This window comes from Talpa europaea, assembly GCF_964194135.1.
Source record: "Talpa europaea genome assembly, chromosome: 12".
In the NCBI taxonomy this organism is placed as follows: Eukaryota; Metazoa; Chordata; class Mammalia; order Eulipotyphla; family Talpidae; genus Talpa; species Talpa europaea.
In genome coordinates this window covers 49,612,948-49,757,126 of record NC_140079.1, presented here as the reverse complement: position 1 = coordinate 49,757,126, position 144,179 = coordinate 49,612,948, and the positions used below count along the sequence as shown (strand labels likewise).

Genomic DNA, 144,179 nt, shown 5'->3' with positions numbered 1-144,179 from the left:
AGTGCTTTTTCATCAGAGCCTTCTTGTCATCACTTTCATGACAGTGTTACGGAAAATTCCCGAGTCCTTGTTTTATAGTTACTACAATGGGTATGCTCAAAATCTGTCATTCTATCATCTGCATTTAGAGAGTAAGAATATGTCACGGTTAATATAGCATAGGGACTGAATCAGAACAGATGCCAACTGGACACAACTGGCATCAACTGACGTATTTTGGCCAAATGTCAGCTGGGTTCTGTTGAGCATGACAATACTGTCTCGATGGAAACGAAACCAGGATTAACTGTGGGAAAAGGATGCAGCTATTAAGGGGCACTTTGGGCATGAAAGTTCTTTAACTCCCATTCATTAATCTCAGTGTTTTTACTTGAGCCATTTTTGCTTAGTTTTTGCCACTTTCTAAAGGCAAACTCTTGGTCATTAGGTAACAGCACCATGTAGGTAACATACTTGATGGCACGTGTCATGTCTCAGGAAATCCATGGATGCACAGGAGAAATTACCCTGTGGTATCAAAAGGGTATCAAAATAATACCCTGTGGTATTATTTTTTTTAATATTTTCTGTGTTCTCCAGGATCATGGTCATAATTCGAAGACTGATGTCTTGACCTTGGTCACAGTGGCTTTCAGCCTAACTGAAGTAGAATGGAAGCATTTTTAAGTTAATGTCATACAATTTAGTATTTGACTGTAAGAATAGTTGGTGTCAGGGTGAACTGGAGTCAGCTGAGATAATCTGAACTGGCCAAGGAGAACGTTACGATAGGTTTAATCTTCTCTAACTCAAAGTAAAATTGTAGAAATGAAATGTATTTAGAGAAGTGGACTTTGATAAAGTATCTCTATGGGAGATTAGAGAAAGTAATGAGATTATAAGAAATTATATTTTTTACCTGAAATAGACACTAATCACATTCTCATTCCTTTTATAATAAAAGAAAGGGAAATTCATTTTATATGAAGGAAAGCATCAAGTTAGACCTTCACTTATAATAAAAGGGAATAAATAGTTTCATTTAAGAACTGTCACTTAGTAAAATATCTGTTAGAGTATTATTTAAAAGTATTCTGTTATTGAAACCATATTAGTAGTCCTGCCCACGGGGGCCTAGAGTTGTACAAGTTTATGAGATAGAACACAAAAAAGAGAAAAACAGAGACATAAGTATCACCAGCATGTGGTAGTAACGTGGCTTTTATTTTCAAAGCAAGAATCTGAGTTGAGTGAGAATAGACAGGTTAAAATACAAACCACCCTTTATTGAGTACTAACTATATATCTGTCTCTTTTTATCTTCAAAACTGAAGTGTCGAGAATATATATAAGATCACATTTTTATAGGCACCAGACGAGAATAACTCACATCACCTTGACCAAAGTTATACCACACTTCTGTCTTAAGTCCAGTGTTAGGGGAATAGACATGTCTCCAGGACACACAAGGATTAGATTTCTCAAATGCCAAACCTTGGTGCTTGGGGGCTACTGTCAAAGTAAAGTCCGCTCAGGAGCCCTTCAGGCAGGTGAAATTTAACAGGCACAGAGGTGGGGAGAATGATATGGACGTGGAGAGGTGCTACAGCAAGAGGCGTGCTCCATGGCACACACAGCACAGCCTCAGATGATGTATTTTAACTAATAAAACTTTTAATTAGTTTTGCCATAATTTCACTTTGCAAGAACCAGAGCTGCAATCTCTCATTAGTCAAATTCAACTAATTGTTGGTTATAATTCATAATTATTGACTTAATTGAATTCCTAAGCATCATTTTGGCCATCTTGAATATAATTTTAATGGGGCTCCATTTTGGAGCTGCCCCAAATTGGAAGTCTAGTTCCGGCCACACTTCTCTACTGCACTCATGTTCTTGTACAAAGCCAGTGGACTATCAGAGTATTCGCAGGGGAAATCCTGGGAAATGGGAGATCCCTAAAATAACTGGGCTTGAAAAATTGGGATCAAAATCAGATCCTTATGGATAAGGAACCAAGCCACCACTTATCATGCTCCAGCCCCAAAACAAGTATTTGTTCTTTGTGGACAAGCCTATTATTGCATCCCAGCCAGCCACGTGCTTGGGTTTATGTGGGTTTGAGTAAGTTCTAACCTGCTATTGTCTGCCTGTACTTTTCCCACTTCTTGTTTTCTTTTGCTTTGTGTCCTTTCCTTTCCCTAATTCAATTCTCCTTTTTCTTTCTCTGTCCAGCCCCTGCATCTGCTGCCTGCCTTCTGTTCCCTGGCTCTACTTCCTCTGCTACATTTTTCCAATTAGTTTACCTGACACTTGTGCCTAAGGAATCAGTCATTTCTACTAATTAAATGTGTGGTACTCAGGCAGATTAGTTTAAGTAATGCCCCCCCACAGTTCTCCAATTGACTCAAATGCTTAAATAACTAATTTTTAAACTGTGTAAATGCTGATTTTATTTCCACAGATCACTTTGGCTGGCGATTTAAAACATAACCTTAGATCTAAGATAGGCCAGTTTTTAAATTCACTTTAGATTTACAAATAACTTCATCTTACAAAGAAATACAAAAAAACAAACACCAAGGTGGATGGGAATGGGAAGATAGCCCAATGAAAAGACACGTTGTGTGCTCTGAACATTTCAGAAAGGGGTGCTCCTAAACAAGGTTTATCCTGTGCTCTTCCCAATTCCCCTCACCCCACCCCACTCCACCTCAGCCCAATGTCATTGGTAAAATATGCGAAAACCCCAGTGTATTAAAACTGGGGTGCCTCGCGGCACCAGTCACCAGTCAAGATGCAGAGACCTGGGGCACTCACAGAGATACGCCCTCTGCCTCAAGGTGGCGCTGCTTCCCCATGCTGAGCCAACTACAGAAACATGGGACTCAGAGTCCTCTCATAAATTTGTTTTTCTTTACCTTTTATGTTACTTGCATGTTTAAAGATGATAAACATAAATTATCTCTGTTTCTATCTCATTTCCCTATAAACAGTTCCCTGAAGGCCATATACATGAAACAAATTGAACAGTATGACTTAGCTGTGTTTCTGAGTCCAGTGTCTAAGCCTAGCATTTAGCTAATGCGGCCCAGAACACTGCTTAGCCTTTGTGCCAAACTATAAGACTAGCCTATGTGACTAGACTTCCTGATGTCACAGTAACGTGTCTTGTTCTCCACAATCCCTTAACATAGTCAAAGCTCAAAAGCTACCTCTTGATTGCATAATATTGATTGAGCCAAGTTACTTAAGACAGCCCCAAGTTCTATGTCCAGGTCCTAGGGTGCCTGAATAGGACAACATATCAGAAGTGCAAATCAAACTCTACAAAGAGTAAAAGAATCCTCCTTGGGTTCGTTCAGACAGTCTAGAGCCAATCAAATTTAGTCACAAGTTCAGTTCACATCAGTGTGGACATTTAGGCAGAAAATTAATTATCTATAGGTGGAAATCAGAGGCCCTGCTGATAGCTCCTGCAGCTCTTCCTAGTGAGTGGCTCTGCGGATCAGCAGAGAAAGTGGCTGTGGGGTAGAATTCAAGCTCACATCCAGATGACAGGGCACTAATGAGAGTTATATGAAACAGCTTTCCTTGTTTTGAGGCATAATACACATCCTTTAATGGTAAATATCAATTAAACAAATTATTAAATATTATCCATGAACTTATAATACCTTTTTTTTTTCCAAGATTTATTTATTTATGGATACAAGAACTGGGGTGCAGGCCAGAGGTATGAGGGGTGAGAAAATTCAGCAGAGACAGTGGGGAACAGAACAGGCAGACTGACTGAAATACATGGCTGAGGAGAGCAGCAGGGGGAAAGAGAGGAGAGGTGTGCTGTGCCATGTGGGTAGCTGCCTGGCCAGCGCTGTGGATAGCTTCATAGCACTGTGCTTAATCCCTTGCACCACCAAGGAGGCCCCTCTTTCTTGACTCTATTTATACTTAGAATAGTCTAGTCATGTCAATTCTTAGGCAATGAATGCCATTATTGGGTAATGTGACTGAACAACAGTGTTCCCCTTTTGTTTGTCTAAAAATTAAATCAAGATTCCAGAAGCACCTCTGAATTAAGGTTTTCATCACTTTGATGACTGAGTTATAGGTCAGTGCTTTCACTGACCCATGGTTTTATAATTAACCGCTGTAATTTTTATTTCCAGCATTCATTTGATAAGTTTCTTTGATTCAATATTCAAAAAGAAAAAAAAAACAACCAACAACAATAACATACTGGGGTAATTCTCCCACTCTTACACCTCCTTTGACAAACAACTAATATTACTAAATTCACACTTAAAAGTGAATATACATACACACTTACAAAGGAATACCTCTATAACATCGCCCCCCGTGTTTACATTATACTGTAGACTGTATAAAGTGTTACATACTAACAGAATGTTCTGGCAATAATTTCATTATCAGTGCACGGGGAACTTCCTTATCCTTTTTTATGACTGCATAACATTTTCGTGTATAAAGAAATACACTATATCTGTTTCCTTATTGATTTAGGTGATTTCTGATCTGCAGTTTCAAACAGTGTATAATGAACAGCATTGTATAATATTGCACAAGCTGTTTTATTCATAAATTCCTAAAAGTGGAATTTTAGCTTAGTGTTCATTTATAATTTTGATAGACATTGTTAGATACCCTCCTTAGACGTCACATCAATTACACTTCTTCCAGCATGTAGGGAAATGTTTGTTTTCCACCCCCTTACCATCCTAAACACTTTCATCTTTGTAAATCTGGTAAGCAAAAAAAAAGTTACTTTTGCATTCCTTGTAATATAAGTGAGGTGGAGCATCTTTTCATATGTTTAAGGGCAACTCTCTTTATTTTTCTTATTTTTCCTTTGCTCTTTGATGGTTTTTTCCTTATTGATTTATATCTTTTTGTCATAGGGATATAAGCCTTTAGTTTGTAATAGGAATATCAAATATTTTCTCATAGTTTGTCTTTTGACTTTATGATAGTCAAAGAAGAAAAAATTAATATATTTTTAGATAATTGAGTTCATTAATTTTGTTTTAGCTTTTAGGGTTAAAATCATGCTCAGAAAGGTTTTCCCAGCTCCAAAATTAAAAGATTAAAATTTCCTCGTTACCATTGTTAATTTTAGGTTTAGAAATGTTGATTTTTTCCTTTCTTTCAGCAAGTGCTGTTCCAAATTTAAAAATCCTAATTATTAGTCTTTGCTCATAAGCTATCCCGTATCGCTCTCGGTTGACTAGTTTGGAAGCCTCTCTAGGAGAGATATATTCTGTATATTAAGGTATCTGCCTAAAATGACCCAAAGTATTTCATATGTTAAGGTACAATTTCACTGCTCTTTAATCAAATATCTACATATAGGGGTTACTGAAAGCATGTAAGTATCTTTCAGCAGTTATATCTAGGAAACACACACAAACAACTGTAATTCAGTAAGAAACAAGCTAGAATAGACACAGGGATAAAATCATGCAGAAGAACAGATGGAGCAAAGACCTCTCTGAGCATGAAAATTAGGGGAAAACTGCAAGGTGACAACCATTTTATTTATCTTTTTAAAGATTTAGTTATTTATGCATACAAGAGCTGGGGTGTAGGCCAGAGGTGCAGGGGGTGAGAGGATTCACCAGAGACAGACTGGGGAGCAGAACAGGTGAATTGACTGAAATACACTGCTGAGGGGAGCAGCAAGTGAGACAGGAGAGGTCTGCTGCACCATGTGGGTAGCAGGCAGGACACTTTGCTAGTATGGAGACTTTCATTGTAACTATAGATGGAGCATGAGGAAGGAAAGGCTCAGAAATAAGGGGTTCAGGACCTCCACGGTGGCGCAGCGGTTGAGCGCTGGGTTGCGAAGCTGCCCGCAGCCTATGCAGCGCCGGTTCGATCCCCGGCTGCTCCCCAGCTGCTCCCCAGCCACTGGAGGAGGGTCCCGTATGGCACTCAGACCTCTCCTGTCGCCCGCTGCTCCCCTCAGCAGTGTACTTCGGTCCTTCTGCCTGCTCTGCTCCCCGCTCTGGCTCTGGTGAATTCTCTCACCCTCCCCCGCTTCTGACTGTGCCCAGTGCTTGTATAAATAAATAAATAAATAAATAAATAAATAAATAAATAAATAAATAAATAAAGTCTAAAAAAAAGAAAGAAAGAAAGAAGGGATTCATATTAAACAAAATCATAAAAGTGTAGTTTATATATCATTTCTAGGGTGGAGTCCATGGATTATTTATCTTTGATCACTTTATAAAACTTGCACATAACTGGGACCTCTCATATAGTAGGTTAAAGAACCAGACCCCTTTTGTTGAATGATGAATGAATGAATCTAAATATGTATCATTGTCCCCTATTTTAATGAGGTCAGTTTAGAGAATTATATTGCCTAGAGAAAAATGTACATTATAATAATCAATTAGAAGTTGGCGAACTGGTTATAAACAAGATTTTTTTTCCTCCACATGAAGAATTTCAAATGGAAAAATGCATCTACCATAGGATACAGCAATTCTATTCTTGGAAATATACTCAAAGGACTTATACTGGTGGTACATATACACAATGGAATACTACTCAGTAATCAAAAAAGATAAACTCATGCCATTTGTGGCAACATGGATGGAGCTGGAAAGGATTATACTAAGAGAAATAAATCAGAAGGGAAAAGACAAATATCAGATGGCCTCACTTATAGAGGGAATACAGGGAAACTGAACAAAGGATCAAGAAAAACAACACTAGCAGGCAAACTACAAGATCTGAGGCCTACAGCAGGGGTGGGGAAGGAAGGAGCACTAGGAAGTATGGTGATGGTTCACAGGTGCCGCGGTGATGGGAGAATTATGGGGACTACCCCGGAGGGGAGAAATCAAATATTGTACAAAAATGAAAAATGATGGAAGAAAATAAAAAATAATTTAAGAAAAAAAAGAACTTCAGATGGAATCTTATAAGAAATATAGGCAACATGATGTAATGAAACAAGCTTTTCCTTTGGAAAAAATAGAGCCAGTGAGCTTCATGGCCTCTGTCAAGTCACTTATCGTTTCTGAGCTTAGGTATTCTTCTGTAAGTTCTCCCAGAAGTGGCTAGCTTCAGAGGAGGAAAGTGACAGACCTCTGAGGAAAGACTGGAGATTTCAGAGTAGGAGAATACCTGAAGTGTGTGTATATACTGAATATGGCTGGAAGTGGAACAGATGATATATTCTACCGCTGGAAGAAACAGAACTAAAACTAGAAAGTTTGGAAAAATAAAGACACCGTTTGCTTATCTGTATTAATGGAAAAGTGCATGTTTGCCACAAAAGTATAATTCTCTGGTATTTCCCCAAGTAGGCTGGGTGAATAAAGATGGATTTTTTTTTTGCATTCTATATTACCCTTATCAGGAAGGTGCATTTCACAGGCTGAGAAATCACGTATGTGTCCTTGACTGGAACAGTTAAGAAAAGGCAGGACAGTGGGGGTTCCAGAGAGGGGGGAATGATAATAATTATGGCTTCATTCCTGTCCTCGAGATTCTCATACAGTGTCAGCTCAGACTGATTGGGAAAAGAGAGGGCAGTAGATTTCCCGCTATCCTTGCCAAGAAAGAGATGTTTCCCAGGCCCCTGTGCCCAGGCCTGCCAGACCAAATTAGGAAAAGAGAACCACATGACAACGAGACTCATTCCACAGCTCTTTTAACTTCCTCATCCCTAAATGTGACTCAGGAGACACCCAGGAACTGCACAAGGGAGAAAGCATTTAGTTCAATGAAAAAATATTGCCCGATGGCCTGCCATGGCTCAAGTTCAAGGACAATGAATAAGGCTTCCCCAAGACTGGCTCTACCACCTGAACTCCTGGACCCCCCTCTTCTTCCCAGTCTCTCCCCAAAGCGTGACTGTCCCTTTCTTCACCCTGAACCTTGGTGATTCAGTTCAACACGCTGAACTGAGGAATCAATTGACCAAAGGTAACTACTGAGGGGTTTTCAAGTTCATAGGGAAGCAAATGAACCTGAGAGTCTATGATTTTATCTCCCCAAGTGGGTGCTGTGTGAACGGAAGCATGGAGCAATCAGTTGAAGTGCAGAAACCTCAATGTGGGTGCTTGAAAGGTTGGGAAAGAGTTTCTAAAGCAAGAGCAATAATGATAACCAACCAAAGGTTGCTTCCAGACTTAGCACATCAGATCCTGAGGACTCATGTGAGGTCTAGACAGGTGCTGTAGCTTCACACATTATAAAAGGCACAGAAAATCTCATTGGAAGCCAGGTGGCCAAAGACAGCCAGAAAACAGAAAGGAATTCCTTTGGTTCACCAATGACGGCACATTGGAACAGCCAATCTGCTGGAACACTTTAATTCTGGAAGAAGGCAGAATTAATCTGAATATATTTGCTTAAAGTCCTGCAACTTTCAGCACAAGCTTTTTTTTTTTTCTGGAGAAGGTATCTGAGAATATTTTCATGTGACCTTGCATTTTCCCCTGATTATTTTATCTGAGCTCTTATTATCTCCAGTCACATGTAAGATTTTTTAGAGCAAAAATATGACCTAGCCTTTGCTTAAGAGACTCTAGAGTATGCAAACTAGAGCTTTGTCATTATTTGAGAACTTCAAGCTGGACATCGATTCTGGATTTCCATCCTCCTTTTCCTTTTCTCAGTGAAAACAACAAAGGTTGATAACAAAATTATTATAATGTAGTGTAGAAGAGAGTTAATTCAGAGGGGCTACACTGACTTCTGGCCTTGAACAAAATGAAGGTGAACTGATAAATTTTAAATATGAACATTTGACATAAAAATATAACACAGGGCCTCCCCGGTGGCGCAGCAGTTGAGCACTGGGCTGTGAAGCTGCCCGCAGCCTCTGCAGCGCCGGTTTGATCCCCGGCAGCCGGCGAGGGTCCCCCATGGCGCGCAGACCTCTCCTGCCATGCCTGCTGTTTGTCTCGGCAATGTGCTTCATCAGTCTGCCTGTTCTGCTTCCCGCTCTGGCTCTGGTGAATTCTCTCACCCTGTGTTTTTTATATATATATATATATATATATATATATATATATATATATATATATAACGCAGAACCAATTTGTTAGTCATTTTCCTAGAATTGAACAGAAAGTATCTGATTTTTAAAATGAGCTCATGTTTAACTGAACAACTTCCATTCCCTCAGGACTCTATCTTGGGGATGGAGACAGAGAGGAGGAGCCCTTTGAAAACTGGCACTTCCTGTTTATGATTCATCCTCAGACCTGGTGGCCCAGGGCCCTGCCTAGCACCTGGGAGGTTGTAGAGTTCCTCATCAACTCCAGGGCCAGCAGTCCCTGAGGCATCTCAGTTTGGGGTCTGAAAACAGCTCAGTGGAAACATCAGCTGATGATGCAGGTTTCTCCAGAGTTAAAATGAAAGCCCCTTGGAAGAAGGATTCACCTGCTTTTTCCCCAGGCAGAAAACATCCATTTAAGGGTATCTCCGTGTGGCTTTGCTGAATGAGCTCAGCGCTACTTGCAGTTTCACACATCATCTCAGGAAAGCAATGAGACTCCAAATTGGTAATCCTACCAGCAGCACAGCTTGCTTCCCTGCCCACCTCCTGTCAAGGTAGCCCAGTCCAAGTCAGAGAAGAAACCAGGTCACCTGGGAAATCTCCTGACCCAGGGTGTTGACTAAGGAGATGGATGGAGCTGGGGCCCGGTCTCTTCAGCTGACTCTTCCTGTGGCTATTGCCCAGGGTACAGGTCCAGAGCCAAAAATGGAAGAACCCAGACTGTGTCAGGGGTTCCAAATTCCTGATGTCTCGGTCATTTTGTTAAAGTGTGTGTTAAAGTATTTGTTAAAGTATTTTTGTATTTATTTATTTATTAATTTTTTTTTCCATTTTTAGGGTTTTTTTGTGTTTAATATATATTATTTTATATATAATTCTCACATCATTTTTGTTTTTTGCACAATGCATGCATTTTCATTTTGGTTATATTCCCCATACAATTGCACCCCTTATTTTGACCCTACTCCATCCTCTCCTCCTTCTCCCCCCTCCCCCCCCACCTGCCATAGTTATCCATCCCCTTGTGGGTAATTGCCCACCCTAATAGGATTGGCTCAAAGAAAGTCTGCTGTGGCCCCAGAGTTTGCCACAGGTCTAAGGCAGGGAATCCTAGGGAAGAGACTCTGAAGCAGTCTCAGAAAGCTAAGACAAGAGGAAATAACACATGGAGATATTGGCTGCCATTGTCAGCCTCCCTACATGTCTCTCACCCACGTGTCTCTTCCAAGTGTCTCTCCATGTCCCCTTCCCAGCAGCACCAGAAACAGAGCTCTTCTGCTTTTTCCTCCCTAGAGCGCACATGCCTTCTGTGTTACAGCCTCCCCTGGCCGCTCAGTCCCAGCCTTAGTGAAGTGGGGACAAGGAAAATGATAGCTCCCTTAAGAACCCCACCAACTTCCAGTCTCCTCCTCCCCAAAGTCCAGTCTTCCTCCCCTCTGACCACATCTCCACCTGACCCAGCTGTTTCTGACAGGGCCTATTTCTGCCATAATCCACTTCATATTAAAGGAGACTCAATTTTTAATGGACCAACAACATATCTGTAACAGGGTGGTCCCCAGGAAAGGGGGCGGTTCCAGGTTCCCTGCCCCACCAGTCTGGGCTGCCCTGCTCCCTGCCCTGTGACTTATCCAAGCCCTGTGACTTTATAGCTGTATCCTGCTGTCCACGCAAGGGCAATTTGTGTCAGATCGTTAGTCAGACTTTTAGGAAATCTCTAAAGGTGGAGTCTTTCCCTGCCTCAAGACAGGAGGGTACCATTCCAGAAAGGAAAGGTCTCTGTTTTGTTTTGTTTTTATGATTAGAAAAAAAGAAAACAAACAAACAAAAAGTGTATGGCTGAAATATCTCTGACATCCCTTTCAATCTGGGGAAGAAAAAATAAAATGCTGGTGTATTCAAAAGAGGCGAAATGCTTCCAAGCTGGCAACTTCTGTTTCCTTATTCTTTACTGAGCATAAATTGGTTTTGGAGTCAGACAAATCTGACTTTAATCCTGGTCATTTTTCAACTCTGTAACTTGAACAGGATACTTACGCTAAAACTCAGCTTCATTTACCATCAGTGGGTTTTGACTGGTGCATACCAAGTGCTTGGAGCGTTCTTGGCACACAGTATGAAAAAGAAAAAAAGTATTCAGTAGAGAGTAGCTGCAATTAGTATAGTGCGTTGCCAATGCCTCTTCTACCCCTGAAGGGTTCAGAGTCCCTGTGACTACGGCAATTAGAGACAGAATTATCCTTAGGGGGAAACTTGCAAATATGAACTGGGGCTCACCTTTGGAGAGTCACAAGGCAAACAGGCAGCAGAAGGGGCTGGGTGGGTCCTGCTGATTTTTCCCAGTCTGAGAGCTCTCTACCCAGGTGGCCATTGTTTCAGCCTTCTAGAAGATCAAGTAGGACTACAGGTGGCCCCATCCCCTCCTGTTTTCTCACTCCCACTAGGAGAGACTTATGCTGGTTTGCTGTAGCCATTGCTTCTTTTCCATGTACACACTGCCTTTGAGGCATGTCTGGCACCAGAATTTGGTGTTCAGAAGAGAGCACCTGTGGAAATATCTGGAAAGCATTTCTGGAGCCCTAGGCATTTCTTGCTTTATTAGGTGAATTTTGTGGAGCTGAGCTATGGTTTGACCTAATTCAGCTGCTTGGTTCTGTTCAGCAGGAAGGCAGCTACAGTCTATGCAGAAAGGAGAAGCAAACACAAATTTTGTCAGTGGAAAACTGTTACTACAGAATGACCAGTTTCAGGAAGTCTTGAACCTACATGGGGTTCGAGGCAAGGGCTAGGAGGAAAACGAGGCAAAGGGTAAGGGGTTGCAGGCCCAGAGAAGCCTCCTCTCCCTGTGGCACCTGTTCATAGCATCAAGCCCACTTCTCCCTCCTGAGAATCCCCACACTGTTGACCTCCCTCCCTGAAGTCTCATCTCCTGACGTCTCAGTATTGCTCTTCCCCTCACCCTGTCTTTCTGAACACCTCTGACAGTCTGTCATTGATTCCACCTGGTTAATTAGGAATTCCCTCTAGTGCAATCCTCCTTAAGGGCCGTATCAGCCAATTTCAGATTTATACTTCGGGGCGACAATATGGTCAGCAGCTTCATTTGAGAGTTATTTGTATGAATCTGTGGACGTTGATGAGGTTACCACTCCATTTCCCCCACTTCCGTTGTGGCCTTTGGTGTCCCCAGGCATCTTTGATTCTGCCTCTCCATTATCTCCATGTGCAAGCTTACATTGTCTTTGGCATTTGTTCACAGGCTTCTTCTTCTCCTGTGGCTGCCTGAACATTATTATTTCTTGTCTGAAATATTGCAGTAACATCTTAATGTTTCCTTGCCTGCTTCTCCAGCCTTCAAAACACTTTATTTCCCTATATTATCTTCTAATATTCTATGTCCCAGAGGTGGAAAGAGCAAGTATGAAAAGAGAAAGAAGAAACATAACTGTAAGAAATAGATGTCTCGGGCTCTAGCTACAGCAACACCAGTGGGAGCTCCAGGACCCCGGGTTCAGAGTGAAACACCACAGGTTGTTTAAAGAAAATGGCAGACAAATCAAAAATGGGGTACATCGCCAGCTGTCATCAGGCCAAGCTGGAGAATGTGAAGCTACAGAAGAACACTCTGCAGACCAAAAAGGCCTGTGAGCAGAAGTTGAGCAAAATTCCCTAAGAACCTGGAGGGTTCACCTGCGGGTCATCTTCCCGTCCTCAGTCGTGGTGACATGGAAGGAGGGTCACCTGGAAGATGGACACCAGTGACAAGCTGCAAGAACTCTGTGCCTGTACATGGCCTGTGGGTCCCTGAGGAGACGCCCTCGCCCCCATCAGACTGACAAATTCTCCAGTTTGCCTTGGGATAGCATAGAAAAACATTTGCATGACTAATGAAAATGAAATACACCTCATGGCATGGAAAAAGGAGGAAAGAGAAGGGGAAGGGAGAGAAGGAGGGAGGAAGGAGGGAAGGAAGTTTCTCTTGTTTCTCTTTCTGCTTGTGAGCAGACAATCCAAAGAGGGAGAGAGGGGAATAAGAAAAGCTCTGTTTGGTGGAAAATCACAATAGATTCTATTTATCTGGGCCCAGTTCCTGAAAAGGAGCTTCCATATTCACTATTCAATAACCCTGGAGAGAGTGTCATGAATTTTATGGCTTTAATTACACCTTGATCTAATAAACCCTCTGCAAAGCTCTTTTTGTTCTTTGGAGGACCTGGCTACAGTGCTGAGAACAGGCAGACTGGTAGCGGAGAGAAAAGTGCTTGAAGCTTGGACAGCGGTGGAGCTGAGTGTGTGCAGGTCAGGCTGAGGAGGTGGATCCCAGCACACAGTGAGCCTTTTGCTCAAATCTGTCAGGAGTAGGAGGGTGGGAATGTCAGAACAGAGGCACAGAACCCCACAGAGCAGACAAAGACTGTTTGTTCATTTCTCTATCATAAATCTGGAAAGCCCCCACTGCATGCTGGCAGCTGCTCAGGGCTTTGACTGCATTCTATTTTACCTCATGACAAGCCAGCAGTAGGCGCTATTCTTACAGCCATTTTTTGCAGATATAGAAACTAAGTCTTGAGAGTTGGAGGGACATGCGAATGTTCACTCAGGTAGTCCCTGACAGGGCCAGGATTTAAATCCAGGACTTCTGAACCCAAACACAAAGTTTCTTGGTCAAAACATAGGACAAGGGAAGCTCTTAGGTGGTCAAGTGGTCCCATAAAGCTCGGAGGCTGCAGAAGTCACTATGAGCTCCCCCAGTCCCAGACTCTAACCAGTGAAGGTTCCCTGGAAACCCCAGAGAAACTTGAAATAAGCTCCCTGGAGTGAAGTGGGGAATGTTCTCTGGGAAAGTCTGGAATAAACATTGGACTCGTCACACGGGACCCCTGGTCACTCAGCAGAAGTGACCTGCTTTTAGCCTTGATGGGTGGTCCCAAGAGAGTGGGTTCCACCCAGCAACTTTCTTTTTTTATTTTCAACAAAAAAACTTATTTAAAAAACAAGATGCTTGTCTTGAGGGAAAATATCAGGGCTCATTTCTTCTAAAGTAATTAATCCCTACTTAAAGACAAATTGCCCTCCATGAAACAGCTACCTACAAAAAAGTTATAAAATTGTCCTTGGTTTTACAATGTTAAATGAAAAACATTAAAATTCTCTAATCAAAAAAGTATGTAAGAGTTTTTATGTTCTTTTTTTGTTGTTTGTTTGCTTATTAAACACTGAGAGCAAAATAATTTACTGGACTCTAAAGGCGAGTTGAATTAGTGTGCCTCTAATGGAGAAAGGGGTATTTTCACAGAACCATTATTTTTCCCCATCCCATCTGCATGCAGTTTGCAGCAACATGGATGGAGCTAGAAGGGATCATGCTCAGCGAAATAAGTCAAAAAGAAAAAGAAAAATACCGGATGGTCTTACTCATAGCAGGAATTTAGAAAACCTAAATAAGAGACCAGGAAAAAGACTAATCAATACAAAGTAAAAATCAAAATCAACAAGCAACTATAAACTAGAGATACATTGGGTGGGGAGGGGGAGCAGAGGGAGAGGCAGGGAAAGGAAGGACTAGAGTCAAAATAAGGGGGGGGTGCAATTGTATGGGGAATATACCCAAAATGAAAATGCATACATTGTGCAAAGATGAAAAAAGATGTAAGAATTATATAAAATAAAATATTTAAATAAAAAAAATGAACAGTGATGTAAAAAAATAAAAAAAAAGCAATATGCTTGTGCACATACACCAGTTATTATGTACAATAAAGTAACAAGGCAGGGGAAATAAAAAAACAGAGAAAGCTAGACTGCAATCGTCTGGATGTGGTGGAACCAAATTGCAGTTTTCTAATTGAGAATGTCTTCTTGGTCTGGAGGAACAGTTTTAGAGTAAAGTAGTAGGTTCCCTTTTTAGTAGCCACCTCCTGTCTGCTGCTGGAACTCATCAATTGAATCTTTACCCTCCATTTCCAACTATACAGCTTGCCTGTTTCATTGATGGGTCAAATCGGAATCTGATCTGCCTCACTGGCAAATCCTGTTTGCAACAGGACTTCAATAGCTTACTAAGTGGCATCTGCCTCGTTGTCTTAAACTGCACCACAGAACCAGCCTGACCCCATCAAATTCATATGATGGTTGATCTCAGTCCTGACTCCTTCCTTGGGCTTTTCATCAGCCATGTTGAGCGCAGGAATCTGCTGCTTCACAAAAGAGCTACCAGGTCTGCCCTGAATGAGCACACAAACAGCACCAGGGGCTGCCGCAGAAGGAGACATAGCGGTGGAACCCCTCCGCCCCAGCAACTCCCAGGAGCAACAGGCAATAGTCTGTTAGCAGTAAGAGAGGAGGTAAGAGACTATGCGTGTCAGACCTTACATTTAGGAATGCTCTATACCGATTAGCAGGGCCCCTGTCAAGGATGACATGCAAATTCATGAACTGTTCCATATTTTTTTATATATTTAGGACTGTTTACAGAATTTGCAGGCCCCATGCAAAATGCAAATGTGGCCTCTGGTTCAGAATTATCGAAAACTTTGAAACTGTAACAGCAGAGAAACCAGGTATGAGGATCTTCTAAGTCTGGGGCCCTCGTGACCACTTGCACAACTTGTTATGTGTTGTATCTGGCCTAGCTGCTAGCTGCCATTATCAATGTTTTTATAGAGGAGAGCTAAAAGGGTGAAGGTCTAGGTGGATCAAAGTTTCTATCTTCTTTTCTTCCCCAATATTGCTCAGAATAGCTGAATTATTGTAGCCACCATGTATCAAGTAAACCAGTGTTCCAAGGATTCCTCCTCAATGAGTCTATGGGAGGCTCTAAGACACATATATAAGAACCTCAATTCCACCTCTGTCCCAGAGTCAGCTTTAGGGACATTTGAACCTAAGTCTCTGGACTCCAAAGGAGTTACTTCTTCTGCTCATTGTCTCCAACTTTGAACCTGGCAAGAAATGACAATCTTAGGAGTTTCTGAAAGGGAAACTGTTAGCTCCACACTAGGCAGTGTTTCTCAAAACTTCAGCCCTTCATATACCACATTCGTAATGTCAGTTGTACTTTCAATCCACCTACATGTCAATTACTTCATAGTTTTCTTCCATTAATTCACTCTTTAAAACTTTAGCCTCATTAATAAAATCTAATGAGTTTGATGCATCAGCTATATGGTTTTTTCTAATACATATTAAAATCAATAAACTATCCACCATATGTATTCTGCTTCTAGAAATTTAGCCTATGAATATGTTCGCAGGTGTGTGACAGGAGGTGTATTCAGGGACATACATGGCAGCAGTGTTATGATCGCAGGAAACTAAAGCAACTTGACTATCCCCTCAGTAGGGACTGGTTATTGAAGGAAAACAACACACTCATTAAGTAAAGGAAGAAGCTCTCTATGTCCCTTTAAGGAACTGCTGTGAAAAGACCAAGCTGCAAAATTGTGTATCAAACAGTATATGGGGAAAAGGGGAGGGGATGAGAGGTCTACATTTGCATCAAATGCTTTTCTGAGGCAACAATGGCAATAAATTATAGCTAGTGGTTCCTGATGAATGGGAAGAGTTTGGCAGTGATGTGAGGAAGTATTGTCATTGTTAATTTTGAACCATGTGAATGCATTTTTTTTTGGTCCAAAATATTGAATGAATTAAAGTAACACAATCATTATTACGATAGAAATGTTCACCCAGGTGCTGCCCAAAATCACGTCATGATCTGGGGATAGAGTATGTGGGAAAATACTGCTCCCGAGGGTCTGGCTGTTCATCCAAGTGCTGCCATGCATGGGCCAGTGGCCTGGCAGTACCCTGTCAATCAGGAGAAAGTTCTGGACAAGGTAGGCCAACTATAGTTCTGATAAGGAAGAAAAGTTGCCCATCATTAAGAAAGAGTCTTTAGGGCCTACCTGGTGGCGCAGCAGTTGAGAGCTGGGTTGCAAAGCTACCCGCAGCCTCTGAAGCACTGGTTCGATCCCCAACCACCAGGCGAGGGTTCCACAAGTCACGCAGACCTCTCCTGCTGCCCACTGCTCCCCTCAGCAGTGTACTTCATCAGTCTGCCTGCTCTGTTCCCCACTCTGGCTCTGGTGAATTCTCTCACCCTCCAGCGCTTCTGACTGTACCTCAGTGCTTGTATAAATAAATAAATAAATCTTAAAAAAAAAAAAAAGAAAGAAAAAGTCTTCAGGGCCTCCCTGGTGGTGCAGGCGGTTGAATACAGCACTGTGGAGCTGTCCGCAGCCTCTGCAGCACGGGTTCGATCCTGGCTGGCCAAGGAGATACCCACATGGCGTGGCGGACCTCTCCTGTCTTGTCCGCTGCTCTCCTCAACAGTGTGTTTTGGTTGGTCTGCCTGTTCTGTTCCTGCTCTGTCTCTGGTGAATCCTCCCACCCTCCCGCACACGTGGCATGTGCCCCAGTTCTTGTATGCGTGAATAAATAAATCTTTAAAAAAAAAAAAAGAAAGAAAAAAGAAAGAGTCTTCAGTCCTATTCTCTGCTGATGAAGTGCATGTTGTTGATGGCTCTGGAGCCCAGCAAAGGGTGAAGCCCCAGAGGGCAGGGATGTGTCCCTTTGTGAAGAGAGCAAGAGCTATATCTGCTTTGGCAACTGAACCATAACCAGAGGAGAAAAAGGACTGAAATTGGGGTTTCCAGACGAGGTGCTCTAATCTGAGTCAAGGCTTGTGGGGAAAGAGATGTGAACACCAGACAGGTCAGGATGAGAGGCCGGGATGACAGATGGTAGGGGCTGTGCATATGATGGAGGTGAAGAGTAGAAAATTCGGGAAGGAGGCATCTCAAAACCAGAAACTGGTGCCCTAAGACCAGAACCCGGAGGTGGGTGTAGAAATGATTAACACAGATGTTAAACAAGCTACATAGAAAAGTAAAGTATCTGGAGGCTCAGACAGGTACATTGAGGGCCATTGTAAAAAAAAAAATCACAGGTCCTTTCAAATTGACCTAATCAAACCAAATATACATATTAAAAAATTTGTAGGTGCCAAACCTAGAAATAATTAATTCAACAGCAGTTAACAATCCCACAAAGGAAGAGCTTCTCCCAAAGAGAAGACTATATCAGAGCAATTTCTGCTCTGGCACGAGACAGCAGCACTTCTGCCCTCCTGTGACTATACAGGCCTCTCTTTTAACAAACCTGTCCCCTTCAAGGGCAACTCTTTTCTGCCCGCTTGTGTCTGTACGAGTGTCCTTTACTTCCCTTTTTATAAAAAAAACTCGCCCTTTGGGATATAAGTAAACATCTCTGGCTCATGGGGAAATTTGCCGCTTGCCACTGAAAGGGGAGCTCTGATGAAACTTTTCTCAGAGGTAACCCAAGGAGCCTTCTCTCTGAACCCAACACCTACCCAAACCAACATCACATAGAAGATGATGTTTCATCTTGGGAAGCTGGCACTAGTCTCTTTGCGGGTCACCAGAGAGAGTACTCAGGTCTCTGGGTGGGTGGTTGAGTCAAGAACCAGCTGACACAAGAATTGGATGCACTTCTGTTAATGTGGCTTCTGATTGCAATAGCCGTTTGGGAAACCACATGATCCTTGTTGACTCATACTGAGCTCACAAGTCAACCCTCATGGTTAGGCTATTCCGACACAGGGCTCCGGAGGATTGTCCTTCAAGGTTTGGGCAGCTGAGTTTTAAATTTTAGAGTAGTTGCTTACATATACCCCTTTCAAATTTCAATTTGACGTTCTTGCGAATCAGTGTGAGTCAGGCAAATACCCTACTTCTGATCCTGTTCGTGTATGCACTGACAAACTCTCTATAAGTTCTGAATCACTTGTGAATCTGGTCCAAGTTGTTTATAAAAATGTTGAAAGCACAAGTTGACATTGATCTATCAAGAAGACTCTATAGCCATAATATTTCCTGGCTAGATAGTTGGAGCTGTCTTGTCCTAGAACCATCTGAGTCAAATAGCTGCTGATATTTTCACATGGCACATTCCCATCCACCTATCAGGAAAGTCTCCTCCAAAAGGGAAAAGAGTTTTGACCCAACTTGTTCTTAGCCAACTTTTGCTATTTCTAATGGCCTGAGTTTCCTTTATGTTTTCACTTGCCTTTGTTTAGTCTATAATTTAAATTCTTTTCCGGGATCAGTCTGTAAATCATTGAGGTGGTTGCTACAATTCATACCTTTTAGAAAACAAGGATCTCCTGGACCTATCCATCCTGACTCCCTAGGATATATCCAGTCTTCACAGTGCTTTGGTTACTGACAAGATTTTAGGGATCATACTTGCTAAAGCTTTCAGTTCCTGAGATTTAATGACTATAGATTTGGCATCTGGAATTTCTTTAAAGTTTCTGTCAGCATTCCCACCATATTCTGTCCGGGCCTTCAATTCCCTGTTATTCAGGAACAAAGTAAGAATGAGGATTTGTGCTTCCCCTTTGACTCTGTTAACGTGATACCATCAGCACTGTGCCGTGACCCAGCCTGCTTTTCCCCAAATGCTGAGAAGCCTTCATGTTGCCCTTAGTACTTTTTGCAGCCTCAGCTTACTCTGGGCTTCATGATCCCTGTACACTGCTTTTGATTTCTGCCCAGCATCCAGATCCCTCCTCAGTCAGAAGCCACATCCTCCATCATGTATGCAGGTCTGGTCTCCTCCAAGGGAATCACATCTGTTTTTCCATTTTTATTAGCCAAGGCACTTTGAAGAGGGACAGCGTGCCACAAAACTAACAAGAGTAAACTTAAGCAACACTGAAATGTATTATAAAGTTCTATAAAATGTCTCTCAGGGCAGGAATGTAAGGACAGGAATTAAGTGGGCTTCAGGAAAAGCTGGAACCAGGGTCTGGGAAGTCATTGGGTCTCACTGTCTCTGTCTCTTCTTTCTGATTCTCACTAAGCATTTGCTTTTCCTTTCCTGCCTTCCACCCTCCTCCTCCTTCTTCTTCCTCTCCTCTCTCTCTCTCTCTCTCTCTCTCTCTCTCTCTCTCTCTCTCTCTCTCTCTCTCTCTCTCTCTCTCGTGCTCTCTCTCTCTGCCTCCCTCCCTCCCTTCCTCTTTCCTTCCCTCTCTCTTTCTCCAGACTGACTTTCTCTGATTCCTTACACCTGAAGGCAGAACCACATCTCCTAAGTTTACATGCCATGGTTCCAGTTCCCCAAACAGATCTGCCTGCTGTCTCAGTCCGAAATTGTGATTCACAGCAGACAGATATTGATTGGTCCACTGTGGCCCAACAAGCCATGAATCCTGCACTTCAAATGGGACCCTCTAATCCTAGATTGGATTTAACGGGCACTTCCTGGAGAAGGAGGGAAGATGTCTATTCTTCACTTATTCATTCATTCAGCGAGTATTTGTCATATGCTTGGACACTGTTTTAGTTGTTAGAGATACTACAAAAGAAGTACAAGAAAAATCTTTAAATTTTTTTTGTCAAATGTGAGGTACATTTCTAATTCTTCTGCACCCACCCTCCCCTCTTTCTTATGACATGGTTTTAACATCATCAGTTTATACTCTTTCTACATCAATAACTGTCTTACTTAAGGCAGCATTTATCATTAGATACCGCCTGGCCTGGGAATCCAATATGCTGACAAACACATGAGAAAATTAGCCAGACACCTGATCTTTGCAGGGAGAAAGACCCATGGGAAATGAAAACTGCTTCTCTGGCTTGGAAGGTAGATCACAGCAGATGGGTGCTGTGGGGAGAAGTCACAGGACTGAAAAGGCCAATTGTATTCAAAAAGAGAAAGTTACAAGATGTGCAGAACTGGAATGAAATCAGATCAGTAATAATTCAAAACAATTTTTTAGATCAACATATTTATTAAGTCTTAGATGTAAGATTTTAGGGACTAGATTCTGTAAAAAAAAAAAAAATCTAGGGAAATAGAAAGAAAGCTCCAAGTTCTCATGCTTACAGTTAGCTGAATAGATAAGGTAGAAAGTAGATAATGCAACATAGAGTACTTGTGTTTAGGGGCTTGATTTAAAATGCGATATCAATTCAGAAAAATAAAAATTGCTCAGACTGACTTAAGTCCAGGAAGGCTTCATGGACTTCATGGACTCACCTAGGAGGTGAGTCTAGGCTGCATTTTTAAAGATGAGAAGGATTCATATCTGGAGGAAAAAAAAAAGTGAGGGACAATTTTATAGGGTCTTACTCAGGTTCAGAGTTTCATTTATTACATATGTATGTATTAGGTATTCATTCATTAATTCATTCGTTAGATACCTATGGAGATGCCAGATATTGTGTACATGAAGAATGCAAAGTTGAAAAAGATCCTGGTCTGCAGTGTGTTTAATGAAGGTCTTTAAAGGAACAGGCTTCATTTTGACCTAAAATGGTAGGAGGGATATATTTAACCAACCAAACTAAATTATTGTGTTTACTTTAATAGCACCTTTCACAGCATTGATATCCACTATATATTTTGAGAATCTATCATGTAATAGGCATAAAAGACAGAGTGGAAAATTTGGCTATACATCCAGTTGGGAGACAGTCACTTAAGCAAGTATTTAGAATCATGTGTGTTTGGATACATGGTAGGAAAGGCAGAGAGAGATGCTGCTCTGAGAGAACAGGGCAGGAAGAACTGGCCTAGGAGAAGACTGATGCTCCAGAGTAGGTAAAATTCTAAGTTGCTGCCAATGATCCCCACTCCTGTGTGGGCAGGACCCGTGGCTTGCTTCTAGCCAATTTTGATTTTTTTAATCAATGACTCAAGAAAATCTTTTCAACAAATAACGTTTACGGAATATTTACTATGTCAAGCACGGTGCTAGGTGCTGAGAATACAGTGGTTGTCTGTCAGGACGTTTTAAGTTGTAACAGAAAACCCAATTTAAGTGACTTAAACAATGAACAGATTCATTGTCTCAGCAAACAAGAAATGCCGAGGTAGGTCAGCAGCTAGATTGGTTAATTTAAGAGCTTACCAAAATAATTAAGGATCCAAGTTATTTTTAGTTTTCAGTTCCTTCCTTCAGTTAATGTCTTTTTCTTAGCTGATCCTCATGATCACAAGATAGCTGCCACTGTTCCTGGCAAATCCTCACAACATCCTCTAGGGGAGAAATACTCCTCTCTCTCTTTCTCTCTCTCTCTCTCTGTGTGTGTGTGTGTGTGCGTGCATGCTCACGTGTGTGCGTATCAGTAAGGAAAAACTCTTTCCCAGAAATCCTCGGCAGACTTCCCTGGATGTCTTAGGAACTAGAATTCTCTCTTGCTTGTGCATAAACCAGTGAGAACTCCATTCCCTGGACAGTGTGGGGCTTGTCTCATGGAGCACTGGGGTTCTACCAAAAAGAGGAAGGGGAATGATGGGCAGCTGCAGTGCCAGTGACCGTTGTCATGGAAGACGGTATCAAAGGCAGTAGCCATGACTTTCTCTGCACTGGGGGACAGAAATCATCTCACAGATGATAAACAGTTACCACTTGTGACGAATACCCTGGCGGGTGAGAACTAGTTGATGACAGGTCAATCACTGCAAGATCATGGATCAAGAACGATTCCCAAAAGGAACTGAAAGTTGAGTAGGAAGCAGCCAGGCAGGGGATTGTGGGTGAGCATTCCAGGCAAAGGACACAGGTCTGGTTTATTTGAGAACATGCATCCAGGGCACCGGGAGGGTGGGGACGGAGAGGAAATGACAGGGAATGAGTGTGGGCAGCATCCAGGGTCCTTCCTGCATTGCAAGGAAGAGTTTAATTGTATCTTAAAAGCAATGCAAAGGCACAGTTTTAAAACTGCCTGTGTTTTTAAAAGATCCATCTGATTACTGTGTGGAAGACGTAGGGAGGAGCAAGGAAATGTTTGGAGACTACCTGTATTTAATAGTAAATATTCCATCCACAAGTGAGTGGTGGGAGCTTGATACAGAGAGAGAGAGGAAAAGTGGACAGAATTGAATGTGAACAGCATTGCTTGTTCTCTGGGGAATACAACACTGGGGGTTCCCTAGGACTTCCTCTGACAGGTCTGTATGAGGAGCAAAGAGGAACTTATGTTCATAAACACCCATAATTCTACTTGGGTGGGGGTCCACAAAGTGCCACATGGGGGTTCAGCAGAAGGCGAGGTCAGGGTTGTGAAGGGTGAAGATGGGCCTGATTTTTTCAGGGTGGCTTCTAAAGGAAAGTGATGGAGTGTGTGCCAGGTGGGTGTGAAGGTGCAGGTGTGGATCGGGCAGCCCGGGGAGAGGAGCTAACATGAACCAAGGCAGAGCAGCAGGAAATATGCCCAAATTAAGAGGAGCAGGCTGTAGAGCATGCAGGGCTTTGTGAAGGCTCATGCTGGGAAATTAGCCTGGAAAATCTATGGGTGTCAGTTTAAGGAGGTTTCTGAATCTCAGGCTAGGATAAGAAAATAAAAAGCAGGCACATATTTTATTTTAGTAACATCTAGGTTACCTGCAAAGCCACTCAGTTTTCCTGGGAATAATCAGTGTGCTAATTGAGTTCTGATTATTTATTTGCTAGATAGATCAGCGGCATTTCTTCCTGGCACCACTACTACCTGCAGGTTGTTTGCCAATGATTTCTAACTTATTTTTGGAATACATTTCTTCATCTCCTGGTGAGTATTAGTACTGGGGACGCTGTTATGAAAAGTTCTGATGCCACCTCTCAAGAGGTCTAAGTGTCCAACCGATGAGGAGATAAATTGCCACCAATACAAGTGTTTGGGAAGAGTATTACAAAGAAGGTAAAAAGTCTCTCTACCGCCTGGAGCATGGGGAAAGGTTTCAGAGAGGTGGTGGAATTTGACTGGGTCTTGAAGGATATGTAGAAGTTTGCCAGGTAGAAAGACTTTTTAAATGCAGGGAATGATCTATGCAAAGAGACACATTTATCTTCTCAAGTCTCACAACTGCCAATCTATAAGCCCTGTAGAATGTACATTTTTAAGTTTCATTTCAGGTTCTTGGAGAGAGTGTGGTGATAACTGGTGTTTTTTCAGTGGTTACAGAACAAGTGCTGACCTCTGTATTTCACCCTTATAATTTACCTGCATGCATTTACCTAATATTAACAAGAAGTCTGAATATTAGTAAATCAAATTGGTTGTACCCCCTACTCCAATTATTCTCAACATGGCTTTACTGGCTTTTACCTTCCCAGGGTAGCAAAGTCAGGAATCTCAACCTATATCTTTGGAGACCAGTAAATACATTCAGTATCACTGAGCTCCCTTGTCTCTTTTCACAGAAAGGTAAGAGAAGTCATAAATTCAGTCAAAATCAGCACCTTATTTTGGCATTTGCGGAAATCAGTCCCCACTGAACATCCTATATGTTCATAAAAGTTATCTCAGACCCAGAACACATAAGAATATCTGGGCTCAGAAACTTATTAATTGCTCATTTTGGTGCAAGATGAAAAAGCAAATGCATCAAGCCAGCCTATGAGGTGATTAGAAGGCGAGCAAGGAACCTTTTTTGACTGGAGAGAACTATCCTCTCATTCAACACCGTCATTTAACAAGGGCGTGGGAATGGAGGCCGGGGGAGTGGGAGGTTGCCCTGAGCCCGGGGGCGGGTTCCCGGCCAGAAAAATAAAATAGAAAGCCGTGAGGAGCTGGGTGACTGAGCAAAAAGCATTTTGGGGAACTGAGCCCTCACAGGCAGTATCTGATGCACTTCCGCTCTCCCCCATTTACCCTTTCTCTAGTGCTTTCCTTTTCTAGGTTCCGGTAGGGTGGTAAGTTGACAAAAAGTGGGGACATTTCCTGGCTCATTTGCAACACAGAGAAGTTGAGTGAAGGGACGCTGGCGCCATTTGGAGCACAGAACTGGGAAGTGAAGGCAGGGCTGTGGGCCATAGGGCAGGAGGGAGCCCTGTCCACCCTCCCCATCTCCCCACAGAACTGCCAGCCACCTGCTCTCCACCTGACCATGTCCTTGGCAGAGGCCATCAGACTCTGGAATGAAGGGGTGCTGGCAGCCGACAAGAAGGACTGGAAGGGAGCCCTGGAAGCCTTCAGTGCAGTCCAGGACCCCCACTCCAGGATTTGCTTCAACATTGGCTGCATGCACACCATCCTGGGAAACATGCGGGAGGCGGAGAAGGTGAGTGGCTTTCCCTCTCCCTGGGGCCCTCCTCCTTGAGACTTTTTAATTAGTGGTTCTCAACCCCCACTGCACTTTAGAAACCAGGGAGGTTTAAAAGAATTCAAGCTTCCCAGCCCCCACCCCCACAGATCCTTATTGAATTGGTCTGGGGAGGGGCTAGGCAGTTTTAAAAGCTCCCCAGCTGGTTGTAATGGACTACTGGGGACTGGAGCACCAACTGTGGGCTATGCTCCTCTTTCTTCTCCATCTATTAAATTCAAATCATTCTATGCTCATTCTTTAACATTTGTATGGAACATCCTGCCCCAGTTGTGTTTCCTTCTGAGAAGCTTCCTGAATCAGGGTTTCACTGTTTATCTTACTAGAAAGCGCCTCTTTAGGCTTCCCAAGAAGCTCATGTGTGTTAGTTTTGCCTGCCCAATAGATCAAGAGAGAAATTTAAGAAGAATGAGTTTCCTCTGAACTAACAATTCTGATCATTGGCATGTGGAGAATAAAAATTCTGAGACTGGCAGAAGATCATATTGTGATTGATTAATGATGTCTGCCAAAGGCACCTTGTGGTTATTTCAGCATCTTTTTCAAAAATTTTTTTATATCTTATCTTCCCGAGGATGATGTTCAGCATTCTCAATAATCACTTTTGGAATTGGTCATGGTAACCAGGACAGAGTGTGGGGTTTGGAGGTAGAAGATCTAGGATCAGTTCTCACCTCTGCCTCTATCTGGACCTGTGGTCTTCAGCACACCTGTACACTTCCAGCTCTCAGTTTCCTGAAGGGTTAAACATCAGGAGAGTTAAGTGAGGAAGCAACTATTAAAGTGCAGTATAATCTCACACCACTATGTAAATGTTAGTTCTTCTTTTTACCTTAATGCAAGTTTATGCAAGGCAGAGTAGAAAAATAATTGACCCCCTGCCCCCTGCTGCCATGGTCATCCTCACATAGACCAGCTGTTAAGCCAAGAGGAGGGAGCAGAGAGGTAGCTGTGCACAGACTGGCAAGTCTATCTTGGGCTCTGGTATAGGCAGCAGGGAGCAGACAAAGGCACTCCACCCCCTTTCAGGGGCATGCTGAGGGTGAGCAAAAAGCATCACAGATTCCAAAGGCTGACAGAGACAAAGTAGACATTGTGAGAAGAGGTGGGCAAAGCATGGCAGCTATGCCAGCAGGAATTATTTGCACACACACCCCCACCAGCCTCCTGGTTTTTTGGCGGAGCTGTGCAGGTTACCCCCTTCTCTCCTCTTGCTCCCATGCCTTCCTTGCTGTGCTCTTGAACCCTCCTTGCATTTTGCCACTTCTGGGCTTCTTATTCTCTCTGCCTTTCCTTGGTTTCCTGTCTTAAGTCCTTACTAGTAGCATTTTATATGAATTCTTGTTTGTTATTACTGTAGTTGTCTCATATTTATATAGTAAATTTGTATAACAAGTAAATGCTGTATATAAAAATTACTTGTTCTTTTCATTTTTAAAGATTTATTTATTTATTTATTAAAGCGTTATTTATTTATTTATTTATTTATTTATTTATACGAGCACTGGGTACAGTCAGAAGCGCGGGAGGGTGAGAGAATTCACCAGAGCCAGAGCAGGGAGCAGAGCAGGCAGAAGGACTGAGGTACACTGCTGAGGGGAGCAGCGGGCAGCAGGAGAGGTCTGCGCGCCATGTGGGACCCTCCTCCGGTGGCCGGGGAGCAGCCGGGGATTGCTGCAGAGGCTGCGGGCAGCTTCGCAACCTAGCGCTCAACCCCTGTGCCACCGGGGAGGCCCTCGTTCTTTTCATTTTTAATTACTTTTGTTATCTTTATCCTGCCAGTAATCTTGAAAACCAGGCAGTATATCCCCATTTTACAAAAAAGAAAAACACAGATTCAAGGAGCTGCCACTGGGGGAGGTGACAACAAGGGGTGTTCTGACTCTGGGTGTTGCTGGGTGTTGGATTCCTGAACCTCCCGCCCTCTTTAAGAGGACAGCTACTCTCTTGACCCTCCCTGCTCACCCTCTAGCCCACTCACTCTCCTTGCTGCTGGCTTCTTGGCCAAATGTGGACCCTCTTTATTTCCACAGGCTTTCACCAAAAGCATTCTCCGGGACAAGCACTTGGCAGTGGCCTACTTCCAGAGAGGGATGCTCTGCTACCAGATGGAGAAGTAAGTGGTCCGGTGCTGCAGAAGCTGGGCACGTCCAAAGAGAAACCCAAGTTGGGGTTGGGGTGGGGGGCTTGGTACTGCTGAATTTGGTGTCCAGCCTGTTGGGAAGCTTTGCTCAGCCTGTTGGGAAGCTTCTCTGGATGGTTAAGCAATAAATCAGCATGAGGCAGAAGCCCTCCCTGAAAAGGGAGAGCAGCCCTGGGCCTATTTCTAAATTAGCTGTGTTATTGCTCACAAGCAGCCTGTGCAGCCACGACAGGACAGCAATTCAGCCAGCATGGCACCACCAGGTCCCTGAAGGATCACAGCCTGGGTGGAGCTAGTTGTGAATGGTTGGGCCATCATGGGAACATCCATGATGTCTACAGCAATGAGGAACTGAACTGTCACACAATGAGACTAGCTTGGAACCATGTCAGAACCCTGCTTCATTGCAACAGAACATGTTTTCAAAAGCCTGGTTTAATCCAGTCCATGAAATATAATTCAGCCACCCAAACCTGAGAATACAAACTAAAGATATGTGAAAGAAGATTTTAATGCAGATACATAAGTAGCAGATATTTAATATGGAAAGCATTCACAGTAGATGTTGAATTTAAAAAACAGATTTCAAAACATCAATTCTGTTTCACAGAATAAAGTCTGGAAGGTTATAGACTAAAATATTGCCAGTAGTTCTCTCCAGGTGGAGAAATGGTAAGATTTACATTTTCTTCTATCAGCTGATCAGTAATTATTGGTTTTTAAAGTCAGTATGAAATAATCAGTAAAAAGATAAATAAATAAAAAATGAAAGTTAATATCAAGTCCCACTTCTCTCCCCCAAATACTCTAATAACAAATATACAAAGAACACAGGAGAGCTATTCTAAGCATTGACTTTAAATGTTTAAAGCGATGGCAAATTAACCCTTCATAGAAACTGCTACATTATCTACATGCCTAGTTCTAGGAAGAATTCTAAGGAGAATTCAGTTCAGGCTAATGAAGAACTCTCAAACAGTGAAAACTGTTGCGGAGTGTCTATGTATGTGTGTGTGCTTGAGGCAGCACAGACAGTAAGCTGCAGAAAATGTCCAGGTATTGGGGATGAGGCTGGCCTTGATCCTGTGCAGGCTTGAAAGGTTTGGATCCTTGGGGTGGTCAGAAATAGAGCCTTTAAAGCTGCTGGGTTCAGCGTTGCTAGGGGCAACTACTAGACGCTCAAAGGATTTCCAAGATGTAGATACAATCTGTTACCTGAATAAGTAAAAGCAGGTGTAAAGTACCCACCATCCCAGAAAACCAGAAGCGATCTGGGGAGAAAAAGATTGTGGGATTGAGAGGACATACACGTGCTTGCCTTTCCCTTTATGGCATCAAGACTTTAACAACCTGTCTTCCTTCTTTTTTTTTTTTTTTTTTTTATAAATCTAGTAATTGTTTTTTTTTTTAAATAATAAATTTTATTTTTATATTCCCCATACAATTGCAACGCCCCCATTCTGACCCCAATCCCTCCCCTCCCACCCCTCACCCCCCAAAAAGTGTCTCTGGTTCATAGTTTTTTGTTGATTTTGATTTTCACTTTCTTATAGTTATTCATTTTCCTGGTCCCTTATTTAAGTTTTCTAGATTCCTGCTATGAGTGAGACCATCCGGTATTTTTCTTTTTCTTTTTGGCTTATTTTGCTGAGCATGATCCCTTCCAGCGCCATCCATGTTGCTGCAAATGGCATGTGTTTATCTTTTTTGAATGCTGAGTAATATTCCATGGTATATATGTACCACATCTTCTTGATCCAGTCATCTATTTTTGGGCATTTGGGCTGTTTCCAAAGCTTAGCTATTGTAAATAGTGCTGCTATAAACATAGGGGTGCAGGTGCTCTTTGGAATTGATATTTCTGTGTCCTTTGGGTAAATACCTAGGAGTGGAATTGCTGGATCATATGGAAGCTCTATGTTTAGTAGGTCCAGAAATCTCCACACAGCTCTCCACAGTGGTTGGACCAGTTTGCACTCCCACCGACAGTGCAGAAGAGTTCCTTTTTCTCCACAACCTCGCCAACATTTGTTGTTGCTAGTGTTTTTAATTATGTGCCATTCTCACTGGTGTAAGATGGTATCTCATGGTAGTTTTGATTTGCATTTCCCTGATTACAAGTGATGTTGAACATTTTTTCATATGCCTATTGGCCATTTGCATTTCCTCTTCAGAGAAGTTTCTTTTTAGCTCTTCTGCCCATTTTTTGACAGGATTATTTTCTTTGTTGTTGTTGAGTCTCCTCAGCTCTTTGTAGATTTTTGTGATCAGTCCTTTCTCATTAGTGTTATGTGCAAAAATGTTCTCCCAGTTGGTGGGGTTTCTCTTTGTTTTTGTTATTGTCTCTTTTGCTGTGCAGAAGCTCTTAAATTTGATGTAGTCCCAGCTGTTTATCTTTGCCTTCACTATCACTGCTTTGGGTAATGTGTCTGTAAAGATGTCTTTGATGTGCAAACCACGTAGTGTTTCGCCTATATTTCCTTCTATGTATTTTATGGTTTCAGGTCTTATGTCTAGTTCTTTAATCCATTTTGAGTTGATTTTTGTGTATGGTGTGAGGTAGTGGTCAAGCTTCATTCTTTTGCATGTAGCAACCCAGTTTTCCCAGCACCATTTATTGAACAAACTTTCTTTGCTCCAATGCATAGTCTTTGCTCCTTTGTCAAAGATTAGTTGACCATAAATCTGTGGGTTTATTTCTGGATTTTCTATTCGATTCCATTGGTCTGTATGTCTGTTCTTGTTCCAATACCATGCAGTTTTGATGATTATGGCTTTGTAGTATAGTTTGAAGTCTGGGAGTGTGATGCCTCCATTCCCTTTTTTTTTTTTCAGGAGAGCTTTGTCTATTCGGGGTTTTTTGTGATTCCATATGAATTTCATCAATAATTGTTCTATTTCTTTGAAGAATGACATTGAAATTTTGATTGGAATGGCATTGAATCTGTATATTGCTTTTGGAAGGATGGCCATTTTAATAATGTTTATTCTTCCAATCCATGAGCAGGGGATGTCTTTCCATTTCTTTGTGTCTTCTTCTATTTCTTTTAACAGTGTTTTATAGTTTTCTTTGTATAGGTCCTTTACTTTACCTCTTTTGTTAGATTTATTCCCAAGTATTTGATTTTTTTTTGTTTCGATAATAAAAGGGATGGTTTTTTTGATTTCTTCTTCAGATTTATTGTTTGTGTATAGGAAGGCTACTGACTTTTGCATGTTGATTTTGTATCCTGCCACTTTACTGAACTGATTGATGAGTTGAATTAGTTTTTCTATGGAGTTTTTGGGGTTCTCTATGTATATTATCATATCATCTGCAAATAGTGATAGTTTGACTTCTTCTTTTCCTATTTGGATTCCTTGGATGTCTTTCTCTTGTCTTATTGCCCTGGCTAGGACTTCCAGTATTATATTGAAAAGCAGTGGTGAGAGTGGACATCCTTGTCTTGTTCCAGATCTTAATGGAAATACTTTCAGCTTTTCACCATTGAGAATGACACTGGCTGTTGGCTTGTCATAGATGGCCTTTATGATGTTGAGGTATGTTCCTTGTCTCCCAAGAATTTCAAGGGCTTTTATCATGAATGCGTGTTGCACTTTGTCGAAAGCTTTCTCAGCATCTATTGATATTATCATATGGTTTTTATATTTCTTTTTGTTGATGTGTTGGATAACGTTGATTGATTTTCGGATGTTGAACCATCCTTGTGTCCCTGGAATGAATCCTACTTGGTCGTGGTGAATTATCTTATGGATACATTGTTAGGCCCTCTCTGCTCCTTCCCCTTCTCATTCCCCTACTATCTCCAGATGCATGGGATATACTGGGAGAACTGAGCCTAAAGCCTCCAGCTGATCCAGACTCTCAAAAGACAAGGTGTAAAGTCATCTATTTTTTTAAAAGATTTATTTATTTATTTATACAAGCACTGGGTACATCTTTTAATCAGCTCTCACAAACTCTAAAGAGGATACTGGCAAAAGAGGTCCCAGAAGACTCTTATAAGTTAAAATGACCCCTAGTCATTTCTACATGAAAGCGTCCCCAAGTGAGGAAGGCTCAAATTTTTTTTAAAGATTTATTTATTTATTTGTTTGTTTATTTATTTATTTATTCAAGCAAGCACTGGGTACAGTCAGAAGTGCGGGAGGGTGAGAGAATTCACCAGAGCCAGAGCGAGAAACAGAACAGGCAGACAGACGATGTACACTGCTGAGGGGAGCAGCAGGCGGCAGGAGAGGTCTGCGTGCCATGTGGGACCCTCACCAGCAGCCAGGGATCAAATCAGCTCTGCAGAGGCTGCAGGCAGCTTCACAGCCCAGCGCTCAACCGCTGCGCCACCAGAGGAGTCCCGGAAGTCTCAAATTTTGAGTGAATTAGAAAGATTTAGGTTTCAGTTAGTCTGTGACGTGTAGCAGTTACATCTGAGAGAAAAACCTACCAAAGTTTATCTTTAATTCAACAACCATCTATTAAGGAAGTAATATAAATGAGATGATCCCCCACCCTGATCTAACTCCTTTTCTTTGTTTAATCTGTGTGTGGTGCTGTCCCCCACACCAACTTCTACTCTTGACCTTTTTCCCTTTTGCTAATAGGGCAGGTTTTTTTCCCTATTATGAAAGGATATCATACACTGCATATATATACTATATACTACACATAATATACAGGTAACATACATATGGATGTAATATACTATTATAACAGGCTATAATGCAGTGCTTACTGAATTCATTAAATGAAAACAAGCAAAATATAGCCTCTGCTTTCAGGCACCTTAATTGAAAAAGGAACCAGGTCATAAGCACTTGTAACTAGAACACCAGTATTTTTAAATAAATGCCTGGGAAGCTAGAAAAATTGCTTCTTAATGGGTGGGTTAGGAATTCCTTCTGACTGCAGTGGGACTTGTTTTTGGGTGATGACGTTAAGGGAGTTTTTTTCTGTTTCCCCACCATGTTCCCATGTTGTGTTGCTCTTCTGTCTGTAAAGTTCCCAACAGGACAAAGTTGCAGCACTTCTGAGGAGACAGGGGTTGTCTCAGGGGTGACTGTGACCAGCCTCCTCCCCTTTCTGCCCCAGCCTGCTGTGTGAAGGGGGGAGGAAATGTTAAGTTGTCTTTCAGATCCTGTGTTCTGTGAATCTGTGGGTTATGATAACAATGGGGAGACTGTCTAGATGGAGCTGACCAAAGGGCACCACAGGCAGCAAAGCCTTGACCCTGCTGTCTTTGAAGCGGGAAGGGCAAAGCCCCAGCCCTTGTCATAAAGGTGTTTGACATTTGACTTCTTTGACTTGCTGCAACTCTGTTTTATCCAAGAGACAAGTGTTTGAGCAGCAGGATTCCAGATTGTGGGGCCTTGGCAGCACAGAACAATCTGAAATGGCAGCAGTGACTTAGAAGCCTTCACAGGGATCATTCCAGAAATGAGAATTAGGAAACCCTCAGGCTCAGAATGATGAAAAACCCGGGGAGGGTTGCTGTGGTGCCCCAGGGTTATCACTGGGGTGTGGGCTTGAAAAAAGCATTCACCCCTAGCCCAGCAGAACTTGGTAGGAAGCCCCAGCTCCCTGGGCCTCCCTGGGGACGCTTGGCTCCAACTGGCACCAGAGAGAACTCCAGAAGGAAGGTGACAGGGAGGGGAGGGGTGGCCTCCACAGCCACCACAGCCTATGCCTCCCAGCATGTGGAGCTGTGCTGTTCTGGAATTTCCATGCTGAGCTTATTCAGACCCTAGCGGGGTAGGTAGAGCTATAAGTCAAAGCAGGTGCCCCAGGGGTGGACTGTGGGCAAACAAATGAGGGGCTGAGGGGAATGCTGCTGCAGGCAGTGGGGGCGGGGCAGGGCAAAACTTTGAAAGACAAGTTTGAAAGGGGACACTTAGCAGGGGTGCCCCCACCCCATTTTAAAACACAGAGCCAGCTCTTTGAATCATTTGCCACTTCCTTCTCTCCCTCCATTCAGGTTCAGATCATTAGACATCTTGATGAGTGTATGTGAGGAGGATTTTGTTGGGTTCACTCAATACCAGGTAGACACAGGCGGTGACAGCACAGCTGAAATTCGCCTGCTTAGCCAGCTCCCCAGGGAAGAGGTGCACACGCAGGTGATGCTGACAGCACTTAAGGTGCCTTCAGGCTCCCACACACACAGTCAATGGTTCACGAAGGGAACTGCCCCCCCAACACACACACACACAAAACACCTCCTTTCTGCCTGGCCCCCCATCTTGGCTTAGTGAGTGGGAACCTGGCCCCCAGTATCTGCCTTAGAAAGAACAGCTCTCCTTACCGTCTCCCTCTTCATAAGGGATCCCAAAAAAGGTGTGGAAGGGACTTGAAATGTTTTCTGCTTCTGCTTCTTAGGGAAAGGCCTGCATGCTTTTCACAGGTTTCTCGTGAACAAGGACACGGGAGAGGAAGCTGTCCTCTGTTTCCGTCCCAGGCTGTCTTCTCCCTTCATTCCTGTAGCCACTGCTGCTCTGATGTGAGTCACTTCAGACCAAACGGTGACAGAATATCTGTCTACAGAGCGTGTGGCTTCTCCCCGCTCCCCAACCGTCACCTGGGGAACATGTTTCTGAGGATGGTCCCAGCCAAACTGCCCTCCTCCTGGTCAGCTCAAAACTCTGCAGAGATAGCGTTCCAGCTTTCACAACTGTGTATTTTTTCTCTCAGTGTTATAGGGCAGGGAGAGGGGCAGCCACAAACCTGCCTATTCAAATGGGTTCGGCCATCCGCCGCATCAACACAAAACATAGGAGACTTTAATGGGAAGGAACTTTAATAAAACTAGGAAACAATACAGGTAAGGCAAAGAGTCTAGTTTCTAAGTGAAGCACCCAAAGTTACCCGTCCCCTCGTGGGTAAAAGTCCATCCAAATGGGATTGGCCCAGAACAAGGCCCCAAAGCCTGCTACAAGTCTAAAGCATCTTCCAGTGGGGACCCACAGAAAAGGGTCACAAACAACCGGACAAGCCCGGAAGGAAAAGAGCAAAATCAACATCAAGATAAAAGCTGCCATTGTCACCTCCCCACGGGTCTCACCCACATCTGTGTCACCCAGTCCACGACCAAAAGACAAGCGCAGTTTCTTCACGTGTCTCTAGGCTCCATGCGCCTCCTCCAGGTCTCCTGGCTCCATCCTGCTTCCTTCCTTAGTCTCTTCTCCTGCTTCTCCTCTTCCTGCTCAGCTCCACCCTCCCTTGGGTGGGGCAGGGAACCTGGAACTTCCCCCTTTCCTGGGGACCACCCTGTTACGATAGGAACGTATTATCTTAGCAGTTTAGTTATAATAGAATTTTTAAATGGCAACTGATAATAATTGAAATAATTGTTGATTATTGGATTTCTTAATTCTATTTAGTTTTCATTTACTTGATTTGGTAGATTTTTATCTTTTTAACTTGTTCTTTGTTTACATGCCTGTGTGACTTTGGGTTACATTTTTGGGGGGTTACACATGTTCTCAGGTTACAATCACCCCCACCAAACCTCCTGTGCCTGTCCCACCCCCTTCCTTCCCCACCTCCTTCTCCCTCCCCAACCGTGTATTCTTATCTCCTGATAAAATCTAATGCAAAATAGAGCTGTGAGCATAATGATTGGCTTTGAATTTAATTATCAGAGTTTTAGCGCTGAAAAAATAAAATGATAATAACAATAACAATAGTAAATGCTATGCATGTGAACCAGGCACCATCCTAAAACATCTGAAAGCTCCCGCACGTTTACAACAACCCATGAGGCATGGGTTATGATTAGTCCCTAGTTCTAAACGGAGAAGTTAAATAATTGGTCCTTTGTCACTCACTAAATAACGATAGTCAGGACTCGAGTCCATGTGGTTTGACACCAGACATTGGATCCAGACCACACATTTGCAAGCGCTTCACGTTCTGGGCGCTTTGGGTAGAATACGCCCCAGCGCAGAACATGCTCCTGTATTAACTTCGTGAACTGAGGTGGGATTGGCCTGGGGCCCCTGGTCAATGGCAGAGCTGATGGATCTGGTCCCACCTCTCAGCCCAAGTTCTAGGACACCTATCACCCGCTGAGGTTCCCCGCCAGCCCATGCTCAAATTGCAGCTCACCTCCAAGAGAAACCCACCTGGCAGCTCCAGGTCAGAGAGTGCCCTGGGGACTTTGGTCCAGTTTGCCCATGGTGGAGGCCACAAGCAGACGCCAAGATCAGTTCCTGCCAGGCCGGGGCCTGGGGATGGGGGTAAGGATAGCAGGCCCACAGACCTGAAGCCAGCCGGCACAGCACCAACCCAACAAAGCCCGAGTGGTGTCAGAAAGTCATCCTGATTTAAGTGTGGTTTCTTCTTTTATTTTCCCCAATGTGTGTGGAGAAGAGGGAGGGAAGCGGAGACTAAGAAGGCCACCAAGGCAGGAATTAAGTTGGAATGAGAAGAAGCCAGAGGAGGCAGCTCTGGGCAGGAGGGAGCTGTCCCCAGGACCCTCAGAACTGTCAGGCTGACCTGACCTTCAATGGCGAGCCCAATCAGTCCACATGGACACAGGCTAACTTGCTGGTTCTCTAGAGTGGAGCTCTAGAGTGCGGGGGATGGGGGGGATCTGCCGGAATAGGACAAGCCAAGTTGTCAGAAAGGTGAGTTGTTGGCAGGTGACCAGCAAAGAAAATCCCTGCAATTGCTGAGACCGAGGCTCCACCCAGGGTTTGGGGTACTGTTCACACAGAGTTCTGTGAAATACTGGGGCTCAGAGTTGCAACAAACTCAAGCATATGGAAAGAATTCTTGTCCTGGTGAGGTGGACAGGAAGGGGAGTGGGCATGCAGGTTTATTCCAAATGTCCGGTATCCCACATCCTCTGTGCCCTGGACTCATTTCTCGTCTCCCTCTGTCCTGCAGTTATGACTCAGCTATTAAAGACCTAAAAGATGCCTTGACTCAGCTTCGAGGGAACCAGCTGATAGACTACAAGATTCTGGGGCTGCAGTTCAAGCTGTTTGCCTGTGAGGTGAGGAGGAAGGGCCCAGCCGGTGGTAGTGGATGGATGGGTTGGCTGTGAGAAGCGCTTCGATCTGTTGACGCCTCTGTCAAAGTGTCACTCAGCCTGGACCAGGCCCGTTTCTGCAAATGAAAACAAGACTCTAGTTATGTCCTCCCAGGGTTGCAATTAACAAGGCCTCGGAGATGTTTCAATGTGAGAAGTGTCCATAGGCAAAGCTGCCTCCCATATGTGAGCGAATAAGATTCAATAAAAGGAGGGAAGGAAATCGTGCCAAAGGGAGGGATGTCTGTGTGTTAGTGCAGGCAGGGAGAAAATCATCCTCGTTGAAGCTGAGATCTACAGCATTTATCAATCCCTGGGGAAAGCTGGGTGCTGTCTCAACAAGCTCCCCAGCTCCCATGACAGGATGCTGGTTTGTGGAGCTGATCGATGTGGTTGTGGGGTTGTCACCAAGTGGTCAGGCAGCTAGACTCCCATTAGTCCTACTTGCCTACTGCCCTCTCACCCCCTTTTGGATATTTCTTTTATTGATTTTAATTCCATGATTGCTCTCCTCCTGCCCTCCCTCCCGAACCTAGGAGCTTGAACAAGGCATGTTGCATCCTATGCCTTGGGACTCAAGTTTTCTCTTCAGAAACGGTCAGATGGATTATTTTAGGCTCAGGCGTCCTTAGTTACCCGGGGCCTGCATTCTGTGAATGAGAGGTTCAAGGACCTTGCAGAAACAGGTTTGCTGGGCTCTCCAAGGTGAGCCTAGACACAGTGTGGAGTGAGCCGTAAAAACAATCATAATAATTTGCTTAATGCAGTGACAAGCCATTTGTTCAGCATTATACTAACAAATCTGGACTCCTGGGTTCACAATCCACTCAGGACCTGCTGTAACCTTATTCAGAGGCCAAGTCACAGACCATGCTCTTTGCTATGAATGGTTCTGGCCTTGTGTGCTTGGTTGACACCCAGAGAGTGAGGAGAATCTGGCACAGATCTGTCTCCTCCTGCTCAGAGGACAGCTCAAAGAACACATGGAGGAAAGGTTTCCATGGAAGGACAGCTGATTTTCTGCGTTACCGAAATGGAGAAACTGGACTTGCTTGACTTCATAAGTTCAAGTACTTTTCTAGCCAACTCCTTTCTCCTCCTCTCCTCCTAATACACATGAGTAGGTTTAAAAACTAAAATCCCTGCAAAGATCATAGATCTTTATATAAGTATCACTGGAGAAGAAAGCCCTCAGGCTGTAGTTTCTCAGACAGGAGAAGCTTAGAGTTCCCAGGGTGATTCAGGGCTAATAATAGCCCTGAATAATAGCCCTATTATTAGCCCTGAACCAAGTCCATTGGTTCAAGTCCCTGGGGACAAGTCCCTTCCAGTCCCAGAGCAAGCTAACGGTTTACTTCACTTTGCACAAGTCTAGGGAAATAAGACTTTGCAGTGGGAACTGGTTGGCATTTGACAAGCTTCCCCATGGACCATGTCACTATTGACATGGGTCCAGAGAATTCTGTGGGGGGGTTGTCCTGTGCATGGTAGGGTATTAGTTTATAAATATTTTTCTTATTTATTTTTGTGTAAAATAATTGGGGTGTAGGCCAGAGGTGTGGGGGATGAGGTGATTCACCAGAGACAGAGTGGGGAGCAGAACAGGCAGATCTCCTGAAATACACTGCTGAGGGGAGCAGTGGGCAAGACAAGAGAGGTCTGCTATGCCATTTGGGCATCTCAGTGAACAGGGATGGAACTCAGGCCTTCACTGTGACCATAGTAGTGGAAACACAGACTTAACCCCTAGGCCACTAGGGAGGCCCGTAGGATATTTAGCAGCATTCCTGGTCTCTATCCACTAGATGTCAGGAGCACCCTCATCCCCAGTGTAATGACCTAATGTCTCTGGATATTGCCAGTCACCCCTGATTGACAGCTATTTAAAGGGTTGGTGTCCCGACCCGCGGGATTCATAGGCACAAAAAGAGAAGGGCTGAGGATTGAAATGAGGGGCTTGAGACAACTTGACGCTAGCATTTACTTCTTTATTTTTCCTTTTCCTTTCTTTTACTTTTCCCTGTCTTTCTACCTTCCCTGACCTTCTCTCTGCTCCTCTCGCAACAACCTCTCTCGCAATAACCTCCTGACCTTCCCGTGGTTCTCTTCTTATATCCTGGTAGCTCCTCCCATCGTACCTCCCAGTCTCATTTGATTAATAGGAAACACCTGTGGTTTCTCAGCAGGCAAAACGGTAAAGCGAAAACTAATTAATGGCACGTGTGTTGCGCAACACGGCGCATGCTCCAGGCGGCTTCGGACAGGTTGGAGGACCAAGTAGCTCCAGAGAAAGGATTATAGAAGAGTGGCATCAAAGCAGAGTGACATAGGAAGCAGTCCCCCCAGGAGTTAGAGTAGAAAGTCATCTTCCCCTGCCCACGTGGGCCCTGTTCTTTCTCTGAGAAGAAGGGACGTGAAGACCCGGAGTGTGGAGGCCCTTGTGTGCTCAGCCTCCCGCAGGTCCCCAGACAGCACAACCAGGGGAGCCTGCACCTTCACTGGGCTCCCACCATGGGCCAAGCAACTGAACCTAGTGCTTTATGGGAATCATTTCATTTATTTCCTGTAACTTATTGACACCATCTGACATGAAGAGGAGACTACACAAACACACAGCCCAGAGGACCGGTCTTGACCCTCCATCAGATCTATCCCTACACACGTTCCAGCTGGACAGCCAACTATGCCCTTCCCTGGCTGCGCCTTGGCTCACCAGCTGCATCCCTCCTTGGAGGCCCTGGCCACATGCCTCCACCCAGCCCAGGCATTAGACCGTGACTCATACCTGTCACCTCTGAACAGCTTGCGCAACCCCTAGCTGTCCAGCTCTTTCTCTGCATGTTAGTGTGTGACCAAGGAGTACCCAGAGACCCCCAAATGTGCATGCTCTAAAGGGGTCTGGCCATCTGTGCACACAAAGGCAAAGCAGACTTTTAGTGAAAGCTCTTTAATACTACAATCAGTGTACATAGAAAGGGAAGAGAAGCGAGGATGCTATTATAATAATTTCCCATTAAAACACCCAAAATTATCCCTCCCCTCCTGGGTAAATGTCCATCCAAACAGTGTTGGCCCCAAAGGACTGGTGAGGCGCTTAATCTTGCCACAAGTCAAGGCACCTTGTGGTGGAAAAACACATGAAAGGAGTAAAAGGGGCCAGACAAGTGTGGAACAAAGGAAAAAATCAAAGTACAAATCAAGATATTGGCTGCTATAGTCAGCCTCCCACTTGTCTCTCACCCACGTGTCTCACCCACGTGTCTCTTCCATGCATCTCCTCCAACCTCCTTCCCAGCAGTACCAGGGTACAAGTTGGGCTGTAGAAGCAAGAAAGCTCCAGCTCCCTTGTGTTCAGTTATATATCAAGGATGGCTGCTGGACTCCCCCTTCTGCGTGCCCCCCCCCAGTTCTCTGCCGGGGGTACCAGTTCATGGCACTCTGGGTCTTTAGTCCAAGGTGGCTGCATGCAAGAGGGGGTAGGGAGAATGGACCCATTCACTGCTCCTCTCCTTTGATGGAGATGCCTCTGTAAGAAACGCATGATGTAGGGAGCTGTGAGAATACGTTCCACTATCCTTAAGAAGGAACAAACCCTCTTGTGGTTGCCATCTTGATTTTCTTCTGCCCCCTATTATTTTTCTACCTTTCCTTGAGAATCATTTTTACTTCTGTAGTTTGTATTACATGGATGCATCCAAATGACTATTCGGTTGTAAGTTGCGAAACATTATAATAAAACAAACACTTGTGAACTTATCACCCCACTGAAGACCTGGAAAATTATGGCTATTGCCAAATGCTGCTCCTCCCATCCAGGGGAAGTTCTGTCCAGGATTTTGCTCTGTCTCCTTCCAGCCCCATCTGGACTTTTGCCCATGGCTTCACCCCAGACTTACCACTCCTGTTATGGACTGAGTTCTGTCGGTGTGGGACTTGCACTGGGAACCCTCCCTCCCTGCCCCATGCCTGTATTTTATCCCCAACTCTTCAAGGGGACCTTGAGCAAGTCCTTCTTGTTACTAGAACAACACAATCCTTTCCTGGCCCCTCCTTACTGACGTGGTGTTGGGAGAATGTAGGTGATGTTGGTTTCCTTCCTTGCATGATGTGTTCTGAATGCTGTGCTTGCGCTGGACAGAACATGGGAGCGAGATCGCTTGTGTTGTGTTTGAGATATTCCCATTATAGCCGAGAAAGGGAGAAAACTCAACAGAGGATACTGTGAGTTCACTTGCAAGCTCTTCCTTGGGACCAAGTTTGGAGCAGCCTCAAGGTCTGTGCTGTGGCCTGTTCTTTTCCAGGTGTTGTATAATATTGCTTTCATGTACGCCAAGAGGGAGGAATGGAAAAAGGCTGAAGAACAGTTAGCGTTGGCCATGAGCATGAAGTCGGAGCCCAGACATTCCAAAATCGACAAAGCTATGGAATGTGTCTGGGTGAGTAGACTGGAGAGGCGGGATGGTGAGATGCTTTCGCTGGGCTTTTATTTGTTTCACTAGACACAGAGATCAAGAAGCCACGAAAGCGGGGCTTTTCCTTCCTCTGGGATCTGGGTAATTCTGATTTTGGGGTGTCTTTCCAAGTAGAATCCTCATTCGGGTGGTGCTGACCTCCAAGGCTTGGAGGTCAGGACAGCAGAGCCCTGGCCTGGTCACTGCCTTGGGGCCCCGTGGCAGCACAGGGGCGGAGGGAGGCTGAGGCTGGAGCTGGGCACACGGGCAGAAGCTGTGTCACTTGTTCACCACCAAGTCCTTGAGGCCTCAAGGCTCTGTGCCAAGCATGTGATGGCTCTCACTGCCAATGCATTGATTATATGAACGATGGTGCAACTATCCAGAGAATGAAGCTAGTTTGAAATCTGATATAAAACACTAGGAACAGGGGACTCCAGTCAGCCTGTATATGCCAGCCCGCATCAACAAATGCCAATCCCAAGAGAGCACTGACAAGGCTTTGCTTGTGTCTGAAGCCACACTCCAGGGCTGTGAGTGACAGCTCCACGAAAGCCACATAGGGGGACGGGGCAGATCCCCAGGGAAAAGACTGCCTGGCAACAACACAACAGGTATCTACACAGCCTGTCAGGGAAAGGCGATAGTCACCCCACTGTTCCTACCTTAGACACTCTGACATAATCAATTCAGTCCTTCACATTTGGAAAAGGTACTTTTTGGACGCTTATCTTAATGATCCTTGCATCCATTCTAGGATGGGTGGTAAGGAAATATGATGCTCTCTGTGTTCTAGAAACAGAAGCTGTACGAACCAGTGGTGATCCCAGTGGGAAAGCTGTTTCGACCAAATGAGAAACAGGTGGCTCAGCTGGCCAAGAAGGATTACCTAGGCAAGGCCACGGTGAGTGGGGTCATTCAGCTGTCCTGTGGCCAGAGTACAGTGGAGAAGATCCAGGAAAGTGTTTTCCTGCTGTGGTTCTGCCCTGGGATGACAGGGAGAGGTTTGCTGATGGTGTGCAGGCTGCTAAAAAGACTGTGCCGCCTTCTAGTTTATTTTCCCCAGGTAGCTCTTATTCCTCCCTTCCTGCCTGACCCTGGGTTCAAGGCCCGAGGTTACTTCCAGGATGCTGAGTCTTGGTGCCTGAGCCAATGGAGAGAAAACAGCTATAAGACACTTGTTAACTGAAGTTAACACTCGGGAAACAGCCCTGCTTGGCATCCTCTGGCTAAACATTCTTGAAGCCCTACTGTGATTAGATGCCTTTCTAAATGGTGCTCCTATTGAATCCAGGTTGGAAAGCCTTTCAGAAATGATCCGAAGTGAGCCAGCAGCTCCCTTCCAAAACTACATTCACTCTGACATGGTGGTAGGGGCTGAAGTTGCCTGGGTAACTCCAGGGTAACTGGGCCCAGGAGCAAATGTAAGAGAGCAGCCTGGGTCAGTGGGCACACTTCATTGTCCATCAAGGGATGAACGGATGAACAAAGTGTGATACAGCTACACAATGGAATATTACTCGGCCATAAAGAGAACGAAGCACTCACACACACTGCATGGATGGACCTTGAAAAACATGATGCTACGTGAAAGAAGGCAAACGCAAAAGCCACGTGTTATAAGTGCACATGTGTGAATGATCTGAAGTAGGTAAATGCTCAGAAAGAGAAAGCAAATCGGTGATTGATTGCCAGGTACTAGGAGAGGGGATGTAAATTACCTACTTAATGCACATGGTATTTTATTTTGGGATGTTGAAAATGTTTTGGAACTAGATGGAGGTGAGAGCTTACTAAATACAGCATGGTGGATTACTAGATACCACTGCGATATTCACCTTATTTACTTAAAAGTTTTATTGCAGTAACATCGCATTATAACATTAGAAAAGTTTTAGGTTTGCAGAGACACTTTTAGGGGGGCAGGGGTGGGAGGGGAGGGATTGGGGTCAGAATGGGGGGGATGCAATTGTATGGGGAATATAAAAATAAAATTTATTATTTAAAAAAAATAAATAAATCTACATTTTTTTTCAAAAAAAAAAAAGAAAAGTTTTAGGTTTGCATTGTTATATAAAAAGTCCACGTCTGTATATACTACGTTCAGTTCACCATGTCCCTCTTCCCTTCTGCTCATCATTAATTTGGTCTTGGAGCCTAGAAGTTTATTTTTGTTTCATTTGTTTATTTCATTCACTTGCTTTCTTTCTTTAGCTGTCACGTAAGTGAAATCATACTAACTTTGTGTATCTGTTTTTCTCCATCTGATTTATTTCACTAAGCATAATACCCTCGAGGTCTATCCATTGGTGGGGTTTCCTCTTTATTTCTATAGCTGAATATGATTCCGTTGCATTCACCTCTCAATGTGAATGCAGATAGTTCCAACTCTTGGCTACTGTAGCTATGCATCGTTCACTTTAAAATGGTTAATCACATGCTATGGGAATTTCACTTTAATTAAAAAAAAATTCAAAGAGAGAGAAAGAGCCTGCTGGGTCAGTGGGAGTGGGACAGGTACACATTTCTAGAACCTCTAATCCAGGTGCCAGCAATCCAAACCTTAGCCACTCTCCACTTCTGGAACCAGGCTCCAGGGAAAAAGGCCTGAGGGTATAAGAAAGGTGAGGGGTCTTGAGAAAACCATAGAAACGTGGGAAGCAGTGATGGCAGGGCCTTCATGCCTTCCTTTTTTGATTCCAGGTGGTGGCTTCTGTGGTGGATCAAGACAGCTTTTCTGGGTTTGCTCCTTTGCAGCCACAGGTGAGGCAGTCCTGTCCTTCTCAGAGTTCTCTGTGAAACATCTGATTGGGGACAATATTTATGCTGAATGGCCTCATTTAAGGGTTTTTTCCACTGCTGGCGAGGGAAGGGGGGGAGGGATAGTGTACCTGGCCATCCCTGGTCACATGACCAGATGATCATGTCACATGACATGAAACCTATCGTCAGGTACCATGACTGATAGGGATAAGGCAGTTTCAGGTTAAACCCCGAGTCCTCAGAAACCAGCTCCTTGCTTTCCCCACAACACCACTCTTATTTCTCTAAGTTCTTAGACATCTACTGTTGTCTCTCCTGAAGCCTTGACCATTCTCTCAGAGAATTGAATGCATGCTGTCAAAGGCTTTTTGACACAGCCTCTTCTAGGACATAGGAGCTAGTAGGAGCTTGAGGCCGTGGGCTCTCTGGCTCCATCCAGCCACTGTGTGCAGGAAAGGCCCCTGGGAATGGAAGAGTGCTCAGAGTGACCCAAGCTGTGTTCAGGGAGGTGGGTCCAGACTGGCTGGTTGACTGGGTGTAGAGAGGTGAAGGCAGAGCTTCCTGGTGACAGAAACAGTTTTGGTAAGTCAGACGGAGGAAAACACAAGCTCCGTGGCAATAGAACTGTGATGGGAGGCGTGGGGTCAGCACTAGAAGAGGGAGGGTCCTGCCAGCCTGCTCATACCTGGCGACTGCCCTGGAAGCACCGACAGCCCACCAGGGACAGAATGCTGACAGCGGGCTCAGAATGGGACCAACCCTGGGCTCTGGAAGTTGGGATGAGCAACAGAGACAGAGACTTGGGTTGCTTGGATCCTTCTTCACAATGAGGTTGAAGAAAGCTTTGTGTGGGGGACCTCCCTGGTGGTGCAGAGGTTGAAGTCTCAGCGCTGTCAAGCTATTGCCAGCCACTGCAGCATGAATTTGATCCCCAGCCAGGGAGGGGACCCACATGGCACAGCAGACCTCTCCTGTCTCTCCCTCTGCTCCCCTTAGCAGTGTATTTCAGTAGATCCGCCTGTTCTACTCCCCACTCTGTTTCTGGTGAATCCTCTCACTCCCTGCACTCTGGCCTACACCCCAGTTCTTGTATGCATAAATAAGTAAATCTTTAAAAAAAAGAAAAGAAAAGAAAGTCTTGTGGGAAGAGGTGCCCTGGGCTTAGAGCAGCCAGAGGACTGAAGAGGAGGAAGAAACCCCAGGGAGCTAACTGGACTCCTGGGGGGCAGGGCAGAACAGGGGACACGTATTGAAAGGAGATTCTTGCCTGGCCAGTGGATCTTGAGTCGATTTTAATACCCACAAGTAAGACTGTGCTTTCAGGGATCATTTCTATAGTTGGTTAAAAACCCGAGTGTCAATGACAGCGCAGACATTAATAATAGAACAGTTTTTAGAACCTGTCCTTGGAAAAGGTCAGAGCTCAAGGTCAAAATTGCCTTCCTGAAGACATGTTGCTCCGTGACAGTTAAACCTCTCCAGAAACCAGGTCCGCTCAAGATGAATTGCTGTGCTGGGGAAACCTGTAGCCAGGGACCTGGTGGGAGGTGTTATTTTCCTTTATTTAGTCAGGGTACACGGCGGCCTCTCCCCGGGCGGGCCGTGTTCTGATGGAGCAGAAATGCTTTCTTTGATTTCTGGCCTGGAAGAAGGCTCAAGTTACCATTAACAGTCTGTTCTCCCTCCCCTTCCCTTCCTGCTTGTACTTCCCTCTTCACTTCTCTTACTGTTCAATAGGCAGCTGAGCCTCCGCCCAGACCCAAAACACCAGAAACCTTCAGGTAAGTTGGACATGGACTGACACGCAGACTACCCAAGCTCCAAGCCTGAGTTGATGGCAATAAAAGGAAGTGGATGAAGCTGTGTCAGGGGCCGTGGCTTGTGGGATTTAGTGTGGATGTTGACTCCTTCTGTGTTCAGGGTTAGAATGGAATATGATGGGCATGTGTGTCTTGATTGTGGTGACCGCAGGGGCCTGGCTGCAGCTACACTGTGTCCCTTGCCCTTGTTGTGAGGGGTCCCCTGAAATCACCCCGAGCAACAGGACCAGGCTTGGACATGAGTTCCCCTCAGGAGAGGGGGAGCCATACTCTTTGGCCTCAGACAAGCCGACGGGGAAGCTAAGCGGCGTCTCTGTGTGGGGGGTTTTCACTTGCTGTGGGCACGTTTGCTAAAGAAGAGGAAGGCTTCAAGAAAAAGAAGGCATTCTGTGAGATGAGAAACAAAAGAGGCCGTAACCTACAGCTTTCTTGAGAACTTGCTCTAAGAAGCAAGCCTAGCTCCCCCAACCCACAAAAAAATGTCATGAAAAAGTGTGAACGTTCCAGCGCAACTGTAACAATGAGGGGCTGGATTGGCTCATTCTGAAACTCTTTGCCAAGGAGTCTGTAAGCTGGAAACTAAAAGGAGGGCTGGGGGTCAGCAAGAGGGAACCCCAAGCCCAGGGAGAGTGAGAGAGCCTTGGAACCCCAATATATCAGGCAGTCTTGAAGCCAGCCACACATTCCCGGCAGAGCCGAGCCCCAGGGCCCTGAAGGGCAAAGTGGGTCTGGAAATGGTGAAGGGAAATGCCAGTGCAGCACCCACAGACAGGCAGCCTCAGAGCCTCCACACTTCCCCGGACTCCTGCCCCTCACCCCCTCCCAGGTGTGCCTGGACCACTGGGCTTGGGTTTCTCCCCCTCTCCAACACCTGCTCTCCCTAAGTGGCTCTCACTGTCTCCCACCTGGGGCTGTTCCCCTTGCCACGATCCAGATCAGCCCAGCTGGGACTTGGGAGCTGGCCAAGCACAGGAGCCTTCCTTCTAGAAGTGAAGGGAGGCCAGGATGGCAAGGCCTGGTTATCCAGTGTTTCCTTTGTTCGCGGCTCCCTGCGCTGTGACCGTGGAGCAGGTTCACAGGCAGCCTAGCCCCCTGGGGAGCCCTACCAGCAGCCTGCTCAGGGTCACACTGGCCATGAGACGTGGTGGTGGAGGGAGCCTGGGGGAGTTCTCTGGCTCCTGGTCCCCTGTGGCTTCCCGAGGTGCTGGGAGGGCATGGGGTCCAACCTGGACACTGGCAGGTCATGGTGTCTCCCTCCTACCCACCCCGCAGGGCTCTGGAGGGAGAAGCCCATCGAGTGCTCTTTGGGTTTGTGCCTAAGACCCAAGAGGAGCTCCAGGTCATGCCAGGGAACATCGTCTTCGTGTTGAAGAAGAGCAACGACAACTGGGCTACGGTCATGTTCAACGGGCAGGTACTCGGAGCCCGGGCCCGGGGTGGGGGCGGGGCAGGGGGGAGGCTGTGGGGCTTGGGCCCTGGCAGCTCGTGGCAGTGCTGCTGCAGAGCCCGCGCGGGGGACCTTATGTGCAGATAGCTAAGTTCTTGCTTCTGTCTGCCCTTCCTCCCGCGCCTGTGCTGCTCTGCTGTGGCTTCTGACGGGGCTTCTGCTTCCTTGTTCTGACGCTGTGATATTGCGCTGCAGAAGGGGCTTGTTCCCTGTAACTACCTCGAGCCAGTGGAGCTACGGATCCATCCTCAACAGCAGCCCCAGGTAACATAGTACAAAGGTCTGACCCTTCTCCCACCATCTCCTGACCTCTTGGGGGTGGGGAACTGGGCAGAGGGAAAGAGGTGCAGTTGTGATCACTGAAGAGTCACTATCCTGAGTGGTGTTGAGTTGGTCTTTAGTTGTCACTGGCTGCCCAGAGCTGCCCCCTGGGAGAAAGGAAAACCCCAGCTGGGTAGAGCGGTGGACCTGTTGGGTCCACCCACCTCTGTGATTCCTCCTGGTCAAGGTGGAACCCCAAACCTATCGTTTATGGAGGTTAGGTTTTCCCGGGTGTGTCCACTTCCATGGGAGAAGAAGATTCGAGGTGTTGGCTGGTGAAATGCCACTGGGGGAGTGGAGGGAGAGAGAGCGCTGCTCTAGCAGATCTGAGTAGGCCTGGGCAGCCCCAGCACCTGAAACTGCCACCCTCCACCCCCGCTGGCCATCACCCCTCAACGGCCTGCCTTCAGCCAGTCTGGCTGCCAGTGTTGGCTCTGACAGTGGCAGAGCCCGGCTGTGGGTTGTGTGGTCTGTGTCCTGTATGTGGGCCTGGCCCTCACTGCTCAGAGTCACTGATCCAGATGACTTGAAAGTTTTAAATTCTACACATATGAGAAGTTTTCCTTTGAAGGGACGAAATGTGGAATTAGAGGGTACAGAAGACCCCTCCATCCAGGCCAGCCAATGTCCAATGTGGCTGAAAGGGGTGACTAAGTCATAAAGGCTACTAGGTGGGGGCTAGGATTTTTATTTCTACTGTGATTTCTTTTCTCTTTAGGCCAACCATGCCTCTCCCTTTAATCAGTATTTAGTCTCCTCAGCATCACCCCAACTTTCAGGAAGTCATTTTCATGTGACTCCTTCCCATGCGACTCTAGTGTCTCCTCTCAGTTCCCCTCCTCTTCCTGCTAAGAACTTTGTCTAAGTGTTGATTCTGATCATCTCCTCTGTCCCCTCCAGGAAACCTTTCTGGAGTCTGACGTCCCAGCTCCTCCCAGTTCCAGCGCCCCTGGGAGACCCCCGTTGTCATCAGGTTAGTGTTCCTGGAGCCACATACCAGGCAGGGGCAGGCATGCTGGGGCTGCTTCCTGGCAGAGAATACTTCTCCAGCCAAGCAGGGGATTCTGGTTTCTACTACCTGTTTTTCCCTCTACTTGGGACCACCCCACCGTAGAACCCATCTTTCCTGCACCACACACTCAGGACATATGAAATAGATAACCTTTCTTTCACCCTGCTCCAGCACACTCAAGGACTTGTGCGAACATGGGCGGGCTTGTGTGTATGTGATCTTGTGCGAACATGGGAGAACATGGCCCGATGAGAATGTGGCCTGGGTAAAGGGGGGCGTGGGCGAGTGTGTTGGTGACTCAGGAGAGTATGTGTGCTTCCAGACTCAATAGTCACCAACCCCCACCATCATTAAACACTGAATCGCATGCCAGAAGGAAAGGTTGACGTATTTGCATGTTTGCCTCAGGGGGGGTGGAGTGGCTCTTTTCAAACGTCTGGGGAATCCTACCTGGAAAAGAAGCCACTGTGCCTGCAGAGTCCTGAGGGACAGACACAGAACCCAGGGTGTTTGTGAAGGAGAGGTCGGCTTTGGGCCGTGATGGGCTCCTGACGCCAATGCCATTTCAGGGCGTTCGAATACGCGCGTTAGGCAGAGATGCATGAAGAGGTGGTTTGTCCAGATTCCAGATTGATGACTGTCCCTCACCTGGTCATCAGAACCCTGGGGCTGCTCCCCACTCCCATTTTTAAATTTTTGAAAAATGTCAAGCCTACAGAAAAATTGAAAGTTGAAAGTGTGGTACAATGAACACTTGATACCTCTCACTTAAGTTCACCTACTGTTCACATTTTGCCCCATGTACTTGTCTTGCGCCCTTTTCACCATATACATTTTTCTTCCAATGTCTGAGCCACTTGAAAGCAGGATTCATAAAACTCACTGACCCTCTGCACACCTCCCCCAAGAACAAGGATGGGCTGAGGGAGCAGAATACAACTTAGGGAGACTTTAAGAACATAGATTCACAGGCTTTTGATTCTAACTGCTTAGGACTGGAGTGAGCTTGAGTATCTGTCGCCCTAGGTGGTGATTGTAGTGGTCAACTTTGTTTGGGAGCAGTCGTCTCTTTTGATCACGTACCCCTAGAGTGAACACCCTTATGCATACTTCTCCCATGGGAGCTGCTGCCTGCTGCGAGATTCATGTATTAAGCACGTTCGAAAAGACACAAAAACAAAGGGCAGGGGTAAAATATGTGGTTGGTTTCTTCTCGTGCCCCCTGGCTCACTCACACAGTCTGCTTTGTGGTGCTTCCAAGGTCACTGGTGAGACTGCTCCGGGGATCCCGGCTGTTCCCTTGGGTGGGTGGTGGTCTGATGACCTGTGATCATGAACTCTGTGGTCCTTAGAATCTGGGTTTGTTGATACATTCACAGCTTGGCCTTGCACATCTTCCCCAGAGTAGGATTTACCCCACTGTTTGAGATTAATAACCAGTCCAGAGACAAAAGGGGGAGAGTTCAGTGCCTGTTCCAAGAGGTTCGGTTCTGTGAATGGCAGGGGCTGGCCAAGAGCGTTCATTCACCATCTTTTGTTTTACTCCTTCCTGTGCCCATTTTAGGTCAGAACGAGAAAGAAGAGCCCAAGGTAATGGTTTTTTTCCTTCAACAATTTCAAGTAGTAGCAAAGGGTGGGCCATTCACCACGGCATGTCCCTCTGGATGGGTGAATCCCAAAGGATGGCAGAGCCAGTTGCTTCCACACACATACTCCATGGGCTGAGAACCTCCTCAACAGTCTCCCCTACCCCCAGCCACATGCTTCCTGTCTATAGCTGCTGGGCTAGATCTCACCCAGTGGGAATTCCTCGCCCAGCAAGAGCTGGGCTGCAGGACATCTGAAGATGCTTCGTGTGCCCTGCTGGCTTCTCCCCTGATACACAGAGTGCTTGCCATGCCACCCCAGGCCACTACAGTGACTCAGGATGCTCCAAAGTGGAGACCTCAGGCACTCCTGAGTAACCTTTGCTTCCCCGCCCCCTCAGGAGGTACAGCTCAGCGTTCCCATGCCCTACACCCTCAAGGTGCATTATAAGTACACGGTGATCCTGGAGACGCAGCTGGGGCTGCCCTATAGCCAGGTCCTCGACGCAGTGTCTAAGAAACTGCAGCTCTTGCCAGAACACACTCAGCTCAGGTGAGCTCCGTGCAGGGTGTGTGCAGCTGAGACCTCCAGGAGGAGAGGGTGGTTTGGAGTTGCTATTCTCTGACTTGGTTCTTTCTCATTATTCCCACCCAGCTATCGATCTCGAGACAGCAATAAGCTGGTCCCCCTTTCAGAGAACATGAAGGATGCTTGGGAGCATGTGAAAAACTACTGCCTGACTCTGTGGTGTGAGTACACCGTGGTGAGTGCAGTGATCCCCAGGGCGCCTGCGGTCATGTTTCTAGCAAGCCTCTTCCTCAACATCTCTGCACGTATTGAGCACCTTCTGTGTGCCAGGTGCCATGTGTGGTGTCAAGGACATGGTGGTAACTAGTGGCAACCCTGCCTCCCTTTAGTCTGCACCCTCACCCAGCTGAAACCAGGAGAGGGTTTCTACAAGAGAAGAGCAGCCCCCAAGAAAGCTCTGAGCCCTTCCACCTGCTGCTCCACTGAATTATCTGACGGTTTGCTACTATCAGCAAGGTCATCAGAAAAGGCTTGCCAAGGGAGCAACAGAGCCCACTTAATCTCCCCTATATGAACTGTGGCTTCTTCTGCGTTCCAAAACTTCTGCTTTGATTCCAAATGTACTAATTTTATTTATTATTATTTTCTTTTGTTTTTGCATAGAAGAACTGGGGTGTAGGCCAGAGGTGTTCAGGGTGGGGGGGGTGAAAGGATTCACCAGAGACAGAGTGGGGAGCAGAACAGGCAGATTTACTGAAATACACTGCTGAGGGGAGCAGCAGGCAAGACAGGAGAGGTTTGCTGTGCCATGGGGGTAGCAAACTGGCTGGGGATCAAACTCATGCCTCAGTGAATGATAGTGCTGAGACTTAACCCCTAGGCTACAGACTCTGTACTAATTAAAAAAAAAAATGCTACTTTCACAGCATATGGAAATAGTTCTTTATAATAATTGGCCCTTTTGCTGCAGTGAGGCCCAGCAAAGCCTTTGTATGTACCACTTTGTATGAGCCTACTACATCTGTCTATGCTCAGAGCAGCTTGATATCAAAGAAGTGCTGGATTCTTCTAAACCTTTTCTCAGGACCCACACATTGGCCATTCACAAAGTCATAGCTTGAACTTGAATTCCGTCATTCTTCACCTTCTTCTTCTACCTCACTCCATGCACAAAACCCAACTCAATATGGATTAAAGAACTAGACATAAGACCTGAAACCATAAAATATATAGAAGGAAATATAGGTGAAACACTACATGACATGCACCTCAAAGACATCTTTACAGACACATCACCCAAAGCAGTGATAGTGAAGGCAAAGATAAACAGCTGGGACTACATCAAATTAAAGAGCTTCTGCACAGCAAAAGAGACAATAACCAAAACAAAGAGAAACCCCACCAACTGGGAGAACATTTTTGCACACAACACTAATGAGAAAGGACTGATCACAAAAATCTACAAAGAGCTGAGGAGACTCAACAACAACAAAGAAAATAATCCAGTCAAAAAATGGGCAGAAGAGCTAAAAAGAAACTTCTCCAGAGAGGAAATGCAAATGGCCAATAGGCATATGAAAAAATGTTCAACATCCCTTGCAATCAGGGAAATGCAAATCAAAACTACCATGAGATACCATCTCACACCAGTGAGAATGGCACATAATTAAAAACACTAGCAACAACAAATGTTGGCGAGGGTGTGGAGAAAAAGGAACTCTTCTGCACTGTTGGTGGGAGTGCAAACTGGTCCAACCACTATGGAGAGCTGTGTGGAGATTTCTTGACCTACTAAACATAGAGCTTCCATATGATCCAGCAATTCCACTCCTAGGTATTTACCCAAAGGACACAGAAACATCAATTCCAAAGAACACCTGCACCCCTATGTTTATAGCAGCACTATTTACAATAGCTAAGCTTTGGAAACAGCCCAAATGCCCAAAAATAGATGACTGGATCAAGAAGATGTGGTACATATATACCATGGAATATTACTCAGCATTCAAAAAAGATAAACACATGCAGTTTGCAGCAACATGGATGGAGCTGGAAGGGATCATGCTCAGCGAAATAAGCCAGAAAGAAGAAGAAAAACACTGGATGGTCTCACTCATAGCAGGAATCTAGAAAACCTAAATAAGGGACCAGGAAAAAGAATAACTATAAGAAAGAAAAAATCAAAATCAACAAACAACTGTGAACCAGAGACACACTATGGGGGGGTGGGGAGGAGGGATTGGGGTCAAAATAAGGGGCTTGCAATTGTATGGGGAATATAAAAATAAAATTAAAAAAAAAAAAGAGAAATGTGCAAGGTAGGGCCTCCCTGGTGGTGCAAGGGGTTAAGCACCGCACTGTGACACTGTCCTCAGCCTCTGCAGCACGAGTTTGATCCCCAGCCAGCCAGGGAGCAACCCACATGGCGAGCAGCCCTCTCCTGTCTTGCCGCTGCTCCCCTCAACAATGTATTTCAGTCAGTCTGCCTGTTCTGTTTCCCACTCTGTCTCTGGTGAATCCTCTCACTGCCCCCCCCACCTCTGGTCTGTACCCCAGTTCTTGTATGCACAAATAAACCTTTAAAAAAAAAAGTGTGAGGTAGAGGTTAGGTCACCTCTTCTAGGAGAGCACAGGCCAGACTTCAGATTAGTGGGTGAAGGGCTCAGGGTTCAAGGTCACCATGCGGGGAGAGTGGTGTATGGGAGGCGAGGCCGGAAAGGGAACAGGGCTTGAGCGGGAAGGGGAATGAGGTCAGGTGTTGCTTTGGGCTGATGGTCTGTGAGGCACAGCAACAAGGCTGGGGCTCAGGAACGCTGCCTCAGGACTTCCTTTCAGAAACCAGCTCCCTTCCAGAGTCCTGGACACAAAGTGATTAAGACCACAGGCTCCACTGACCAAATTGTCATTAGCTGGGGTTTCTGTGATGCTTTCAGCTCTTCCTCTTTACCGACCTCTTCTTGCATTAGCACTTTTGGGCTGAACATCTGAGTTATAGCAGTCTAGGGGGCATAAAGTGAAATAATAAATCCTTGTGAATTCTTTGGTGACTATTTTTCACCAAAATAGTCACTACAAGTGAGCTTGGAGACCATGTAGATCACCATCCCAGGAAAGCTCTTCCAGGTGGCTAGGCCATCACCCCCAGGGGGAAGTAAGGTCTCTTCCAAACCCTCCTCCCTGCATTGGGGGTTCAGCGCTAGAATTCTCCCCTACCAAGCCTTCAGTCTCAAAGTGGGCAGGAGATTCTGCTTAATTAGAGAAGGGTCACAAACTTGGCTTTAGGAGTTTGTATCTGGTGCTATATTGACATTTTACTACTTCCTTTAGTGAAGCTCAAAGTTTGCTGGTCAGGAAAATTAACAGGCCCTGAGAATCTTGGGAGATTCTCACGCAAATCAAATGTTTGTTGCGGGGGAGGAAAAAAAAGAGTAGGAGAGGAAGAATTAAAGATGGAGGTGGTAGAAGATCCTGGAATGGACTCTATATTTTGAATCTAAGAGTTCAAAAACCACATTCAGGGAATGGAACCACTGGAGCAAAGACACCTGGTGCCTCAGGTTGACGTGGGAGGTGAAGGCACAAGTGCCAGGGCCAGGGGGCCCATGAGCATCTACAGGGTCACACCAGGATTTCCAATAATCTGTCTTTGCACCAGTCCCTACAATATAGTCTGGAAAGGGTTCTGCCTACAAAGGGTTCTGTTCTACAAGTGAATGACTTCACTTAAAGGGTTCTTTGTTTTGATTGTTTTCAATTGTTAATTTTGGTCCTATTTAGCGGCTATCTGGCTGTATATGGCTGACCTACCCCAAACCACCAATAGTCTTTCGGGAACTCAGCCCTGCCTCAGAGGTCGTTCTGGAATGGTCTTTATCACTATCGCTTACTCTTGGAGTCAACAAGTCAGGTTGTGCTCATTCACTTACTGAAGAAGGAAAGGGAAATGATCTGACATCTTAGAAGTATCGGCTATGCAGGAACCCATCTTTATCCAGGTTTAAATTACTTATATTTTGAATCATACGGTCATAAAGTAAGTGTTCAATAAATGTAAACCATTAATGTCATCTCATTTAATTCTTCTAGCCTTCATTTCAGGTGAGGGAAGAGAGTCAGATGGGGTTTTACTCAGGGACACACACCCAGGGAGCTGGGGAGCTGGGGTACAAACCAAGTCTTTGGACTTCTTTGGGCCATTCCCACTGCAGTACAGTGCCTTTCAGTAGAGAACCTGCCAGGAATGGAGCAAATAGCAATAGCAAACTAGAACTTGTTAATATTCATAATAGCAGGCAGCCAATCACCAGGATAATGTTGATTTAAGTTCTAATGATATACATCTTTACAAACTACCTCCTTCTTCTTTTTCAACATCTGTGAGTAGAAAATGGCCATCCTGGTGACAGAGAGGCATACCAACACATATTAGAGAAAACAAGACCTTTAATACAGCTTTAGAAAGACAGTACAGCACTGCATGGGGCCCCTCAAACATTATCCAACACCAAAAATATCAAGAAGACTTGTTGAAATAGATTCTTGGACCTCACCTCAGGGAGTTTCTGATGGAGACCATGGAGATCAACATGCTAGGAAAGCTCTTCCAGGCTGGCTAGGCCACCCCCTCCCCCGCCCCCACCAAGGAGAAGTAGTCCTTTTCCAAACCCTTATACATTTCTAACAAGGTCCCTCATGTCGTGGGTGCTGGGGAAAGGTGGCTGGGTTTGGAAGTAAGAAACCATGCTTGACCTGGGGTCCAACTTATGGGTAGTTTAGATTGGAAGAGGAAGCAAGTTTGTCTCTTACTTGTTTCTCCATCTGAAGAAAGTAACAACAGTGCCTTTCTCCACTTTTTTATAGATAGATAGGATGCCAGGATTTCTTAGTTTAAGGAATACATGCTGGGCCTGATCACAAACTTGGCTTTAGGAGTTTGTATCCTGGTGCTATATTGACATTTTACCACTTCCTTTAGTGAAGTTCAAAGTCCACTGGTCAGGAAAATTAACAGGCCCTTTATTATTGTATTTCAGGGTGACCAAGGTTTTCCAGATGAACCCAAGGAAAATGAAAAATCTGATGTTAATAACCAGACAACAGAAGATCAGTTTAAGGAAGGGAGCCAAGTAGTAGCTCTCTTCAATTATGAGGCTACTCAGCCAGAAGACCTAGACTTTCTGGAAGGCGATGTAATCCTGGTTATATCAATAGGTAAGTGCTACTCCTGGGTGACAAAAACTAATTCACAGAAATAAATTCAAGGGAAGAGAACAAACTAATAACCTGCGAACCAAGCTGTAGCAAGTGGTTTTAGTCTCCTTCCTGGCTTTCTGCTAGATGGAGCAAAAGTGAGTGCTGAATCTTCCATCTGCTGCTGAGGACAAAGAAGCAACAAATGGCAGCCTAGAATAGCATTCTGATTATTAAAGAGGTCAATATTCTGGAAGCGATGGAGTCTCATTCCCCTGTGCACTAAGCCACATGATACTTATCTTCTGCAAACTGTGTTCTTGACATACTTCACAAAAATGAGTGAAAAATGGGGTAAATTTTGTTTTAAAAGCAGCTGTTCTAAATTGCCATTTCTAGTGATTACTGATTCTGCTAGGAAATCAGACACATTAATAGTTGAAATCATAAGGAGAGAGCTCTTCGTGGCTCAGACTCGAGTATTGCCCAAACATCATTTACAATTTGTGAAATCAAATTCGCTGGTCCCTCTCTGAGATCCTGAGTGAAGTCTAGGGTGTGCCCACCAATTTGCATTTCTAATAAACTTCCTGGTGATGTTGGTCTACTGACCGAGCTGAGCAGCACTATTGTACCTCAAGTTGTAGATGAGCAAATAGACAGGAGTGAATACTATTACCACTTATAGCAGAAAACCCAGATTGAATTTTAATTTAAAAGGTTACAGGTAGGGAATATACAAGTGTGTGGCAATTTACTCAAAACATGAGTAATAAAAGACAGAGGCAGAGCGCATGGCCAGTGCACCTCCCCAAGGGAGAATGGAAGCTCAGTGGTAAGAACGGGGTTTAGTAACTCCCAGTGCCATTTTCTGAATGTCAGTATCCACAAGTTAGCTAACTTGTCCAGAGCTTATTTGGGGGTGGGAATGATATAAAAATAAGAGCACACACAGAATAACCTTCTAGATAGAGTTGGTGAGGTGGAGTACTATGATATATATGAAAGTCTAAGTGGATTTAACTCAGGAAGTTACCCATCTAATATCCTGAAACTTCAACACTTAAATAGAAAACAACTCAGCATAAACAGTACTTGCTGAGCACTGGTGTGAGTTCAGTTGTAATTATCTCGTTCTCAAACCTTAACGTGTACTTGGAGATTCAGTTGACCACCACTAGTAAGTAGTTGGGTTATTTCCCCTGCAAAAAATGTTTTAAAAACAAAAAGCAGTTCGAAAGAATGGTCTCAAGGAGTCCAGTGCAAACTTCTCCAGAATAAAACCCAGCAAATTTTCATACTCTTACTGGCTAAGTAGTTGCTGGGGCTGCAAAGCAGCCTTGCTTCCCACAAAGGCATCTCTTGGGTTGGATTCTGTAGTGTGCATAGCCTTGCATGTGGGTGAGAAATCTCTTTGAGCCTCCTAATCTCACTTAAGGTTTTTGTATATTAACTTTTATAAACTCGACTCAGGTTTGGGGTGGAGCCTACAAGTGTGCATTTCTCATACACTCCTGGGACCTGAGACAGACGAATGCTTCCAGCCCATGACTAGGACACTGGCAGTGGTCTGCAATTAGTTACCTGGAGGAACTTTAGGGGAAAATTCAGATGGCCAGCCACCCCCAACACTATTTCAAGCATTTCTGGGGTATGGGACCCAAGCACCAGTGCGCAAATGTGATCTACATGTCTTACATCCAAACATGAACATGTCTTACATGTTCTACATGTCTTATATCCAAAGCGTTGGCTTTGTGGTGTGGGAGATGGGATTCGGTTATTGGAGGCGATACCTAGGCTGTCCAGTATTTGCTGCCTCAAACTGTTTGTCTGGGTCGTCCTTTTCTTAGTAAGCTGGGGACAACATCTACAATGGAGTCATCCTGAGGACTGAATAGAGTCTGGTACAAAGCCTGCACTTACTACAGGCTCAAAATAGAAGCTGTAAGTCTTTGTATTTCATGAAAGTGGACTAAACCCATCATTAGCTCCAATTCCCAATCCTTTGATCATTCACTAGTGAACATTATTAATATATCTAGCCAACGGCATGTATGTTTCCTATAGTCAAACACAAAGATGCCCAACAAAGCACAAAGTTGTTAAAAGAAACCTTTATCTTTTTTCTGTTAACTTAAAAAAATGTAATTCATTCTTCTGCATTCCATTGTCGTGTATAAGAACTAATTAGATGGCCAAGTTCCATGTTCACTCTTACCTCAACTCACTTTTCCCTGTTGTCACAACTGGGGTTGCCATGTGGAGTGATTTTCTGTGCTTGTTTTAGAAATCAACCAATACTTTTCCTTTCATCAGTGAATGAAGAATGGCTGGAAGGAGAGTGCAATGGCAAGGTTGGCATTTTCCCCAAAGCTTTTGTTGGAGAACGTGCAACTGCAGACTTGGAAAGCGCTCCTCAAGGGATCTAGGATGTTTCACAACCTGCTAAGCTGAAGAAAAGTAGTACTATCATTGGCAAGACTGCGCACATGTCTGCAGTGCAGTACCCTGTACTGTACAGACATTATTTGGAAGTGTTGACTATTACTTTTTTCCCTGTTAAAATTTCACACTGATGTGAGAATTTAGGATGATTACCCTAACGGTGGAGGAGTAGGGTGAAAGAAGTATCTGGAATCTGGAAGGGCACTAGAGGGTCTTCTGATACCTGTTTCTTGGTAAATGCTGGCTACCCTGGTTTGTCTACTTTATGAAAATTCATGGAATTGAACACTTGTGACTGGTGCGCTTCTCTGTATGTTTGGTACCTCAATAAAAAACTTATAAACAAGACACCCAGAGTCCAGGGTCAGGAACTAAGAGTAAATAACCCCTACTCCTGTGCCATTACTAGCAAAACTCCTAAGGTCTGAAATAATCTTCCAGGTAATTCAGAAGGCAGACACAAAACTTTTCTTTTCTCATTAAAAGTCACATTGCTGAAACAGAACCCAGGCTAAAGTAGGCTCAGTTAGGTTCCCATGAAATATAGCTTTCAATTCCATAGAGAATTAAAATAATAGAATTACATCCATTCATGCCTTTCAGAGGGAGAAGTTAGGAATTCAATGCGAATATGTGCCACTAACAACACTGAAAAGAAGTCAAGCTCCACATATCCAGTTGGTGAGCAGTTTGTAATATGTACTAAAATGCACGACGGACTGCAATGGCTTGATTTTGGCTAGCATTTACACAAATGGCATGGTTTTTCAGTGTTAACATGCGTGAAAGATTCCAAAGACCTTAAGGACCTGATGTAAATTCTCCTCCCTCCCTGTTTCTTGTTAACAATTTTGGCTTTGTTAACAATTTTCAAGTGTGTAGGTGTTAACGAAAAGCAGTGAGGAATACAGTGTGTTATGTAGGAATCAACACCTAGGTGAAAGGCCTACTGGGGTGTGAATACACAGACAAGTCAGCTATGGCACTCTGCCCAAGGCCCGGCAGGCTACCCTAGAAATTTGGACATAACTCAAAAGAAATCCAACTCCAAAGCTAAGAACGATAGTTATTACTGATAATTAGACTTAGTGAATTTCATAGACAAAAATGATAAACGGAATTGTCTTATCAAGAATAGGCATAAAAATGGTAGATTGTTAACTCCTCTGCATGAGCCACTCTTTATTTATTAAAAAATTTTGCCAATCAGCTTCTTTCTACCATCCCTTCCACTGGAATACACAATAGTTTGGAATGCTACTAAAAGCAAAAATAATCTTAAAGAATATTTGTTTCTGACCTCTAGATGACGTGTGAGTAGTTTAAATTCTTGCTTTTTTTAAGTTGGATTTTCTTGTAGGATAAAGAAGAATCTACACACAGATCTGGTTGGAGAGAACATGGTTTAATTAAAGGCAAAGCTGATTCAGCAGCTGCAGGTCTTGCACAGACAGACCCAAAACAAAACAAAACAAAACAAAACAAAACAAAACAGAAAACACAAAAGGAAGTTTACCACACAAAACCAGTTTCTGATGAAGATTCTCCTCTCCCTCCTCATTACTCCACATTGAGAATGATAAGGCGAGGAACCCGCCTCAAGAGTCAGAAAACATTCCAAACACCAAATTCTCATGCAGAAATGGGCTGTAGGTGGGACTCGGGTGCTACCGGGAGGGGTGAACCTGGTTCGCTTGTCTAGGGTGCAAGCATCAGTGACAGTTCACACACTGGAATGTTGCAGCTGCCTGAATGCAGAGTTCAAACACACAAAGTGGGCGGAGGTGACCGGGAAGGAGGCTGGGGAGGAAGGCAGGAGAAAGGTGGACAGAAGGAGGGGCTGGGGAGTAGCACAAAGGGTTTCATATTGCCATCGGGTTTGGCGGGCTTCACCCTTTCAGACCTTTAAAAAAAAAAAAAACCCAAACACCAAGTCAAACTGAAAGAGCAATCATGTAAGCACATGTAAGCACACAGGCCTCCAACCACTCTCTCGGAAGAGCAATGCGCATTAATCTCACCCCTTTTCATTGCTGGGGTTCCCAGACTCCAGTGACACCGGGGCTCCTGGATGTGCTTTGCTCAGCAGCTGTTTTCCAGCTCTCAAGTAGCACACTAGCTCCACACACTCAGACACACCACCTCTCCCCCGGGGAGCAGGTGGGCGTGCACATACCAGCACACACACACACACACACACACACACGAGACCTCCCAGAAAAGAAACCCTACCACTAGCACAGCAATTGGACATTTAGATTGTTTCCATAATTTCCCCTTAAAATATTACTTTTCCAGGAAATGACTAACAGAAATGCTGTCCTTCTGTTTTTACACAAGAAAATTTTCAGTCCTCTTTCCTTCCAATAAATATCAAACGAAAGTTTATTTTCCTTTCGCATTTCCAGAATGGACTTCGTTGTGTTTTCTTCGTGCACAATGCACTCGTGTTCGTGTTGCCTTGAATTTCACTCTGAAAGTGGAGGCTGGGAGGCTGCAGCTGGGCAGGGGCCTAGCCCCTCTGTGGGCCCTGCAGACGCGGTTGTTTCCTTCCTCTTCAGACTGTCTTATGGGCCCCAACTGCTGGACCCCATGCTGTTGCTTCTTGGCCAGATGTTGCACACATTAAGAATAAAAACAATTACTAGCATACAGCATAGAGTAAAAAGGGAAAGGCGGGAGGGACAGGAGGAGGGAGGTAGGATGGGGCACAAAAACCAACCAAACAAAATAAACCACACTGAAAGCTTCTACCTATTAAAATGTGTCAGGCCATGAAAGGCCAGCCTGCCTTCTGTGAGACTGCGTGCTATGCTACCGTAAAATATACAGGAATCAAAAACATTAATTTTAAATCCTACAGCACTCATCTGCTAGTCCAGCCCAGCACACCACCCACACTGCATCCTCGATGGGCTCGAGCACCTACAGAGTGAAGGGCATTTGCCGCTGAGTATCCAGGCCAGAGGAGGCCCTACCAGAACCTTATGAGCGAAGGGTGAGGCCTTGTCCTTTCCCTCATGAACACTTCCACTGGCTGAGAGGTCAGTTTCCCCGTCCTGTCACCACCAACCTCTCTCAGGAACAGTGGGCGGGGCTCTCCTTGCTGCACACTGACTAGAAGCAGCACGTCTGTGTATGGAAGAATTCAGTGTGATATTTTACTACTGAGAGCAATAACAATAATAAAAGATGTTTAGGAATAATTTCAACTACATTCTCAGTCAGCAAAGCAATCATTAATGGATTCCTATTTTATTCCCCAGAGAGGAAAAAAAGGACTGAGAAGTTCCCCTTGACTTCTCCCATCTGCTTTCCCTCCTCAGCTTTCACTTCCCATGTGGCTGGGGACATGCACAATGGAGAAGGTGAGAGGTGGTGATGTCAGGTAACTGAGTGAGACAAACAGCAGTTCCTCTCTCCCTCCGGAAGGCCCCGGGGGGACGGAGAGTTCCTGATGGGTTTTCTTTTTGTTGCACTGCGGACATGTCGTGCACACTCAGCGGGCTGGTGGAACACTTACACCCTCTCGACAGCAAGGAACAGAAAAGAGGGCTGCCACCTGCAGGGACTGTGTGGCCAGTCCTGCAAACCCAACATGCCATGGTTTATGGAGCCTTCATTCCCAGGTTACCACTGTGGCCTCAGTGTGGAGGGTTCATGGTGCCTTGTCCCCGCTGCTGTTTCTGCTTCTGCTGCATCAGCAGTTGCTCCAGAGCGGAAGGTCCAGGGTGCATCATGGAACTGGACCAGATAGACTGAAAAACAGCCCGGGCCTTGTCAGCAGAGGTCAAATGCCTGGTTGTCTAAAAATTTGTTTCTCAACCCCAGCCAAATGTAAAGGCTGCAAACCACATCCCTTAAAAAAAAAAAAAAATCCAGCTAGTAGAAAAAGTCATTGTATGACTCTTGTTAATACGAGCTAGTTCCCATCAAGATGATTTTAATCCAAGAAAACTGTTTTTTTTTAGGAATTTTCCTTTTTCACTAAAACTCATCACAGAATGAGTAAGATTTTCGGAGAATCTGTAAGATTTTAGGAGAAATTATTTTTTAATTTGCTACCCTTCTTATACTTGATCAGAAAAGCCTTATATCAAACATTCCAAAGACGAATCAGGATTTTCTTAACCACTCACCTTTAGGCTTTCCATGAGGACGGCAGAGGAATCCTCCATGGAGGGGCCGTGGCCTGTCCAGGTGCCACTGGGAGTGCTGGCCTGATGCCAGCTGCTCTCAGAGGAGGATGTTGCTGAGAGATAGTCAACGCCAAACCCACCCATGGCTAGGGGATGGAAAGAAAGAAGAAAAATTCATGAATAATTATTATCTCAGTGCCAGATGTCAGGGAAGGACTGAGTCAGCTATTTCTCTCTTGGCTCAGCAGTGAAGTCAGGGTCTCACCTGGCTTATCAGTTTTCCACCGATCTGCAGGTCTCCTATCCCTGTTATCTGGAGTCCCAATGGGTCCAAAATTGGAGAATGGAACAGAATTATGGTTGTGTGTTGGAGGGGAGCTTGGCAGGCTGCTTGGATTAGAGGAATGAGGAGACTGGCTGGCTGGTGTTGAATGATCTATTAAACAACAACAACAAAGGACATCAAGTAGGTACGATGTATCACAAACATACCCAAAACTAAAGTTTCTTAGAGATCTTACCATGTAAATTCTACTAAAAGTGACCACTGGGGGAAAGACAAAAAATGAGAGACCAAAGGGAATCTGCCAGAGGTACTATTTTGTCTTATTGCACATTCCTTGCCTTAGAACAAAAATCAAAACCAAACAATAGACAGTTTGTTGAGCACACTTCGGTGTATCTTCTCAGAGAAGTATCTATTGGTCTTCTCTGTCAGAAACAGGACTCCCTAATATTAACAATTACTGTTTAAATTAGACTCCATTTATAAAATAGAGGTTAAAAAAATCTCTATTTAAAAAACATTATTTTTTTTCCTGCAAAGAATGAACACCTATAAAAACAAAACTGCTGAACCTGAACACAGCTGACAAGAAGACACAGGCCAGGTTATCTCCCTTACAGCTCTGTGGGTCACTGAAAATGTGGAAAAGCATCTTTAGTGGGCTGGTATTATGTGAAACCGCTCATCAGGTTTTCCCCCCTATTTTCAAACAGATGTTACGTGTAAAAAAAAAAAAAAAAAAAGTATAATGACAAAATCATACCAACTCAATTAATCGATTTGCATGTACAGGAAATTCAAGATCAATAATTTAAAAATTAGACAATACCTGAACTGGCAGGAAGTGATGGAGACCACGGAGTCCCTTCAAAAAGAGAGTACAATGATGTTTCCTGGGGGGCCATAGAGGGGTTCAGTTCTGCTTTGGAGCTGGTGGTCAGGTTTTTCCCATACACTTCATTGAACACACTGCTATTTGGGTACCTTTCCTGAAAGAAAGTAACACAAGTTATAAACTCACTCCCAGAAAAGAGATTTTTTAATGTTATGTTCATATTCACGGAGGCCGGATACACCTTAAGCTTTTCTTGGCAAGACAAACTTTTGAAGGCTTTTCTCTCTTTCAGTTTTCTGGTTAAGTTCATTTTACCTCACCCTTTATTTTGTTCTATTTTTACCACCCTGGTTAAAATAGTTTGAATAATCTATTTGGCTGAACAACAGAGCCCTAAGGATTCAACAATGAAAAGCTGAAGGGTTCAAATGCACAATGCACCAGTCTCTGGTGTACCCCAATGAGAGAGAGGGGATAAATTAGAGATCGGAAGATACCAACAGATGGAAGAGAAAGGAAAGAAAGAAAAAACTAGATGTATAGAAATAAAGTGGGAGAGAAAACACAAGCCTCCAATAGATGCACAAAGCAAGAGTCTTCACCGTTCACCCACCTGATTGAGAGAGAAGCCGGTGGTGAGGGACAGGAAAGAGGATGAGTGTGACACGAGCTCTGAGGGCTTCTCCAGTAGGGATTTCTTCACAGTCCCCCCAAAAAAAAAAGTAGTTAAATTATGCTTTCCATTACCATAATCCTAAGATGCTATACAGCCAAAGTAAAAATCCACAAATGAAGGAGAATTGTACTTGTCATCATGAACACAAGGCTGAGAAGATGTGAATTCAAATGTGTTAACATCCTGACACCAGCATATTGCCAGTGTCACAGGTGAGTGAGAGAGAACCGCCTTCATCAGTTCCTCTAATCTAGCACTGAATGGGACAGCAACCCAGGAAAGTGGCAGTTCTGAGCGTTTTTTTTTAGATACAGACATCAGGAACCCCTTGTCCACAGTCACATTTAAAAGGCTCTCAAAATAAGGTACTGAACTGACGTACTCCTGTTTTCTCCCCAGATTTTTAATACACTGATATTAACAACTTGAAAAATGCCTTTCAAATCTACTTGGCAACCAGCTTTGTTAACATGGTTCCTAAGCAGCTCTATGGCCTCTGTTAAAATTACTGCTGAAGTCAAGTTTACATTTATTGGCCCTAAGTTACTTAGGGGAAAAAAAAAAGCTGAATCTCTGATACTCACTGTCATTCAATACTTGGCCAACAAAACATTTATTGACTACCTATTACATGCAAAGTACTTTCACATACATTTATCATTAACGATGTTAAATACAGACAGGATTACAGTCAAAATGTCTCTCTTTCTGAGCTATTTTTAAACACACACAAAAAAACCCCCTCAAAAACCTGACACAAACACTCCAGACCTGCTCCCTTGCCCCTTGTTTCACCATCAGCTTTGTCTCCAACGAAAGAGGCAAGAGTGACAGGAGCTATGGAATTAGGAAACGAGTGGACAGGGAGGCACGGCCCTAGCCCCTCATGCTGGCCCAGCAGAAGAGCAACAAGGAAAGCAATACAGAGAAGCAACAGTAGAGCAGCCGGGCTGCGCAATCCTAGGCACGCCATCACGGCATTCCTGTGCTAGGGGACCTTTTGTTTGCACTAACTTGAGGGGGGGAATGGGAAGTGGGAGGTCTCTACTGCCACTCAACCAGGCAAATTCTCAAGGGAACTTCAATGCTAGAGACAGCAGCTACTATCATGAGCCATTAAGCCTTTATTTCTCCTAGTTAACATCAAAGCATTTTGAGCTTATGAATGTTTTCTTTCCCTGTAATTATGAGAAGGAAACAACAAGAAAGTAAAACTCAGAATTATTTTATGTTTTACTGAGATGGGGGAAAGGAGGGAAAAGCCCTCGGAACACGCATCTCTCCCTCCATCTTTTTTGTCTTCCACCCGAGCAAAATGGAATGTAGACATTGATGAGCATCCAGAATGACATTCTTTGAAATGCAGACTGGGTTCTAGAATTATTTTTAAAAGTCAATTCTAAGACTTTATGATTTTTTTTATCTCTCTATATCCACTCATTTATGACACCCCTACAATGTTTATAAACAGAATCCTCTCAATTTTCTCTCATTATGTTTATGAAACTGGCTCTGAATTTAGATCAGGGCTCTTAATTAACCAAACAGAAAAGAGTCACGTACTGTTCAATAATGTCATCAGTAAAATATCCACATATTTTCAGCACATGAGAAAAAAAATCTTACTGTTCATAAGCAAGATTAAATGGCACTGAAATTCCTGGGTCCAGATGGAAGTACCAACTGAAAAGTGAGTGAATTTGACCAGCACCACATGATGTCTGTGAGTAGCCCTGCAGGGCATACTCTGGGTAAAACATGTAACAAAGCAATGACTCTAAGATTTGGGGGCACTATAAAGTCAGAAATATTTTCTATGTTCTTACTACCATTTTATAAAGAAAGACCAAAAGGAAGAAATCACCTATTCTAAGTACTATAAAATCTCAGACAAGAAGCTGGGGTTAGAACAAGGAGAATTATGTCAAATACATACAAAGAGGCTTCGTCCAGGAAGAGAGGCGAGAGGCCCCAGCAGAGCTGGGTAAAGATCAGGAGGGTTAGAGAAAATCAGCTCTTCCTCTTCCTCCAAGGCAGCCAGACTTTTTAACAGGTCCGGAGGAAGCAGAGGGGAGCCCTTGGGGTCCTAGTGACAGAAAGGATCACAATGAGCTGCAATAAGGGAGGACAAAAGCACAAAGGAGTAATAGCATGATTAGGGGGATGAAGGGAACTAAGGCAGAGGTGGAAGAAGTAACTGAGAGCCAGACAGTATTATTCAATGAACACAATAGCAAAATGAACACAAGGCCAATGGCAGGAAAGATCAAGACAACAGAAAGCAGCAAAGATAGTGACAAACAGAACATAAAAGATTAATGTGAGCAAGGAGTAAAACAACAAAACAGAGTGAAGTGATTAGTGTATCTTATGCTAACAAACAGAAACAGCTCTTTAAAATAGTTACAAACACATACCTATTTCTCATGAATAAAAAGGGCAAGGAAGGGCAACTCCACTATCAAAGATAACTAGCTGCCTTTGTTCCTCCCAGAAAGCTATTTGTTTAAATACTCAGTAAACCTATTTTTAAACTTAAATGATTCAGCCCAACTGAGAAGTTTTGTCTCAGAATTCTCTAACATGCTGCGTTAGGATTTCTCTGCCAGAGCTTCACACTTCAAAATCAGAACAGAATTCTTCAACTCTCCAATCAAACATACTGTGCAATGTGAAGAGGAGGCCAAGTGCTGTGCAGATTACTCAGCAGCATTATGTAGCATAATGAATCAGAGTGACCTTTAGAACATCTACTTGAAAAATTCAAAAGCTATTCAACCTCAGACCTATTCGCCATAGTGCCTGGTGATAGGAAAGGACACACACCTCAAATGGCATCCTGGGCACAGGATCCTGCTCTGGACGGAAGACTCCTGGTGACCGTTTGCCCCTGCGGTCCATATTTGCTTGCTGCGCCATGACAGCTCTGTTATCAGCCATGCTGTAGGAAGAATCCCAATAGAATTCTGGGACCTTGACTTCTGAGGGATTATGGTTATATGGCTCCATGGGAAAAGGCTTCATTTTTTTCTCTAGAGGCTGCTGCTGCATTACAGGAGGTTGCAATGACGGCTCAAACAGTTTTATGGGGTCTTGGGTCTGAAGGTAGTAGGGCTGTTGTTTCACAGGCATGATTTTCCCTAATGGGCCTTGAACCTGAGGGGGATTCCACAGTTGTTTGGAGGCATCTGCCTGTTGATACTAGAAAAATATGCCAGTCATTAAGATGAGAATAAAACGCAAAGTTACTAACTCAATATTCAGGAATCACAGAATCAACTGGAGAGAGATAACCAGCAAAACTCTAGGCGATGAGGTAGTTTCCTTACTCCTTTAGGTTTTTCAATGCACAGAACTTTGTGGGAACAGATTATAGGCACTCATTTTCTTACAATTCATTATTTAAGAGGTTTAATGAATGAGAGAGAGAGAGAGAGAGAGAGAGAGACAGAGACAGAGACAGAGACAGAGACAGACAGACAGACACACACACTGTGTTTTGTTTCCTCTTCTTGCTTCCAGTGCTTTGGGAGAGGATAATGTTTCAGACCAGTATCCTGTCTTTTGTAGCATCTCCTCAAACTTATGTTCCAATAGAAGGGAATTATTTACAGAAAATCCCTTTCTGTGAAGTTGACAAACAGTAACAGCCAAGAATGATAGTTAAGATCTATTGTCTTTTATAAAAGGAGGAAAAGAGCTGCATTTTCCTGAACAGCAAACAGTGTACTTTCGCATTCCCATGATCATCACAAGTCTAAGCAAGAAGTATCGGACAACTAAACTAGTATTTTCAATTGACCAAAGAGAGCAATTTCAGCTCATTTCAGTTAGCTACTACATACAATTAACTTACCTGCTGGAATCCAGAGTGGTGAGGAGGGCTCTTCCCCAAAGCTGGCACGGCTTTTGTAGGGGATTGCTGTTGCTGAGCTAGAGCTTGAACCTGCAATTGGCTTGTAGACTGTGCTGTTGGCTGAGCTGGTAAAGCTGTGAGGGGTTGCTGGGAAGGTGGCTGTGGTTGTTGAGGTCCCTGGTTCATTGGCCCTGGTCCAGAGGGCCGTTGCTGGCTGTAAGGAATGTGGGACTGTTTCCCAGCTTGCACCTGGTTTCCTGCTGGAGAGTGAGCTGTAGGCTGAAGATAGGTTGCTGGGACAGAAACACCAGCTGGGAAGGTGTAACCTGAGCCCATTGAAAATGCCACAGGAGGGGGGATAACGTATGTTGGGGGCGGGAACCCTTCAAAATAAAAGAACACAGCTTTAGTTCTAAAGGAACTTATCAAAATAAAAGAAAAAAAAGTTATTTGGAGGTGGGTTAGGGAAGAGGTCTCTGACAAATTATAAAAGGCAGGAGTTAGCCATCAACAAAGACTGATCAAGTGTCAATCTTTAGAGGCAATAGCCTCTAATGACTCCATTACTTCTCTGAAGTAAATGGAGTATTCTAAAAGTACTTTCTTAAATGCCATGATTAGTGACAGGAATTCTTTCATGATAACAATCATGGACTGGTTATGTAAATCAGAGAAATGGCTCAAAAGCAATTTCATAAGCATTAGGGAAAAGAGAACTTCCTTATACCTTTCAACATTATGGTTTAGTTCAGTATACTTTATATCATATAAATTTACTTAAAGAATGAACAGAAATTCTTACATAGATGGTTAAATTAACTAGAATAAATTACCAAACATATATTTACCTGGCCGGCTGGGAAGAGGAGGGAAGGCTCCAGGGTGATGAATGGGGATGAACTGGGAGTTACTTGCTTGACTCGGGGTTTGAGTTACAGGTGTTTTCCTGGCTTCAGAGACGGGAGTCTTTCTTAGTTCTGTCTGGGATTTGACCTATGACCAAGAGAAACAAAAACATATGATTATCTGAAACTTTAGTGGAACCAGAAAGTAGCAGCTAACCTTAAGAACACATTTAAAACCTCATTATGTGAAAAAAGTATATGGTGGAAATATTTAAGTTAAAAATTGGGAAAATCAAAAACAAATTCTGTTATTGCCAATAGAAGATATAAGGGCTTAGCTTTATAAATGTAATTACTTTGCTTTCACAAAATCATAAAAATACTAAATATGGGAAGGATCTGAAAGCTCAATTGTTTTACAAATGAGACACCCAATGGCAACAAGTTAAAAACCTGCATATGATCTCAAGTTGCCTGTTTATGGGGTCCAGAGCCCTTATACTCTAATTCATTAATAACATAAGAGTTATGAATTAATAATGGCCCATAGGTAAGATAGCTTAGTACTCTATTTTACTTGGGCAGCCTGAAAATAAAGTCACCCTCCACCCTGCAAACTAACCAACCCTTCAGAATAAATAAGCATACTTTTCAGCAGTAAGGAACAAGGCCTGAGATCCTACACATGAAGCCAGAGAGATGTAGATGCCACATACACTGCTCAAGAGGAGTAAAGTGAGGGGAAATAGGTAGCATTAATAGAAAACATAGGCTGAGGTACAGAGAGGGTAGCGTTCTCTAATCACCTACAGGGAGATTTAAAAGGACTGAAAGAACAGAAGGGAGATTTTATTTTCAGTCTGAACCTTGCTAGGTGGCAGTTACAGAGAATGGAGGCAGAACAGGCAGGAAATGCTGAACTCTGGGTCTACAGCACTGGTTCTCTGGCTGTGTACTTCACCGGGTTTCTTCTTTGCTCTTCCCTAGCATATCTGTCTTTGTCTCTCTCTGCCTTTTTTTAAATTTCTGCAAGACTTTTTCTGTTTCTCTCTCTACTATTAGTCTTAAAATATAACTATTATGTTTTCATATCTCTCTTTCCCCCAAAAAAAAATTTGTAAGGGAAATACACTAAAGGTACTATACTATACTATAAGCAGCCCTCAGTAATGCAAGGTTCTTCATGCCTACTGCAAACAAACACATATGCTAAATGGGTTATCAAATGGCTACTTCAGTATTTATTCAAACATTGATGCTATTAATATAACGAGAGGAGATTTCTGTTTATATGAAATAATATGTATCTCTTTGGAAAGGTACAAAAAAAACCCCAAGTCACAAAAAAAAGTGCAGTGTTTAATCTTTTCTCAGTAAGACTGGGGTTCTTGCTTCACAAATTCCCATGAGCCAGGAAACCATGAAGTGATATAAACAAGTGTAAGTGTCAAGGAAAAAAATATATTTTCCAAAAATGTATTTTATTTTGAATAGTAAATCTGAAAAAAACTGTATAACCCTTAATATACTCTTAATTCTATTGGAGCTATAAAGGATACCAAACTTTCCATGATAGCATTAAGAGAGGGCAATTATAATTTCCAAAGAAAATGTAATTCTTTATGGAATTGATGGCTTTGTAACTGGTCATTTCAAACCATTTAAGCTGGATAGCACTGTCAAAAATGTCAAATCAGGTGAGGATTCTTTTCACTCATATTTCAGTTTCTAAGCGTTGGTGAAGTAACCATCTATCAAAGCTCTTTATACATGATCTTATTATGTAGAATTAAATAATGCATTAAGCTTTTGGGTAGCCAATTCTTAAGGCTTTAGGAACAAAATGAAAAATCTTGCCTTTTTGTGTGAGCCTTCCTCTACCTGCTTTATAGTTCAAATACAGCTTACCTGCACTGCCACATTCTGCTTTCCTGTTTCCTGTAACTTTTCTAAGGTGCATTTCTTGGTTTCAGTTTTCCTCTTGTTGTTGTCCTTCTTTCCATCATTCTTAGTTACAGTTATTCCTTTGCTATAGTCCCTTCTCACCTCTTTGGGAGGAAAACTTCTTCCTTGGTCTCTGTTCACTTCTCGTGGCTTAATGTTTTCTTTGAAGGTGACCATTGGTTTCTCTCCCATGTCACAGTTGTTGCTTAGACTTCGGCCTGTAGACAGCACAGATTTCAGTCCCAGGTTCCCATCTGCACTCAGTGACTCCATTGTGGATGTTTCTTGCAGAATGAGGTTCTCTTTGGTTTCACTGGGGTCTTCCAGGATTAACTCTGGAATTTCTGTGATAAACAACAATTTCCCTACCTCATTTTCACACTGAATCAGCCTAGAAAAAAATAAATCCATATATAAAAAACATAAATCGAAAACATAATTAACAACTGAACTGTGTGTGGATCCAACAGTCAATACATCCGACCTTAAAAATTATGAAAATAGCAAGATACAGCAATGTGGATTCAGGTACACAAAAGCATTTATACAGAAACTCAGGTTCTCGTTACCACATTTAACATCACCACAACACATTCCTATGCTCTTGCAATGTTTTCTAATAATTACAGATATGTTTACTACCCATATTTTAAAAGCAAACACTAGAAGACTAAGGCCCGTAGAGTAGCTATAAATAATTCCTATTTAATATGTGTAAAAACTGAAGCTCAGAAGTAATAAAGTTCATTCAAACATGCAACCATACTGTAAGTATTTACAGAATGACAGAACCTAAATGCAAAAATGAATATGAAGGGTCTCACTCATAGCAGGAATCTAGAAAACTTAAATAAGGGACCAGGAAAAAGAATAACTATAAGAAAGAAAATATCAAAATCAACAAACTATGAACCAGAGACACTCTATGGGGGGTGGGGAGCGGGGAAAGGAGGGGTTGGGGTCAAAATAAGGGGGTTATAATTGTATGGGGAATATAAAAATAAAATTTAAATTAAAAAAATGAATATGAAGTAGTTACTAACTCTGGACAGGTTATTACCAACTGTGGAGATCCCAAGGATGCAAATCTGGGAAAGAGGTAAAATTGTAATAGGAATTCAAATCTTTCTAACTCTAAAACCTGTGTACTTCCCACCATACCAACTTCCATATCTGCTTAAATAGCCACAAGCACCATCCCAGTCTGTCCTGACTGAAATTGGCCACCATGCCTGTCAATACCAATTATTGTGACCGTTAATGTACAATTTTTGTTAGATTTACGCAGATGTTTATAAACTAAGGTAGATTCTCATTGTAAAAAAGGGAGACAAATCCAATTTTGTACAATAGGCACTGTAAAAGAAAAAAATGAGGTTAAACAGTATATACTTAGGATCATTAGGTCATAATTCAACATGCTATGAACATTTTAAGAGTTTATAATCAATAGCATTATACCAAAATCTAAATAAATATAAGTGTTTGTGCATCCATTGAGGAGAAGATCAAAAAAGGAGCAGGCCAGAAACCCATGGATATACCTTGGCTGATTATCAGCGATCCACTTTCCTATAGAGATTAAGCGCTGCTGTCGTATTTGTCGTTGCTGGCCTTCCTTGTCTCCAGTGATACCCTGGTGGCCTTTGGAAAAATCCAAGTTCCTAAAATTGATGTGGGTAAATTATGGAAAAGATGTTTTCCAGGTAATCCAGCTCACCACACTAACTGAAATGACTTTAGATTTTTTCTACACAGGTTAGCTACTTAATGTATCAACTGCATTCATTTGAATTTATAGTCCCCCAAACTTTAAATACAATGAAACAAAGCAGAAAAGGCAATATACAATTTCATTATGTGAATGTGACATTTGTACTTATATTTCACTTTCTAATTGAGGAGCTTAAAGAAAGCATAACCTTTAATAAGGAATCATTCTTTTTAAGGTATAATTATTTTATTTGTAAGAATAAAGTTTTTATTAACACTTATCTTACATTCTAAGTAACCTGCTGAAAATGATCATCATACCGCTAAGGGTCTCCGTCATGCCTATACTAACAAATAGTATTAATCTACTTGTTTTAAGATGTTCCAATCTAAATAAAAAAATGTATACAGAGCAAATGGTTCAATCTGATATTATAATAAAAATTATGCTAAGAGTATGATGCCATAGTAAAAGGAAGATTATTAGCTCCTTCTGACAAGCTCTGGAAAGGTTTCACAAAGGATATGATAACTGAGCTGGACTTTAACAGGTAGGGGTTAAGTGCCAATAAGGAGAAAAGGGAATGTTCTAGGTGTAACATGAACAGCTTTGGATAAATGAGAATACAAAGCTATGCAAAAACAGGACAGAGTGATTGTATGCTATTAAGTATTCAGAGAAGGACAGAAGTGGCAGAAAATTGACTGAAAAAACTAAGCCCTAGTCAGTGACAGGTCTTGGACATCAAGCTAAAAAAGGTATGTAAACAAGCAAAGGCAGATAAACCAAAGTTTTTACACTAGTAATGGGACATCCTAAGGTCTATACTTTAAAAATATCACTGCAGCGACAGGGCAGAAATGGACTATGAAAAGAAAGGGACTGCGAGTATGGAGGCCAATTAGGAAGCTTTTTTAATAGTTCAGGTAAACAGTGATAAAAACCTGATTGTGGAAATAAATGAGGGGAGTTGGATCTAGGAAGCATTTTGGATACAGAAGAAAAAAGATGAATGGAAAAAAGCATTTTTCAGATTTCTTGTTTGTTCATATAAGTGAATAATGGCACACAGATAAGTATTTGGAGGATCCTTTTTTGCTAGGCAAACAGAAAAATATAAGCTCATTCTGGTCATGGTAAGAGAGATCAGATGATCAGAAATATGGCTCCAAGATTCATGAGAAGTCAGACTTGAACAACTTGAACTTAATTATGTTATAAACGAAAGCTCAAGACAAAAGGAGTAATCTGATCAAAAGGAGAACATAAAGAGTGGGAAGGGCAAGAGAAGAACCCTGAAAGGGCTTGAAGAAAAAAAATGAGTGAAAGAGACAAAGGTAAGGGTAGGAGAGTAGCTGTCACAGAACTAAGAAAAAGAAGGGTTCAGGAAGCAGAGAGATAAACAGACTCAATGCTAAAGAAAATTAAATAAGGGGGCCTCTCTACTGCCACAAGGATTAAGATGCAAACTATAAAGCTATCCGCAGCTGCTGAAGCACGGGTTAGATTCCTGGCCAGCCAGGGAGCTACCCACATGGCGCAGCAGACCTCTCCAGGCTTGCCTGCTGCTCCCCTCTACAGTGTCCTTTGGTCAGTCTCCCGGTTCTGTTCCCCACTCTGTCTCTGGTGAATCCTCTCACCCTCCCCATACCTCTGGCCTGTACCCCAGCTCTTGTATGCATAAATAATCTTTTTTTTTTTTAAAAAAAAAGAAAATTAAATAAGATGAAAATTATAAAGTTAATAGAACTGCTAACCAGGAGAGCACTGAGAGTTTAAGGTGCAGTAGGTTGAGAAGTGGCTGGGAGTGAAATAGTCTGTAAGGTTACCCCACACTATTCTTTCAGGAAGTTTGATAAGGAAGATAAGAATAGGGCAGCATTAAAGAAAGATGGGGCTGGGCCTCCCCTGGTGGCGCAGCGGTTGAGGGCTGGGCTGCGAAGCAGCCGTCAGCTTCTGCAGCATCCCCGGCCGCTGGCAAGGGTCCCACATGGTGCGACAGACCTCTCCTGCCGCATCTGCTGCTCCCCTCAGCAGTGTATTTCATCAGTCCACCTGTTCTGTTCCCCGCTCCGGCTCTGGTGAATTCTCTCACCCTCCTGAGCTTCTGACTTTACCCAGTGCTTGTATAAATAAATAAATAAATCTTTAAAAAAATAAAAAAGAAAGAAAGAAAGATGGGGCTATGAATTTTACTTTTTAAGAACAATAGGGCATACTGGAAAATTAAGAGGCTAACAGGAAGTAATAAAAGGTACTGGAAATAAATACAAAAAAAGTAAAATAACTGGAGCAAGATTCTTGGGGAAGTAAAAAAGGGATGAGATCAAGGAAACAGATCAAATGTTAGACTTAAAAGGGAGTTAAAAACATACTCCTCTGAAAGACAGGAAGGAAAAGAGACAAATGATGAGGAGAGCAGTTTATTCAGTATTACTAATAAGAAAAACTGGAAGCGATACCCGTTTGTTATACATTTGTTTCCAAATCTTGAGGAAGAATAAAAGGCACCTACCTGCATAGTCACATGCGGGTAGAAGAGCTGCCCTTCCCTCTAATTTCAAGAAAAGTGTAAGAAGCAGAATGCAGTGAATAAAAATCACCTGGGAGAAGCAATATCCCTTTCTGTGCCTTTAAAATTTTTGATATTACAAGGCAAGGCATATACAAATCTATTTCACATCAAGACTTTCGTATTGCTTCTAAAAAAATAAGCCAAAACTAGGACAGATCCTAGGTTCTTCTACACCCAAGCCTGATTTTAATAGTGCACTCACTAGCAATGAAATAAACCTCCTTAAGCTGCCACCCACCTGAAAGAAGGTCTTAAAGCCAGGAATCCTTGTAACTCAAACTCCTCAGGAAGTGGTGTAGCTAGGAGAAGAGTAGAAATCAAGATTTGTATTAATAAAAAATGGTTGAACAGAATACTGTTCATCAAACAAACAAAAGAATAACTGCTCTACAGAAAGAATCTTTAAAGCTCACAGTTCTGTTCTTCTTTATAGTATTTGGTGAAACAACTGATTTGTCAAGTACCTGCTTGCTGCCACTAGGCCCTAACACTGCACTAATACACACCTAATATTGAGGATGATGGTACCTTGGGCTTTCGTAAAAATTCATAGTCTCAGATCTAGTAATCCCAATGTGTAGATTATCTCCTGGTTACTCAAAGTATTGAATACAACACTGACATCATCTGGGAGCTTGTAAGAAATGCAGAATCTTGGGCATGATCTCAAAATCTACTGAATCATAAATTGTATCTTAATAAGATCCCAGGTGATTCTTTTGCAAAAAACACTGTGTGGAGCACTGACTTAATGAAAGAAAAATAATCAGAAAGGAGTCAACTACAGGTTATTCAGTGCAGGATTACTTATAATGGGGGAAATTTTTAAGTAAATGGATCATGATTAAATAAATCACAGCATATTCATAGGACAAAATATTATGCAGCAGTAAAAATCATGTCTCAAAATATCTGAATAAAAAAGAAAATGCTAACATACTAAACTTAAAAAGTAGGTACAGGGCCTCCCCGGTGGTGCAGCCGGTTGAGCACGGCACTGTGAAGCTGTCCACAGCCTCCTCTGTAGCGCGAGTTCGATTCCCAGCCAGCCAAGGAGATTCCCACATGGCGTGGCAGACCTCTCCTGTCTCTCCCGCTGTTCCCCTCAGCAGTGTATTTTGGTTCGTCTGCCTGTTCTGTTCCCCACTCTGTCTCTGGTGCATCCTCTCACCCTCCCACGCCTCTGGCCTGTACCCCAGCCATTGTATAAATGAAAAATAAATCTTAAAAAAAAAAAAAAAAAGTAGGTACAAAGCTGTGCATATGTACACATAAGAAAAAGGACCAAAAAAATACTATCATGTGAATAATACAAACCATTTCTGTATAAGAGAACGATGTGCTCTTTTATTGTTTGTATGCACAAACGTTGTGTAATTATCAGGTATTACTTTACTAGAGTAATGCTGTTCACAATAATAATTCCTTTAAAAACCTTTGTAAGAATGAGGCAGGGAAGAACAGGGAAAGAATGTGAAGGTACTGCACTCTCTGGACTCTTAATTCAAAGATAATTAAACAGAATAAACTACTGAAAAAAACTGGAAGACCATTACTGCTATTCCACCCACTTAGTGTACAATTCAAAAATCACTTGAGATATTGAATTTAAAGTCAAACACTTAACAACAGATACCTGTTCTTCTCTGGCCTTAAGCTCACTATTAATGATGGAGAACAGTATCAACCATACAAGGTTAAGGTAGACCTTACCATTAATAATTGACAGATCTTCTTCATGGGGATGGAAACTATTTAGAAGAGATATCAACCAGGGCCAAATGCTATGAAATTAAAGAAATAATTCATATTATTTTTAATATACACATAATATTTTTCAGAATACTGAAAAGCCATCAAAATGTTACATAAAGGCCCAAAATTCTGTATATATTTTCCCTTGTTTCAGCACTAAGAGGCTGTATAATTTCCTAAACCTCTTGTCAGAGATAATTGGCTGGAAGATATCCCAAAAAGTCAAGTTTCCATGATAGAGATGTACTACAACAAGTTATTACCCAGGTTCCTAATGCAACAACTAGTAAAAATAACTTGTTAGTTTTAAACATCAAAAATTGATATTTACTGAGAAAACTCTGACCAGAGAAGCAACATACCATGTTTTTTAGTTTTCCCATACATTGTTAGACATGGAACCCATTGTAAAGTCTTAATCTGTGACAGGGTAGGGTTATACCACAGTAAAATCACATTTTCAGTTCAAAGTGATGAATAATGTCTTTTTCTGTCTGATGCAAGAAAGTCCACACATTGTTACAAGACCCTTGCTTCTAAACAGTTAATTTTTGCAAAAGTATTACAAAATAAAAATATTTCAGGATTTGAAAAGCAAAAAAGCCTTTTAATACTGAATTAGAAAATACATATTTAAATATTTAAACATAAGTAACATGAAGCATTGGTTAATTTAAACACAAAAAAATTAAAACATATATTTTCCACTAGTAGGAAGTGAGTTCTGTCATTAAAATACTTGGTTCCTAAGTGAAGTATACTAAACTCTTGACATTACAGATTTTTAAAAATCCCATTAAGTATAAATATTAGGTATTAATAACTACTGTATTTCAGACATTAGAAAAATATAAATATGATCTATGTATGACTGGGCAAGGTTTATTAAAGGGGGACATAATGCAACTGGCTTGTCTATTTGTTCAGGTGGATGTGTAAGTTATAAGAGACAGTTAAAAAGAAGGTTAATAACCTAAAATGAAGTGTATTAGACTAGAAATACAATATATGCAACAAATACGAGATCTCAAGACTACAGACTGCATAAAAAGAACATGAGTTGATGACTTAAATGACACATTACCCTACTTTGGGTGACTTTGCTTTTCTACAAAGGAGAAAGCATATCATTAGTTTACATATTTATTAGTTTAAGATAACATATTCTGAAAAAGCATAGGCAAAAATAAGCTCTAGAAATTGAGAAGTTCCAAAAGTGAGAAATTGGAAGACTATTTGAATATACATAAATTTGAGTTCACAAAGGGAATTGGGATGCTTTATTATTTAAAAGCTAAATGGTTAATATGGTTACTATATGGTAGGTAAGAAAAATCTCCAGTTTTAGAGAAATACTCCATGTTAGTGTTTAAAATGAATAGTAACATAATTTAAAATATAATGAAACCCCCCAAAGGGCATAATTCCAGATATCCTCAAGACAGGAGGAAGAGTAATTGTAGGGAAGGGAAAACTGTAAATATAGCTATTTCTTCAGGCTGAATGTCTTCTGCCGTGATACAAAATGGGGAACAGAACACAATGGGTTAAAAGGGTCACTGTACAGGAACAGGAACACAAACAGACAAAATAAAAATATCAATTTCATCCCATAAATTGTAATATTCTATTAGCAAATGTAACACACAGACTTCTTCTTTCATTGCATCACTGACATGGTTTATTGAACCAAACACAAGTCTGAGTTCTAATGTATACAAGGAAAGAAGAACAGCAGAATATCCGGGTCAAGAAATAAAAATTTTTTATAAGGAAGCAATGCTTAAAACTATGTATTACTATTAATGCCAAAACTGACATGAAAAGGAGGTAATACAGCATGCTGTGCTATGTTGCTAAATTCTATTCATGACAACCTCAAAAATAAAGGAGCTTATGATTAGGCTTGAGAGGAAAAAAGGAAAGAGAATTATGAAACAGAGGCATCACAGGACCTTAAGTGTGGCTAGGCAATTTTGTAGGTTGTTACCTTGGTCAATGTGTAGATGCTAGACTACACAGCAGAAATCTCAGAGATTCCCTTATAGCCACTATCATAATATACAGGGTATATTTTCCTACATAATACAGGCATTATGTCCTACTCACCACAAAGCTTTATTGGAAGTATTTATTCTTACAATCAAAGGTAAACTGAAAGCTTTGATTTGTTATTATACAATCAACGGTTTCTAAGAACTGTCAGAATTACTATAGAGAAAAAGGATAGAAGCCAAAACAGCTTTCAATCTTCAATACTTAAAGCAAACAAACACAGTTCCAATGGGGTGTTACTGTAAGGCAGCATCAAATAGCTTATTTATATAAAATAATGGAAGAAGTAAAAATCTCTTCCCTTTAACTCCTAAACAGAAAAATTGGGGCATATTGTAATGAATAAGAAACAAACTTATTTCTATTTCAGTTTGAAATGTGAAAAATGCCTTTCCTGCAGGATGGCAACCAGGACTAAGAAGAACATACAAGGAGTGAGAAATCCTTAAGATTGTGCCTCACATGAAGAATTCAAACAAATAAATGAAAACATACAAAGAGGTCTTCTTTTCAGTTTCCAGAGTAGGTGGAAAATACAAAGTATTCCATTGTAGAAATGTTGAGTTTCTACATATCTATGAATATCAAACAAAGCAAGCATAGAAGAGCTAATGAAATTCTAAAGAACACTTACTACTGTCTCTCATCCACCACTGCCTCCTGGAAGACTCTGGGTCTAAGTCTCAGCCAGTCCATGGAGACCTTGACTGCAGGAAGGGGATAGGCATTGTAGGATTCCTCCTGAGACTGGTTCTGGAGAGGACACTTGCACAGGATGCCAAGAAAAGACACTTAAAAGAAAAAATGTATTCAGAAAGCTTAAGATGTTTGAAATTGTGTGCCAGTCCAAATTAAAACATCATTATGAGTCTTCTGCTGTAACCTACTCAACAGCTTCTTTCTAAAAGGCATTTTTCTCCCCATGTTAAAAATGTTACATATACAGCTGATGAGGGGGCGTGAGTGGATTAAAGGATATAACTTAGGACTTAGGCTTCTTGTCAATTTTAAGAAATATAGGACAAATTTTCTGTCACTTTGTTACAATGATGAGAATGGCTAATGTTATGATTTTCAAAGAAGATGGCACAGCGAACAAAAGAAATGTTTTAATACTCACTGAAGAGGGCTAGCAACTGTGTCCAACACAGTTGTTCATCTTGGCTGTAACTATGCTGTTCTGTTTCATTGCTAAAGTCGCGAAGGTGATGAAGTTGAAACAGGTTAATGACAGTAACATGAACTAACTGTTGAGAGTTGAAAGCTTTTTGGAATAGCAGTCTCTGTAAAAGAAGACAGGGATACTAATATATTATCAAGAACAGAAGCCATCTTTGACAAAAGAATTACTGGCAATTTGCACTAGAGCCAAATGGGTAACAGTAGAATTACAGATGAGAAAACTGCTCCATCCTTAATTCCAGTATTTTTCCAGTATTTTAACTGAGTCTGATGTGGTCTGAGATTTCTCCTAGACATGACAGAGCTGTTTTCCACAGTTCTTTCTCCCCGAAAAAATACATACATTTTTAATATGATCAGAGAAAAAATATTTTGGGGTCATTCAATCAATGTATACACCTTCAACTATCAGAAGCTGTTTTATCAGATGTGCACATATACTAAAATATTAAATTGGGACTGATGACCAGAAAGTAGAAGCACATAGTGAAAAACAAAATTTCAAACAAAGAGACTCAAGGAGCACTGTAACATTTGACTTCCAAAACCTGGCACACAATTACTCTTTGGAACACTTGATACATTTAAAGACATTTATGTACAAGCTAAGTAGCCAAGGATATACTTTGAATACCAGGTAAATGATAGAAGTAAAGCAATCATTAACATGTGTTAGACACTTCTACAAATTATTATTCTGAGCATTTCCCTTATTAGAAAAGTACATGCATGATCTTCACCATCAAATTTTTTACTTAATAACTGTGTGTCAAAAGTGACCTGTTAACTACCGCTATAGAGAATTCACCTATGTGCTCTCAGATGTGACATCAACTTACTCACCCTTCTACCTTAATACCTGTAGTAGTTTTAAACTAATACAATAAGATATTTTCAAACACAAGTTTCTAAAGAAGTTACTAAAGATGCTATCTGGACTTCACCCTACACTTTGGTCATAGCAACTACCCTTCCTCCTGAGACAAATTTTTTAGACAGTCTGATAGTAAGAGAAAGATAACCTTACTTACAGTTCCTCATCAGTGAAAAAAAGATTCCACTATCTTAGAAATTTAGCACTGCCTTTGTTCAGTCTATCCTGAGATTTTTCTATTCACATAAAGAATTAGGAATGTTCAGAATTAAATTCTGTAATTCTAACAGCAAAATCATTCACATTATCAGTGGAGAAAATAATACTGCATTCCACTTTATTCTTCCTGTTCTAATTCTCAGTCTCCATGCCATCTACCACTCCAGTATATACATTCCCTTTTGCAAAGGCATCAAACATTTTTCTTTCTCAAAAGTCCTAAAATTCTTTTCTTCAGAGTTCTTCTAGAAAATGTCTTCTTCAGTCTCTACATCCAACATTCTAGTTAAGTTGACCACTTATCACAAAGCATAATACTAGCATAAAATTGGAAATATTAATTTGTATTTTTCAAACATGGTTTCTCACAAGCGTAATATAGCAATGTATTATTTACATTTACAAACCTTTTGGCATTTACTTTAGAAGGCAATGTCTACAGAACAAAATCACAGCCCTTTAAAGGATTTTGTAGTATAGGCAAGGAAGTATTAATGAGTGTGAATGCAGTCTAGTAATAGCAAATGATAATGTAAGTTCATGAAGGCATAGATTTTGCCTTGTTCTCCCCTATAGCTCCAAAGCTTTGAAAAGTGCATGGTGCACATTAAGTACTCAAAAAATACTTAAGTTAAAGAATAAATGTGTAATTATTCAGTTAATTGGATAAAATTCTGACGGTATTATACTGTAGTTAAGTAAAGGGCCTCCCTGGGAACAAAATCAGATCAGAATTGTTACTAAATAAAATTTTCAACAGCAATGAAGGATTCTGTTTCATTAAGAAACAGCACATATTTAACAGACATAAAAAATCTTGAACCTCAATTCCTAGATCCAAGCCTCTAAATCTTTTAATGAACCTCAACTCTCTAAGTTTACTGGCTACACTTACTGAAATTTACATGTGGATGTTACAAATTACCTACATATGCTTTAGAAGAACTTTTGGATATTTAATTATACTAATATGTCACTCCAACAATGTTCTGGTATTTCTGACCTGGTAAAATTTAAAATAGATCTTCCTCATACTATGTTTAACTTTGAAGGGTGGGAATGATACTTTAAAGTGTATTCTAGTGATTGCCCACATACATCCACCAGAACTTTAGATGCAGAAATAAATATTTGAAGAGAGTATTAGTGTTTGAGGTTAAACCAAATGCGATATTGACTAGATTCTAGACTGGAATAACTTACATAAAGATGATCTCATTAAGGTAGGTTCCCTCTCCCTCCCCATTTAGGGATATATCTTTCTTAGAACCAGAGCTGGAAGCAATCTCAAGAAGTCATCTGGTCCAATCCCCTGCAATTTAACAGGACTGCACCTAAAACCATCCAAAAGAGATGGCTGTCAATCTGACTTTTAAGTTCTCAAAGAGAGAATCCTCACAACCCCCTACAAATCATGACTTAAACTTCAAGATACAATTTTAGTTCTGACATCAAGAAAGACAAAGATATGTTACTCTAAATGATTCTTCATATATCTGTATGTGTATATATATATATATCTCTTCATATCTCTGTATAAGGAAACTGTTTAGATACGTTTGTTTTTTCTCTGAGAAGCAAGGTATTAAAAAGTTAGCTGCTCCTGTCTTGGGCTAAGTTTAGAAAGGCCACAAGGATAAGCAGAAAAACAGCAGGGGAATCTAAAACTTAAGACTTACTATTTCTGTTACAGTTATTGAGTATCATCTTGCATGTAAAATAATTGTGTAAAAATTACTTTACATTGACTATAATTGGCTAATTTATGTCTAAGTTCTATAATTCCTGGAATATGAGACTTCTATAATACTTGTAAAACTATAAAGCAGTTATAGACAATTCCCCAGAATACAAATAACCAGAAATAACCACAAAATAGTTTTTGAGAGTATCTGGTTCATTATTGAGCCCAATAACTAAAACAGTGACTGATACATAACAAATACTTGTAGAATAAATGAATTAAAATTAGTTAATACTTAACGTTGACTCCTCTCATATTTTACGTTATACTACATTTACACATTTTCATATATATAACTAGAACAAAAGTTACTTAATTCTACCTCTATCCAAATTAGTGAAATACTTCTGTTGAATGAAATCCTCATTCCTTTCCTTTATTTATTTATTTTTTTAAAGATTTATTTCTTTTTATACAAGAACTGGGGTACCAGCCAGAGGTGCCGCAGGGTGAGAGGATTCACCACAGACAGAGCAGGAAGCAGAACAGGCAGATGGACTGACATACACTGCTGAGGGGAGCAGCAGGTGAGACAGGAGAGGTCTGCCGCGCCATGTGGGTAGCTCCCTGGCCGGCTGGGAATCGAAGCCGCACTGCAGAGGCTGCAGACAGCCTCATAGCACTGTGCTCAACCCGCTGCGCCACTGGGGAGGCCCTCCTTTCCTTTAAACTACCACAAATCCTGATGGATATCAAAGCACAATTAGAAAATGAGTTGGGGTTTGCTGTATGGAAATACCTATAAATTAGGTACAGAATCCTAAGAATATAGACATCATCAAAATTGTACTTTTAACAATGAGAAAGTAAAGGACTGAAGAGAGAGGAGGTTTTTTCCCCCACTGGGATACTTTTTGCCAAATAGCAGTTGCTTAGTGAAAACAGAGATCCTGTACTTCTTTACACAGACTGTATCTCAGATTAAATTGAGGGGATGCTGCACACAAGAATTTCACAGGCCTCAAATTCAACTTTTACCTACAGTTCACAGTTAATTAATGACATAAAAACTGGGAGTCAGGTCCCTCTAGATGCATCCCTATGCATCCTGACTCAGACAAGTCAAAAAATTCTCTAGTTTATAAATCTAACCTTAAACTGTTCTTCCAATTTTTCTCGAAGAGGGCTCAACTTTTCCAAGCTCTTACTCAGGTATACATGACCGTGGAATTTAATAAAGGCCTTGATGAAGTCAGAAACACCCCACTTGGTTTTCACCTCATCCCGGCTGAAAAGAGAAAAAAAATCCATGAATCTTAAGAAGGAAAATGGCTGAAACCTCTTAAAGGGAGGCTTTGCTTTGCAAAAACATGTTATTTGAGCACGTGATACACATGGAGAAGATTCTGCATCTGATTAACTTTTCCTCAGATGAGTCAGTGTTTAGCATCTGTACTCCTTGACTGTAACAGTCAGACGCTAACTGGTTGAAATTCAGTGACTATACACAAAACAATTATGATATATCTATATGCTGAGCAATTAGGCAAACATAAGAGAAGAGAAACACAGGTAACTAGCATTATTTCTTATATGCTCGAATTTGAGGGGTCAAGGCTACCAGACTATTTAAATATCTCTTGGAAAAGTCAACCCTACCTTTCCAGTGCTTTAGAAAGTGCTTTTTGTAGGTTGGTGGAGGCAGCTGGGAAAGGGAACTTCACAGCAATACTTCTGCAGTAGTAGAAAATTGTGGTCAGATGGTCTCCTTTGGAAGAAGCTAAGATAGCCAACTGATTGTAAGGCTGACCTAGAGAAGGAAATTAAGATTCTAAAGTAACCCAAGATGCACAGTCTATCAGACAACAAATGATCTATTTTTAACCCCTCAAATGACTATTGGGGTGTACTTTATAAAGTAAATCTCACAACTACCTCATTACAAACGGATATAATTTGAAACAGCACATTTCAGTGACAATACATATTATGATGTTTAGGTTAAAATATTACATAATAAGGGTGGAAAGAACTACAAGTAAGACTTCAGAAAGGGTTAGATAGTAAATATTTTTGGCTTTGTAGGCCAACAAGTCTCTGTCATTAACTATGCAATTCTGACACTGTGCTGGGAAAGCAGCCATAGACCTGAAATTTAGAATGTGCCCAAAGACTATTCCTGCATGAGGGTCTTTCAAGGGGCTCCTTTTAGAATCAAAAGAAATTTTCTGGCTTAACACAGATGACTTATGTCACCAAACTTCTGCTATAATTCAATGCAAAAATCACTGCCAATTCCAATTTGGGATCATCAAAAGGCAAAAGCACTACCTTTTGAGTAGTAAGAGATAATTTTTCTAGGCGGGAAATGGTGGTATTAAAAAGAGATAATTAATCTTTAAGCAATTAATAATGCCAGAGTTGTTGAAATTTTTAGATCCTATTAGGGACATCCTACTTATATTGCTTTACTGACAAAATAATCTTTAAAATTTTTATTTCTGGTCATATAGAATGTACATTAAAGGGAAACATAACGATAACAAAACTCAGGACTGTTTGCTTTCATAAAATTTGAAGATGAGTCTTGAGCGTTACTTTCCATCTTGCTATAATGACTAAAGTGCCACATTCAACCAACATGCAAGGCCCACTCACCATTGGAGGGGACAAGCTGAGCTGCGTGCCTATAGTAGGATTCTGCCTGGCTGGTCTGGTTTCTGTATCGAGCTGAGAGGGAGAAAAAAGATAACTCAGTTTAAACACAAAAAAACAAAATGACTATATGGTAGTATTTCCAAAACTATAGTTTTAAATTCTAAAAATAACAAACACACTTTAATTTAAGATCATTAAAGACAGAAAATACTTTAAAACAAATTAACTATAGGATTATGTGTGAGGTGTCCATCTGGCCTCTCCTATGTGGGAGACACTCAGCATGTAAGCAATTTTAAAGCTTACCTAGCCCCCAATTTCAGGTCCTCCAGGGTCATGCATCACCAGCTCTCACTATGGACTATGCTGGTGACCTGGAGCCGGCCCACAAGAAGGGGTGAGTTATATGGCACTTAAAAACAAAACAAAACAAAACAAAAAATACTATACAATGTGATGTGAAAACTATGTATTTCTTCAATAGCTTGTAAAGTGATTTTGAAAAATGCCTCATACCTATTACAATATTAACTATAACACACACTGAAAGCAAAACAGCCGAAATACACTATTCACTGAATTTCTCTACAGAGTTCAGTGCTTATTTTGATGTGACTCCTCATGGTGGCAATGATTTACAACATTAGGAAACCTAAAATCTAACTTTAAGCACTAATGTTCTCTATTCCTTATTATTTGAGGACAGTTGAAACATAATCCTATAGTTATTTTGTTTTACAACCTTTTTAGGTCATCTTAAGGGAATGGAGAAGAAAGTTACATAACATTCCAAGATAAAATATATAAAATGGAAATACGAATTCAATTGTAAAAAGGAAACAAATATTGAGCCTTTAATGCACTGGCAGGAAGGAAAGAAGGCAATCTAGCTTCAGAACAAGTAATTCAGAAAGCACATAATTCCTAACAAATATAGACTTTTAATTTAAAAAAATACTAAGGCACCACTTAGAAAAATTTAGCTTTGATTACAATTTCATTATTTGTCTACATCTACATAGTTTGAATAATGAAAGCCACTTCAAGATCCTTTGCCAATCCTAAAATGTTAAGAAATTCTAAGATGCCTAAAATACATTTTATAGTTTTCTCTTCTGACAATCTAAATTTTGTGTGCACGCTCAGTTTTAAGGAAAAAAAAAAAAAATCCTTCTGTAACTATTCCAGAGAAAAAAAAGTATTATTAATTCTTTCACACCAAAAGCTCACCGATGTCTCCTAGATGGACGAGGCAGTGCTGGCAGATATAGGAACAGGAGCTAGACTGTGGCTTCACTATGGCGCTGGTATGCGTCTGTTTATTGCTGATAATTCCCAACTGGGAAGACTTCACACGGCATGGTAAATCTACATTAAACACTGTACACAGTTCTTGTAATAGCTAAAAGGAAACATGAGCAAGATTTAGTATTAAATCAGAACTGGCAAGGCAGAAGTGCTCTAACAGAAAAGCTTGTATAAGTTAACATAAACCTATTATCATATACTGCTGAGTCCTAAGCAAAGACTATATAGGAAAAATATATGATGGTCTTTCATAGGATAACCAGTACAATTCATACAAATCATATCTTTTCTTTAGAGTGACATAGGATGTGCATCTAAAAGGAACAGCATTTTAAAGCAAGGCATTATTTGAAGAGGGTATTCTGACATATTTAGGAAGCCAAGAACAGCAAGAAACTCCACAAAATCACAATCTACTAATTCTCTTAGAAACACACTAAAACTATTAAAGGTTGGTTGGTACAAGTCTGACTAAACTTCAAGCCAAAACACCTACACTTTAGGAGTTTCTTGAGGTTTTTTTTTTTTTTTTTTAAGCCCTACATCATTCACTTAATTGTATACACAGCAAATCTCATGGTATTACAGACCTGTAGGAACTTTTGACATTATCTAGACCACCCATTCTTACTTTATTTCCTCTCTAATCTTAACAGTAGAAAAGAATCTTCCTCCTGGTCAGAGCTAACTCTTCTGCTTGAGCATATAACTTCATTTTCTTCTGCCTCCTGCCTATTATCCCTCTCTACTGTCAATTATGTTATCTTTGCTGTGCCCTATAAATAACAAGTGTCACCCGCAGAAAACAAACAATAAAAAAAAGACCAACAAAGAACTTAAAACCAAAACACTCTCTTGACACCAGATTCCCCTTCTAGCAACCTTCTAGTGTCTCCTCCTCTACTCTGCCAAACTCCATTAAAGGGGTCCACATATACCAGATCGGCCTTAATTCCTTAATTCAGTAAAGCTGGCTTCCACACAAACCCCCTCTTCTCAACCTCTACCCACTACCACTACTAAAACTGTTATTAATACAACAACTGGTTATCTAAGACCCAAATACAATGGACATTTTTCAGTCATCTGTGGGAACTCTGCTGCCTTTAAAACAGCTGATCTTCTAGATGATCACTGAGCGTTTTCTCTCACTAAATCAATCCTTTCACTCTTCTCCATTCAAAGGCTTTTGTCCTCTCACCTTGCTCCCCAGGGTTTCACTGTTCCTCCCCACCCCTCTGCCCCTCCATCCCTCCACTGTTCTTCACATTCTATCATCATTCATTTACATATTTACTTAAAAATAGTCACTCAAGTTTTTGGTTATTTTATCAGACATCATGGGAGACAACAAACATACAGAGATGACTAAAATATGAAGCCTTAAAAGAGCTCACAGCCAAATGAGCAAGTCAGGTGCAGAAGGTAGGTGAGACAGAAGGTAGGTGAGACAGAAAGGAAAAGATGGAGGGGGAGAGGAAGCAGGGAGAGATATAAAACATGATAGCTAGCTTCCGTCATAAATGTTCTACATTTGCAATAAATTTCATTCCCAGGTTATTTGCTATATCTGTCTCCTTTATCTTTGTGATATTCTAATAGCAGTACAATATATGTAGGTAAAAAGTTTTTCATTTTTTCAGATGAGGATATGAAAGCAACAGAAATATCAAGTGATTTGACTAAAGTTACAGAATTAGAAACACTTTGCTTCTATCACCACTCTTAATGTGCAGAATTCAAATACAAAATAAGACACCCTGAGGACCCACCTCAGAAGAATTTGAAATGTCCATACCGTTCTCCTCAGATAAAAATCACCTTTATAGCTGAATATAAATTCTATGCACCCTTTCTCACGAAGCATTGGAATTACCTACTTCATCTTTACTTATGCCTGCACATTTGTAATGGGCAAGATTTTGCCAATATTAAATTGGCAAAAAAGTGTATGCCTAGAAGGCAATTATAGTCAGAAATACAAAAGGCAAGAAGTAGAAGAAAAGAACCAAATAAAATGGGGGGCAAAAAACCCAAAACATATGACTGTGAAAGGTGGCAGGAAGAAAGATATAGGACAGAGGATAAATAATTGAATCTTGCAGCTACTGAAAGAACATACTGGACCAACTAGGCAAGGCTCAACATCTACCAAGAAGAAAAAGAGTGTATTCACAAAAAAGAAATCAAATACAGTTGGAACATCAAGTATGATATCTTATAATAAAATGTTTGCCTGAACACAGGAGTTGTGGTGGAGACATCAGACAAGTTCTTGGTGGCATAAGGATCCTTGGTAAAAGAGCTCTAGTTAGTTTAGATGCAGAAACAAAGTAAAACCAAAGAATAGAAACAAATGTTTCCTAAATTGAGCAAACTGTATTGACAATTATTTTGTGGAAACGATGACACTATTTCAGTGCTCTTCAACTCTTCACTCTATGCTAAGAATGGAGATCTAATTATGAAAGTATAGAAATAACACCTTTTGGTTGACTACATAAACAAAGATGATAATGCTTTCTTTTTGGCTCTCATTTTCTTAGAGTAAGGACTACTGCTCTGTTCTTTAAAAAACAAAACAAAACAAACACCTACAGCAGAATATTACCTCTTTACTCTGGCTAACAAAATGAAAGCCAAAAAGTCAAGACTATCTTTATAGAATATAGCCAAGAACATTTGAATGATTTTATTATTCACCTACTTATAAAATTTTTTTTCCCAATACCATGCCCTCTTAATAACAATGGTTTTTGCTTCCTTGCATATTTTCCTTGATATATCAATGTCCAATTACACCCTTGGAAATTTGTCAAGATGACAAACCAATCTGTATTATAACTATTATAAAACTGAATAGACGCTGGATGCCTTCTTTCTGCCTCTGCCAGGGCTAGGTGCATCAAGTTCCTACTTCCCCTACTTCAGTTATGTTCACAGTTCAAGCTTTCACTGCATGAGGAAAGGTAAAGAATCAGAAATGAATTTGAATCAGAAATGAAAGTGGAGTTTTAAAACTGGACTAAATTTCAGAAACCTAAAAGTAACCAGAATATTATAGAAATCTGTCTAAGATGTTATGATGAAAATTTGAGATTCAACATAGCAGGGATGAATGGTGTGATCGGGGGAAGGAAGATCTATTTTTGTCAGTATCCCACTGAACTGTGGTGGTCAATTAACATATGGTCAAACTATATGTTAACATATAGTCAAACATATACATAATTTTCTACCAATAACACAATTTTCTCATCATCTTAAAAAATGTTCATAAACATAATTTACAGTATTTTCATAATCATTTTCATTTTACAAACATTACACTCTTTTGTAGGATATAGGGGTTATTTTCACATTTTAAGATTTGCATTATAATATCAACTTGTTCCTTTGTAATTACTGTCATCACTTAAGGCTTATCTATAAGAAAAAACTATTGCAAAAAAAAAAAATCCAACCTAATAATGCCTGTATTTAAAAAAATTCTAAATCAAAATTTTAAAAGAAATTATTTTCTATCAATCAAATATGAGTTATTTACTGAATCATAAATTTTACTTTTGTGTTGAAAATACATGAACTGGCAAGTGTGTATCAAGATGGAAACTTGCAAACACTACTAGTAAAATATGAAAATATGAATGATGACCTTATAGGAAAACAACAATGTGTATTAAAACTTCATTCATTTATGACCTCTTTCATTATCACTAATGAAGAATCAGCACTCAGGAAATTATCCAGTATTAGAGAAAATGCGTTACACATAAAAAAGCTTATCAAACTGTTTAACAACACAAGAAAAACATATTTATCAAGCGGCTGGAAGACTGGATGTATACAACTATGTACTAAGATATAAAAACACCAGGAGGACATATATTAAAGTGGTAATTTATTTTGAACTGAGAGGGTTAATAATATTACTTTTGTATAATTTTCAAATTTCTTGAAATCAGTATACATTGTTTATATAATCAATTAAAAAAGAACTATCAATGTATCCATCTCTTCATATAGACTGGATACCTATACCCCTGAAGGTAAAGATTGTCTCATTTCCCTCCATATCTTCAGTATCTGGTATTGTGCTTTACAGTTGGCTTCAGTTACGTACAGAATGGGTTAACATATGCTTTAAGAACTAGTTAGTAGCACATCACAATCCTTTTCTCCAGAAGTATCAACTTCTATTGCTAAACGTTAGTATTCAATTTGAAAATCAATTTTGAGAATAAGAACCATACTTGAGTTCCCTGAATTATGAGTTATGATGTTTTAATCTAAGTAAAATAAATTCCCTCTGTAAGATGGTGGTTATCTAAAATGATATCCTCCAACAGAGAGTCTTCTTTTCCTTTAGTCAAAGAAATGGTAAAACCAAAATGGAGACCAAACATAGGAATTGTCAAGAAGCAGCATAAAGAGAATTAGTCAAAGATTTCTTCTGGTGCAAGGGCTCCAAAACTTTGTCATTCTAAGACAAGTATTTATATATGAACATTTTATCAATTATGAATGTTGTTAAAAATGGATGACACTGAGTTTTCTAAAGGTCTCTGCTTTCTTCTTTTTACCTTGCCTGATTTGGAAGTTGTACCAGGATGTAATTAAGGACAAGGAAAGTCTCTGAGGATGATGAATAGCTTATTATTCAAACTGAAGTGAAGCTTACTTCATTTCGTAGATAGTTTAATAGCATCTGAAACTCAAAATATATTCTACTATAAAGAAAAACTTACTTGACATTAATTTTGACTATTTCTTACCTGGCATAATATAGCTATTACTTTCCTAATGATTATACCTATACCCATAAATCTTGCTTTGACAGCACTTATAACTGACTATTGCTGTTTTACTAAGGCTTTGCTCTCATTACCCTTTTTCTATTCACACAATGGTATCATCAACCTTTAAACCAAAACATTTTTTAAAGAACGGAGTCTTTATTTTTTAAAGGTCTTACTGTAAACAATTTGGGACATTTTTATTCATTTGAAATTATAGATGATCAACTCCTGGATGACCCACTTGGTGGCTACATAAAGTACTTAGATGAACAAGATAGGTACAAATAGAATATTCAACACTAAATCGAGGAAAACTGGTTATGCAATGCAGAACTTACCTGAGTATAGAAGCCACTAGCTGCCTCTAGGAACAGAGAAAGGTTTGCCTGAACTTCACTCCGATTCGGGTTTGCTCGATTCTTTGCCTGGCCTTGTAGTGTTGTGATCTGATTCTTAAAGGCATGATTCCAGCTGAAAACAAAATGTAATTCTATTTGGTATAGCAGTGACTCACTGGGCAGACACTGGTCCCCCTGAGAACAAGAAAGAACTGTTTGTTATAACACACTAGGCAGTAAACTTGCATTAAAGTTATTCACTTACTTAAATAACTTTATGCTCTCCTTTGAACAAGACTAGACATGCAGTAGAATCCAACCAACCTTAGTAAACACTTACCAAATGTTCGAATAATCAGACTGTGGCTTCAGCTATTTATCTTTTAGAGTTACTAGAGTTAGAGCCTATTTAGGAATCCCAGTATAAATTCAGAACTACAGTGGTAGACCAAAGTAAAAGTGAACTATTAGCAAATTTCCATACATTTTTGTCAAAAAAAAAAAATCACTTGTACTCTATCAAGTGACATGTATGGGTTGGGGGGGGAGATATTTTTATAAATATTAAAGCCATATTTCTTATTTCCCTAAAGTCTGTTTCCCCCTGCACCCAGCTCTATTTCCATTTAACTAGTTTATTTTTCCAGGGGGTTAATATTTTCTTTAGAGCTTGAAATATAAACTCATTTTTTGACATTTCAATTTTGACTATTTAAAATAAGAAACAACACAATGCCGAAACATGGCATGCTAAAATCCTGTCATATTATTTAAAAATACCTTCCATTTATCAAGCTGTAAAGAGAATCATTTTAACTTCAATGTATAGAAAAAACAGCCACTCCCTAACTTGGAAATTAGAGATAAAAAAAAAAATCCCTCCCAAACAATAGTAGTATGAAAGGAAGATGTTATTGGCTTGATTAAAGGAAGCTAAAACAGATATGGATTTAAAACCTACCTGGAAAGTACCTAACTCTTTATCAACGTCAGGTTTTGAGGCTTTAGAGCATAGGGTTTTAATGATTTTTGAGGAGAATCATTCCCTCAGCATTTTTGACATCTTATCCCTGATGCCAATGTCATAAATATGGGTTTTGAATAGTTGTGATTAAATCCTATTACTAGATCTCTTAAAAATATTATGTAACTAAGAAAGGCATAGAAGATAGGAAAAACTAATCTTTACCAAAATTTAAAGGAATGGGCATTACTTAGCAGAACATTCTTAACTGATTTTAAAATTTCCACCAGGACAGTCCTATTTCAATTTATAAGGCAAGGTCTTCCATGAAAGTAATTTATTTACTCACTTGGGAATCTGGTCATCTGTCATTTCACCCCTCATAGAAAGAACGAGTGGAATAGCCTAAATATACAAAATCTTCCTTTAGTCTTATGGTGGGGAGTGGCGGGAGTCAGGGAGGGAAGAGGGAGGAAAGGAATACCTATTAATTTGACTTGAGGAAGAACTTTCCTTACAGTACAAACACAATTTCTTTTGAGAGAAAATTAGGATCACATTCACCAAAGAAAGATTTGTCTAAAGCCTGCTTTTGAAATTCTGCCTTTATATTATTATAATTAAATGTAGAACTAAACACAACACAGAGGATATAAACACTGTAACATAGTGCTTGAAATATATATATGTATATATTTGCTTTTTATGCCTTAAAATTCAACTCTAAACATTTCTGTGCTTAATCCTAAGACTAAACCAATGGTCAATTACTGCTTTAAAAAAAAAAATCACAAGTATGAGAATTTCATTTATTTTTCCTCTTGAAAATGTTTATGAGATCAGTTAAAAATGAAATTGTTCTTCTCTAACTCTTGGTGAGAATTCTTGATCTTACAGGGACATCCCAAATGATAATACTTACAGATCCTGTTCTACTTTCTTGTCTAAAGCGTACTCCAAATCTGTAACTAGCATTTTCTGGTACAGGTCCTGCAGAGCCTGCCTGGACGTCCAGACCTCAGCTGGACCCAGCTTAGAATCTGAATAACAAAACAAAAAGCAGAACAGCAAATAGACAGATAAACTGATAGTTAAGGTCATTCTACCATGCTAGTGAATCCTTCCCTCTCCATTCCCCAGAGCAAAAGCCTGCTTTAATAAACCCATACCATACATTTTGACAAAAATTTTATACTATTTCAAATAACTTTTACCTTTTGGTAAATGACTAAATTTGATTTAAAATGCTTCTATATTTGACTTTGAGCTTTGAAATAATATCATGAAATGTAAAAGACTAAAAAACCAAATGGCTTCCTCTTTGCTTTTTATTTGGATTCCTATGTATGCTTTTCATAGGGAATCACATGCCTTAATGATGTCACCCCATTTGAAATGATGGATTGCCAAGTTGGCCTGCTTATTCTTATTACTATATCTCTTTGTCCATAGCCACATTTTCTTTCTTTTGAATAATTCTTATAATTGTCCATACAGAATCCTCATGTCAGCTCACAGTCCAGCAGCTACTTGTAATTTTTATATATGTGTGTCAACTCAATAAAGCCATGACAGTGAGTGTTATTTTATTGATTAGCAGACTGCTTTGCAAGATATTTTTGTGAGTAATCTATACATGTCACTTAATGTAGATGAGAACTGGTAGCAGACACTGATTAAAGTGCTCAAGAGGCCAAAGGAGAAATTGGGTGCAAAATGGAATTAGAGAAGTCAGGCTGTGACAATATGTAATACCAAATTGGGGCCATATTGCCTGCCAGAGCCCTCCAGGCACATTAGCCTTTCCAATTACTAGACTCCTGAGTGCAATAACTGACAGTGAGCTGCTTCAATGGAAGAACTTAATAATGGACTTTTCAATTATATATTTCCAAGTGCTGGTTAGGCAGTTGATTGCACTTACTATTTTGCTGTTGCATAATAGCATAATCCTCACTCCTCTTTACATCTGCTATTAGTATCTGCAACTACCATAATCCTACTCTGCAAATAGAATCTCTTGGACAGATGAGTTAATCCTCACAAGAGTTTGCTAGCTACTAAAAATAAGGGCTAGTATCAGCTTCCTGATTCCTTATTAAGCTTTTAATGAGTAAATAGATAGACTTACAGGTTTGTTTAACCCTACTTCAATTCATCAATGGCAAGGAAAGGACTGACTGCAAGGGATCATTATTTCTGATCTATCAGATAGAATTATCACTTAAACAAGGATATTAGTATCGTGGTTAACATTTCTGAGCAGTAGAATAATACCCCCCCATAAGTCAAACTTTAAGCCTACTTAAGGGTGTCTAATACATAAGAAAACATATAAAGCGCAGATAGCTTAACATTGCTCCCTGTACAATTTCTGTCACACAATACAGATTATGATTATAATGCCAACACAAGAGCATAGCACAGGAGTTCAGGACTGATACTCATTCTACAGCATGGAAATGATGACAATTCTGTTACCATAAGGAGAAGAACTGAGGCACTATACTAAGTAAACCTAGAAAAAGTGTATAGGTTTCTCCCCCTCCCCATTTTTCTTTGAAAAAGATCACAGTAAGTTGCTTATTAATTCTGAGACCATTAGTTTGTAATTCTAGAGTTGAGAAAAAGACCACAAAGCAACCCATTTTCTCCTCATTGTAAATCTTAACAGGCATGATTTCCATAAAGCTTAACTCTTAATGGATTGTACTGCAGAATTACTACATTCCTCAAAAATTAGAATGAGAGCCATTATCATATCTCTTTTCCACCTAGGGCAGCACATGCTGTTATAGAACACATACTTATCACTACACAGTTACTGCCATATTGTTCCTAATTTTTGGCTTGATCATTTCCTTTTATTCACTAAATCCAGGTATTCTTTCATTGATAAACTATAAAAATTAAATGATTATATGCTTTCAACTAGGCAATATTCATTTCAATGTTACACAGATTATAGAAAATTCTTTTTTTCTTTTTTTTCTTTCTTTTTTTTTTTAGATTATAGAAAATTCATGACAGGTCATCTAAGTCAGAATTCAAAGTATAAAAATAATAAACATTTAAAGCAAACAGTAAGTTACTCATTTTGGCAATTAGGACAGTGCTACACATAGTATAGGAAAGATAACTTTCCCTTAAATTAATGGTATAAAGGAAGTTGTGAAAAAACAAACCAGTCAGACAATACCTGTCATATCAGCCTTCAGGACTTCTGCCTGCCTAAAAAAGGGGAAAAAAGAACAGCAGTTAGAAACAAACTAGCTCTACCCAACATTAATACATGAACAGTTAATTAAATAAGATTATCTACTAAAATAAGAATGTATACCAGTTTTCTGTGGCACTGCAAATAGTGTCCATAATTGAACATCCAGGGTAACACTAGTTACTGGAAAACTGATGCCATTACTTAAAAGTTTATCCATTCCTGACCGCTTCTACTTAGCAGTACAATTTCTCGCTATTTTCCTCCAAATCTGATGCATTTAAGGTAAGATTCAATGATACCCATTAAATAAAAGTCTCTCGATACAGCTAAAGAATTCTGTTTCTCAATTGAGAAACACTAAAACTATTTCACTAAAACTATCACTAAACTATCACTAAAACTATTTCAAATCTCCACTCTTCTCAACCAGCTGATTTCTGCTCCCTTCCTCAGCTTCAAACCCTTTCAGCAATTGACTACTCCAATACCTCAAGAAAAATAACCCTGGTCATTAAATACTAAATTCACACAGCGCTCTTCTTTATAAAAACACTCAAGGTATTGCACTTCTATTTAGGACCAATAAAATTTCACTTAGGTTGTTTTTTCTAGCCTTCACTCTTTTAATTACCCCTCCCCTCTTTTTAAAATTCTGAAACTTCCCTCTCTACTAGATCCTTCCTTCTCTTCAATATTTAAAGATGCCCAAGTCTCTCATAGATTTTATTGCCTCTATCCCACAAGGAAGCTGCTGCTTTCTTCTTTCTCTTCCAAAGTCTTCCAAGAATTGCTTGTCTATAAGTTAACTCATGACCCACCTCCACTCTCCATCTCTAATGTCTCATGGCTTTCTAGCCATATAAGGTAGAAACCTGCAAACCATCCATGATAACTTCCCCCCAAATCCTCGATAACTATCAACTCTAGAGAATGTTACCTGCTTAAATATATCTTGAATCTGTTGATTTCCCTTTAGCTTCTCTTCAGCCACACTCATTCAGTTTATGACTATCCTGGGCTACTGCAAAGCCAACAAACTGTTTTCTACAATTCATTCTTGCCTCAATTTTCATTCAGTTCTCTCCACTGCTGTCAGAGGGATCTTTCAAAAAAGTAAAACTGGCCTTACCAGTTGCCCATATATACACTTCACTGATTGTCAGGTAAAAAAAAACAAAAACAACTTCATTAAAATGTCCCACAAAGTTCTCTGCTTTCTACTTCTACCGCTGCCCGCCCCCCTCCTTTTCCCCCTTGTGCTCCAGTCAATGGAATTCTGTTTTCTCCAAAGTGTTCTGCTCTCTTCACACTCAGGGCCTTTGGAAAGAGTCCATTTGAGCCTCTTTCCTTAGAAATAACTTAGTCCCTTGTCTAGTCGATTATTCCTCCTCCTTTATCTCAGTCAGAGACGTTAAATCCTCAAGAAGCCTTAAATGAACCCTAGGAAGATGAAGGATATTCCTATTTTATGCTCTCAAAACCCTAGTTATTTTTTCTTTATAGTAAACATCAAACTTTATAAATGCTCACCATCCAAACACCTATGCCTCTAGTACAGCACCCAGTACACAGTGGACACTTAAATGTTTTTTAAGTGAAGAAAGAAGACAATAAGTCATTTAAATGAAGAGATTTCCATTTTGAAAAGAAAATTTGACCTAAAAGTTAGAGAACAGTCAGAGATTTTAAAATTTTACTGCAAGAACATTGTTTCACATAGTTGGGTATTTAATACCAATTGTTAATTTCATCAAAACATAGAGTGAATATTTTCTCAGCCTTTAAAAAGTTAATTTTTTTTAAGCAAGCCTTCATATATACAGGTGTTGATTTATACTATTATACACCTGAAATCTATATAATGTTATAAACCAATGCTACTTAATTGGAAAAAAAAAAAAGCTTCAAGACAGGGTGCTATAGCAGGTAACCACCACAAATCATTTAAGAACTATCAGTTCTTAGAACAATGCTAAATAATAACTACACTTAGACATAAAATGTAATAGCAAATCACATTTCATTAACCATAAAGCCAAGTTTCACTGTTTGGTTTATGTGCTAAACTTGAGCCATTAGAAAAAAAAATCTTCAGAAAGTTGTTGGCTTTTTGCCCTTAAAACATTTATTTTATTTTATTTTTATATTCCCCATAGAATTGCAACCCCCTTATTTTGACCCCAATCCCTCTTTTCCCCGCATTCCCCACTTCCTCCATAGTCTGGTTCACAGTTGTTTGTTGATTTTGATTTTTTTCTTTCTTATAGTTATTCTTTTTCCTGGTCCCTTATTTAGGTTTTCTAGATTCCTGCTATGAGAAAGACCATCCGGTATTTTTCTTTTTCTTTCTGGCTTATTTCGCTGAGTATGATCCCTTCTAGCTCCATGCATGTTGCTGCAAATTGCATGTGTTTATCTTTTTTGAATGCTGAGTAATATTCCATGGTGTATATGTACCATATCTTCTTGATCCAGTCATTTATTTTTGGGCATTTGGGTTGTTTCCAAAGCTTAGCTAATGTAAATAGTGCTGCTATAAACATAGGGGTGCAGGTGCTCTTTGGAATGGATGTTTCTGTGTCCTTTGGGTAAATACCTAGGAGTGGAATTGCTGGATCATATGGAAGCTCTATGTTTAGTAGGTCCAGAAATCTCCACACAGCCTTCCCTAGTGGTTGGGCCAGTTTGAACTCCCACCAGCAATGCAGGAGAGTTCCTTTTTCTCCATATCCTTGCCAACATTTATTGTTGCTAGTGTTTTTAATATGTGCCATTGTCACTGGCATGAGATGGTATCTCATTGTAGATACCATTTGATTTGCATTTCCCTGATTACAAGTGATGTTGAACATTTTTCATATGCCTGTTGGCCATTTGCATTTCCTCTCTGGAGAAGTTTCTTTTTAGCTCTTCTGCCCATTTTTTGACTGGATTATTTTCTTTATTTTGTTGAGTCTCATCAACTCTTTGTAGATTTTTGTGATCAGTCCTTTATCATTAGTGTTGTGTGCAAAAATGTTCTCCCAGTCGGTGGGGTTTCTCTTTGTTTTTGTTATTGTCTATTTTGTTGTGCAGAAGCTCTTTAATTTGATGTAGTCCCAGCTATTTATCTTTGCCTTCACTATCACTGTTTTGGGCGATGTGTCTGTAAAGATGTCTTTGAGGTACATGTCATGTAATGTTTAGCCTATATTTCCTTCTATGTATTTTATGGTTTCAGGTCTTATGTCTAGTTCTTTAATCCATTTTGAGTTGGTTTTTGTGCATGGTGTGAGGTAGTAGTCAAGTTTCATTCTTTTGCATGTAGCGACCCAGTTTTCCCAGCACCATTTATTGAACAAACTTTCTTTGCTCCAGTGCATATTCTTTGCTCCTTTGTCAAAGATTAGTTGACCATAAATCTGTGGGTTTATTTCTGGGTTTTCTATTCGGTTCCATCGGTCCGTGTGTCTGTTCTTGTTCCAATACCATGTAGTTTTGATTATTATGGCTTTGTAGTATAGTTTGAAATCTGGGAGAGTGATGCCTCCATTCCCTTCTTTTTTCTTCCAGGAAGGTTTTGGCTACTTGGGGTTTTTGGTGACTCCATATGAATTTCATCAATATTTTTCTATTTCTTTGAAGAATGACATTAAAATTTTAATTGGAATAGCACTGAATCTGTAGATTGCTTTTGGTAGGATGGCCATTTTGATAATGTTAATTCTTCCGATCCATGAGCAGGGGATGTCTTTCCATTTCTTTGCGTCTACTTCTACTTCTTTTAACAGTGTTTTCTAGTTTTCTTTGTATAGGTCATTTACTTCTTTTATTAGGTTTATTCCCAGGTATTTGATTTTTTTTTCAATAATAAAAAGAATGGTTTTCTTGATTTCTTCTTCTTCAGATTTATTGTTTGTGTATAGGAAGGCTACTGATTTTTGTGTGTTGATTTTGTATCCTGCCACTTTACTAAACTGATTGATTAGTTTAATTAGTTTTTCTGTGGAGTTTTTGGGGTTCTTTATGTATATTATCATATCGTCTGCAAATAGTGATAGTTTGAATTCTTCCTTGCCTATTTGGATTCCTTGTATGTCTTTCTCTTGTCTTACTGCTCTGGCTAGGACTTCCAGTATTATGTTGAAAAGCAGTGGTGAGAGTAGACACCCTTGTCTTGTTCCAAATCTTAATGGGAATGCTTTCAGCTTTTCACCATTGAGAATGATATTGTATGCCCTTAAAACTTAAGATCATATAGCTTCGTATTTAGTAGCACATTCCTATCCTACCAATGTCACAACAACCTAGTCTCCCATGCCCCACAAAAAGTCTACTGGCGTACTAATTTATGAGTTTTATACTGAGAAAGTCAGTGGTAATTACACATCTTCACTGAATTCAATTCTTTCCCTGGCCAGCAAAGTTATAAAGGAGAGATTTTACTATGCTTTCACATGTAATCTAAAAATCCACATTCAAGTACACATATAAGATATAGTTAGGGTCATGTGTTTAAAGGTTGTTTTTCCTCATTCAAATTCAAAATTTGCTTGCAAAGATGAACAAATACCATTTTGGTATGCTAACATCTGCTTAACAAGGATATCAATTTCCAGTCAAATGTATATTGAGCATATAACAGGAATGCTTTACAAATAACCTGCATTTTTTGTAGAATGTCAGTAAGAGGAAAACTATACTTCTAACGGGTTCTGGAGCAGGTTTCCACTGATTAAAAAAATTTTTTTTACTCTATTTTTATATACTCTATATATACTCTGAGAAAAAACACTAAAACTAAAAATTCAAGCACTAACAAAAGTACAGAAATGTCATAAAAGTGATGTAACACAAACATTAAAGTCTTTTGAAATTTCAGTTCTGATCCCTCGGTATGACAAGGGAAGAAGTTCACTTGTGTGTAGAGTTCTTTCCTAGGTTATGAAAGAAACGTATGTTAAGGACTAAAATAATCTTCTTAAACTGAATTGATAAAAAGATAGCTAAAAGGAATATACAACAACCCTGGGAGACAGCATATAAACAAGGAAAGTGAAGCTCTGAAATATTAAATAATTTGACCATAGCCACATAGTAATTAAGTATAATTAAGTACAAACTAAGTGCTTTCAGACTCCACAGTCCAAGTTATTTCTATTTCTTTCATAGCAGGAAAAAAAATTCTATGACACAAAAAGCTAATATAGATTTATCTAAGTTCAGTTTTATACTCTGTCAATTAAATACTAACATTTAAGTTAACTACATAAATTAAAAGATGTCCTCATAATAGGAAATAAATCATATCTGAGATTTTTATCAGAAAGACTATAAGAAGTTAATTGCATACTCTAGTGCAGTAGTTAGCCCTTGGGTAAAATTCCCTCCTTCACCCTGAACCTACTTTTGTAAATAAAATTCTACTGGAATATAGTCATGCCCACTCACTTAGGTATTGCCTATGGTAGCTTTCTGTGACAGGGTAGAGTTAAGTAGTTGAGACAACAACATGGTTCATCAAGTCTAAAATACTGACCATCTGGCCCCTTTACAGAAAAAGCTTGCCTCTCCTGCTCTAGGAAATACTTAATACAAAAAAATAAGAAGTAAAACATCTAAGTTTCCAAACCAAATAGTTTACCCATACGAGGAATCATCAATAATAGTTTCCTCAGAATAAAAAAATATTTTACAGTTGATATTGTAATCTTGTCACAGAGACTGTTAAAAAAGTCTCATGTAACTAGGAAAGTTAGTACTTGTAGGTGTCTTTATTTTTGACAGAATTAATTTGCAAACTGATTAAAACATGGGTAGGTTATAAATTATCCACTAACTGTTACCTATTTTAACGGACTTTTTTCTAATTGAAATATAACGACACATAACATTCTTAATTTCATATATTTATACAGTACAAAAAGATTATCAATGTAGCATTAGCTAAAGACTTTATATGAGTACATGAGCTCATCCTTTTTCAGTATACCAAAAACACCCATTTAGACAGGGGAGAGGGTTAAACTAAGAATTATTATCTCACAAGAGGAATCCCTACTCCCCAAACCCTCACACACTGAGTTTTCTTTTTTTAATAGCGTATAATGTATAAGAAAACAAACCAACAGACAATGATCTTAGACTAACAGCTTTCATAAAGATTAGCGCAAGTTGACTATTTTATTTTACGAAGGAAAAAATATTCCACCTCAACCGAACCTAATGAATGTGTTAAAGATTAATTACAGTTTATAGCCAGTACTTGGATAGAGATAAAAATTTTAAAATGATTTCTCTTGGTAGAAGGTGTAGCAGCATGAGTTCTTTTTTATTTGTTTTAAACTGAAGGAATTAATAAAAAGAATGAACTAAGAATCTAAGAATTAAAATGATCATGTCTTCAGTAGTAAAACAAAACTATCAAATAGTTATGAAATACAAAGATTTCAAAATACTAAATATATTGTCTCAGTTCTTAATAAGAGAAATAAAGCACTTTTATCAAGCAATAAAAGAAAAAGTCATTAGGAGACTGAATAAAATCTGAAATATTCAATAATAATCAATTATGTTGAAAGTTAACAATTTAATCCTGGAGAACATAATCATCGGATTTATAAATGCATTTAATGCATTCTAATGCATTAGGTACTGAAAAGCTAATATTATATAAGGAGCTAATACTATATATAGCACTGGTATTGACTGACACTGTTCTAGGGCCTTTACATAAAGAAATCATTTAATCTACACTGCATACTATTAAGCCTCCACTTTATAGTTGAAGAAACCCAAGGAGACAGAGGTTAAGTAACACATGAATAAGCAGCAGTTTGGTTCCAGAGGTTAATTCCTAATCATCATATTTTAGTTATTTTATACAAGATTATAAGAAAATAAAATCTGGAATGTTTAATTAAAATAGCCCATAAAAATAGGACTTCCAACACTTAAATATTTTATGATAATTTTTTAATAATGTCACTATAGAGGAAAAACCTAAAATAGTTTTCTTCTTAAATATCTTGATCACACATGTATATAACAATGAAAAATAATATATCATAATCTCTATTAAGATTTGTTTTAAAAATACAAGGTATTGCCAAGTTAGGGGCAGATACAAAGGAAGGTTCCTTTCATCTGAACTCTCAATCCCTCTTCTCCTATGAGCTACAGAAAGGAATATAAACCAATATATTCTAAATTCAAGTTGCTAAGGAAATGTGAATCAGCACCTTTTGTTTTGGAAGACAAGGCTAAAGGATTTCTTTTTTAAATTTAAAAGCCACAGCAAGTTTTATTTCAAGTAAATTTGTTTACTTATTTCTATAGAGCACTAAGGAGTTACTGGAATAATATTTTTAAACATTTTTTATTTATTTATGCATAGAAGAACTGGGGTATGGGCCAGAGGTGGAATAATAATTTTATTAATCAATTACAAACATAATAACTAGTCATAATTATTCATGCTAAATAACAAGTCAGACACCATAAGGCATAAACACACTCCTGCTCTCTTTATCTTTTTAAGCCCACCACGAAGACATTAATTAGGAAATAAAAAATCAAATTGCTCTAACGAATGAATTTCACATAGACCATCTAGGGAAGATGTTACTCTTATGGAGCTTTCCTCAAGGAAATAATAACAATATTTGTTTTCTCTTTAAGGCATTTCACAGTTTGTTATACATTTTCAAGTCTCCTCATACACCAGTGCTCTATGTTACAATATTCACTCAACAATCTCTATTAATTGAAATGTGTATCTAGTTTTAGCAAGGGTAAATTCTACTCCGAGAATCTTGAGTTGAGAAATACCTGGAAGTAAAACTGGCAGAAAGAAAAAAAAAAAAAAAAAGCAGAAGAAATGAAAAGATTACTCCAGATAGCTTGGACAACTGGGTATATGAGAAAGTAGAGATGTGGAAGCAGGCTCTGAGATGAGAGTCAAGCAAGATTAGGGATACAGTACTGCAGTGATAAGACATCAATGGTGGTTAAGACCGTTGAGAGTAAATGTAACTGTCTAGAAAGGCAGGAGGGTAGATTTAGCTTCCTATCTTCATATTTAAGGGACAGATAGGAAGTCCATGAAGAACACCAACAAAGTATGAAACAGGAGCATCAGGGCAAGAAGAGTGGTCTAAAACAGAAAGAAAAAGTATTCAACAATATCAGGGGCAGAAGAAAAGTATACAAGGACTGGAAAATGTGTTGTATTTCATGAAATAAGGATGAATGACACTTTGTGAAGAGAAGAGACAACATCAAATTGCAGGGGGAACAAATTGTTGAGGAACAGATTAGGGAGATGTTTAGGCTAACTCTTAAGACACTAGGTCAAAAAGAAAGGAGGGGATCATGGGTAAAGTTATTTTTCTTTCCCCCAGGAGAGACATGAGCATGCTTGGAAAGAAGCTAGGGGAAATAAATAGGTTGAAGGCATAGGAAAATGAGAACAAAATTGATAGAACATAGTTCTGCAAAGATAGGAGAATGTGGATACAAAGACAGAAGGCAGGGTTGGCTTTGAAAAAGAGGCAGGATGAAATTGGAAGGAGTTATGGTTAGACAGAAATGTGTTAAGAGAATTTTGGATGTAGGCAGAGAGATGTCAACAGAATTCACAGCTACATTGCTTTGATTTCATAAAGTAGATCAGATAGGTGTTTCAAAGTGGGAGATAAACTGAAGAGAATATTGCTTCTTCAGGATAATTATGAAATGAAAATAGGGTATGACAGGGGTAAAGAACAAAGAAAAAGTGATGAAAGCCAGTGGAAAAACAAATATGGAAATATATCAAGACATCAACAGATAAATGGGTAAAGGGCTAAACTGATAATTCAAAAAAGGAAATAAAACTATAGTTAAGTATAAATTAAAACAGATATTTTAAATCTAAACAAAGTAACAATTTACATGCTAGCCTTAATGATGGTACTGCTTAAGGAATTAAGTAATGCAGAAGACACCAAGACATATAAATAATTTCAATACAACATGGTAAACACAAACACAGAGACTTGCTCACAGAGTACACCTAGATAAAGAGAAGAGCCGAGTGAAGGGAAAAGATAAGTGTTCAGGACTGTATCCCTAATACCTAGAGTAATGCCTGGTACCTGGTAGTAGTTCACTAAAATTTTGTTGAATTAATGAAAGGTAAAATGTGTATCAAACAGGAAGCACTTTTATGTCATAGGAAGTGGGTTTCCTATGTATTAGTAGTACTACCACCGATCATCTTTCCAAGAAATCTCAATTTCCACATCTAAAATAAGGACACAAACTGGCTTTCAGAGTTGCTATGAGGACTAAAAGACAAGCAAGTTACATAAAAGAACCTAAGTGATAACTCCCAAGAGGGAGTGGTAATATGAAAGTGACACAAATACTTCAAAACCATCAAGTAACTTTTGTTAATCTGGTTACTGATACAGGATCCTTTTTGAAAGAGCACATCGGGTTTAAGACAACATTCCCAAGGAGAGGTAAAAAAAAAATCCTAGGTCATCTACCACGACAAAAGAGAAAACCTTTTTGACTATCACAATGACAATAACTAATGCATAGGAAATAAAACCAGGAATAGATAAAAAATATGCATAAAAATTCCTGTTTTCTGAGTTTGCTTCTCTACAATCAATCATTTTGATTACAATAACAAATACCTTTTAAAAGCTGGACTTTGAAACACATCAAGCAAATTATAAAATACAGACATGCCACAATAACAGAACATAGACTCTAAACTCAACTATTAAAATTAATAACCTGATAAAAGTGTGATCACTTTGTGTTTACCAGGTCATTACATACTTTCATATATTATTAAATCTTTAATTCTCACAATAAAATAGGTAAATAGTAACATTAACCCCATCCAGCTGACGAGGAAATGGGTACAGAGTGGATAAAAAACTTGCCCAAAGTCATACAACTAGGAAGTCACAGAGCTTGGATTCCAACTTGCAATCTGGTTCCAGAACTCTTAGGTATTACAACAGTAAAGCAGGTCTTTTGGAATGGACTGGCCATAATCACTGTCAGGATATCAATTTCTAGGAGTAATTATCACCTCTCATTTAAAGCCACATCTCTGAGATCAAGCACCTTCACACATGCTGTGATAATAACTGATGTATGTTGCTGATGAGAGAGGGCTCCTCTGGCACACTATCATATACCTATTTACAGGCACACCTCAGAGCCTTAACTGCATCCAAGCTGACATCAAACCAAACACTGATGCACTTAAAACTCAAATGACCTGCTATTTATATAACCCCCAAACACAAGAATTTTCATTCTAAAGAATAATCTACAAAATGAAATCACATGCCCCTTTTATAAATATTCAGAAATCTCACATGTGAAAAATCCTTACATTCACTTGAATATAAACATTAAAAACATTTTTCCTTGGACAAGATATAAATGCTCAGACAAAGTAAACATGTTCAGAGTAAACATATGCCAAAGTTCTTACGAAGTTACGTAAAAAATAAAAAAAAAACTTAAGCACTCCCCTCCCCCCACATTGGCTAATATTAAATGCTTCAAAAAGTCTCTGTTCTTCTTTCAGGAGTCACAGAAAAGGAATACTTTAACATATATATCTAAAAAGAATACAAACATGTAGAAATCCCTTTTAATTTTTATCCTACCTAATATTACTTGATTTCAGATGCTCCTCTGATTTCAAGTTTCCGGTCCTCATCTGGGACTTAAATGAAACGTTTTCTCCCACAATGACTATCTGCAAGAACATCCAATTTCTCATAAGGTAGAATGGTTTAAGACATTCTAGACAGAGGAGAGGAGGAAAATATGAGTTAACCCACAATATCAGAGGAACCCCCCCTAAAGAAAATTAATTTTTAATAGAAATGATTTACTGTCAAAAGCATAGGAAAATACCAAAGCTTTCTTCCCTTCTGTAGTTTCTTAAAATACACATTTTAAAATTGTTTCACATATTTCTAACAGATTCTAACTTTAGATTAAAATGCCATCCTATTCTCCCTTCCTGTCTGAAAGCTGAGTGATCTCTACATGACAGACAGACACAGTTACCCATCAGGGTTATGTAGTACCATGGTGAGAGAGCCCTGTAGAACACGGGGACAGAAGGCTGATCCAAACTGGACTGCTTATTGAGGGAAAACATGTAGAACAATTAAAATACAATTGTAGATAATATGAATAATGTTTAAATTCTAAGATCAGTTGAAAATGGCAGGTTTTTAGATCACTCACATGATAAACAATGATTTGGTCATTGCCATGTGCTAGATGTAGTGTTAAGAACTGGTTATACAATGATGAACAAAACAGATTTGGTCTGTGCCATGGATTTAAAATCCACTGTAGAAAAAGACCAGTAAAGAAGGAGGTGGCAATAGAAGTAGTGGTTAAAAGCATGGGTTTGAGATTCACAATGTCTGCATTCAATGGCATGACAGGAATAAGTCATAGGAAAAACACAGCATAATTTCTTAGGAATATCAACTTAACACAAAGATCTAGATAATTATTATTGGTTACTAATAATGGCTTCCATGTGTAATTATTATGTGCCAGATTCCATGCTAAATGTTCTATGAATGTGAACTCCATAGAATGGGAGTATAATACAGCCGCAATTCGTGCATTATGTCCAGACTTCCTAGGTTCAACCAAGTTTGACCACTTAATAGCTGTGTAAAACCACAAACGTTACTTGTCTATGCCCATTTTGCTAAGGAAAAGAGGAGATAATAAAAGTACCTACCTCATGAGATGCTTTGAAGATTAAATGAGGTAAAAGAAATAAAGCACTTAGGACCATTCCCTGGTAAGGAAGCCCTCAAAAAATATCAGCTATTATTGTTATTACAATCATCATTATAGATATCGTTATCATCCTCATTCTATAAATTATGAAATTGAAGAATGTAAACTAATCAATTTTAGAAAACAAAGTTGTTCACAATTTTTAATCATAAAACATTTGAGAGATGGTTAGTCCAAGTTACTATTAATTTATTTGAACAGCTTTCAGTTTGACCCACACTTTTTGGGGTCAAGAGTGCCAGAGGTCTAGGTGGACTGTGTGTCCATACTTTCAAAGTTATGTGTTCAATCTCCTGTGGCTTAAGTTGTACTTTAGTGGAAAAGACTGAGAGAAAATACACCATGAAAAAATTTAAGCTCCTCAGCATAGCATGTAAGTCCCACAGCTCCCCACTTTATCCTTTATGACCCAATGAAACCAAATTACTTTTACTTACTTGCTATTTTTTCTCTTAGTGTCTCTATTCATGCTCTTTTCATTGAACCTGGAATGCCCCTCTCCTTCCCTCCTTGTCTGCTTAACTCCTCTTATTTTAAGGTTAAACAACTATTGTAGAGAGGACCTTGGTTTTGCCAAGCACTCCCACCATATCTTAATGCTCACTTCTATTATAGTAGTACAATAAAGTTTCCTGTGTTAGAAACTATCTTACTCAATTTTGTCTATCCACTGCCAAAAAGTGTGGGTCAAACTGAAAGCTGCTCAAATAAATTAATAGTAACTTGGACTAACCATTTCTCAAAAGGCCAAGATCCTAAAACTTCAAAGTTTCTCAAAACTGATAAGAGTTTCAAAAATCTTCCAGGAAAATAATTTGAAAGTTTTCTCAGCTGATAACCAGTAATAACATACTTTCTTTTAAGTTGAGGAAACCTACCATTTTACACAATTAGAGAAGTCCATGATCATTCACTTGGCTTTCTAAAATACAAATTTTTTTCTTTCATACTGGATCTGTATTAGCGTATTAACATGCACACTATTTTTACAGAAACACAAAATCTGAAACTAACAGAAAATGAGTAAATTCAATAACCCAAATGAAATAAACAGGAAATTTAGATTAAGTCATCAATAACCAGAAGGTTATTTCTTCTCATGTCAATTTTTACATTAAAGGAGGTATGCCAGAACAATGGTTTTCAACCATCATGGATCCAATGCCTTGCTTTTATATAAAGGCATTCTTTCTAACAACCCCCATGCCTTCCTGAAGTAAAATACATAGCTATATAAACATTTATTTAACACATTAAAAATTAATTAAATGCCTTAAATGTAATAAAGAGAAAAAAATAAAAAAGTAAATGGTCAGGTAAGACGACCTTTGAAGTCACACTGAAGTATTCATTTGTTTGTACATATTTAGTAACAATAAGAGGTTAACAGAATTCCAAATAAAGATAGGAAAATAAAAGCAAAACATGAGTAAACACTAGAATTAAAACAAGTATTAATGGACAAAACTTACTGGAAATGGAAAGAATAAGAATAAAAAATGCTGACATAGGAACAACATAACATTTTAAAGTGTTGGAGAAAGTAAGAGTGTGACTATATCCTTTGAGAAGTGACAAGAAAAACTGGACGGAAAAAGAAACAGTAAACAGGTTAGGAAAAAACAAAGTATACCTTCCCAGTTTGGAGCAGAGGGATAACATGGGAGATGGGACACTGTTTAATTTATTTCATTTATATGTATAACAAACTAATAGATACATATTTATCTTTACATCAGTGTGTGTGTGTGTATATATTTCTCTATTTCTAAGTGGTCCCTGAAATTTAAAAAAAAAAGATACAAAAATCAAATCTGATTTTCAAAGAACCAATATTTAACCCACACTCCCAGACATCAGTTTCATCCAGTCAAGTACCTATTTTTGTTTATTTTACTATCTAACTAAAGAAAGTGATGCAATATTACAATCAAATAATTGAGCCTGACATAGATCTTAGGAGGCTTATGGTAGATTAGTACATTATGACTCCCAATGAATCACGTATCTCCAAGCATCCCTTCACACAATGACACTCTGGTCCAATATAATTTACTCTGGCCACTCGGATTTAAGCAGAAAGTCTTGCCCTTCTGTAACACCATCACTACATTATGAAGCTGAGGATGAGAGACCACTTGGAAAGAAGAGACCCAGTTTTCCTACCTACAACTGTCACCTCAGTTAAGGGTTAAGACATTTGAGCAGGCTATCTTGGACCATTCAATGCAGACTGAGCCACTGGACGGCTCAGTTATTCAACTTGACCTACATGGTACGAGATGGGGAAACCCTCAGATTTTGAGTAAAGATGTAATACAATCTAACCAATATTTTAATAGTTCCACCTGACAGCTATGTTGAGAACTGAATGGCTTGGACCAGTAGGTAGGAGGGGAGATGGCATTACCTTCAATCAGCTTCAATCAGATACTAACAGCCTTTGTTAGCTGTTGAATGTTGAGTGAAGAAAGAGAGAATCAAAGGTGACTGTGGTTTTAAGGCTAAGCAGGTGAATAGTGGATATGCCATTTACTAACATTAGTAAGATGATACAAATAGGTTTAGAGGAAAATAGTCCATTTTGGGACAATACTGCTTGGCACATAGTGTTACATAAGCTTTTGCTATCATTTTTTATAATTTTAAGTTTGATAATTATATATTTAGTGAGTATAACTAGCAGTTAAAGAGTCCATAGTTTAAAGGAAAGGTGTAAACTACAGATAATCAGTTGGGGTCACCAGCATCTAGATGTTAGTAGCGAGAAGGAAACAGCAAACAGACTGAATGAGGCCATTTTCATGCTATACAACTTTTGCATCTAATATAAGATAAGCTCAAACAAAATTTTTAGGTGGAAAACTTGCTGAATGTGGTATCCATTAAGCCAAAAGAAGAGTTTCAAGAAAGAGAGCAGATGCAATTAATGCTACTGATACATCAATGAGGCCTGAAACGACTAGATTTATGGAATTCACTGAGGATACTGTTAAGAACGATGTTGGTGAAGTGGGAACATAAGTGAACTAACTTTAATTGGAAATGGAAAAACTGAAATAAATGTTTTAGGTTATCTTTAAGATAGGCAGAAGGTGGAGGATCAAAAGGTTTTTAAAATACATAACATGGAAATATTCAATAGAGGGGAAAAGGGGTGAAAACAATCTCATGAAGTCCATGGGGACCTGGGATTCTTTCCTGAATGAAAGAACAAAATTTAGGAGGAAAAAATAATTTGGGGGTCCTACTTAATTGATATTTAATTACATTAACCATTCTGATTTAATTTTCATAGCAACCTGAGATAGCTACTATTTTCCAATTTTATAAATAAAGACTCATCAATTTTAGGAAATTTGCCCAAGATCTCAAAAAAAGTAAGTGCTAGGAATGGAATTCAAATCCAAGTGTATCAGGATTCCAAAGTCAAAACTTTTATTATTTCCTGCTGCATGACAGGGCTCAGATTTCAGTAATTCATAATCAAAGTTAAAATGTAATGTTTTACTGTTTATAATTTATTATTTGTAACAGCATAAGATCCACCCTATCTCCTTTCCCTTAAACTATCCTCTAGGAGGTTCCTAGTTTTAGCCTCTAGCATTGGTTCTTCCTCTGATGTCTCTTTAGCTGTTATTCTTGGTCTCTTCCTCTTCATCACAATGCAACGCAAAAATCCTTATTTTTAGAGACTCTTGGTTAACAAGATGGCTATCAGAGAATACAGTTTTATTATAGTGTATGCATTATACAAGAGAAGCACAGAAAGACTTCAATGGCAATGGTAAACTGTTCCTTGGAATGACTCTAAGTCAATACTACAAGTAATCTCTATTATGGTTCAGGTCAGAACAAAGTTATTCATTTTAAAAGTTCCTGGATAAATGACCAAAAAGAAAGGGCCAATCTTTGTAGACAAATTTTCATGCTACACAACAGTTTAGCTTGCATCTAACATAGAGTTAAGATAAAAAAAAAAATGTTATTTTATGCTCTCATCCTGCTCTTCTTCTTTTTTAAAGATTTATTTGTTTGTTTGTTTGTTTATTTATTTATTTATTTATACAAGCACTGGGTACAGTCAGAAACGCGGGAGGGTGAGAGAATAACAGCGAGAAAAAGGAGCAGAACAGGCAGACTGATGAAGTACACTGCTAAGGGGAGCAGCAGGCGGCAGAAGAGGTCTGCACGCCATGTGGGACCCTCACCCAGTGGCTGGGGATCGAACCGGCCCCACAGAGGCTGCGGGCAGCTTCGCAGCCCAGCGCTCAACCTCTGTGCCATGGGGGAGGCTCTCTCATCCTGCTCTTCTATAAGCAAAGATATACCCAAGTTTCTTTGGATTCCAGCATCATTCAAAAACCATTTTAAATTTTAAATTCCTCTTTGCTAAATAAGATTTTATATAAAAAGTATACCCTCTTTAGTTGCTAAATGCACAGTAACAGTTGCAAGTATATGCCACATTAACAAAATCTAGTTAACAGTTCACTTGGGCAATGGATCTTAACAACTTAAGAGTTCATATTAAATCTCTATCAGTTATAGAAAACAAATCTAAAAATGAAAATTATAATCTAAAAGCATCAATCTAAGCATCTTAAGTTATTAAAAAAAAGGCCTATCAAAAACAAATTAAAAAGGAAATAATAAAAGTAGGAAATGAAGACACGGGAAAAAAAGTCAAAGCTGATTCTTTAAAAAGATCAACATAATTCTCCCCATACCGATCTACAGTTCCAATCAAAACCATAGCAGTCTGCTGCTGGTTTGGAGACCACACTTTGAGAACTACTGCTTTAGAGCTACCCCTAAAATTTTTGCTCACTCAGTTTTTTCCCCCCCCTGGTGCTTCCCACCCTTTTTTAATAGGTCATTTCTTGTTTCCTCTTTCTGTTTCCACTTATAAAGTAACAAAGTCGTTAAGAATGGAAGTGACCTTTATTATCATCTGGTACCTGTTCCCTAAGGACTTGGTTCTGATACCCTTATACTTCTAAAATCCTCTCCCCACTTGTGGATTCATATCTTAACATTATTGAAGGCAACTACAAAGTCAACTACAGTTGACCCCTGAACAACATGGATTTAAACTGTGTGGGTTCATTTATACTTGGAAGCTGCTGTAGAGAGACAACATAAACTAAAGGTACTGATGTTCCGTACTATAAATGTTATTTTTTTTGCTCCTTATGATTTTCTTAGTTCACATTTCTCTTCTCTAGCTTATCAACCCTGCTATTGATAAGGCAATTTTGGTCAACAGCAGGCTATTAGTAGTTAAATTTGAGGGAGTCAAAAATTATACTTGACTGTGTAAGGGGCAGGGTTGGTACCCCTTACCCCTGTGTTGCACAAGGATCAATTGTATTTCCATGTTATTGGATGTCTTGAGCAAACTCCATACAGACTTTGTGGATCCACCCCCACGACACTGGGAACTACTACAAATCCCATGATCACCAAAGGGAAGGTTGCGAGGACCTGAGGGTGGAGTTAAGTATTTAACTGGCCATGTGGCCAGGGGTCACCCTCTTGGCTACGCAGCGTGCTGGTTTTTCACCAGCTTGGCGGGTCATTGGGATTCCAGGTCGGCGAAACAGGTGGATGCATTTACGAACTTATCTCCCTCTTTTCTCCCTGAGTTACTCATTTCCCATTTCCCCTTCCCTTGTAAATAAGCCTTTTATCAACCTTGTGTGTGTGTGTGTGTGTGTGTGCAGTTTAGCATTAATAAGTCCCCTTTAAGTGCACGGGTGAGGACCCACAGTCAAGCAACCCCATTTTATATTGGGGTTTGCCCTGTAACATTATCACCACATTCCAAATGCCCTGTGGCATCTCAGCAAGGATATACATTAAAATAGTCCCTTCAACACTCATATTTTTGCTCCCTATTTACATTAAAAGTGCGACCGTATCTCCAAGGCCAACTTCAATATCATCAATGACTCTTCCTCTCCCTTCCTTTCTAAGCTGTTACTAAAGTCCCATTGATTATATCCATAGATGGTTCTCAGTATCTTGATTCAGACTCTCATTGACTCTTACCAGGATTTTGGCAGTTACCTCAAACAGTCTCACAACTTTATTTGCACAGAGTTCCCAAATTTATCATACCAAACAATTCTAAAAACATCCATTCCCAGCTCAAAAATATTAAATGAATCTCCATATCTATATAAACCCTGCACTAAGTAGCCTGCCATTCAATATTCCTAAATTTACATGAAGATGCCATGCTTGGGGCCTCCCTGGTGGTGCAAGGGGTTAAGCATCGCACTGCGAAGCAATCCACAGCCTCTGCAGCATGAATTCAATCCCCAGCCAGCCAGAGAGCAACCCACATGAGAAGCAGACCTCTCCTCTCTTGTCCGCTGCTCCCCTCAGCACTGTTTCAGTCAGTATCCCCGGTCTGTTCCCCACTGTCTCTGGTAAATCTTCTCACCCCTTTCCCCGCACCCCCCTGCATCTCTGGCCTGTACCCCAGCTCTTGTATGCATAAATAAATAAATCTTTACCAAAAAAAAAAAAAAAAAAAGATTCCAACCTTGTCTCCTTATACCTCCCCTTCATGAACTATGTTTCAGATACTTCTGACTTTTCTACAAAAACAAAGAAAGAAAGCTATAGTAATTTCTCCACCTGGAATATCCCCAAGAAAATTTCTTCCTAAATGTAGGAAAATAAAATATCCTTCATAAAACCTTCTCAGACATCTCTGTGAAGTCCCCACCCTTCGATTTGTGCCTCTTATGCCATATACTATATCCTAAAATGTTATTTCTTCAATTAATCTCTGAAAGCATAATTCATAATATAATTCCCAAACTGCCTGGAAGAGTGCTTTACTATCAAATCTTCCCTGATAAATATGTTGAATGAATGCAGTTAAGACAGTGTGCATTTTATAAGCCAAAAAGAAAAAGAAAAATACCGGATGGTCTCACTCATAGCAGGAATCTAGAAAATTTAAATAAGGGACCAGGAAAATGAATAACTATAAGAAAGTGAAAATCAAAATCAACAAAAAACTATGAACCAGAGACACTTTTAGGGGGGCGGGGGCGGGAGGGGAGGGATTGGGGTCAGAATGTAGGGGCTGCAATTGTATGGGGAATATAACAATAAAATTTATTATCTAAAAAAAAAAAAAAGACAGTGTGCATTTTAAAAGTATGTTTGAATAAAACCGTCAAGGTAACGAATACTATTTCACACAAGAACTTTTTAAGGGGGCCTCCCTGGTGGCGCAAGGGGTTAAGCACCGCACTATGAAGCAATCTGCAGCCTCTGCAGCACGAGTTCAATCCCCAGCCGGCCAAGGAGCAACCCACATGGCAAGCAGACCTCTCCTGTCTCGCCCGCTGCTCCCCTCAGCAGTGTATTTCAGTCAGTCTGCCTGTTCTGTTCCCCACTCTGTCTCTGGTGAATCCTCTCACCGCCTGTACTTCTGGCCTATACCCCAGCTCTTGTATGCATAAATAAATATTTAAAAAAAACCTTTTTAACATAAAATATCTGTCAATGGAAATTCTTCATGGTCTTTATTACTGGCCAAAAGTAAGAAATATAATGCAAGTCACATATGTAACTATATGTAACCTGTTTCTTTTTACTTAAGGTAAAAAGAGGTGACATTAATGTATTTTTAACCTAATAAATTCAAACTATTAGCATTTCAACATGTAGTCAAGATAAAAATTATTAAAATTTTCAAATACTTTCTTTGCATACTGTTGTCATAGTAATTATAGCACCTCTCATCTAAGTGGCTAATTTTTCACCAGAATTATTTTGTGTACACAGAGTTCACAAATTTTACTGTTGAAAGGTAGGTTGACATAACCAAATTATTCTAATTAATTCAAACACATTTTTAAATTTGTGTCACATTTCATTTGCTCAAAACCACAGATGGCAAACAGCTACTGTAGTGGCCAGTGCAGATACAAACCATTCATGAGAAGATCACCTACTTTAACAACATGTGGGAGAAAATACCACGTAAAGATTTTTTAACTCCTGAAACCATGGTTTTTATGTAAGAGATGGGGGCAGAGGGCAAGGGGTAAGAACCCTCCACAGCAACTATTTTGCTTACAGATACAAACAGTTGTAGGGGAGAATTTACCATTAATTCCTTCAACAAGTATTTCAGGATTTACATTAAGTTAGACCTTATTCTAAGACCTGTGATACAGCAGTGAAGAAAGTACACAAGGTTCCTGCTGCTGAGTAACTAACATTCTGGGATAGGGGCTTGGGGGGCGGGGCACCAACTGACCAGTCAACATATAATCTAGTGGCATTAACCTGAGGATCCACACGGCAGAGACTCCTGGGAAAAGTTAGACCCCATCCTTAGGTGTGTGAAGCCCCAGCCCACACTACAGGATCTAGGAGCTAAATGCACAACAGCTACAGCAAACTGGCGATAAGATCTCAAGAGAACTACTTGGCCCTTCCCCACATAGATCCGTTTGTCTTCCCTTGTACAGTCCAAGATGAATGATTCCACAAGAACCTGGGAACCAATACCAGACCTGGGCAGAGCAGCCAGCTTTTTCAGTATCCTAAAATTCAATACATTACTTAACACCGTAGGCGTTAACTTTATGTTGCACTGAAAAGAATCAAATGATACAAGCTCCTCCTAACTCTGGTATTTGACCTTAAATCTCTCTGAGCTTCAATTTCTTACATAAAAAGAGTTAACATATGCTTGTTTTGCAGGGTTTGCTTTGCCAGTAGAAACACGTACCATGTGAGTGGATGCTGTAAACTCTAAACTACCACATGAAAAGAAAAACTTACCAGCATTAAGAAAATTCATTGAACATTTCATTTTTTCCTGATGACCCCTAAACAGTAAACACACAAACCTGGTATAGACCTGGCCTGTCCAATTCAGTAGCAACCAGCCACATGAGCATTTCACATGTGTTTGGTATAACTAAATTATGAATTGTATTTAACTTAAATGAAATTAGATGTAAATAGGCACATGTGGCTAATGGCTAACTTTTGGACAGCACAAGTATATATCAATACCACTGATACTATTAATCTATGTATGTACTCTCTCTGGTTAACATTCTTTTATTTAGTCAACCACCTGAATTTCTCTTCCAATTTTTAAGAAATCCCGCAACTTCTCTTCCCAATAGGTTTACCAGCTTTCCCTTGAGTCTAGGATGAAGACATAAGAATCTATCAACGAACACACCAATTCCACATGTAGAGTGGTAGCAACTATTGAATACATCCAATTTCTATTAACCATGGTCCTGTGAGTGGTGTCAGAGGTCACAGACATATAAGTTATGGACAGCACTGAGGAACTAAATAGCTGTGTCTTCAAAAATTGAGTGTTCCAGCAGTATGGCTATTGTGGGAGATGATGAAAGGAGCAAAGGATAGCGTGATATGATTACTAGTTTTCTAAATGGAAGAGGGCCATGAGCCAAATAATTGAAGCAGCCCCAAAAGCTAAAAAAGCTAAGAAAATTAATTCTCCCACAGAACCTCAGAAGGAATGACACTTAAAACATTAGCACAGTAGAATGCATTTCAAACTTCTGACCTCCAGAAATGTAAGATAATAAATCTGTATTATTTTAAGACATCAAGTTTGTGGTAATTTGTTAGTGGCAATAGGAAACTAATACAGCTATTAACCCGTAGGCTCTATCTTGTGCCTTTATGCTTAAAAGCACTAGAGCTGTTTCTGTTCTGTTCGATACAACTGATACATCCCCTTATTCTTGTTCTCCCTCTATTAGCATCTCTAAAAAGACTTCATTCAGACTTTAGCATTTTTTGAAAATGGACATGTCAATTATTCTAATAAAGTCATGTAATTCAAAATGTATACAATAAGTATGGCCTCACACAGTATAATAGTCAACATTTATCGAATATAAATATTGCTCTAAGGTTGTAACAAAATAATTCCCTCAAATGACAACAAAGGAACAAAATGGTGAACAAACACAAGGTAATGTGACAACTGAAAGAAAACTGAGAATAAAGAAAAACATCTGGTCATTTACCTGCCAAAATTTTACAATTTGAATATTTTTTTGAAAGATGGCATTTTTCAAGAGCAAGGTAAAGTCACATAAAAAGTTATGACTATGAGGTAAATAGAGGAAGGCTATTTCCTTGAATTAACTAGTCTTCCACTTATTTTTTATTATTGAGGTAACATTTGTTTACAACACTGTATGTGATTTAGGGAAAAAGGTCACATTTCAGATGCATATCACCACACCACATCCACCATCACGGCCCCCATATTCCTTTACCCAATGGGCCCCTTCTCAACCCCCACACCCCCTTTAGTTGCTTCAATTCTGTAATCATATTTCTAGGGTTTGTTTTGGTTTAGATGTTTTATGATCTCCATGTCAGGTAACCATGTCTTTATGGAGAATAAATTCAAAGATGTCCAGCTACTCAAAAATATTAGTAATTTGTTACTTTTTAAAAGTCACATTGGAATTTTCCTTTTGAAGCAACTTACTATGTAAGACTTCTGAATTCCATACATTTAAAATTATATTTCTTAGTGTCAGAAACTGGCACCTTAACATCTCTATGTAAAAAAAACAAAACCAACAAAACAAAAAAACTCTACCTAATTAACTCTACCAACTCAGTTAGCAATCTCAATTGGCAATTCCAATCTTCTGTACTTAAGGTACAAAAATTGGCAAGTCATTCTTCATTTGTCCTATCAGCCCAGGTGGATCAGAACTGTTCATCCCCATAGTAGCTGGTTCTCAGTATTCCCAATGGTCCAAGAGTTCATATTTAAAAGTAGCAATACTATAGGCAGAAATTACAGGAATAATAGCTATAATGAAAAAGGAACAGCAGCCCAACTAGTCAGTAAGACAGTTCAAAGCAATCGAAATAAACTTATCCCAAATGTATTTTTTAAAAAATCTCCTCCTCCTGTTCCCCCTTAATAACCTTTCTGGCAAAATTGCCTTGTCTCTCTTATTATTCTATAAAAAATAAATGCATTAGAAAACTGAGTTGATGAGAAGTTTGTTCAAATGGTAAATACATACATTATGTAAATACATACTATGTTTTATGTATTTATAATACAATAAAACAAAAAATAAAAACAAAATCCTACAATCCTAAGCAAATTAAAAGATAAAAAATATAAAGTCAGTATGACATTTGGTTAAAAGCATCAATTATAGGGTCTGACCCCCGGTATAAATAACAAGATCTGCCACTTTATGTATGACACTGGACTGAACAATTCTGCTCCTCTGCTCATCTATAAAGTCAATAGTATATATTCAAAGGACTGTTGTGAGGATTCTGAGTGAGTAACATTTGTAAGAGTCAAGCAGAAAATAAAAGTGTTAGCTTATTACTACTAATCATGTCAAAAGCAAAAACAGCAGTTTTTCTCTATAAAGTGATCATACCTCACTGCTAGTCTGTGTAAACCTCAATGTCAAAACTGAAAAAACAAAAGGTAGGTTAGCATTAGGAAATTATAGGTGACTGGAAGCTAATCCAGGACCCATACGACAGAGGACCTAGAGTATAATGATTAAGAAATTCTTCAAACAACTAATAAGTCAAAATGATTCCTAAAAACATTTTTTATTAAGTCAAAAAGAATTTAAAATAAAGAATATTAACTTAGGATTCCCTTTCAAAGTTTCATAAAGATTTATATAAAGTGTATACAAAAACAAGATATACTGCACACATTTCCCAAATGCAATATAAAAACAAGTAAATAATCCTCACACACAGAAGAAAGCAATTCCCTGTTAGCATTTAAAATAAAAGATTACTCATGGTGACACATCTTTGCATAATGCCATCACTTGTAGCTTCACACCAGCTGCCAAAAATAGTGTGAAGGAAAGACTAATTGTCATTTTAGGTATAAAGAAACTGAAGGTGATAAACAGGAAAGCAGAAAACTGAAAGGTTATTTTATTAGTTTGGTATCACATTATATCATTTTCAAATTCACTTTACAAGTTACATGGCTGTAATTTCCAGATTCTAAATTATTCTCATTTTCATCTAATACCTCACTTGGGACTCGGGGAATCTACAATGAGTAACATTAAGAAATTATGCCCACAGTTGGGTCTAAAACTAAACAAATATGCTCAGGTCTTATGAAAAGCACCCACTTCAACAGGGTTCTCACATGAAGATAAAAATACATGTTAGCCACTCAGTATGGCCGTCTTGTCATTTCTCACCTGGAGCCTCCTCATTAATCCTCTCTTTCGATTCACTACTGTGGCCTATCTCCCTCTATCATTTCCTGCTTAAAATATTTCTATGACTTGTCACTACTTTCAGGATCAAATTCAAACTGCACTAAATCTGAAAGTCTTCCAACGGACCACCTCTCCAACCCACTTCCTGCCGTTCCTCTAAACATACCCTTCACACTTGCGTGCAGGTCACATGCTTTTTAGACAGCAAATTTACCTTCTATTGGAAATGATGCTATAGACTGAGCAGTACTGTAAGGCTCCTGGAATGGTTTCCTTTAAAGCCATTTATAAAATCCACCAGGCCACCTCAAGTATCCCAATTTCCTTAAAACCAGTCATCTAAACACATTACTACAATGAATCCTATGCTTAGTTCTGAGAATAAACAAAATCACGGTAAGTCAAATACACATGTATTCCTAAGATTGTCCCTGATCCAATGATCCTAGGAAATCTATTAAGGGTAATATAGGACAACCGCTCCATATAATGTAAAGTTTTCACATACCAAACAACACACAGCCACTACTAATATTAATAACAGTAATTTCATGTACTGTTTTCTTTTTTAAACTAAGCACAAGGCACAATGCTAAGAACGTTGACTCTATTTCATTTACTCCTTGTCAAGTCATTACTATTACCATTGAGGAGACTGGAATTAAAAGCCAAGATCATACATCCAGCATCAAACCCAGGGGTGTCAGAAAGCGGTCCTTGCTCTTGTCACTATTCTTTTAATTGTTATACTTGGCCAATGTTTTCATTTGGAGAATGAGGCTAAACTTTTGGACAACACAGCTGCACTTTTAAAAGGAAAGTAACATACTGATAATGTAAATTTCATGAGGCAACAGCTTTCCATATAAGAATTAATCATAATATAATTAGGAAAAGATGTGGAAAAAAAATAGCAGTTACTGGAGGTCTTAAACAGAAGCAGTTAGATTAATGGAGATGAGGTTGTACTCAAAATGGAATGGTTGAACTTAAATTTTCAGAGGTAGTAGATTCTGAAGAACTACAAAGTCTAAGATAATGGTACAAAGTTTAAGATATTTGAAGGTCAGTGTATTAAAGACAAAGGTTGAAGTAAGAGATAGAACAGAATACAACACATTTTAAAAAATGAGTATTTGGATTAAAAAAATATCAGTCCTATGAGACTTTGTTTGGGACTTTGTTTGTTTGGGATACACCAAACAAACTAAACTTCCCTCCTGCTTCCCTCCTGGAGATTCTCTTAACACACATTAGCATATTACAAGCTTTGAGAAGTCCTAGATAACAACTCAGTTTTACCAAGTAGTCTTTGTTTTACCTTGGAATTATTGACACTATTTCCCCAGATAATTCAGGTTCAGTGGAGTACTCTAAGGCAGAGTAGTAGATAGATTTACCCACGTGTAATACAAACAAAATCATAAAGAAGTCTACTTCAAAGAAGTGACACACACCAGACTTTCGGTACTGGTGAGGATGCAAAGAAACGGTACTTTAAAATACTGCTTGGGCCAGAATAAACAGAACAAACTTTCTGGTGCTTTTTGGTCATATTATATACTATATTAGTTCTCTATTGCTTCTATAAACAATCATCACAAGTTTTGTGGCTTAGAGACAACACAAATTTATTATGTGATAGGTCTAAAAGTCAGAAGCCTAAGTGGGGCCTGTGGGCTACAATCAAGGTGTCACCAGGACCATGTTACTTTCTGGAAGTCAACTGGGAAGAATCCCGGTTGTCACTTTTTCCAGCATTTCTTGGCTTGTTACCCTCCATTCCAGCATGATGCTCTCTCTTGAGTTCCAAAGTTTCTGCTTCCCTCTTTCACACTTAAAGGACCCTTGTGATTATATTAGGCCCACCGAATAATCCATTATAATCTTTTCTTTTAAAGTCACTATTTAGCAACCTTAATTTCTCCTTGCCATGTAATTTAATATCTTCATAGATTCCAGGGAATAGGAGGTGGACATCCTTCAGGGAGGAGCAGGGCACAGTATTCTGCCTACCACACCTAACAAAATATTTTTAAATGTGCATACCTATCACTCAAGTTAAGTGTACCCAATGATAAGCATGGACAAGGATGTTAACATTATAATATTAAAGTATTGGAAACATCATAAATTTTCATTGTTAGGAAATCAGTTTAGAAAATACAGTACTCCTGTACAACAGAACAGTATGTTAGCATTTCTAATAATGTTGTAGATACATAATTATGAACACATCTGATAAAAATGTTAAATGAAAAAAAAAAAAAAAACAGACCCCAAGCCATACGATATAGCCCAATCCCAGTTTTTTTAAAGTACATACATACATAGGTATATAGGAGTATATGAATGTTAATATATGTATGAGAAATAGCTGGAAGGTTACACGACCCTGGATGATAGGAGGTCCATAAGTTACCATGTGCTTGCAACACTCCAGATTTATGTCTGTTATATGATCACTCTTAAATTTTCTGGGTTTTGTTTTGCTTTATTTTATTTATTTATTTTTAAGATCTATTTTTATTTATTTATACATAGACAAACTGGGGTGTCGGCCAGAGGAATAAGAGGATTTGCCAGAGACACAGCGGGAGCCAAACAGGCACATCCACTGAAATACACTGCTGAAGGGAGCACCAGTGGGAGAGACAGACGGGACTCCGCACCATATGTGGACAGCTCCCAGGCTGGGGAATAAACCCAGGCCATAGTGGTGACAGTGCTAAAACTCATGCCCAACAACACCAGGGAGGCCCGCTGCTTTATTTTATTTACAGCAAGTATATATTACTTTCCTGGACACTAAAAGTGGCAAAAAAGATATACTAGCAGTTGAAATTTTGAAATAGTAAAGTAACTTTTAAGAAATATGCTTTTTAACAATAAATTTACAACCACTATTTGTGAACCATCTAAATTACAAATGCTGCCACTTGCGTCAACAGCAGTGGACAAACAGGGACAGATGAAGACTAATCCCAACTCATCACTAATTAGGTACCTTGAGTATCATTTTTCTTTACTACAAAATGGGAATCCAGTTACACAAAGCTATTGTATAACAAGCTTAAGACAAATATATAATAGGGTTAGGAAAAACAAAAAGAGTCAGTAAAATGAAAGATGGTGTCCTTGAGGAATAAAGTAGTCCACTTCACAGTAAAGACCCTTCCATTACTTTTTGGTCATTTAAGGCACAATTGCTTCCACCCAATTCAAAGACTACACTAGCAGCTTACAAGTTTAATACTGATACATTCAGAAGCCAAAAATCAAAACAATGCATTAATTAGGCCCTTTACCAGATGAAACTAAGCTGGGTTTTACATATACTTCTCATGAAATTCTCTCAATAATTCGATCATTGTCATTTTATAAATAGGAAAATACAGAGCAGAAAATGAAAACTACAGATTTCAAAGTCACGTTGCTAGAGCTGGAATCTAAACTCAGGACAACCAAATTACAAATTAGGCCAGTTGTTAGTAACTCAGACCTTATTCATTCAATTGCTATACCATGCTGCTTTCTTATAAAGCCAAAAAGACCCTGTGCATGTAAGTTTACAACCAAAGTAATAAATATTTTAAGTTAGAAAGTGATTGCTCTGTTAACATTTTTTATAAGTCAGAATTTATGACCAATATGCCTTAACGTTTGAGTTTTGCTAAAACATTCTCACCTTTTTCATTAAAAGTCAAGATGAAACTAAAGATTATTTCAGTCAAATAAATACTGTTATTTTGATCATTTAAACTAAGCAGAATTTAAGAAATAGGGATTTTGCAGAATTAGATGTCAGAATACAAAATTTTTATTTTAAAATACCTTACACAGGTATGTGTACATGGGTAACATTTTGCAGACAGCCTAAGAAACTTCTGTATTCAAATTCATCCTGTGGTAGTTCTCGTAACACTATACTTTTCATCTTTCTCCATCAGCAATTAAAAAAATAAAGAAAATTCAACCAAGTATACCTTTTACTCACTTCTTCTTTGAATACCATCTTTTGATTGCATTTTATTCTGATTATCTTACTATTACTATCTCATTATTACACTGTATGTCAATGAAAATTTGGTTGTCACCTGATTAAAAAACTAATTCATGACCTTTCTAAGAGTAGTATTAGTTAAACACATTCTAATATATTGTATCCCAACCAATATAGCACTGAAATACTAGGTCATTGAAAAGAGAAGGGAAGGAAAAAAGAATTGAACTTATGTGGACAGTGAACCCACAGTTTTATGAAACAGATTGAAGATATTAATGCATCAATACAGTGGTCCTTTGAATATAACAGATTTTACAGCAGCCACTGCGGCATGAGTTTGAGCCCCAGCAAGGGAGCTAACCCAGATGGTGCAGCAGCTCTCTCCTGTCTCGCCCACTGCTCCACTCAACAATATATTTCAGTAGATCTGCCTGTTCTGCTTTCACTGTCTCTGATGAATCCTCTCACTCCCTACCACCTCTGGCCTACACCCCAGTTCTTGTATGCACAAATAAATAAAAAAATAAAAATCTTGAATATAATAGATTTTAGAATCACACATTCTCACCTATTCAGAGGCAACAGAAGGAAAAATGCCAATAAGAACTGTGAGAACAAAATGTTAGTCATCCAAAAAAGGACACGCACCTTTTTTTTTTTTTTTGACAGCCCTGGAAAACCTTACATTCAAAGAGATTTCACAATGTGCTGAGTGCCCCCACCAAGTGCTACAGAACTTCTTCCTCTACCTGCACCTCCTTCCATGTCTAATCTCAATAGGTAACGATTCTATAAAATAAGTTCTAATAACCCAGGTATTTTCAAAATTGTATATACTCACTTAAAACCCATCTTCTAAATAATAATAACATTATTATTAACTAATAGTGTTACAAATAACTAATGTTTGCCTAAAATTAGGCTACCGTCAAAAGGAAGGAAAGGAAATTTAGTTGTATGTATCTCAAAAAGTGTACTCAGACATTACATCAAAATCTCTCTCTTCAGTCTACCTATTCCAGCAGGAATGTGTACAACAAACATGAGCCATTCAAATATAAATTGCTCCCATAAGATTAATGATCATGTTTATTGGAAGAGAACCTCAGACTCCCAAAGGAAGCACAGAATGAGATAGAGACTAATCAAACTCTCTAATTTATGATACAACCTTACTACCAGCCTATCTGATCCTGAAGTTTACATGAATCGAACTCTCAACCACACCTAATAGCAAACTTAAAGAGTTCCCCAAAAGACACTGTGCCCCCAAGCATTTACTCATTTTGTTCTACTACTTGTTACATTCTTCCCTTCTTTCTTCACCTGGCTCATAATACTCATCTTTTACAACTAAGCACAAGAATTCAATTCCAGAAGTTTTCTCTGAATCCCCAGACAGCAAAAGCCCCACTTCCCTCAGTATACTCATGGCATCCCTTTAAAATATTTAACATAGTATTTACCACAATATATTCAAATATCTGTGTAATAGCCATCTCTCCCAGGAGATCATTATCCTAAGGAACCAGAATCAATACATACATTTTTATACTCTCATACCTAACACACTAATTTCTAAGTATTACATAAATGTTTGCACCCAAAAAGGGTGTAGGCCAGAGGTGGTAGGGAGTGAGAGGATTCATCAGAGACCGTGAGGAACAGAACAGGCAGATCTACTGAAATATATTGTTGAGTGGAGCAGTGGGCGAGACAGGAGAGAGCTGCTGCGCCATCTGGGTTAGCTCCCTTGCTGGGGCTCGAACTCATGCCACAGTGGCTGCTGTAAAATCTGTTATATTCAAAGGACCACTATCTTGATGCATTAATATCTTCAATCTGTTTCATAAAACTGTGAGTTCACTGTCCACATAAGTTCAATTCTTTTTTACATTATGCACTGCACATTTAAAAAATGCTGAGACAAGGTCTCTATCATACTCAGTTTAGCTGCAGAGATGTCACCTATAGATATATAAAAAATATCATTGCAAATTTAAGAAGTTGTAAGTACAAATGACTAAGAGGAAACGTTATAAAGTTCAGAGGATGCAAAAAGCAGCAGGGTAGACAAGAAGTCTTCACAGAGAAGGTGAAGCTCAAAATAGTGGAGGATGGGACTTCCTGCAGGGGACGTGGTCTGGGATAAGAGATTAAAGGAGGAATGGATAAACCATGTTTAGAAGACAAATAAATTACTCTGGCAAGGTCAGTTGGTTCACATCAGAGGGTCATTTTATGGAAGGCCAAGAATGCCAGACACTGTAGCCAGGGAAAGACATATCCAAATGCTTTTCAGGAATATTAATATAGAAAAAAAAATACAAAAGATTAGCTGGCAGAGGGACAAGTGATGATGAAAGGAGAAACAAGATTTGGTAAGCATATGTAAAGCCATTGTTACTTTGTTTAACCCTGATAGCAATTTTATGAGATCAATGTTTCATTTTGAAGAAATCAAGATCCAGAAATGTTAGTCCCAAAACACAAGTATTTCAGTCCGTCTGCCTGTTCTGCTCCTTGCTCTGTCTCTGGTGAATTCTCTTACCCTCCTGAGCCTCTGGCCTGTACCCCAGTTCTTGTATAAATAAATAAATCTTTTTTTTTTTAAGAATTCTAATTCTTTTTTTTTTTTTTAAGATTTATTTATTTATTTATACAAGCACTGGGTACAGTTAGAAGCGCGGGAGGGTGAGAGAATTCACCAGAGCCAGAGCGGGGAGCAGAACAGGCAGAAGGACCGAAGTAAACTGCTGAGGGGAGCAGCAGGCGGCAGGAGAGGTCTGCGGGCCATGTGGGACCCTCGCCCAGTGGCCGGGGATCGAACCAGCGCTGCAGAGGCTGCGGGAAGCTTCGCAGCCCAGCGCTCAACCGCTGCGCCACCAGGGGAGGCCCTAAATAAATAAATCTTTAAAAATAAAAAGCCCTAAATCAATGCTTTCTTCTTGTTCTTGTTGAGAACTGCAGGCAAGGTAGCAGTTGGAAATCTATTTCAACAGTACTAGAAATGAAAAAGAAACAAAATGGTGTATGTGTAGAATAGGGAGGGAAACTTTAAACTAGAGAGGATGGGGAGTTGCAGCATCAAGAAGGAAAATAAGAAAACATGAGGAACATGGTGAGAAGACAAGAGTAAGGATTAAGACTTTTTACCTTTATGAGTGTTGAGTTTGCTATGACAGAAAAACTTCCAGAGTTAGACTATATTAGACTTCTAATTTTCAGGCATTAAATATCGTGAAAATTTACACAGTACTTACTATATGTCAGAACCATTCTAAGCAACTCACATATCTTAACTCACTCAATCTGTATTAACTGTGGGATAAAAACTATATTCCTCCACTTCGATGAGGTGAAACACTGATAAAACAGAAAGTTTAAGTAGTTTGCCTAAGGCACCTAGTAAGCAAGCCATAAGGCTGTGATTTGGATTCAGGCAGTTCTACCTCAGAGATCAGGCTCAAACCCACTAAATTCCACTCCACTGTGCTATTTTATGTTGATGCCTATTTCATTAAAGAGTTTATAAATTCTCTGAATGGTCCGGATTATATCTTACCATCAATTTGTCTTCCCAGAACTTGGCACAATGATTTATACTAAGCAACGTTTGATAGATTTTAAATAATGATGATGTAGTTGACAGTAAAAGTCTTGAGAGTGGATATGACTTCTGTGGAAAATACTGAAAGAAAACAGGAATAGGGCTGTGGTTTTTCTCTGTCATCACTGGTAGGGAGAGGTAGACCAAGAAAATAAAACTAGAGGCACAGTAGTCAGAATCATAGAATCTCAATGCTAAAAACAATAGAGGTGAAGAACTTCCCATTAGGCCACTGTGTATATACCAGAGCTGCTGTGAAACTGTGGTAATTATGTACTTAGTTGTGGGCCTGGCAAAACTACTTAAGGGTGTATCTCTTTTAAGTCTCAAGGACCTGGACCAAACTGAATGCTTACTGATAGGATGGGATAGATGGATGAATATGAGAGGGACCACAGAGAGGAAGAAAGGAAGGAAAACAAAAGTATGAGTGTGAGAAAGAAAATAAATCTGTGGATGAATGTGGTCACTAGGTCTTTGGCACCTTTGAAAATATAAATTCTAATAAAGTGCTATGGAACAGTAGCTAGTTACCAGAAATTAAGAGAAATGGATGGTAAATAAAATGCAAAATATAATATAAGGCAAACATGAAATTGTTAGTCCTAGAAAAAGGTAAGGAAAAAAGGACAGGCTTAAAGAGAAAATAGGAATAGGAAAGAATCAGGAGAAAACTAAGACTGACTATTAAAGAGAATTGAATAAGAAGACTAAATAGAAGTAGAAAGACTAAAGGAAGAGAACACAACTGAAAAAAGGTTCTGAAAGATAGTACATAATCAAGAGCGCAGGTGAAGGGATCTTGCAGGAATTTCATCTAGCCAAATTGCTTTTCCCTTTCTGAGACCTCTATGAGCCATCAAATCTTCAAAACCATCACTTTCACACCTCTATCTCTCTGCGCATAGCCTATCTTTTTCTAAGAAAAATTTAGAAAGGCCTAGCTAGATTATCAATGTCTTACATTAAATGGAATTTTAAAACTTTGGAATAAAGGAGTCATGAGATGCTACTTTTGCCCAATACCTACTATCTATTAAATCCTAGATCAAATCTCCTCTCCTCCAAGGCACTGTTAGGGGGAAAGGATGTCCTGAGCAAACTCCATACAGGTTTTGCGGACTCCACCCCCCCCATCAAGACTCTGGGAACTACAAATCCCATGATCACCGAACAGAGGGTTGCAAGGACCTGAGGGTGGAGTTAAGCAGCCATGTTTTTCTGTTTGGCGATATAACCAGCCATGTTATAGAAAATTAGAATGGGAGTGGCCCTCTTGGCCACGTGGTGCCCAGTTTTTCACCAGCTTGGCGGATCACTGGGATTCCAGGTCAAGGGAACAGGTAGGATACATTTATGAATTGATCTCCCTCTTTTTCTCCCTGAGCTATTCATTTCCTCATTTCCCCTTTCCTTATAAATAAATCTTTTATTAACCTTTTGTGTGTGCCTGAAGTTTACAGTAATAAGTCCCCTTTAAGTGTGCAGGTAAGGAACCACAGTAAGACAACCCATTTCATATCGGGGTTGCCCTGTAACAGTACCAACCCCATATCCCAATCCCATGTCCACCTCTACTGGAATAAATTTCTTCCCTGTAATCACACTACCCTTTCTCTGTCATTGAAGTTACTAGTTCATCTACTATTACAATTACTTAAATGCTTTTCTCCAGTATCTTTGAGTGTCCCATAGGCAAAGCCCCCATAATTGTGCTCTGAACGTAATACTATTCACATTGCCAGTAAGATAAAACACAGATTTTAAAAATACATTTAAAACATATACAATTTTTATGGGTAAAATATAATAAACAAGGTAATTAGTCTAGTACCACTTAAGAGAAAATTGGTAAGAGAGCCTAAGAAAAAATCTGTGTCAAAAGGAGGAGGAAATATATGTTATTTCTTCCAATGTGGATTTTACAAACCGCTGGTTCTCACCTGGGAGGGAATATCTGACAATGTGTGTAAACATTTTTGGTTGTGAAAAATGGGGGGAAAATGATACTTGCAACTAGTGGGTAAAGGTGAGAGATGTTTCCGAACAACTGCTCCCCAAAACAATAAATTACCTGGCCCAAAATATCAGCAAGTGCCAAGGTTTAAAAAGCCTATTTTAAATGAAGCAGAGGAGAAAAATCCTGAACAGAATTGCTATTCTGTTTATTAACACTTATTATCGCGCAGTATTCACTTAACTCTTCCCACTGACTAAAAATGGGGTCTAAGAGTGAAAAGAATTTTCCTAAGCAGCTCCACTTACATGCTAACAAGAAAGGAGTTGGTTACAAGTTCTCACTTACCATGTGACATGCTTGCCAATACTCCATCCTTGTATTTTCCTGTAACTTCTGACTGGCCCTTCTTAAAAACTCCTAGATCATAAGTCTATCCACAATAATTCAGCAACTAAATTGAAACACAGCTTGATTACAAAAGGTAAATGGCAATTATGTGATGGCCATCTGTCAAAATATGCACATATTGATGAACAATTCACTATGTGAAAAACATCTCTTTAATAATTTATTCTCTGAACAAGAGCAGTCAGTTAAACCCACCTAAACTTTCAGGTACTCACGCATGCCATCAATAACAAAAATTGAATGGGGTTAGAGATGTAACTGGAGGCTGCAAACAGTACTGCTCCACCATGAAAAAAACTAGCTTTCTTAAAGCCTGACTGGTCCTCAACCCCCAAAACTACCTCTGTAAAGGAACTTGCTACATTAGTGTGTTTAGATCCTACTATAACATATCTTAAAAACAAACAAAACTAAACCTCAGCAACTGCTTCATGTACTGTGAAAGGCTTATAGCACATACCGTGAAAGCAGAATACGTAGCTGTTACAAAGCAAAGCAATGAAACATACACTAGGACAGGAAGTATACATTTTGAATCCAACTGAAACCACAAGGGAAGCAAAAAATAACTGCCAAAATAATTTAGCCAGTCAATATTCAAGCAGGTAAAATGCTCTTAAGAAACATCATTATAAGAATAGCCTTATATACCTCAAGAGAGTGTCTTCTTTTTTCAAACAATTTTACCATGTTTAGTAAATCAGCCATGTCCGGAACCAAATCAGTTACATGGAGAGGGGTGGGAGAAATGAGTGAGGGGTAAGATCTCTTAACCGCATGAAATATCAGTATGTGCTATAAGCTTTTCTGAAGGTTCTAGAGATAGAAAATACCCAGCCCAGCATTACCACATTCTTTCAGAACCTAGAGCACACATATTCCTCAAGGAACTTCCCTGTTCCTTCACTCAGGCTAGGATAAGTTTTACTTACTACTGTTTCCAGCCTTATCCCTCCCCTTTATCTATGTACCAAAATTTACAGTGACATGTTTTATCTCATATTGGCTATTTTAATTAGTGTTTAAATAACCACCATATTTTGGTTCTTTTAGAAGACAAACTTGTGACTGTTAGATTATTTCTACCTCTGGTAACAAAGTTTCTGTTAAAGAAACTTTGCAAGTGGAATGAGTCTCTTCACACCAACAGGTATCATGAAAAAACATTCTAACAAAACAATTTGTAGAGTTTTCCTGTAAAGGTGTCTAACACCAGAGATCAACTCCAAGATCTCACTGAAAAAAATCTGTAGCTTAGAAAGAAATTAAAGACAAAAGGAGGCCACAGAGAAGGCATCTGAACTTTTTTTTACTGGTATTTCCTCTGGCTATGACTACTTTACTTTCTTATCTTCCAAAACAACTTCAGTGTTTTCCCTCCCTGTCTAGTACTTCAATAATTCCTCCATTCCTACTTTTCCAATTTTGGTATGCTAACTTCCAAGTTTCTATTCTTTCAAATTCCATTCATTTAAAGCATAATATACCTCACCTGCTATTTCATATGGCTTATCTTCACCCTTCTCCCACACCTATCAAATGAACTACATGCAATATACCCTTTTCTTTTACTCAGTAGAGGTGGCAAAGACTATAAAATACCACATTTTTCTCAGATTGAGTAATAATTTCCAAAGTTATTCAATCTAGAATGTCCATATTTAAGATCACTTCTTATTTTTATGAAAAGTAATAAAGTATTTCAACTGATTTATTTTGACAAGTCTCGGCCGTCTATTACCAAAAAAAGACACTATTTCTAACAACAAAAAATTTTCATCATCTTTTCTTGCCCACAAAAATCACCTTTTTCATAGAGGATAGGTTTTATTCCTTTCACCTCTGCTCTATTTCTGTAACCTATGGCTAATTCAGTTCTCTTGATGCTAAATTCCCTCTTACTGAGGCCTTTTCTTACCTCATATCCTTATTTCCCTCATTTTTGAAACCTACATCCTGCTCCTTAGTTTGCAATCACCCCACCCATTTCAATGACCCTAGCTCATTTACTCTAACAAATTAATTCAGTTGAGACAAAACTAATTTTTCTACATGAGAGAAGATACGGAGCTATGCAGTTTAAAAATTGCCCAGTCATGGTCTTACACCACCGACAAAGGTAGACAACAAAATCTTCCTGAAGTCAAGGTCACAAAAAAAAAATAACTGCTATACCCTAACCACACTTAGTAACACCCAGCATCCTCCTACTTCCCAAGTTGTCTCTAAAAACTAACAAACCCCTTCTCATCAATGAAAAAGAAAATGAACACAACACTTCCCAGAAGACACTCTCCAGTCTCTCAACAGGGGACTTTAAATGGAAGGAAGGGGGAAACTGGGGCTAGTGCACACCTTTATTACCCCTAACTACCACCTCAGTCACAGATTATTACTCCTAAAACTTGCTTTATTTACAGATATGCAGGGTTGAGTTAAGACTGTCTCCCTGCGATCTCTTAAGGACTTCAGGTCCTGAGTCTGTTCCATTTTGCTTGTTAAATTTTAGCTGGAGGCCTCCCTGGTGGCACAAGGGGTTAAGCACTGCACTATGAAGCAATCTGCAGCCACTGCAGCACGAGTTCGATCCCCGGCTGGCCAGGGAGAAACCACATGGCCAAGCAGACCTCTCCTGTCTCGCCTGTTGCTCCCCTCAGCAGTGTATTTTAGTCAGTCTGCCTGTTCTGTTCCTCACTTGTCTCTGGTGAATCCTCTCACCCCCATATCTCTGGCCTGTACCCCAGCTCTTGTATGCATAAATAAATAAATAAATTTTTGCTGGAAAAACATCAGTTTATTAAACAATGTATTTATTCTTATTTCTCCCTTCTTCAATAAAACTAAATTCACCTCAAGCTGTCTACCACTGATGCTACAACTTAAGGGTAAGTCTTCCCTACATTGTTGACTACAAACTATGAAATATATTAATACAACAGAATCTCAAAGCTTCTATTATTCTTCCTATCAAAAGTACCTGCACTCTCCCAATCTGCTTTTCATCACACCTTTTTAATCTCACTGACACCGCTTATTTCTAGCCCTAACTACCAACAATTATACCACACAGAACATGGAAGTCCCCTTTTAAATCATCTCAGACTTTCCAATTATCCACTCACAGTAACTGCAGATCATGATATCCAAGATCCTCTCAAATACCAGCACTTTATAAATAGGTTTTCTCTGATCATCCTGTCTACATAAAACAGCACATCACATCGTACATTTTCTTCTTATACTTGTCTGATCAATGTATTTTTGTTTGTATGTTTGTAGATGACATCCTTCTACTAGAATATACCTTCTGATGTTCACTCTTTTGTTCACCACTGCATCCTCATTGCCTAGAATGCGGTAAGCTCTCAATACATAGTTGTGAAAGGAAGGCGCCCAGACGAGCTGTACAGTATAGCTGATTTGTAGTTAGAAGACCTACATTTGAGTTACAGAGCTTCCACTTATTAGCTATATGATCCTCAACAAGTTTAACTTCATTGGGCTATATTTTCCTCATCTGTAAAAGAAAGGGGTCAAACTTAATAATCAAAAAACTCTTAAATTCTTCCATATTCTTGCTTAACAGGACTATATTCTTGCTTAACAGGACTGATCATCTTCCCTGGTCCCCAACCTCCCAATCTACATGTCTCTTCTCATTTTTCTTTCACTTGCTTTGCCTTCTTCTCAGTCAACACCTGTCAGAATACTGTTTTATCCTTAAGGTCCATTTTTAGTGCCATTTTCTCCCTGAACTTGAACAAACTGCAAACTCTGTAAAGATGAGGGTGGAGTTCTTACTTTTCTATTCTCAGCACTTGGTACAATGCCTGCCTTACAGGTGATCAACAAAATTACTGATGAATCATGAGTGTATGAATGAGCAAATGAACAAAGGAAACCTTTCCTGATTCCCCCAATTGCTGAGGTAATCTCCTGCCTTTGGACTCTTATAACACTTAGTATCTTTTATGACACTTGCCATATTTTACTGTGTTGTTATTAATTTACTTGCCTAATAAGTACTAAACTGCAAATTCCTTAAGAACTTTCCTGATGGTTTCCATATGCCCTATCACATCTATCATAGGTCTTTGCCACACTTTTACTGAGTTTACCTGCCACTTAAACAATAAAGGGATAAAGAAGAAAAAAAGGACCTTGATAAGCAAATACCATTCCAGTAGTCCAAGTGCCTTCCAATAAATACCTTCCTTATGACACACATGTTGTGTGGATACTGTCACTCTTAAACTCATTCAACCATAATTCAAAGGTCTCATCGTTGTTCCTCTCCACATTCTGTTTAATAAAACTATTTCAAAACAAGAGATATCCGTATCCACTCACACATCAATACTTTCACTTCACTGAACAGCTAAAAATGACATTTCCACTAACTGCAGACTTTCCCCCATCCAACTCCCTCCTCTACAAGGTATGAAAACCACTTTTTAAAAACATCTTTCCATAAGCTTGTCTTAGCTCCTAAAAGATAAAAAGGATGCGTTTTGAGGTCTTCCTTCCCCTTTTCTAAGCACTAACAATTTTCCAATTAATCTCAGCTCTAACTACTTTATTTTTTTCTCTGCCATTTTTGACTCTCCTTTACCTTTACTTTCAAGCTCTCATCCTGCTTCCATGGAACCTTCTTAGCTGCACAGTAGACAGTGTCTTTCCATTCAATATGCTTTCGACTTCATGTACTTGGTTCCAATTGTCTCCTTGGTTCCAATGTACATGCACCTTCCCCTTCTCAGACACACATCACATACACGCGCACCCATGCGTCACTCTACCTTCTACATACAAGTTCCTTACCCCACTCTTAATGAATACACACGACTCTCAGAATGGTATCTTCCAACTACACGGATTCTAACCCAGTTTCTTCTGGGGAATCCAACCCCGTCCACAGTACCTCCCTCTTGCTTCACTTCCTCATCCATTCCCCCTCTTTATGCTCCCCCACCCCGCCAGCTAACTACCGATATTATTCCTCAGTGCTTCCAATCGAGGATGAAGAGCAAACTGAACTTCCTGCGGTCTCCCCCTCCTTTGGCCTCCCTCGCCCACCCCCCCAGGTGTGCGGACTTCCAGCCCTTCCTCTCCTGAATCGCTCCAGCCAATCCCACACCGCACCACAGCTCCCCTGCTACCGGGATCAGACCCACACCCACCGCCACTCCGGGTCGCCACCGCCTCCCGGGCGCCTCCCCGCGCCCCTCGCCGGCCAGCCCGCGACCCCCGGCGCGCGAGCACACACGTTCTCACGCTTCCCTAACCTCCTTCCCCGCACCGTGAGGAGCCGGCCCCGCTGGAACTCAGTGGGGCCCGCGGGGGCTAAGCACCCGTGTGGGTGCCCGCTCCGCCCCCTCCCGCGGGTCCCCCAGCAGCCCGCGCCCCCCTGCCCGGGAAGGAGAGGACACAGCAACTCCCCCACCACCTCGGACCTACCACCCGGCTGTCTGTCGCTCCCAGCCCCAGCCCTAGGCCCACCCCACGCGCGGCGCCGGCCCCAGCACTCACCGGAGATACTGCGCGCTCTGCAGGCTCATCCTCCGCCGCCGCGTCTTCCCGCGAAGCCTCTACGGGTCTCTCAGGCTCCTCGGAGCGGCCCCGCGGCACCGCGGGTGCTGGCGGCCGCCGCCATCTTCCTCTCCTCCGGCTCCTCCTCGCTCGGCGGGGGGGGTGGGGGTGAGTGAGGCGATGGGGAGGGAGCGGGGAAAGCTGCTCTCGCTGCTGCTACGGGCCGTGGGGCGCAGGGACACTCCGACCCGGGAGGGGGGAGGGGGAGGGAGGAGGGAACAGGGCGGGGGGGAAGAGGAGGGAGAAGCGGAGGAAGGAAGTAGGGGTCCCTCTCGCGAGATTTCAGCGACGCCGGTCCCTCCGAGTGATTTCCGCCTCTCTGGGGCGCTCCCTCTTGGGATCAGCTAGCCTTGCCGCGCCTCGATGGCTGCTGAGCGGGCCACTGGTGGCGCTTGGCGGCTCCCAGCCACTCCACCCCTCTCCTCCCGCGCGAGGAGGCGACCCCAGCCTCACCGGGAACATCGAGCCCAAATCAGCCGGGAGTTGCACTCAAAGTCTTCCCCCGTCTTTCCACTTCACCCAATTTCCCTTTTCCTTTTTCCACTGCTCCACTCTTCCCCACCGGAAACGCCGCCCTTTCCTTATATAGTTCCGCCCGCCAGTCCCTCGACTTCTGTCTTCCCTCGCGCCCTGAGGAGTGACGCGAAGGACCCTCTCCTCTATTCCGCGGCCCCTCCCCCTGCAAGCTGGGAGACTGTTGTAGGGCACAGGGTGGAGCCCAGAGAGGAGGAAAAAGAAAACCTATTGGATTGGATACGCGGCTGCCATGGCAACTGGAGGCTGTAGTTGTGTTGTCATAGTAACCAATGTGTGTGGACGGGGTGACCCTCCTTCGGCGAACGGATTCCCGGGAAACTGCCCAGGGTTCCCCCCCGGGCTTCCCATCCTCCCAAAGCCCTCCCCCAGGTTGGGACTCGAGGTGGCGGTGAAGTTCACGTCCTCCTCCCTTTCCCCTTCCCGCAGCGATGGGGGAGACCCCGAGGCATTCACCGTGGGCTTTTCCACCAGCCTGCAGGCGGGAACCACCTCCATAATGTCCTCTCAGTGCCGGGCGCGAGGAGGATCCGGCCTGCGCAGAGGACGCGGGGCCTGCGGGCGGGTGGGCGGGTGGGCGGCTGGCTGAAGCGGCGAGGGCGAGGTGGCGGCGGAGGGCGAGCCAGGCGAGGGGTTTCCCCACAACCGCCCTGGGCTCCGGGAGGCGGGATCCAGCCAGGACGGGGTCCCTAAGGGAGGAGAGCGGCACCCGACTGCCGCGATCCGGCCCCTGCAGACCGGGGCTCCGACTCTTCCCAGCCGGTCGACCCCTCGCCGAAATCCCCCAAACCCCACCCCACACACACCCCAGGCCTCGGAGCCGCCTCGGGGGTCCACGCGGCCTTCCGGAGCCACCTCCTGCGGCGAGGGGGACGCCTGGGAGAAGGTGGGGACGCGTCCTCGCAGGCTGGCTAGCGACTTCCAAGCAGCGGGACCGGGGGAGACCCTGACGTTCGCCATCTCTTGGGGAGGAGCGCGTCACTCTGTCCTGGGGTTGGCAAGGGAAAGCGTCGGGGAAAACAGTATCCAGAACAAAGATACAGCCGCGGAGTTCCGATAAACGGCGTTTGGAAATGGATTTTTCATTCTTAGGACAAATCTTGAATGTCTGTTAGGTGCCAGGTTTTGTGTCAGGTTTGGCGCTTACGGGCAAAAATAATGGGGTCAGTAATAACGTGGGCTGTGTGAGAAGTAGCTGGAAAAGTCGTCAGCCACCACATAGTTTGGGGGGATGACTTGACATTTTACTAATTATATTTTCGAGTTGTGCTGTGGAATCGTTTTATCAGCTCTCCCAACGTACTTCAGGATACCTAACGAAAAACAGCCTTCCAGGAATGCAGCCTTAAAGTCAGGATTTTAATAGACTTTTTTGGGGTCTGGCTCAGGTACCTGATTGCTGCGGGCTTCCAGGTTTGGTGAAGAGGCACTTACAAAAATCCGTCCCTTGGGACCGCACCTATTTGGAACGTCGTATATATATGGTTGGAGGAAATGAAAGTACAGGCTGCTTTGAAATAACCCCCAAGGGCAGATTATGATGAGAGAAACAGAAACTGAACTATGCCCTTCCGCTGCAAGTGCCCAGTGTGATGCGGTGTGACGATCACTGTGATTGCAGCAGTACCGTGCCGCCTGCCATCCCTCCTCCACGGGTGCGTCGCCCATCGGGAAAGAGAGCCATCTAGTGAGTTATAGTTCACATCTCCGAGAGAGAATTCTCAACTTCCACTCTGCGAGTTCAGGGATGTAGGTTACTGCATAGTACCTGAAACAATACATTTCTTCCCTGGAATTTAATGCTTAGATTCTTTAAAAAAATTTAGCTAGGATAAAATGTTTGTTATCTAATCATCACTGTGGCCCATACTGCTGGTAAATCGGATGATGAGCAGGTATCTCTGATAAGAAATTTAGGAAAATATTATTTTTTTATTTGAAAACATGGAAACCAGGATAAAAAAAGATGAATCCTTTTGTTGTGTTGTTTATTCATAGACATTTAGCAAACACTTATATTTCAGGTACTGTCCCGGATTACTATGGATATTGTGCTATAAGGCATGGTCCCTATCTGGAAGGAACCTACCTTCTGGTAGACATATCAGAGAGTAGAGAAGTTATTAGGTTACAGTAACTGAGTAAGTACAAAGTACTTGAGGTACATAGCTGAGAATCAGAAACATCAATAATCTTTGTATTTTATAGTAGCTTTCCTAATAATTCTGTAAGATTTTCAGTAGCATAACAATGTCCCCACAAAGTAAATACAGTAGTAAAATTTACATTTTATATACTATATGACACTAATGCCCATCTTGAAAATAACTTCCAAAAAATCAATAGGATTCAGAAAACTTATGACAGAGAATTTATATATTTCTTAATGTACATTTTCCAATCTCTACTGTCTTTAAATCAACAAATTTGTAGAATACAAGCATCTTCCTACAATAGACATTTCCTGCTTTTTTTTTCCCTGCAGGAAGAGTTTACATCTAAACCAAAAAATATTACAAAAGAGAAGCTGGCTCATTCCTTTTTTTTTTTTTTTTTAATAGAGGCATGTTTTATTTATTTATTTGTTTGTTTTGTTTATACATGCACTGGGTACAGTCAGAAGCGCGGGAGGGTGAGAGAATTCACCAGAGCCAGAGCAGGGAGCAGAGCAGGCAGAAGGACTGAAGCACACTGCTGAGGGGAGCAGCGGGCGGCAGGAGAGGTCTGCACGCCATGTGGGACCCTCCTCTGGTGGCCGGGGAGCAGCCGGGGATCGAACCGGCGCCGCTGAGGCCGCGGGCAGCTTTGCAACCCAGCGCTCAACCGCTGCGCCACCGGGGAGGCCCTGGCTCATTCCTTTTATTCCTACTTGATTTTTAAGTCTCCAGTTTGTACCTAAGTGATTTTATAAACTAGCATAGGCTAGCAGACCAACTCTGCCAGCTCAGTCCCTGAGTTTGAACTCAGTCTTTGATCAGAATGGAAACATATCCTAGTAGAGGCTTCCTATGAATTTTAGCATGATGCATAAGACTGTGTGGTGGCTGACCATGTAACAGTGGCGCTTGATGAAGGTTTATTTCCTTTCTTTTTTTTTTGTTTTATATATTTTTTACATCATTTTTCATTTTTGCACAATGTATGCATTTTCACCTTGGTTATATTCCCATACAATTCCCACCCACTAGCTCTTTGATAGCAAGCTAAAGTAATTTAGAGTCACTACAACATATGATTATTTTTTAAATATAAAATTAAAATTATGTTTTAAAATTATAATTATATTTAAATAATATTTAAAATTATATTTTATAAAATATAAAATTTTATTTTAAAAAATAAAATAAGTCTGTCTAGTCTTTGTCTATAATACTCATAGATCTGAACACATACCCACATCTATTCTTCTTCAGATAGGAAGATAGATTTCTTGATCCATGACTCTGATTCCAGAACAGAATATAATACCAGGACATCATATGTCAGATTCCAGAGAGCTGAAACTCTTAAAAAGCTCTTTTCTCATTAAAAATAGCCTAATATTACCGCATTTCTGCCCAAGTAAGCAATGTAGCCAATTATTTTCAATCAGTACTTGCTAAGAAGCTACACTTAACATTCTTACTAAATTTATATAGAGCTTTAGTAATCTGACAATTAGTACATAATAAGTCTCCTCCCATTTTATAATAGACACCTCATCTGTTCCGTGAACCTTTAACAAGCATTAATTTAAATATTTAGCCTACATATTCTGAATGTTTCTAAATCATATACTTAATAAATGCATTTCTATGTTGATGAGAAGAATGATATATTGATTGCAGTGCTCAAATACATAGTGTGTGTGAAGCTACCTTGTGCTTTCTTTAGCACTACACCTCAGACCGTGGAATCAAATGATTCAATCAAGTGAGTGATTCATTTTCTTCAAACAGTGAGTCAAATTGACCTTTAAACTCAAGTCTCTAGGTGCTCAAGATTTCTTAGACCAAGTAACAGCAGCTTTTCTCAAATAGTTTGCTAAGTGTATGTGTATTCAATCACTCCTAAGAAAAGAGGGAATCACCAGGTCTAAGAAACTATCAGAAAGCATTGCTGTCCAAGATCCATTCACAAACACTTCAGGTTTGGGAGGCAGTCAGGTGACAGTTGCAGAAAGGTATTCAGAGTTTTTTCTCTCCTCCATTCTCTAAATATTTGCAAGGGAAATCTTATTAATCTTCAGCAGATTTCCCCAGCTCCCAATAAGTAAATACCTCTGGAAAAGAACCATACATTAAAATCTTATCTACTAATGGACACAGCATTGGAGAAGACAAGACGAAATGCTCACAGGGAAGATTGAAGAGTATTAAAACAGAAAGTTAAAAGCATAGGTTCTTAGCATTCATGGATTTCTTTACCACTTCAAGTCCAGCATTGCTGAAGTTATCTTGGGGTCCCTACTCTAAAATCAGGATATCTCATATCAGTATATCTCCGTTATATTACCTGGAAACTCATTTTTTTTTTTTTACGAGTACCTGATAAATGGGGTACTCAATTTATGTTTGTTGAATCAGTTTATCTTGGGGAAAAATACAAAAATATGAACCTTGACTTTTTTATAAATTCTTAAAATGCCTAACCACCTTACTATGGTATATAGAAGTAATCTCCAAGCAATAAAAACAAACGAACAAAACAAAATAAAAGTACTGGGCCTTCAATCCATCTGTTGGATAGAACTGAAATTGGCTATTATAATTAACAAGATGAAATTTTCAATTAAGTGAAATTTACTTAGGCAGTGAGTAAAGAACCCACTTACAAGATTATGGATAACTCATCAATTATCTCTCAGCAAAGTCTCATATTTAAATGTACATGGAGGGCCTCCCCGGTGGCGCAGCGGTTGAGTGCTGGGTTGCGAAGCTGCCCGTGGCCTCTGCGTCGCCGGTTCGATCCCCGGCTGCTCCCCGGCCACTGGAGGAGGGTCCCGCATGGCGCGCAGACCTCTCCTGCCGCCCGCTGCTCCCCTCAGCAGTGTACTTCGGTCCTTCTGCCTGCTCTGCTCCCCGCTCTGGCTCTGGTGAATTCTCTCACCCTCCCGTGCTTCTGGCTGTACCCAGTGCATGTGTAAACAAAACAAACAAACAAATAAATAAACATGCCTCTATAAAATAAAATAAAAAAATAAAAAAAAATAAAAAAATGTACATGGAAAAAGTCTTCAGCATCCAAACCATTTTTATTTAACTTTCATGTTTTCTAGTTGGAGAGTTGGAGGGTAAGGGAAGCTTTTAACCCATTTATTATGTGGCAGAAAGAAAACAAACTATAAGAGAGAAAAAAAGATAACCACTAACTAGAAAAAAGGATAGAAAAAATAGATCTAAAAACATAAAATTGGATCAGGGCCTCCCCAGTGGTGCAGCGGCTGAGCGCTGGACTGCAAAGCTGCCTGCAGCCTCTGCAGCCTCTGCAGTGCCTGTTTGATCCCTGGCGGCCAGGGAGGGTCCCACATGGCACTGCAGTCCTCTCCTGCCATGCCTGCTGCTCAGCAATGTACTTGTCAGTCTGCCTGTTCTGCTCCCTGCTTTGGCTCTGGTGAATTCTCTCACCCTCCCTCGCTTCTGACTGTACCCAGTGCTTGTATAAATAAATAAATAAATAAATCTTTAAAGAAAAAAAAAAAAGAAAATTGGATCAGAATGTGCAATGGAAAGCTCAGTGATCTTTGTATTTCTCACTGGAAAAGTATTTATAAATCCTGACATTAAATTGGTTTTCTCTTATAATGGGTTGGGGCTAAAAACATTGAATATAAGATTCTAAAGCAAAGGGCCGTTTCAACATAAATGAGATATTTATGTTTCTAGAGGTCAGTTCTCCAAGTTCAATGAAATAATGTATACAACATTCAACAAGGGCTGCTGTTACTATGCACATGGGGTGATCCAAACTCTATATACTCAACTCCACCTTCTAATTAATGTCGATTAAACTCGTTTTGAAAAAACAAAGGCAAGAGGTTGTGGAAATGCCTTTGGGGAAAGAGAGAGAGATACACAGCACACTGCTACAAAACCATGACCAGTTGTATCATATGACCAAATATAAATTGCCAAGAGTAGAAAACAACTTTCATCAATTTCCAGAGGATGTCTTAGTTCATTAGCTGTTTTCTATTTGAATGAGATGAAATCTGGGTCAAACCTGAAGAGGATAGGGAGGCACATTAGGAGCAAAACCAGCTGCCTGTGCTTTTCCTTGCACTCTTTCAGTATCTCTGCAATGGCTCTTTGAGTCACTCTCTCAACCACTGGCCATAAACTTTCATTATGGTCTCTGGAGTGATCCAATCCTGTGTGCAAGGGACACGTATGCCTTTAGTTCTTTTTCAACAATGCCCCTGTGGTAGGACCAAGCCTGTGGGGTATGCCACATATTGGAATGCCAACACTTTCAAAATGTAGGCAGCAACAGCCAATATGTTACAGAAGGTCCCTAGCTGTGGAAGTTAATCTTCTGTGAATATTTATGATATAGCCAAATCTTGGCATTAAAGCATAGTAGGGATCTTAGGCAGAGTTAGGGCATGTTCTTACTTTTCTCTGCTCTTTCAAGATAAATCTAAATCTAAATTAAGTCTTAACTTCTGGGATCCTTAATCTGGATGTATCCTAATACTAAAGAGAATTTACTGAGTTATGGATTTTTCTGAAATTTTAATATTTAGTCACTTATTCATTCTTTTATTCATTCAATTTTCAGAAAAATATATTGAGAGTTTTCTATATATGGAGTCATATGTCAGTCCCTTTGGGTGCTAGTTCACCAAATGGTAAACACTGCAGTTTTACTTTCAGAGCTTAAAGTTTAAAAGAGAACTAAGCAAAGGAGCAGTTATATTGTGGAGAGGTGGGTACTGTGGTAGAGATCTTTGGGGCCATTCCACCTTGAGATCAAGTACAGATACACAATCAGATATCCACTTCCATGTCCCAGTCAAACTACAAAATCCTTCAGAAAGAGATCCTGCAGTTTACTTTTTCAAATTCCCTTTCCCAGCAAAAAGAATATATACAGAAAAGTGATAGAAACCCATGGCTCAAAACTATGTTCCAGACTAAAATATGCCTCAAAGTGAAGTGAAGTGTAACCATGAGGTAGAATTGCAGAGAAAATGGTCAAAAGCAAAATAAATTGTTAATAGCAGTTATTTTTGTGAGCTGGGTTAACTATTCATGGGTAGCTTTTATTTCTTACAGTTTTCAGTATTTCCTACCAAACAAAAAAAAAAAAAGTGGATTTTGTTGTTGCTGCTGTTAGTAGTTTCATTGTTTATCACTATTTATAAATAACATCTGAACTATCTGCCATGTTACAGGAGCCTGAAAGTTCATGTTGGAAATTGAGAAGGAAACAAGTAAAATATTAGTGTAATAACCTCTTATAGCCTGGTGATTGAAAAGAAGATCTGATTACAGGAAATTCCTAAAGGTTTTTCTTAAGACTCACTCTCCACAATATCAGCTATTGACACCTATGTACAAACAGAAAGTAATGAGGGGGCCTCCCTGGTGGTGCAAGGGGTTAAGCACCACACTATGAAGTAATCCGCAGCCTCTGCAGCACGAGTTGGATCCCCAGCAAGCCAGGGAGCAACACACATGGCACAGCAGACCTCTTCTGTCTCACCCGCTGCTTCTCTCAGCAGTGTATTTCAGTCAGTCTGCCTGTTCTGTTCCCCACTCTGTCTCTGGTGAGTCCTCTCACCCCCGTATCTCTGGCCTGTGCCCCAGCTCTTGTATGCATTAATAAATAAATCTTTAAAAAAAAAAAAAAGAAAGTAATGAGGGTGAGTACCTTTAAATACATCAGTGTGGATCCTCTGTAGTAATTTTGCATCTACTGGGATTTATCACAGCCTGAGAAAGAGGGAAAGCCCAGGGTGTGAGTTACAAAAGAATTATTATATGTAATCTAAGATGAAACATTTATTTAACCTTTTTGCTTTCTCTTGTCTTTATAATTCTTTTCTGTCTTTCCTCAACTTTAGGTCACACTCCTGACCTCTCTCAGTTATGTAACAATCTATATTTCCTCATTTCCCTGGAATGTGACCAGTCAGGAACCTCAACATTTGCTTTTTTTCCTTCCCCATTTATAGA

General features: G+C 40.4%; 2 protein-coding genes across 11 annotated transcripts; one reads left to right on the top strand and one right to left on the bottom strand.

Moving 5' to 3' along the window:
* Positions 1 to 24,925: 24,925 nt before the first annotated feature.
* On the top strand, positions 24,926 to 57,905 carry NCF2 (neutrophil cytosolic factor 2; the record flags this gene model as incomplete). Of its 3 annotated transcripts, XM_084249100.1 has the most annotated exons (15): positions 24,926 to 25,099; positions 27,175 to 27,257; positions 36,166 to 36,274; positions 40,612 to 40,746; positions 41,558 to 41,665; positions 43,465 to 43,524; positions 45,262 to 45,305; positions 46,617 to 46,758; positions 46,987 to 47,055; positions 48,013 to 48,085; positions 49,689 to 49,714; positions 50,112 to 50,263; positions 50,366 to 50,474; positions 55,273 to 55,450; positions 57,749 to 57,905. In XM_084249100.1, 15 exons carry the CDS (start codon positions 24,926 to 24,928, stop codon positions 57,859 to 57,861), a joined length of 1,575 nt encoding a protein of 524 aa, XP_084105226.1. In that variant the 3' UTR covers positions 57,862 to 57,905. The 3 variants fall into 3 exon arrangements, with proteins under 3 accessions (XP_084105226.1, XP_084105227.1, XP_084105228.1); XM_084249101.1 differs by lacking the exon at positions 49,689 to 49,714 and having other exon boundaries at positions 48,013 to 48,089; positions 50,093 to 50,263; XM_084249102.1 differs by lacking the exons at positions 46,987 to 47,055; positions 49,689 to 49,714 and having other exon boundaries at positions 48,013 to 48,089; positions 50,093 to 50,263.
* A 3,616-nt stretch (positions 57,906 to 61,521) lies between these two features.
* Positions 61,522 to 135,455, bottom strand: SMG7 (SMG7 nonsense mediated mRNA decay factor; the record flags this gene model as incomplete). Of its 8 annotated transcripts, none has more annotated exons than XM_084249468.1 (23): positions 61,522 to 61,635; positions 62,017 to 62,162; positions 62,282 to 62,452; positions 63,132 to 63,291; positions 63,751 to 63,834; positions 65,750 to 65,899; positions 66,640 to 67,014; positions 67,670 to 68,052; positions 68,518 to 68,662; positions 70,423 to 70,849; positions 72,003 to 72,122; positions 74,986 to 75,046; positions 76,461 to 76,531; positions 79,192 to 79,348; positions 79,678 to 79,840; positions 83,669 to 83,804; positions 84,176 to 84,326; positions 85,175 to 85,246; positions 86,405 to 86,576; positions 91,620 to 91,752; positions 93,506 to 93,623; positions 95,783 to 95,814; positions 135,427 to 135,455. In XM_084249468.1, the coding sequence occupies 23 exons, from the start codon at positions 135,453 to 135,455 to the stop codon at positions 61,522 to 61,524; spliced, it is 3,570 nt and encodes a 1,189-aa protein (XP_084105594.1). The 8 variants fall into 8 exon arrangements, with proteins under 8 accessions (XP_084105594.1, XP_084105597.1, XP_084105593.1 ...); XM_084249471.1 differs by having other exon boundaries at positions 70,561 to 70,849; XM_084249467.1 differs by lacking the exon at positions 135,427 to 135,455 and adding an exon at positions 106,465 to 106,580.
* Positions 135,456 to 144,179: the final 8,724 nt, after the last annotated feature.